The sequence below is a fragment of the Callithrix jacchus genome, chromosome 12 (assembly GCF_049354715.1).
Source record: "Callithrix jacchus isolate 240 chromosome 12, calJac240_pri, whole genome shotgun sequence".
Lineage (NCBI taxonomy): Eukaryota > Metazoa > Chordata > Mammalia > Primates > Cebidae > Callithrix > Callithrix jacchus.
Window position 1 is genome coordinate 60,894,547 of NC_133513.1, and position 134,017 is coordinate 61,028,563.

The following is a 134,017-nucleotide window of genomic DNA, read 5'->3' on the forward strand; positions in this document are numbered from 1 at the left end:
AATGACTATGTCCGCTATGGCATAAGTCACAGGGGTAAGCAAATTCTAGAAGGGGCAGTTGCCCTGTTGCAGAATATCAAGAGATAAGCATTTCCAGGCATTTCACTAGTTTATCCACAAGCAAGGGAGAAAGAGAGTCAGTGCCACCCACTCAGCCTTTATTTCCATGAAGGCAAAGGTCAGAATGAAGATTATCGTGTCAGTTAAATATGTTACCTCTAAACAACCAAAGAAAAAAGCAGAGAGAGGTGGCAAATCTGGCTACGTTCCCTTACCCAATTTGAATCAAATCATTTAATCCCTACTTTGAGGTTAGCCTCAATTCAATAGTTGCTCAAGAAATTAGGCTGGGCGTGGTGACTCACCACTGTAATCCCAGCACTTTGGGAGGCTGAGGCGGGCAGATCATGAGGTCAGGAGATGGAGACCATCTGGCCAACATGGTAAAACCCTGTCTCTACTAAAAATACAAAAAAAATTAGCTAGGCATGGTGGCGTGCGCCTGTAGTCCCAGCTACTCGGGAGGCTGAGGCAGGAGAATTGCTTGAACCCAGGAGGTGGAGGTTGCAGTGAGCCGAGATCATGCTACAGCCTGAGTGACAGTGCGTGACTCTGTCTCAAAGAAAAAGAGAAGAAAAAAAGAAATTAGTTCATTGCTGACATCCTCAGCAATGGCATAGGAAACTGGTCAAACAACTCAGCAAAGTGATTTATTCCCTATCTATCACTGTCTTAGTACTAGCACTCTTAGTACTAGTCTAAGAGTGCACTGTCTTAGTACTAGCACTGACTGTCTTAGTACTAGTCTAAGAGTGCACTGTCAGTACTAGCACTGACTGTCTTAGTACTAGTCTAAGAGTGCACTTAGTACAAGCACTGACTGTCTTAGTACTAGTCTAAGAGTGCACTGTCTTAGTACTAGCACTGACTTAGTACTAGCACTGACTGTCTTAGTACTAGTCTAAGAGTGCACTGTCTTAGTACTATTCTACAAATGGCCATTATATAAGTATTTAAATTAAACTTCTATGATATCCTAGTATGCTCTAAACTTAAAAACAGTAACAGTTTAGTCATTGTTAAGAGTGATTTTTCTGTTCAAAAAAAAAAACACACCAGAAAACCCCCAATACCAGCTAGCCACAATACTAGAGCAGGGAGTAAATGCATATGAGGGAAAAGGATTCGAAATAGATTTTTATTTGCAAAATTAAATTTAAAAAAAAAACAACAATCAGGAACAGAAAACTAATCTGAATCAGGTTCCTTCTTTCTTCTCGTTCCTTTTGAATGAGTCTCAGACTCTGTTCTTTCTCTGTTGCGTTCAATTTGTTGTGTCATCCACTCTTTTTCTAGCTGTTTCAGCATATCTGGGGTGAGGAGTCCTTGCTGCACCAATCTGGAAGCAAGGGACAGCTCTCTGGCATCAGGGCTGGGTGGCTCAGCAGCTTTACTTCCTAGAGCTTTGGTGCCGCGTGCCCTTCTAGCTTGGCTCCTTAAGACTCCTGATAATCGTGACTGCCTCTCTGATGGAAAGCTCTCCAAATTCAACAGCTTACGTGTCTCAGAAATTTTAATCAATTTAGTGATATTGTGCACACCATCCTGGATAATAGCATCTAGCTCTTTCTGGAGATCTCGAATAATGCTGGCATCTGGAAACATATCCATAAATCGGTAGCTGGGAAAAAGACACATTAACATTACAGCAACAGCTCTTATCACCGTCAATGGCACACCTAAATCTTGACACTGATTCATTCCAAATGTTCTCTTTTTGCAAACTCTGTTCAGTGCCTTTGCACAACCTTCATTTCTGCCCCCACACCCCCAAGGAATATGTCATCCTGAGGGTGGGTCGGCACTGTACCTCAAGGATTCTGATATGCTCCTGGAGAGGGACGTGCCCCTCCTTTGAGAATCACTGGCCTAGTCAGGTGAGGTGGCTCGGCCTGTGATCCCAGCACTTTGGGAGGCCGAGGTGAGCAATCACGAGGTCAGGAGATCGAGACCATCCTGGCTAACACCATGAAACCCCGTCTCTACTAAAAATACCAAAAAAATTAGCTGGATGTAGTGGTGTGTGCCTGTAATCCCAGCTACTCAGGAGACTGAGGTGGAGAATTGCTTAAACCTTAGAGGCAGAGGTGGCAGTGAGCCGAGATCATGCCGCTGCACTCCAGTCTGGGCAACAGAGCGAGACTCTGTCTGCCTCAAAAAAAAAAAGAGAATCACTGGCCTAGAATAGGACTTCTCAAATGATAATGGACAAGTCAGTCACCTGGGGAGCTTGTTAAAATGCAGAATCTGATTAAGTCAGGGATGGGCCTGATACTCCTTAGTTCTAACAAGCTCCTGGGTGATACCAATGCTTTTGGTCCAAGGCCCATCCTCTGACTAGCAAGAGTCTAGTGGACCTTCCTTCTCACCTAGCCATCTTAACTAGAATTACAAGAACTCAAGTCATTTTTGGAATGGGTATAAACCAGGTTCAACTGCCTTTATGGACAATAAACATCATACAGAGCAACTTGCAAATATGTCCATAATTTGAAAGAGAAAAACAAATTCATAAAACCTTTAACTTGCCCTTTTAGAAAAATGAGAGCACATAAAGGAGAAATGTTGGTACCTTAGCCACAGGTAAAGATCCAAGACATCGTGGATAGCTTCAAGATCCACGAGGTCTTTAATATTCTTAGGCGGAAGTAAAGGCCATTTGATGTGTCGGCGTAACCATGCAAAGGTCAGAGGCTCATTCCTGCTATACTGCCTGGCAAACTGAGAGAAAAAGAGGAAAAGAGTTTCATAGAAGTGTCAGAATTCCCTTAAGTTTATAGTTAGAAAGAAAAAAAAAAAGAAAGCAAACAAAACATTAATTGTGGTTGTATTTCAATAGACAGGTGGTTTCTTTTCTCCTTTATACTTTTTTACATTTCTAAGAACATTTAATACTTTATAAGGCCAGGTACAGTGGCTCACATCTATAATCTCAGCACTTTGGGAGGCTGAGGCGGGCAGATCACTTGAGCCCAGGAGGTCAAGACTAGCTTGGGCAACACAGAGAAACCCCATCTCTATAAAAAACATGAAGAATTAGCTGGGCGTGGTGGCATGTGCCTATAATTCCATCTACTCCTCAGAAAGCTGAGGTGGAGGATTACTGAGCCCAGGGAGGTCAAGGCTGCAGTGAGCCATGATTGTGCCACTGCACTCCAGCAGAGTGAGATCGACTGGAGAAAAAAACTTTATGAAGATACTTAAAAAAAAAAAAAAAAAAAAAAGATTTCCTTCTTTTTCCAAAACCAGGGTAATAATATGTGCATCAGAAGCTGTACAAAAGCTACTCTGGGCACACTGCCTATAGGGTATCTCTGTTTCACAAGGAGCAGTAAAACAAAAAAAGAAGCTGTAGAAGAACTAATTTCCCAGAGCCTAAGTCTGTTAACTCTTATTTAGGAAACTGTGAAGTTCTAAGCTATGTACAGACAGTACCTGAAGACTCCCATTTTCTATCTCATGATGTAATAGTCCTATAACCTCAAATATGAGTCAAGTTTCCCTATCTTGTTAATGTCCTCCCTTAGTATAAAGAAAGCCTCTGAGGTGGCCTGGTGCAAGGGTGGTCAGAAGTCAATCCTGGCTCTGCCTCCTGCGAGTTGTATGGCTTTAGCCAAGTCACCACTCTGTGCTTCAGCTTCCTCATCGTTGACGTGAGACACCACAGCCCCACCTTGAACCACAAGACACTGCTCAGGAATGTGCTTTGAAAACCAGGTTGCATTCCAGGCATTAGGCATTATTATACATCACCTGTACTTCAGAAGACAGACATACAACCACACAGTAAGACCCCTTAAGCAAGAGTTTAAATAAAATCTTCAGCTTCAAGATTTAAGATGATTTCATATGATTCATTTCCTAACTAGGAAAAATTATCTCTAAATGCTTAACATAAGCAAGGTCAATACTTCAGAGAAGAGCCGTTTTAGACAAACTGTGGTTAAGTAACGCCACAATTTTGTTAAATTTAGTCTGGTGCCCTTTTAAGTTTAATAAATGCCAAGTAGGATAGCCATAAAGGGCAGAAATGTGACCACGCTACCTGCTAGGCAGGACAGGCCAAGCACGAGTTCTCAAGTTATCTTATAAAGGCAGTGGCTCTATTTTTTTTTTTTTTTGGCCACAAACAACTAGAGGAAGCCCAATATATAAATGGGATAAGTAAGGAGCTATGCAGAGAGGGCAGGGGGAGATGCCCATCCATCCATCTACCCAGCAGCTAGCCCTAAAGGAGCTCCATGGAGCACAGCTTCCAAATTACAGTCCTAAGGGGCATCATAAGCCATCAATGTAATTGAGCTCTTTCATAGTTCAGTAATGACGAAGATCAAGAAAAAAGGAAAAGCCTCTAGATTTTATACTCTATTATGTATGTATTTATTTAGAGATAGAGTCTCTCTCTGTCCCCCAGGCTGGAATGCAATGGCCTGATCTCTGCTCACTGCAACCTCCACCTCCCGGGTTCAAGCTATTCTCCTGCCTCAGCCTCCCGAGTAGCTGGGATTACAGGCACCCATCACCATGCCCAGCTAATTTTTTGTTTTGTTTTTTGTTTTTAGTAGAGACATCGTTTTGCCATGTTGGTCAGGCTGGTCTCGAACTCCTGGCCTCAGGTGATCCACCCACCTCGGCCTCCCAAAGTGCTGGGATTACGGGTGTGAGCCACCACACCCAGCCCATATTCTAATTTTTAAACAGAAAACACATGGAAAGGCTGGGCATGGCCACTAACACCTGTAATCCTAGCACTTTGGGAGGCCAAGGCGGGTGGATTACTTGAGGTCAGGAGTTCGAGACCAGTATGGCCAACATGATGAAACCCCACCTCTACTAAAAATATAAAAAATTAGCTGGGTGTGGTGGCACATGCCTGTAATCCCAGTTACTCAGGAGGCTGAAACCGGAGAATCACTTGAACCCAGGAGGCAGAGATTACAGTGAGCCAAGATCATGCCATTGCACTCCAGCTTGAGCAACAGAGCAAGACTTTGCCTCAAAAACAAAACACACAAAGTGTCATGGCACACATCTGTGGTCCTAGCTACCAAGGAGTCTGAGGTGGAAGAACTGCTTGAGCCCAGGAGTTTGGGGTTACAGTGAGCTATGATTGTGCCACTGCACTGCAGCCTGGGTAACACAGCAAGACCTTAAGAAGACAAGCAATTGTTGACCGGCACATTCCAGAGACTCCCTACACCTTAGTAAAGAGCTTCTACTTCACTAGAATAGCTGCTTAAAGGATGGTGTAAAAGGCGCCAAGGCCATGAGACTGAGTTCCAATCAGGTCAGTTTAAAGCAGTTTCTATTCCATAAACTTCACCCTTATGTTAGCTAAGTCTTTCACAATTGCCAGCTCTAAGAAACATATTTTCTAGTTAAACATCTGGTCATGGAAGATCTCTAACACATATTGTTAAGAGTAAAAGGGCAAGTTGTGAGTAATTCATTAAGACAACATTTATGGGGCCGGGCACAATGGCTCATGCCTGTAATCCCAGCACTTTGGGAAGCTGAGGCAGGTGGAGCGCTTGAGCTAAGGATTTCGTGACCAGCCTGGGGAAGATGGCAAAACCCTGCCTCTATAAAATATACAAAAATTAGCCAGGCATGGCACGTACCTGTAATACCAGCTACTCAGGAGGCTGAGGCACAAGAATCGCTTGAACCCAGGAGGCGGAGGATGCAGTGAGCCAAGATGGCACCACTGCCCTCCAGCCTGAGCGAGAGTGAGACTGTTTCAAAAAAAAGATAGTATTTATGGGGAAACACACCCTCACAACAAATCTAGTATTTCCACATGAACATGCATGTAGGCAAATGCAACGAAAAACAGTCTGCAAAGATACACGCCAACTTACACAAGTAGTTATTTCAGAGAACTAAGATTAGGGGAGGTAGTAAAATTTAAGCTATCTGTAATGTTTTAATTTTGTATAAAGACGATATATGTATTATTTATGTAATTTTTTTTTAAAGGATGGAATATTGCTATGTTGCTGGTGATGTTCTCAAACTCCTAGGCTCAAGCAATCCTTCCTGCCTCAGCCTCCCAAAGTGCTGGGATTACAGGCATGAGCCATAGCACTGGACTCTTTACGTTATTTAAAAAGTAAGTTTAGAAATAGATTTGATTAGAACATAGCTGGTAAGCAGAATGCTCAGGCCTACAGAAAAAATGGCAGTGAACCTCAGTAAGTAAGGACAAGATTCAGAGAAGCCTTTGGGTTTAGTGGGGTGGGGAGAGCATGAGAAGCAGAGGAAATAGGGCGGGCAAGGTCCCAGGGAGGTGAGAAAACAGCATGTGAGGGCAGGAAGTTAGTTTCCACTGTCGTTCCTGGTCCCCCAGAATTCTGTGCTTCCCAGAAGTCAGAGATTTGCGTCCCTACCCAAATGAGTTTAAAGGTGCTAGAAGCTTGGCATGGTGCTCATACAAGACAGTAACCCCTGGCTCAGTGCTTTACACTTAAGAAAACTCAACGCTATTGCTACTATTAACCCCCATTTATTTATTTATTTATTTTTTTTTTTTGAGACGGAGTTTTGCTCGTTACCCAGGCTGGAGTGCAATAGCGCGATCTCAGCTCACCGCAGCCTCCACCTCCTAGGTTCAGTCAATTCTCCTGCCTCAGCCTTCCGAGCAGCTGGGATCACAGGGACGCGCCACAATGCCCAGCTAGTCTTTTGTATTCTTAGTAGAGACGGGGTTCCACCATGCTGACCAGGATGGTCTCGATCTCTTGACCTCGTGATCCACCCGCCTCAGCCTCCCAAAGTGCTGGGATTACAGGCTTGAGCCACCGCGCCCGGCCCCATTTACGTTTTAACAAAATCTCTCATATTACAGAGTACTCTTCTAATTGTTTTATGTTGAATAACAAAGTACTGTTTGGGGAAACTGTCAGTCAGAAGCAACTCAAAATATCTTAAAGATAAAGGCTTACCTGTAACAGGGAAGAGCACACAAAAGGCTGCTTCTTGTTGATAGGGGCCGTGCAGAAAACATACCTTACTCGCAGACTTAATGGAATATGCTGGATCAACTCTGCGGAAAATTTAAAATCATCCATATTGCAGACAAAATACTGCCCGTCAACTTGTGAAAAGTCTACAAAAATATCCTGGGAAAAAAAGATATATAAAATTATTGGACTGCCGAAGTAAATTAAAATGAACACTGAATAGCATACTCAAGTCTACAGACGACAATCTCTTTAATCCAGAACAGACATTCAGAAAGGCTTGATTTAATCACTTCCTCTTAAAGCCAGATGATCTCCCCCATATTCATCCCCACCTGAAATCTGAGAGGAACTTCCTCAGGACTAAAGTCCCAAAAGCTTTTGAGTAAAAGTTTTTGCTTTTTATAAATTTTATAAATAGTAACTTCTCAAAGGCAGACTATCCATTCATGATCATGAAGTTAACCAGTAATCACCTGACATAGCAACATTTTTAGAAGAGATTTGAAAGGGAGTTTCCACTTACAATGAGATTGGAAAGCGTTGTATCAGGGAGATGGTAGGCAAACATTTCAATCTGCTCAGCAGTTGGATGAAGACCAGCTGCCTTTTAGAAAAAGAAAAAAACAATCATCAGCTGATTTTTTTTTTTTTAATAACAGATTTTCTTAATCGATTTCGTGATAAAGTACTACTCAGGCTAAGCTCTCACCAAATAAATACATTCAGGCTAAATTCTCACCAAATGAAGTAAATGCCAAGAATGTGAATAAAAGAGAAAAAATACCATTTCACTATTTATGACCAATTAGAAAAGTTGAGATGATTTAGTAAAAATGACAGATTTATTGCCATTGAGAAATTAGTCTTTTGATTACATTTTAGTTATATTTCTAAAACCTATGATCTGATAGAGTATACAAAAATGATTTTATGGCCAGGTGCAATGGCTCACACATGTAATCCCAACATTTTGGGAGGCCAAGGTGGGAAGATTGCTTGAGGACAGGAGCTCAAGACTGCTTGAGGACAGCCTGGGCAACATAAGGAGATCCCATCTCTACAAAAATTTTTTCTTTTTTTTGTCTTTTTTCTTTCATCTGACATCCAGGAATACAACAATTTTTTTAAAAATTAGCCAAGTATGGTGGTTAGCACCTAAAGTCCCAGCTGCTCAAGAGGCTGAGGTGTGAGGATTTCCTGAGCTCAGGAGACTGAAGTTACAGTGAGCTATGATCATGCTACCGCACTGCAGCCTGAGTTACAGAGTGAGACACTATCTTAAAACAAAACAAACAAACAAACAAAAATAAAGAAAAACCTGTTTTCCAGGTTAAAACCACTTTCCATCTTAATTCTCCTCACTGAATTAAAATGAATAAGAAAAACCCAGTCGCTTCAACCAAGGCAATAAAACTAAAATACATATATTCAACCAAGGCAATAAAACTAAAATACATACATACATACATACATACATACATAGGTCTAGAAAGACATGAGAACATTTTTAAACTAGAAGTGAGTTCTCTGTAACTGCACATTACAGTGTTAAGACATGACCACAGACAGGTAAGTAAGCAATGAAGTATGAAATAGAGAAAGTGAATGAAAAAAAGAGGAAAGGAGGCAAGAGAGATTAGTCATAAGGGAGGGAAGAAGAGTCCAATATATGAGGTGCCCAGGTGGGAAGTGGGGAGGTCACAGGAGCCACCCACGAACCTAACTGTACTGCTAAGAAAAGTTGCAGCAAGGATTCCAGCACAGCCTTCCCCTGGGAGCTTCTCCCTGCATTATCTCATGTCTATATTCCCCTTCACCTAGTGTTATGGACAAATGAGATAAGCCATTAAGTGAACTTTCCAGGCAACTTTAAATTTTAACTATCTATAGAAAGTTCGTTTGTTTCAAATATGTACAATTCTAAGTCATTAACTATATTAACCAAAATTTAACCTTGTCTTCACAGGATGAAGTTGTATTGCTTAGGGCTGTTTTTGCCCACACTCAAGGGTTTCGTCTATATTCAGGCTTCTGGTCATTTTTCAGTCCACTAATGCGGCTCTGTGTGCTCACCTGAAGCAGCTGCTTTCCGCCCTGTTCCTTCCTGCTGCTAGATTCCAGAAGAAATTAAAGGCAAATCAGGTTAACTAAACTTTGTCAATCTGGACCTTCACTTGCATACCATTCTCTGATCCAAGGATCTCTATGGCTCTCCAAAGCAATAAAGTAGGGCTTTTTTGATGCAGTGTTCATGGCACAATATTTTCTTTCACTTATACTGTATCCAGAAAAGTGTCTGAGGCAAAAGTCTGGATGGTGGGTGAGGGAAAGAATGACTGTCCCCCACAAAGAAGTAGTAACATGTTACATCTTACCCTTATGGGATCCACAGGCCTATTCAAAATTTCCTTTAATAAACTGAGATCTTCACGGTTCATTGTTGTAACCTCTCCTTCTTTAAACTGTGAGCTGAATCTGCCAGCTCTGCCAGCAATCTGCAGGGCCTGAGAGGTTGTGATTGGTTCTATTTCTTTCTCTCCCTTTTCATTGATACTGGGCTTTATAAGGGAGTAAAAAATAATTCTCCTTATGCTCCTGAAACAGAAATAAAAGTGATCTCACAGACTGTATGAAAAACCCTCCAATACTGGATCATTACATAATACTCACTCCAATACTAGCTTAGGTCTTCTTGCAATCTTGACTGTCACTTAAAAAATTAAGGAACGTCAGGCACAATGGCTCACACCCATAATCCCAGCACTTTGGGAGGCTGAAGCAGGAGGACTGTTTCAAGGCCAGGAGTTCAAAACCAGCCTGGGCAACATAGCAAGACCCAGTCTACAAAAATTTTTAAAATCAGTTGGGTATGATGGTGTGTGCCTGTAGCTCTAGTGCCCAGGAAGCTGAGGCAGGAGGGCCGCTTGAGCCCAGGAGTTTGAAACTGCAGTGAGCCATGATCACACCACTGTACTTCAGCATGGGCCACAGAGTGAGACTCTGTCTCTAAAATAAATAAATAAATAATATTTAGGCTTAACATTGTTATCATTTAGAGATAATAAGTAGCCCCACATGCATAATAGGCACTCGGACACCTGACTGAGAAACTGAAAATAAATCAAACTCCACAGCTTCTGCACGGCAAAAGAAACAGTCATTAGAGTGAATCGGCAACCAACAGAATGGGGAAAAATTTTTGCAGTTTACCCATCTGACAAAAGGCTGATATCCAGAATTTACGAAGAACTCAAACAGATTTACAAGAAAAAAACAAACAAACCCATTCAAGAGTGGGCAAAGGATATGAACAGACACTTTACAAAAGAAGACATACATGAGGCCAACAAACATATGAAAAAATGCTCATCACTGGTCATTAGAGAAATGCAAATCAAAACTACATTGAGATACCATCTCATGCCAATTAGAATGGCGATCATTAAAAAATCTGGAGATAACAGATGCTGGAGAGGATGTGGTGAAATAGGAACACTTTTACACTGCTGGTGGGAGTGTAAATTAGTTCGACCATTGTGGAAGACAGTGTGGCGATTCCTCAAGGACCTAGAAATAGAAATTCCATTTGACCCTGCAATCCCATTACTGGGTATATAACCAAAGGATTATAAATCGTTCTACTATAAGGACACATGCACATGAATGTTCATTGCAGCACTGTTTACAATAGCAAAGACCTGGAATCAACCCAAATGCCCATCGATGATAGACTGGACAGGGAAAATGTGGCACATATACACCATGGAAATTATGCAGCAATCAAAACCGATGAGTTCGTGTCCTTTGTAGGAACATGGATGAACCTGGAGAACATCATTCTCAGCAATTGACACAAGAACATAAAATGAAATACTGCATGTTCTCACTCATAGGCGGGTGTTGAACAATGAGAACACATGGACACAGGGAGGGGAGCACTACACACTGATGTCTGTTGGGGGGAATAGGGGAGGGACAGCATGGGGTGGGGAGTTGGGGAAAGATAGCATGGGAAGAAATGCCAGATATAGGTGAAGGGGAGGAAGGCAGCAAATCACACTGCCACATGTGTACCTATGCAACTATCTTGCATGTTCTTCACATGTACCCCAAAACCTAAAATGCAATAAAATAAAAAAATAAATAAAGTGACATAGTACAACAGGTTAGCAGTAGTGGAGGGCAGCATTCAAACATCCTAGTGTGGGCCGAATGTAGTGGCTCATGCCTGTAATCCTAGCACTTTGGGAGGCTGAGATGGGAGGATCACTGGAGGTCCGGAGTTAGAGACTAGCTTGGGCAAAAGACCTTGTCACTACCCCTCAAAAAACAAAAAATTAACCAGGCTTTATGGTGTGTGCCTGTGGTCCCAGCTACTCCAGAGGTTGCGGCAGGAGAATCGCTTGGGCCCAGGAGTGCAAAACTGCACTGAGCAACGGCTGCATCACTGCACTCCAGCCTGGGCAACAGAGCAAGACCCTGTCTCTAAAAAAGTCCTACTGCCATTTAATATTTTCTTTTTCCCTCAGTAGGCGGAAGCAAGATAAATCTCAAATCTATCCTATAACATTTATTCTCCTAAATCAAAATGTTTGGTCATTAATGGCAATTAGAAAATTGAAAAACAAAAAACCACCACCCAACTCTCACTGAATATTCATGCTAATAAAACAAATTACTTACAAATTAAGACCCATGCCAATTGCATCTGTAGCAACCAAGATTTTGCATGGGTCATCGGGATCATTAAACTTTTTTGCTTGAGCAAGTTTGGTCCCTAAAATAAGAACAAGTTATGTTAAATCGGTAGTCTTTTATTACATCGTGTTAAATACATCTTGGAAACCCTCACCTCCTCTTCCCATTTTTAATGACAAAACCTTTACTGTTTCAAACTTTTATTTCTTTATATCCTCAAGAAGCCACTTATCCTTTAAATCCATTCCTTCAAATACTCCATCATATAGCAACACGATCCCCCCAACACTAGCCTTATCATTCCTGAGGACACAGATTTCAGGACTACAACTTAAAGGACATGGTCAAGTCTCAACTTCAATGACATTTCTGTAAAGAAATAATAAACTCGACATTTAAGATATAGTCTAATAATAGCAGCAACAAGAGCTATAATTAAAATACTTCTATTTCCACTAAGATGAAATAGAAAATTATTTTATATGACATTTAACAAATCACCAATAAGTCAAACAACTTAATTCAATATTGTTTACTATGTTTTCTATACATATCTCAACATAAATTACAAAGATAAAAGACTTCATATCTTGTCACAATGAAAGTCAATTACCAGGTGGGAGACTGCCATATATAACAGCTGATTCTAATCCCCGAATTTCGATCTGCCGACTCACAGAATAAATATCATTCTTGCTAAAACAGACGATGCAGTCCCCAGGCCGAAGGTTATCTAAAGATTCTAGCGCACGGTCCAGCACAGAGATGGGGGTAAGCCTCTTGTAGTCTTGAACCTACAATAAAGACATGAAATGGCAAAATGACACACCTAACTTAACTTCTTGTGACTAGTAATTAAGTGAAAAGCTTGCAATGTAGTTAAGAGTAGCTAAAATGGATAAGTACCAATGTTATTCAAAAGAAAACACAGAAAAACATTTATTTTGATATTTTAAGTGTTAACCGTTACTTCTCATTGACGTCTCTAAATTAATAAAGTGAGACACAGTGTTTCACATATTTTTCAAAGCTTTTTCTCATATATTTGATTTTCATGGTAATGTGTTAGGTTCAGAAGGGTTATTAACTGTTATTTCCATTTTATAAGATAGTAAAACTGAGCCCAATAAAAGATTAACATCAGAGGCATTTTGCAAGTCTACCCTTCTGTGATTTGCCTAAAGAATGCAAAGCGAAGAAGGGCAAAACATAGAATGGACTCCAAAATTTATTCCACCGTATTCCACTATCTCTCCTTAACTTCAATTTTCTGGGAAGTGAGAGTACTTATGTGTGTATGTGTGTGAGTGTGTGTGTATATATATTTTTTCCAAACCTTGAAAGCTGGGCACAAAACTAAAATAACAGGCTAATTCAAAATTATTTCCTTGGCTCATGCTTGTAATCCCAGCACTTTGGGGGGCCAAGGTGGGAGAACTGCTTGAGCACAGGAGCTCAAGACCCACCTGAGTAACATGGTGAGATGCCCTTGGAACAAAAATAAAAAAAATTAGACAGGCATGGTGGCACACACCTGCAGTCCCAGCTATTTGGGAGGCTAAAGTGGAAGGATCACTTGAGCCCAGGAAGCTGAGGCTGCAGTGAGTTGTGACTGCACCACAGCACTGCAGCCTGGGTAACAGAGTGAGACTTTGCCTCAAAAAAAAAATAATTCTTCATTTTATTACAGAACTCTGATAAAGAAAAAGAGAATTAGGCTTAAAAGGAAACCAGTTACTCTCAATTCTAAGAATTTGAAAAAAGAATATAAACTGTGTCTGGCAATTAGATGTGTAACAAAGGCCCCAATATCTGACATACAAGACTTTGAAAATGACAAATTTGCTTAGAAGTCTGAGAAGGGTCTCAGACGCCTAAGAGTCCTGATTTATTTAATTTGATCTACTAAATCCCCACAAGGTTTTGTCAAAAAGTGCAGAATTTCTTGTACTCTTAGAAGACCTATGGTGTGATAACTCTGTCAGAACTTCAGATCATGAGGTTCAATCAAATATATATGATTTAGTTGGTCACAAGAAAATAAATCTTTCTTTTAGTTGAGTTCTGATTTTGGCATTATCTAGGGCCTCTGAAACCACTGCCTAGGTACGCTGGACTATTTGATATGCCTCCTGGAGAACAAAGCATCTAATCGAATACCTCCACTTCTTCTCCCGTTGTGAACATAAGCTCTGTCACCAGGTCAATAGCAGCAGGTTCTCCACACAAATGAATTTCTTCAGCACAGAGTCCTGTCAATGCAAAACTGGGTTTCTGAATTTTAAAGATTTATAATTAAATATGCAACATTTTACATAGCCAAAGTACTTTACATTGGCTTACATACTGCTTTACAACCTTACCAAGTATTTCCAAAAATATTATCTCTCAGGCCAGGTGCAGTGGCTCATGCCTGTAATCTCAGCACTTTAAGAGGCTGAGGCAGGCAGATCACTTGAGGTTGGGAGTTCAAGACCAATCTGACAAACATGGAGAAACCCTATCTCTACTAATAATACAAAATTAGCCAGGCATGGTGGCAGGCACCTGTAATCCCAGCTACTCAATAATCTGGGTGTCGTGGCTAATGCCTGTAATCCCGACATTTGGTGAGGCTGAGGTAAGAAGAGTACTTGAGCCCAGGAGTTCAAGACCAGCCTGGGCAACATAGGGAGACTCTGTTTTTCACAAAAAATTTAAAAATTAACCAGGCATGGTGGCAAACACCTGTGGTCCCAGCTACTTGGGAGGCTGAAATGGGAGGATTGCTTGAGCCCAGGAGGTCAAGGCTGCAGTGAGCCACAACCACGCCACCACACTCCAACCTGGGCATTAAAGCAAGACCCTGTCTCAAAAAATAAAAAGCTTTGGCCACAGAGATTTTTACTGCAGCATTATTAGTAATAGGCAAAATAACATTCAACTCTATGGAGCAAATTACAGTACTGCCCTTCAATGGAGATATGAGATATTAATATATAATATAAAAAAAATCACATGAAAAACAGAACTAAAAAAAAGCAAGATAAAAAATTAGATGTTCTCAAAACACCATATACACACACACACAAACCTGACTAGCATGAAACACATTAAAACATAAATTGTAGTTGTGCAAATATGATGAGATGTTAACACTTTAACTTTGATTACATGGTTATACTAGTTTTATTACAGGAAAAAATGTATTTCACTTTATTAAAATAACTTTTAGAAAATAAAAACTCACACTTAGCTGACTTTTGTGTCAAAAAGAAAGAATCTAGGTAACTCTATTTGGCAATGGCAAGCAGGTAAACATGCCTCTCAGTGAAGATGTCATGAAGCGTGGGTTTTATAGCATTAAGACCACCAACCTAGAAGTGCTCTGGTCCAGGCCCATCCTCTAGCTGGATCTCTAATCATTTGAATTTCATCAATTACAGCCACTTCATCTTAAAATAAAAAAGTTAACGTGAGCAATGTCATCTACTTAAATAGTATTATAAACAAATTCCAACACCAAAATTCAAGCATTCACCATCACCATCACACACTGGGTTCCTCTTTTCTGGCAGGTTTGTTCTAAGTGTTTTATAATTGCACCTACCCCTTTAATACTCACAACAAACCTATGAGGTTAAGTATTATCACTATCTCCATTTGACAGAAAAGTCAGAGGCCCAGAGAAATTAAGTAACTTACCCGAAGTCTTACTCTGTTGCCTAGGCTAGAATGCATGGCATGATCTTGGCTCATTGCAACCTCCGCCTCCTGGGTTCAAGTGATTCTCCTGCCTCAGCCTCCCAAGCAGCTGGGATTATAGGCACCTGCCACCGCACCTGGCTAACTTTTATATTTTTAGTAGAGACAGGGTTTTACCATCTTGGCCAGGCTGGTCTCAAACTCCTGACCTTGTGATCCTCCCCACTCAGCCTCCCAAAGTGCTGGGATTACAGGAGCGAGCCACTGCGCCTGGCCTTTTTTTTTTTTTTTTAATTTTGATACAGGGTCTCACTATGTTGCTCACGCTGGCCTTGTACTCCTAGGTGAAAATGATCTTCCTAACAGTGTCTCGCTCTATCACACATGCTGAGTCCAGTGGCACAATCATAGCTCAATGTAACTTTGAACTCCTGCACTCAAGCAATCATCCTGCCTCAGCTTCCGAGTAGATGGGACTACAGGCACATAGTACCATGACCAGCTAATTTTAAAAACATTTTCTTTAGCAATGAGGGTTTTGCTATGTTGCTCAGGCTGGCCTAGAACTCCTGGCTTCCAACAATCCTCCCATCTCAACCTCTCAAGTAGCTGGAATTTACAGGCACAAGTCACCACATCCAGCTCCAAGTCCATACTTTTACCTAGTATACCACACTGCCTCCCAAATGGAACAGTTCTATTTGTCCAATTTTTTACAATATAAGAGACAGCCTGGAGAATTTGCCTGATAAGAAATACCACATCTATACAGAAGTAAAAGAAGGCAGCAAGTTCCAGAACAAGGAGGAGACAGCCCTTCATTTACTAATGAAGCATCTCTACAACAGGAAACCAGGCAGCTCTCAGGAGAAAGTGAAGTGGAAGGAATAATTCCTTGGGCCCCAGCCATGCTCATTCTTTGCGGTATTACGCCCGTCACTATGGCAAAAATTCATGTCTCATCTTATTTTCTAAAGCTAAAATGCTTCCAAACATATTATTCTATTATTCTATTCCCTGTAATTCATATATTTTTATTTTTTTCCCAAATACCACAGAAATGAAAAGAGAACATTTTAAAAAGTACAATTAATATGCTTATTAATTGTATACTTAGGAAAGTAAAGAAAGCTCATTTTATATTGAAAAATCACCGAATTAGAAATTACTTATTGTGGCTGGACATGGTGGCTCATGCCTATAATCCCAGCCCTGTGGGAGGCTGAGATGAGGTGGATTGCTTGAACCCAGGAGTTTCAGACCAGCCTAGGCAACAAAGTGAGACCTCGTTTCTACAAAAAAAAAATTTTAAATGAGGTGGGAGGATTGTTTGAGCCCGGGGGTCGTGACTTCAATAAGCCGTGATCGTGCCACTGCACTCCCATCTGGACAACAGGAGTGAGACCCTGTCTCAAAAGAAAAAAAAAGTACTTTGTGATCTGGGTATGTACAAACAAGACTAGAAGAGAGAACATAGAGAAGAATTCTGATTTATAAACTTCTGTGCTATAGTGCAATGTATTATTTTATAATACACTGATTTTTTAAAAAACTATTCGTCTCATGAAGTTGATTGTTAAAATGAAAAAAATCAAGCTACCAAATAGTAAAATACATTTCTATTTAATATATACACTCACCATGCACACACAACTATATGCATACACAACAGGAACACAAATATTGACAAAGTCTGGAAAATATATACCAGAGGGTTAATTAACACTTGTTGATTCTGGATGGGTGGGACTGAGAAATTACGTAGGTTTGTTTTCTTCTCTTTGCTTGCTTACATTTTTATATTTTCAATAATGAAGATATGATTGCTTACATAATAAGGAAAAAGTTAATTTCACTTAAATGTTAAGGCCAGGTGTGGTGGGTTTTACCTGCAATCCCACCACTTTGGGAGGCCAAGGTCGGATGATCACTTGAGGCCAGGAATTAGATATCAGTCTGGGCAACACAGTAAGAACCCATCTCCACAAAAAATGTATTAATAAAAAGTTAGCTGTGTGTGCTGGGTCACACCTGTAGTTGTAGCTACTCAGTAGGCTAAGGTAGAAGGATCGCTTGAGCCCAGGAGGTTGAGGCTGCAGTGAGCTATGACTGCACCACTGCACTTCAGTCTGGATGACACAGTGAGACCCTGACTCAAAAAACAAAAAAACAAAACAACAACAACAAAAAAAGCCAAAAACTTTAAATAGAAGCTCACTGTGGCACGGTACATAAGAGGAAAAAACTTTAAACAACCTAAATATCCTTTAACTGTGGAACAAATCATTTCAGTCCTAAGATGGAATACTATAAAACAGTTTAAATGAATCAACTACAGATATGTAGCTATAGGTAATTCAACAAGACTAGATCTAAACACGTTTGTGGAGTAAGCAAGCAGCAGAACAGTAACAATATCATAATCACATAAATGTTTTAAAACACAATCTAAAATAATGATAAGTAATACATATCAATGATATAATATATATCCTGAAAAGAGACAGGAAACTATACACAGCAAATATTTGTTATCAGTTAGAACAAAAGTGGAGAGAGAATTAAAACTGGAGTGTGGTACAAAGGAAGTTTCAATTATACTTATTAACATTTTAGCTCTTTTAAGAGAAAAAGGGAAAGAATTTCAGGTGCAAGCATTTGTCACTGGTGGCTGCATGTTTGTCATACTTATTTTCTTCTTTTCCTAGATTTTTAAATTTTTTCTTCACACATACCAAAATTATATTTCACATTTCAAGTGTATTTTAAAATTTAAAATACGAAACCATAGTTTCTTAAACAGCATATACATACAAGGAGTTGTAACACTGCACATCTCAACTGTACAAGCAACATGTGAAGCCTGTTTCCCATCCGGCTGAACTGTCACACGCTCCTCACCTGTCACCAAGTCACATGGCACACCCTAGAATGAACAGAAAAAAAAACCTAGAATTATTTCTATCTTGAAAATAATGGCAAAAATAGTTTTGGATATTTAACAGAGTATTCTCTCCACTACCAGCAAATCAGTTTGTTTCACTGTTAAAAGAAAATAATCCCAGTGCTTTTTCCCTTTTATAAAAAATAAAGTAAAATAAGAGCCTGTCTCTTACATAACCTAGGTGAACTTGGAAACATCTCATCAGCTAAATCCTCAGGAAACAAAAGCATGAGACACTGCAGCGGTTTCATATTTTAACTTTGTACATCTCTGAACTATTTGACTTTATCAAAATGAATGAGTTGTTTCTATATTTAAGAAGAACATTATAAATACAATTTAAGAATGTAAAGACCTCCTATTACAATTTCCTGAAAGGGACCAACATCAATGCTATGTCAGGGTGATGTGGTTTGTCCAGGACTAATGGGTTCCCCAGAATGGAGGATTTTTGGTGCTAAATCTGGGGAAGTCCAGGCCAGTCATCCTAGCGGCCTGAATCAAATCATGGGGAAACACTAGACATATCCTAACTGAGGGACAGCTTACGACACAATTGACCTGTAGTCTTCCAAAATGTACAGGTTACAAAAGACAAAGGAAGACTGAGGAACTGTCCAAGATGAATGGAACTAGAGCTACGACAACTAAAAACAATGTGAGACCCTGAAAAGAACCCTGGAAGGGTGGAGGATGGGGTGTAATTGGACAACTGATAAAATTTGAGTATGGACTGTGCATTCAGTAAGAGTAATCCATCAATATTAAATGCCTCAGACCACAGGGCTTCAGTCCTTTCAGTTTTGAAAAGGTGGCTTCAGGCTTTATTATTAGTTCTAGCTGATAGCATCAGAGGTGTTTTTTCTTAATTGTACATAAAATAATGGTACAGCTTACAATTGACAGCTTCTTAGATACAATAAAATATGGTAATTTTTTGTTAACAGTAAATTACTACAAACATGTTTTCCCACTTCCTCCAAAAAAGAAAATTAAAAAAAAAAAATGAGCAAATAATTGGTAATATACTGACAGCAGCATTACTCTTTTCGAAGATCTCATGTGCCAGTAATTTTAAAGGGCCACAGTACACTCCGGACTTTGCTGAGAAGTATTTCTGGATTGCATGATAAGTCTTTCCACTGTTTGTGGGGCCTGAATGGAATATTATCTTCCGCTGCATGGCTCTAGCATCTGGGTACCTAAAAAATGAGTAGGTAAACAGCTTAATCCCATTAACCTCAAAACCCATCCCGGCAAAGATATCAATTGAAACAAATTCCAAATGAAATATCCTCTTAATCTTTACAAGTTCAAGTCTTTGAAAAACTAAACAATGGGTTTCATATCTACATTAAAATAATGACTGGTTTCCAAGAATGGCATTTACTAACTAGAGGACAAAACAACCAAAATGCAAATTAATGTCTTGAATATTTTTCCCATTGTATAAATCTCTTTTTCTCAGGGGTTACTAAAAATAAACTTAAACTGCTATCAGTTCTGTACCTATGTTCACATCATTCCCACAGCTCTAAACATATGACTCTAAAAGCAAACGTTCCCAGGCCCCTAAATTCCAAACATATGCGAATACAATAACAGAGTCTTCTACTTCTGGCCATGGTGGAATAACTGGCAGTAGACTTGCCCTCCCACTAAAAACAAGTACAAAGTGGTGGAAAATAAAAAAAAATAAAAAAAAAAGTGGTGGAAAATATATGCAGTAAATGTGTGGGGACATGGGCCACAGGCAGTGCAGGACTGCAATCCCTGAAAGAAAAGAACACTTGCGATGAGCCTTACTGCACACCACTAAGGCAGAGGGCAGTGGACAGTCCCACTGAAGTGAGCAGCAGAGATCAAGTTCTGAGCTGCTTCAGCAGCTAAAATGTGAAGAACAGAGTGTGGACGAGAAGGGTGCACAGAAGGAGAGTCTGGAAGTCTGTGTGTGGGTTCCCTGTGAGTTTCTGGCCAAGGGCTTGGCTAACCTTGTACAAGGTAAGAATTAGCAGGGTCTAGGAAAGAGCAGCCTGCCAAGGGTTTGAGTGGAAAGTCTCAAAGACGTCTCAAATGCTAGGGGATGCTGCCATTCCAGCCACGGTAGAAAGAACTCATTAACACCCAGCACTCAGCTAAGATACCAGAAAGGCCATATGCTTAAGGACAACATCCTTAAGTCAGGGCTATTCTAGATCTGCCCTAATAAAACCTAAAACCACACTCAATCTGGATCAAAGTGAGATAACTAGTTAATTGCCTCCTTTTTTTTTTTTTTAGGAAAACAACCTAATCCAGACTCCTTGTAATTGTTATCTAGAATACAATAAAAAAATAATGATCACTAATCATCCAAGATTAGAAACTGAAAATTTCAAATCCACAAGTGGAGAAACTAACCAGTTAGGTGGTATTCTTAAGTCGCTGATTTTACGTAGATCATCCTTACATTCCAACACAGGAAATATTTGTTTGGCATGTCTCAAGAAAAATGGAAATAAGTCATCCACATGAGCTGCAAAATAAAACACTGTATTAACATGTGCTATCCACATTTAAAAAAGGGAAAAAAAGTAGAAAAGTCCTGAAGTTAGGGAGCTTATCCTTTTCTGGGATCCTGCTTTGTCTTACTTTTTCCTTTTAGTTTCATCTATATCTTCAGGAAAACAGGAAATTGGCTAGCAACCACCACATTCTACTCCTTCAGTACAAACAGGTGAAGATTAGCACTGGCGAAAGTTAAACTAAAAATAAAGAACCTAGACATATACATTACAGAGAAGGTATGAACATCTTTTAAACTTAGAAAACCACAGACAAGTAAAACATGTGTTTGCTCCTGAGCACGAATTCTCCACATCTTTGTGGCTCTGAGAGGGGCCTGCGGCATGTCCCATTCAGCACTGTATCCTCAGTGCCGGGCACAAGGTGCAGGTCTAAGAGTCAAATACATAACCAAAGCCAAACTGCCATGGGAATAAAATGACGGTATTCTCACTTTTTTTTTCTTTTATAGTAAGAACTTTGTCCTGATATGAGGCAGAAGGAAGCCAGTGGCAGAAACAGATGGAATCTGCTATGCAGTAATTCTAACCTGTATGACAGCTTATTTCACTGTGGCCCCAGTCTTCCTCCAGTTTAAGACATATGGGTGATATAAAACTAGCCCAGGGACCCAATATAAAAGCAAACAACCTAGAAGTCAAACTGTCAAAGCACTGAATTATTTACAGAGGATGTTACCAGACCCATTCTAAACCAAATAAGCCTTTCTGGAGAAATAAACATGAAGTATGGGAAGAAATAGAAGGCATGTTCAATAGGATTTTAAAAATTCTCTAAGCACTTGCCTGCACCGAAGCAAATATCATTCAAAACAATGTGAATGTCCACATCCAGGGAATGAGACTGCATAATATAATTTCTAAAGCTTATGAAAGCTTGGTGGAAGAGACGAGCTGTAGAGACACAAAATAAAAAGATGTAAGGGTTAGTTTTCATTTTAAAAAGTACACATACACACCACACCAAACTCACCAGTCTTTTTTTTTTTGATAGTACAGATGGTTTATTATGATCTGGGCTAAAACTCAAGCCCTAGCACAAAACGAATGAAGGCCATACCTGCAGCTCCTCTGCTGGGCAGTACGGCTCACCAGGTGAGCCTCGCCGTCTCCTGCCCAGCCAGAAGCAAAGGACAGGGACGTGTCTCAAGACTACAACAATGTACTTACTTCCATGTCACACAAGGGGCTGCACAATCCTGACCAAGTTGTACTGTAAGAGGTAATAAAATATCTCTAGGAAGATGTTTTGGGCCTTACCATCCAGTCCATAATCAGCACCCAGTTTCTGAACTTCTTTCCTCTTGTAAAATTTGTCTAAGATCTCCTTTACTTTATCTAGAAGAGAGATACCAAAATTTAGATAGATGCTGAAAAAAAAAGCAAAAGAAACTTGATGCAGTAACACTAAAGGCAGCAGTCTAATGAGTGTTGCAAAAACTTGAAGGTTTTAGTTGATCCTTCTTTATGGATTGATATGTGATGGGAGTGTTTAGAAAAATCAAGTCAAACAATGCAACACCCTGTTATACCGCAGAGGAAATAAGCAACACACTCCAGATCAGAGGCAGCCTCCAGCCTTCACCAGGCCACTTATAGACAGCCATACTGTGGTTCACTTACAACCATTCTGCATATCCAAATAGTTAGCAGCTAAAATGCATCCAGAAAGACAACCAATACAGCAAGGACCATATCCTCAGGCTTTTGTGAAAGTGACTAAGGGAGCCAGGCTGATCTTTACTTTTGAGGATGACAATTTCAGGGATGATAGATGACACTTGTTTTGCTCTAGATGGCATAACTGAAGTCAGTGGGAGCAGATTTCAGTGGAATTTATACAAGAACTTCCTAACAATTAGAACAGGGAAAAGTGAGAGTTCCTTACTAATGGAATTACTCAAGCAAGGGTTAGGTGACTGTATTTCAAGGCAGAGAAATGTCTATGCTGTTGGGAGATAACACATCACTATGAATCAATAATCTTATAGTAAAAATATTTTAAATTAATCAGGATGAGATTGTATTATGGTTGTATACGTTAAAATACTACAGCATTAATTCAATAAACATTTTACCAACTTAGCCACACAGTATGTATTTCTAGAAGCCAACACGAGTACACAGGCTTTACCAATGAACCAACCACATTTTCACACAGCCCAACACACACAACACAAATTGAAGAAATCAAGCCTGAACAAAGCATTCCACTAATAAAACTTCATCTGACAGAATGAGGAAATTTCAGAATCACTGGTTTAGCCACTAGATTTGTCCACAACTAAATAAGATATACACACACACACACACGTGTGTGTGTGTGTGTGTGTGTGTGTGTGTGTATTGCAGATCACAGGCAGCTATTTTCAGATTTCTGGGTCTCTGTTACTTTGTACTGAGTTGGAACAACAGTTTCTTAGTATCAAGGGTAGAAAAATCAATGACAAAAGACTGGAAAAAAGCACATGCAATTGCTTGGGAAAATTCTGCTGACCTATAAATTCAATACTAACTAAAGACAGATCACATTTATTTAGAATTAACCTATTTTCTGTGACTAATACTATGATGTTATGTAAGATTCATGCCTCTTTACTCAAATTAAAATGCTTACAAAATGTGAAATTTCTCATTATGCTAAGTGAAAGAAAGCAGTTACAAAAGACCACATACTATATGACACTATTGACATGAAATATATAAAACAGGTAAATCAACAGAAAGAATGTGGATTAGTGGTTGTCTGGGGACTGAGGGACTAGAGTGACTTGCTAACAGATGTCAGGTTTCTTTTCAGGGTGATAAAAATGTTCTAAAATGAAATTATGGTGATGATTGTAAAATCCTGCAAATATACTAAAACCTAATGAATTATACACTTTTAAAGGGTGAGCTTTCTGGTATAAATTAAAACTATATCTTTTTTTTTTTGAGACAGGGCCTCACTCGTGTCACCCAGGCTGGAATGTAGTAGTGCAATCTCGGCTTACTGAAACCTCCCCTCTCAGGCTCAAGCAATCCTCCCACCTCAGCTTCCCAAGTAGCTGACCTATAGGCGCACACCACCATGCCACCTAATTTCTGTATTTTTTGGTAGACATGGGGTTTCGCCATGTTGCCTAAGCTTGTCTTGAGCTCCTGGGCCTCTCAAAGTGCTGGGATTACAGGCGTGAGCCACAGCACCCAGCCTAGTCTTTTTAAAAGAACATTCTGACTGCAGGTAGAGAATAGAATGGAGAGATCAAAGGCATATGGGGAGACACATAGGGGCCATATGTGCAGTCCAGTCAAAAGATGGAAGCTGGCAATTTAAGCTAAGTTGGTTGCAGTGGAGAATGAATGAATTCACTATTTATGAGGTAGAATCGACAAGGGGTTTTCTCTGATTGTCAGATATAGGGGGTGAGGGATGAAAAAACAAAGACTACCAGGTTTTGATCTGAGCACCTGGAGGAGCAGACTGAGGGGAAGGTAAGTTGTCTTGACATGCTAAGGTGAGGGGTGTGTAAGAAAGACATGTGGAGATACCTGGTAGGCAGAGAGCTGGATAGGTCCAGGGTGAAGGAGAGAGGTCCAGGGTAGAGACAAAGATCTGAGAGGAATACTGAATTCTCAAGGGAGAGAGAGAGAAAATGAGACACCCCATAGCAAGTGCAGAATAAGGCAGCAAGGTGATGCAGGACAAAGCCTTTGAGTACCTCAACATTTTGGGCTATGAATAGGCAAAAGAGATTGAGAAGTGACAGCTTCTTATCCCAATTGCTAAACAAAGTGGAAATCTGACACCTTAACCGTATGGCTGTATCAGGGTGTAAGTAATTCATCATCTTCTGTAGCCCCTTCTGCAGTACTGAAAAATCATTCTAGTAAATTCAACATCTGGACCAATCCCAGTCAAAGGAGATGAAAAATCACCTGGCACACAGACCCAATGAGGTATCTAAGGATTCTCCACCAGAAGAAAATCTAGTGCTGACAAACCTATGTATCCATTCTATCTTCTCACCGGAAGCAGCAAAGACATTTATATTTTCAGGTAAACTGGAATGGCTGCAGAAAATAAGAGTTTATCAACATTTGAATACAAGGCAAACTATCTCATCTAAATCACCTTATGCTTGCAAATAATTAAAATAAATGGAAAATTATTCTTTAATGGGTAAACTATTGTTTGAGTTTCAACTGCAAGATGAAAAAGTTCTCATTTATTTTGCAACAATGTCAATATACTTAACACTAGTGAACTGTGCACTTAAAAATAATTAAGACTGGCTGGGTGCATTGGCTCAGGCCTGTAATCTCAGTACTTTGGGAGGCCATGGCAGATGGATCCCTGGAGACCTTGAGTTTAAGAACAGCCTGGGCAACATAGCAAGACCCCATCTCTACAAAAAATTTTAAAATTTTTTGCACCTGTAGTTCTAGCTACTCTGAAGGCTGAGGCAGGAGGGCTGCTTGAGCCTGGAAGTTGGAGGTCACAGTGAGCTATGATCATACCACTACACTCCAACTTGGGTAATGGAGGAAGACCCTGTCTCTTAAAAAAAAGAAAAGAAAAGAAAAAAAATTAAAAAGGTTTAAAAGAGTAAATTTTATGCATTTTCACAATTGAAAAAAAAGAAATAATACTATAAAATAATTACATTTATTTATTTATTTTCTGAGACAGAGTCTCGCTCTGTCACCCAGGCTGGAGTGCAATGGCGCCGTCTTGCCTCACTGCAACCTCCGCCTCCCAGATTCAAGCAATTCTCCCGCCTCAGCCTTCAGAGTAGCTAGAACTACAGGTGCACACCACCACGGCTGGCTAATTTTTGTATTTTTAGTAGAGATGGGGTTTCACTATGTTGGCCAGGCTGCTCTTCAACTGACCTCGTGATCCACCCGCCTTGACCTCCCAAACTGCTGGGATAGATAACAGGCGTGAAACACTGTGCCCGGTCTACATTATTAAAATAATACAGTCTCTGCTATGGTTTGAACGTCTTCTCCAAGACTCATGTTGAAATTTAATTGCTATTTTAACCATTGAGAGGTGGAACCTTTAATAGGTGATTAGGACATGAGGAGTCTGCCCTCGTGAATGGACTCCATTATCACAGGAGTTGGTTAGCGGGCTCCTGGAAAAAAGGATAAGTTCAGCCCCCTTTCTCTCTGTCTCACCGGCTCACTTGCCCTTCCACCTTCCAGCATGCAATGATGCAGCCAAAGGCCCTCATTAGATCCGGGCCTCCAGAATCATGAGTCGAATACACCTCTACTGTTCTCAGTCTCAGGTATTCTGTATAGCAGCAGAAAACAAAGACAGTCTCCCAACTCCAAGTAAAGTGAAAGGCCTTGCTTAACACTGATTTGGAAGAACAGGTCAAAGAATAACATACACTGTGAGTTCTATCACGTTTAGTCAAAGTACCGTACTTCCGCTCTGAAAAACAAGATCTGACCCAAGCACGTTGTAATCCGTATTTTAGATTTACAAAAGGAGGCACCAATGTCGATGGTTGAAGTGAGACAGTTCTCCTCCTATTCCTGGAGACAGTTCCTGGATACCATTTCCTCAACCTCCCAGTTTCATTTGGTCAAAGGAGCTCCCTTACCTCCCTAATCATCCGGGAACTCACCATGAAAACATTCACATACCTCTCTTTAACAAATCCATCTAAACTTGGTTTTGCTGAGCAAAACTCGCTGTCACTCACTGATGCTAGGCTCTTTTTTTCTCTGTGGAGCCGAGGATGATTAAGATACCTACCACCTGTGGCTGGGACATCCTACCTTGTTCTACCTTCTCATGTTCTACTTTGTATCATAATTCATTTTCTATACGCGTGACCTTCCCCACGAGACCATTAAGTTTCTTGAGAGGGGCTCCAGTTCCTCTTGACAACCACCGCATAGCCTAACAGTGTGGTATGATTCGGCACCTACTCAATGACAAAGAATCCTAAAATAAGTCTTAGCTGGCTTTTCACTGCCACATTCCATTCCCCTTCTAGGGGCGGGAGAGAAAGAATACAAGAAGTAGCGGGCATCCACCTAACAACCCAAAAAAGTCAAATCATCCCAACACATGAGTGTTTAAACCAGAGAGCAGGGCAGTGAAAGAGAAAAGGCCACTTCTGGGACGAGACGTTAAGAATTAATCAGACGCAGTCCCAAACTGTTTGCGGGACTCACGCACCAGCGAAGGAAGCAGACACTGAGAGGCACGATGACAACGCTCGATGGGACCTCGGGTCCCCAGGGGTAGGGGATGCAGCTTCTCCCAACCAGCCTCGGACCGACAGACACCACCCCCTGCCGCCCTCTTTAGCTCCCGCACTCACTCTTGTCAAGAGGTTGGGTTAGCTCGGCCCCAACGTCGCCATCGGCGTTGGGGCCCTGAGGTTTCACACTCAGGGGCACGAACAAGGCCGTGTTCGGGGTTTTGGAGCCACCAGAGGCAGAGGAGGAGGTTGTGGCAAGGACAGAAACTTGCCCCAGAAACCCGGGAAAGGGCCCAAAGTGGGGGCGAAGAGCAGAGCAGATGGCTGCCCGGTGGCCAGCCTGGCGCCCCGCGGAGAGCCGAGCCCACAGTAGGGCACACCGGGGGAAGGACATCGAGGCCGCAGGTTCTACAGCGGCTGGCAGCTGCTGCGGACACGGCGACGGACAGTGACGCACACCTCCAGCGCCTGCTGTCCGGAAAGTCCCAGGCCGAGCAGGTGAGCTGCCCGAGAAAACGCCCGATCGATAAGGAAAAAGCCCTGCCGTAAGGGTGTTCTTTCAGGGAAGAAAAAGCTTAGCGGAGAAAACGACAAGAGATCATTTTCGTTCTCTTTGTCTGTTTTGTTGGCGACTGGGACCAGCTTTCCCAGAAGAATGGAAAATAATCAGGCATCTTTGGAATGTCATAGATGAGCGGAAGGGGCCTGCTAGTTGTGTCACGTGATGCAAACTAGTCCCTTGGCAAGCACGTGTCCAGAAGCACTGGGGCAGCGGGGTTAGCAGTGAGGGAATGGACGATGGAGAACGAACGGATGATGGAGAAGGAACTGCCAAGACTCAGGATACTAGTGTGTCTTGCGGACTCAAACACTAGCATTTCCCCAGAGTTTCTTGCATTGTTAACTGTCATTTCTTGATAGGGTACGTTAGCGATGATAACCTGATAATGCCCCTCAGAAACATTGCTAAGAAATAAGTACCTTTTCTTTTTTTTCTTTTTCTTTTTTTTTTTTTTTGAGACAGAGTCTCCCTCTGTCGCCTAGGCTGGAGTGTGGTGGCGCGATCTCGGCCCACTGCGACCTCCACTTGCTGCTTTCAAGCGTTTCTCCTGTTTCCGCCTCCCAAGTAGCTGGAACTACAGGCGCCAACCACCACGCCCTGCTAATTTTTGTATTTTTAGTAGAGACGGGGTTTCACCATATTGGCCACGCTGGTCTCGAACTCCTGACCTTGTGATCTGCCCACCTCGGCCTCCCAAAGTGCTGGGATTACCAGCGTGAGCCACCGTGCCCGGCCATACTTTTTCTTTAATGTGAGGAGTTTGTGTACACCATCCTAGCAGCTATGTCACAAACACGTCAAAAATATGTGCTTTGTACCCCAGTCGTAGTTTAGTTCCGATGCATTTGTTGAATACGGTGTCCTCCTGTGAGGCTGCAACATGTTAAATTCACAAGTTTCATCTGGGCGTGGTGGCTCACGCCTGTAATCCCAGCACTTTGGGAGCCAAGGCCAGTGGATCTCCTGAGATCAGGAGTTCGAGACCAGCCTGGCAAACATGTTGAACCCCTGTCTCTACTAAAAATACAAAAATCAGCCGGACGTGTTGGTGCACACCTGTAATCCCAGCTACTAGGGAGGCTGAGGCAGGAGAAAGTCGCTTGAACCTGGCTAGTGGAGGTTTCAGTGAGCCGAGATCGCACCACTGCTCTCCAGCCTGGGCAATAGACTGAGGCTCTTGTCTCAAAAAAAAAAGAAAAAAAAAAAAAATCACAAGTTCAGCTTCTTCACATCTCTTTATACTTAAATCATTAAGATCTTACAACTTGAAAGAACGTGTTAAGTAATATATAATACTGTATCTCAGATAGGATGCCTGTAACAATTTGCCCCATGATTCACAAAATAATCTTTAAACATCAGGGATACAAGGAGACAGTTCTTTGCTTTCAAAATTTCTGATCTGGTTTTGGCGATAAGAATAGTATACATTAAATAATGCACTCTAACTCTACTTAATAGGCTTACTACTCTGATAGGCTAATGGCAGTTGTTCAAAGAAAGGAGCAATTTTAGAGTGGTAAGGAGATTTCTGCCAGACTTAAAAGCAACAAAGCGGCGGAGCACTGTGGCTCACGCCTGTAATCCCAGTACTTTGGGAGGCTGAGGTGAGCGGATCATAAGGTCAAGAGATCGAGACCATTCTGGTGGCTAACATGGTGAAACCCCATCTTAAAAAAAAAAAAAAAAAAAAAGAGATGTAAAACAAAAAGCAACAAAACATGTAGAGAAGTGGTAATTAAATTCTAGTCAGAGGAAATGATGTAAGCAGAGGCTTAACTATGGAAAAGACATATTCAAAACATTTAAATACGAGTTAAGGCAAGGCTGATTCTATGACTTACAAATAGTGATTATATTTTTGAGACGAGAAATCATTCATTAGAAAGTACCTAGAATAGACTAAACACAAATATATGCAGCTTTAGCAACAGTTATAGCTGAAGGCAGCAGATTCCTGTGTCTAAATTATGATAGAGACCATGTAAGTGGAATGGAGAGATCTTACAAGACTCCTTAGATAATGTAGTGAGTGACCAAACATGCCAGAAAATGTAAACAGTGATGTCCCGTCAGATTTGGAAACTAGAATGAGGGATAAACCAAACATTTAATATATCGCTGAGGCAAGCACTATGTTCTTCCTTTTAACCTTTTACTATGCCTGACAACCATTTAAGAGGTATTATTGTCACCAGGTTAAGTAACTTGCCCCAATAAGTGGTAGAGTCAGATACTAATCTAAATCTTTTTAAAAATTATTTTATTTTTAAAATTAGCCACATTCTTTTTTTTTTTTTTTTTTTTTTGAGACAGTCTCACTCTGTTGCCCAGGCTGGAGTGTAGTGGCACAATCACAGCTCACTGCAACCACTACCTCCCAGGTTCAAGCTATTCTCATGCCTCAGCCTCCCAAGTAGCTGGGACTACAGGCCTGTGTCACTGCACCTGGCTAGTTTTTGTATTCTCTTTAGTTTCAACATGTTGGCCAGGCTGGTCTCAGAACTCCTGGCCTCAACTGATCTGCCCACCTTGGCCTCCCAAAGTGCTGGGATTACAGGTGTGAACCACTGTGCCCAGCCAGTTTTTCTGGTTTCAAAGCAAATCGGCTTTTCACAACAGGCTAACATTGGAAGAAATAGTTGAGAGGGAAAACTAGTGTATAATTAGAGTCATGAATGATTACTGCATAGTTTTAGCATTTTTTTTTTACATTATTCAAACCATCTGGGCGTTTTTGACAGGAGCAGCATATTGGGCCAGAATCAACAGTTGTGCTAGTCTTTTTTTTTTTTTTTTTTTTTTTTTTTTTGAGAAGAAGGTGATCCTGAACTCCTGGACTCAAGCAGTTAATTTTTAAATTTTCTTGTAGAGATAAGGTCTCACTTTGTTGGCCAGGCTGTTCTTGAATTCCTGGCTTCAGGTGATCCTTCCACCTCAGACTCCTGAAGTGCTGGGATTACAGGTATTTCTGTTCATTTGTTTTTAATGCTTATGGCCTAGTCTCTGAGATTCTTGTTTTATTGGTCAGAGTAGGACCTAGACATGGTTATTTTTAAAAGCACATAAGGTGATTCTAATATGCAGCCAGGGTTGAGAACCAATGGATTAGATATTGTAACTCTTCATTAAAGAGACAAATTTCTTTTTCAGTTTATGACTTCTAATTAACTGGCTTACTTCTGCCTGAAATAGCCAGATACTAAATTTGAATTTTTCTTTTTCTTTTTTTTGTTTTCTTTATTTTATTTTATTTTTTTGAATTTTTATTTTTCAAATTGGTTATGCAACAAAAAGTCTTGAGCAAAATGGATGGGCATCCTGTATATGACTGTTGTAAGCCAGCCTATTAAAAACATTATATAGCTATTTAAAATCAAAACCAGTAGTAGTAATAAAAATTCATTATCACAATTACAGCTTCCTAAACTATTAAGCAATCCTATCCTCAACACTAAATCTAACAATGAGAAGAGATTCGGAGAGCTATTTTAATCAAAGAGCAAGCTCAGATTCTGTTTCAAATTCTTTATTATACATCATGGTTGCACAATTTGAGGCTGGTTAAATACAATTGGATTTCAAAATCTCTGAATATTTTCTAGATTACTACATGCAAGTGACCATGAAAATATTTGGCATTTAAAATTTCTGAAACTCTGAATAGGCACTTACATGAAGGAAAACATTACCATTCATAGATATCCACATGTAGAACAGATGCTCCAGCACATGGTACATGGACCCTTTTGCCGGTAAAGTTGGTTACTGACCATTTTATCAAAGTGCCATAGTAGTAAAACAGGTTTAAAGAAATGTAATTTGGGTTATTTAGCTTACTCATAAAGTAAGGTTAACTGACAAGACTTGCACTGAAGTATATATTAAAAAAAATTGGTACAAAACCCAATGAACCATAAGTGAAAGCAGTTTCCATACAGCAGGTTTCATTTTGGTTCCTACACTCCACATTTAGTGTATTTGCGATCAGACCCCATGCATATGAATGGATGACTGTAATCTTTTTTTACAGACTTTAAACAAATGACTTGAATTTAGTGTTAAAAAATTAAGAGACTGGATGAAGTTTCAATGTGAGTTTAAGTAGCCAAAGTTTGAGTTTAATAAACATGAAATTACCAGATCTAGATACTATACGCTTCACAAGTCCTCCTGAGTCCCCCATCCCAAAATTTTCCCCTGAAAAAGAGAATCAATTTGTGAAGTTAAGAAAATATTTGAATACACATGGCAAAAGATTAAATTGAAATATACAAATATGTTTCAAAATATTTATGGAAAAATGGTTTTAACAAATCTAAAATGCTAACCTAAGTCAACTCCACATTGCAGAAAACACACGACTGGAAAATAGCAAACCTGTTACTTAATATGGCTAAAAAAAAGAAACATAATCCCTTGTGGAAAGAAATTCAATAGTCATACCACAGAAGATCTCAAAGAGAATAAAATTCCGGAAGCCATGGAATGGTATTCAGAGCACCTACAGTGAAACATTCTATATGCATTTCTCAAATACATATGTAAAACAAATGTAGTTCTCGAAAATATTGAGGTGCCATGTTTTAAATCTCTGCAGGATGCAAGGGGCCACTCAGGGTTTCTAATTTTCTTTGAACATAAAATATTTAATTTTTTGCATGTAAAGAATAAGAGGTAATCATTAGCATGAAAAGAGAGAAGAAAAGGATTTATAATCAACATTATGCAGAAAGAAAGCAAAATTACAAATACCAGCTTACTCATGACAATTTTTCATGTTTATGCTGATGCATATCTGAGTACTTATCAGAGTATGAAGTTAAAAAAAAAAGGCAGCTTAAGAAAGTTCCAGTGTTTCAAAGAAAGCACTTTTAAAAATGTATATACATGAAAAGAACATTTCATTATATCATAAAATAAATGCAGTGCTGTTAAGATAAAGGAAGACTAATATATATGGAGTTTTGGCCTTTTTTCCCCCACTCCGGCTGCAACCATCTTTAACCTGCTGAACGTAATCTCAATGGTTACAGGAGTTTTTTACTCTTCTTTTTTCCTCCTGTTCAGTTCACATTTCAGGCTGTTCAGCAGATGCCTGTGATTCTGGAGATTCAAATCGCTGGTGAAAGTTTGTTCTCTGTTTCCTCAGTTTTTCAGGAGCTTTTCTCCATAAAATGATCTCCTAGAAAACAAATGCAAGATATTAACAAATTAATGTTTGATATGATGCCTTATCTCTTTGATGCCTTAAATTTTCACCATGGAAATCATGACTGCCCCTTTAATTTTAACCATAACACAATTAAATTCTTCCCTAAAAAAGCCCTCCTCTTTTCTAACTGATGCTGTTTCTTCCAATTCTAATCTTGACTGTTCCTCCTGCCTCCAGTGCTCCTACCACCAGCACCCATACATTTCCACCACCACCAATCCAATCTGGAAAGAAGTCCTATGATTACTTTAAGTAATTCCCCAAATCCATCCTTTCATTTCTGTTCCATTCCCCTCACTCAAGTTCAAGCTCTTGTCACTTAGATATTAAAACAGCTTCCTCAGAGGCAAGGGAGGCAGGGCGTTTTCTAACTAACCCTTCATTATCACTACCAGGTAAATCCTCTTAAACACTGCTTGGATTGCTCTTCAGCAGTTCTCAGTGCCTCCAGAATAAATTTCCAAACAGGTATTCATGCCTCTCTATAACCTTTATCCAATTTACCAACATCACTCTTTTCCCTCCCTAGAGCCTTTCCCCCACCAGACAAACTGAGTTACTCTGCCTCCAATGTAATCTAAATAAACTTGCCCTACATCTTCCCCAGTCTTCAAATCTCTATTTCTCTACCTAACTCTTACCCTTAACCAATCCACCCTGAGAACTTCCCTGTTCTAAATTCCTAAAATTATTAGCTTTGTGAAGTCATTATGGGGTTTTTTTTAAAACCCACATATCAAAACTTAAACATCCAAATGAGCACACATGAGAAATAACAGACTACCTCCATTAGTGCCATGATATGCAATTGATTTTGAAATTATAAAAATCATGTAATTAATTTTGAAGTTATAAATGACCTATTTTTAATTATACAACATTAGGATGGCAATACTAGAATAGGTTTTCTCTCTTCTAAATTACTGTCAAACTATTTTTTAAGTATTCTGTTAGTTTACATTTTCCTTTTTCCAGATATCTACAATGTGAGAACATGGAGGACAAATCATGTTTATAAAAGCTCGTTTTTGCATTTTTCACAGTATTTAGCACAGAATAATTTCTAACTTAGCTTTGAACACTCAACTGACATTCAACTACATATTTATTAATTTGATTCAGAATACGAAAGACCATTCTAATTACTATCTTCATTCAAAATTTACCAAAAGCTTTTAACTGATTTTCAAATGAGAACAACTTATAATGAACATTTTATACTTTAAAAAGTATTAGAGGTTGGGCATGGTGGCTCACACTTCTAATCCCAGCACTTTGGGAGGCCATGGCAGGTGGATCACTTTAGGCCAGGAGTTCGAGACCAGCCTGGCCAACATGGCGAAACCCTGTCTCTACAAAAAAGGATATACAAAAATTAGCCTGGCGTGGTGGCACATGCCTGTAATCCCAGCTACTTGAGAGGCTGAGGCACAAGAATCACTTGAACCTGGGAGGTAGAGGTTGCAGTGAGCTGCATCATTACACTCCAGCCTGGGCAACAGAGCAAGACTCTGACTCAAAAAACAAACAAAAATTATTAGAATTCAGTCATCTCATAGGCATTTATAACAGAAATGTTTAAAGGATAAATCAGCAAGGAACAGTGGTATGTGCCTGTACCTCCCAGCTACTCAGAAGGCTGTAACTGAAGGATTGCTTTGAAGACCCTCATCTCAAAATAATAATAATAATAATAATGTGTATTTGCTGATAAGAGAAAGATATTCAAGACACTACTGAGTAAAAATGCAAATTAAAGAATACAGCTGGGCACGGTGGCCCATGCCTATAATCACAGCACTTTGGGAGGCCAACATAGGCGATTGCTTAAGCCCAAGAGTTCAAGACTAGCTCAGGCAATATAGTGAGACTCTGTCTCTACAAAAAATTATAAACAGTAAGAAAAAACAGCAACATCCATAATATGATCTAAATACACGTACACACATTAGTTGCAATGGTGGTGAAAATTCTGCTGACCTTCATTCCTTATTCTTTATTGCCTTATTTTTTCTAAATAAGCAGCAGCTATTATTAAAAAAGAAAAATAAAAAACCTTGTAAGAGAAAACTAAAAGCCCTGAAAAATTATAGCTCACTCTGGAGTACTGCAGAATGATTGGGGAGGGATTTATCATAGGATCTATTCTCATCTACTTCTTTATGGATCATACCCACAGTGTTTTTATTTACTTAGAAACTCCCACTCACTCGGTACAATGAAGCTTAGAAAAGTGAGTGCTTTCAAGCTATTTTTAGATCTGCTGCAGAACACAGTATCAGCCTAAGTGGCACCATACCTGCTGTTTGAAGTACCTTCGGTCTTCCTCATCAACAAGCACTAAATTCAAAAAGTACCTTACTGAAAATTTTTTGTTCACATCTCTCATTGTTGGAGTTGGGTCATATCCTGCTAAAAATAATCTTATTGGAATTGATTCACCTGAAAGAAAAGGAATTTCCACTTAATTCTAAAGATGATTAAATACAGTCACTTAATAGGACTAAGCACTACAGAGTTGACACTAATGCTTCAGTTCTTCACTGGGCTAAATAATTCTTTGTTGTAGGGAGGGTCCTATCCTTTGTAGGATATTTAGCAGCAACCCTGGCCTCTACCCACTAGATACCAGTAGCACTCTCCAAGTGTAACAGCCGAAAATGTCTCTAGACAACACAAAATATCCACCGTGGGGCATAGTTGCCCCTAGACAAGAAACACTGTTCTAGAGCCAGAATACCTGGCTTCAAATCTAAACTCAACTACTTATTGACTGTGTGACCTTGGACAAATCACTTATTCATTGTTTTAAGTTCTTCACCTGTGAAGTGGGGAATAATAATAGTATTCACAAGGAATGTGCAAGAACTATATGGGTTAATATACTTAAAGAACTCAAACAGTGCCAACAGATAAGTGCTATATAAGTAGTTTTGGGCTAGATGCAGTGGCTCACGCCTGTAATCCCAGCACTTTGGGAGACTGACATGGGCGAATCACCTGAAGTCAGGAGTGCAAGACCAGCCTGACCAACATGGAGAAACCCCATCAGTACTAAAAATACAAAATTGGCCAGGCATGGTGGCGGGCACCTGTAATCCCAGCTACTCAGGAGGCTGAGGCAGGAGAATCACTTGAACCCGGGAGGCAGAGATTGTGGTGAGCCAAGATCGTGCCATTGCACTCTAGCCTGGGCAACAAGAGCAAAACTCCATCTCAAAAAAAAAAAGTAGTTTTTGTTATCTTCTTTCACAAAGTTTACCATAATTTCTAATCATGTGTATAAAGTTTTGAATATCTGTTACTCTTACATCCAAAGCTAAAAACGGACAGAATGATGACATTCTTTCATTACCAAAAAGACTGTTATTCAGATTCTCATTGCTTCTGTTTTCCTAAGGGTAATTATTCATATATTCTCTTTTGATTTTTTTTTTTTTTTTGAGATGGAGTTTTGCTCTGTCACCCAGGCTGGAATGCAATGGTATGATCTCAGCTTATTGCAGCCTCTACCTCCTGGGTTCAAGTGATACTCCTGCCTCAGCCTCCTGAGTAGCTGGGATTACAGGCACCTGCCACCACGCCCTGCTGATTATTATTATTATTTTTTTGTATTTTTAGTAGAGATGGGGTTTCACCATGTTGCCCAGGCTGGTCTCAAACTCCTGGCCTCAAGTGATCTGCCCACCTCAGCCTCCCAAAGTGTTGGGATTACAGGTGTGAGTCACCGTGCCTGGCCTGAATATTTTTTAACATAATTTTCTCATGCACACCAATTTAATGAAAGACATAAAACTCATAATTTACATAAAAATTGCTGGCTGCTGGAATTTTACAAAGTAATGTTACATAACACAAGAGAACACATACATGCATCATAAGGGACACAACCACCTAGCTCAAAGAATGACAGGTAGTTTTAGAGCACCTGAGATTACAATGCCTCATCTACACTTGGCTTTTAATAAATGGTACTGGCTTTGTGATGTAAGTATTAACAATGAAGAAAACCCAGACATAAATTTAAAATGATAAATACTGGCTTCATTGTGTCAGATACTGAAGATTAACTAGTAATGGAACTGCTTATTTTCTTGAGTGCTATAAAGACTCCAAAAACCCACAGGAATTAATGCTCAGCCATAATCCATTTTGTGGTCAGCAGGAGAGAAAATATTTACAAAGACAAACTATTGTATAATAGAAGACAATGAAAATATTACACATTCAAAACTAGAGAACAGATACATATAATTGTCTCTACTAAATTCTAAATTGAAACTGAAAAATTAAACCTTATTTCAGACTAGGAAGTATAATTACAGTTTTCTTTGCAGCTATACAAAGATGACCTCAAAAGCTACCATTATAAGAATAGTATTAAGAATTCAAAGATACTTTCACACTCTTAAAGAAATACAAACAAAACTGCCATAAACACTACCATTTACACTACACAAAAGAAGTAAATGAAAAGTGTGTTACCTTTTACTGGTGCACCATCCATTATTTCGTATTTGGCTATTGTTTCTGTTTCTGTTGTGGTACTGGGTCCTAGTGTAATAATGTAAATAACATTAATTTTTTTTTTTTTTTGAGACGGAGTTTCGCTCTTGTTACCTAGGCTGGAGTGCAATGGTGCGATCTCGGCTCACTGCAACCTCCGCCTCCTGGGTTCAAGCAATTCTCCTGCCTCAGCCTCCCAAGTAGCTAGGACTACAGGCACACGCCACCATGCCCAGCTAATTTTTGTATTTTTAGTAGAGACAGGGTTTCACCATGTTGACCAGGATGGTCTCGATCTCTTGACCTCATGATCCACCCGCCTTGGCCTCCCAAAGTGCTGGGATTATAGGCATGAGCCACCGCGCCCAGCCAATAACATTAATTTAAATATTCCTGAATATAATTACTAGCCTTATGCTTTCTTATTTTTCTACTACATTTTTTTTTTTAGAGATGGTATCTCACTGTCACCCAAACTAGAGTGCAGTGGTGCAATCATGGCTCACCGCAGCCTCAACCTCCTGGGCTTAAGCAATCCTCCTGTTTCAGCCTCCCAAGTAGCTGAGACTACAGGTGTGCACCACCATGTCTGGTTAATTTTTCAATTTTTGTAGCGATGGGTTCTCAGTATGTTGCCAAGGCTGGTCTTAAACCCCTGAACTCAAGCAATCTTCCCATCTAAGCCTGGAAATAAGCTGTTAACTACAGGTGTGCACTACCATGCCTGGCTAATTTATGTGTTTCACCATGATGCCCAGGCTGGTCTCGAACTCCTTGGGTTCAAGTGATCTGCCTGCCTCAGCCTCCCAGAGTAGTGGGATTATAGGTATGTGACTGCACCTGGCCAAAAATTTCTTTTTAAACAACAAAGGAGAATTTGAAGTTTAGGTTTTACTATTTTAAAATCACTTAAATTTACTAGCAGGTAAAAACATGAAGATTAAGAAATCACATATGGGGGTACATGTTCTCAGGACCTCTTGAGATTGTGCCTTGGGTAAGAATTTTATTTAAAATAATATTAATAAAAGAAATCAATGTTTTAAATTATGAATATTGACTATATTTTAAATTCTTATAAAGTGTTGCCTAAAATTATTTTCAGCAAAAAACCCAACAACGTTAAAGAAGACAAAGTGAATTTATATATTGAAATTAAAAAGCAGGGATGAACCAATAAATGCTATCAAGACAACTGGTCAGCCACCTGGAAAAAAGGAAAGGTGATACACACCTAACATGTTACATCACAACACATTTCAAGTGAATTAAAATTTCAAAAACAAAACAAAATCCCCAATTTATTACTTAAGTAGAATCAAGCACAAAAAATTATTTTTAGAAAACTTCAATGTGAAAAACACCTTTCTAACCATGGCATAACACCCAGAGGCCATAAAATGAAAAACTAATACATTTGACTTCATAAACATCTAGAACTCTACATGGCATAAAACACCACAAACAAGACAAACAAGGAAAATTTTTGCTATCCTTAATATTAGAAAAAGGAATTGAGGGCCCAATGGCTCACACCTGTAATCCCAGCAATTTGGGACATTGAGGCAGGAGGATCGCTAATCCAGGAATTCAAAACCAGCCTGAGCAACATAGTTACAGCCTGTCTCTACAAAAAATAAAAAATTAGCTGGGTGTGGGGGGATGCACCTGTGGTCCTAGCCACCCAAAACGCTGAGGTCGGAGGACTGCTCGAGCCCAGGAGTTCAAGGCTACAGTGAGCCATAATTGTACCATTCCACTCCAGCCTAGCGACAGTGTGAGACCCTTGTCTCAAAAAAAAAGGTGGAGGGGAATTGATTTCTCTAATATATAGTTTCTACACATAAGTAAGAAAAAGAATATAATAGTCCAATAGAAAACAGGGCAAAGAATATGAATAGTTTACAGAAAATAAAAATTGTTTCCATTCGCATGAAGAGATGTTCATCCTCACCTCAATAAGAAAACTGAAAATTAAAACTACAATGGAATACATTAATTAGCTTGATTGTGGTAATCATTTCATAATATATACATTCCATCATACACAGTGAATATATACAATTTTTATTTGCCAATTATACCTCAATAAAGCAGTGGGGGAAAAAGAATCCATAAGAAACATCTCAAAACTGCAATGGAGTACTATCTTGCCCTTACCCATTAGACTGGCTAAAAGTTTTTAACAGCATTGTGCTCATGAGAATATGGAGGAAAAGAGGCACTCTCCTACATTCATTGCTGATAGCAATGCAAACCAGTATAATCCCTAAAAAGGACTTACTGATAACATGCATCAAGTTTATAAATGGCCAGGTACAATGGCTCATGCCTATAATCATAACACTTTGGGAGGCAGAGGTGGGAGGATAGCTTGAGCCCAGGAGTTTGAGACCAGCCTTGGCAACATAGTGAGACCCTGTTCTCCACAAAAAGGTAGAAGAATTACAAATAAATATACTGTTTAACCCATGAATTCCACTTCTAAGATTTCATCTTGGACACATGTCTGTACATGTGTAAAATGGTATTATTTATAATAGCAAAAGACTGGAAACAACCTGTATGTCCACAAACAGTAGACTGGTTCAATTCCACAGTGTATCAAAAAATGGAAAATTATTAAAAAGATAAAGTATTCTACACACTGGTATGGAAAGTTCTCTAAGATGCACTAGTAAGTGGTAAAGCAAAGTATGCATTATACACCACCATTTAAGTAAAAAGGGGTGTGTGTTATACATAGGTACTTGCTTGTATGTGTAACTAACTAGAAAGTTTTGTTCTTGTTTTTTTGGAGTGCTCTCACTGTGTTGCCCAGGCTGAAGTGCAATGGCTATTCACAGGCACAATCCCACTACTGATCAGCTCCACTGAGAATTTTTAAATCTATATTACCTATGAGTAGCTAGAATACAGAAATAAGATACTGTTTACTGTATATTCTTTTACATTTTATTTTTGAACCATGTGAATTTATTACCTATTCAAAAATTAATTTTTTATAAAAAATAAATCCTGAACAATCAAAAATTAATTTTTAAAAAAAGCATTAAATAACTTACGGCCAGCAAATTTTTTTTTTTTGAGATGGAGTCTTGCTCTGTCACCCAGGCTGGAATGCAGTGGTGCAATATTGGCTCACTGCAGCCTCCACACCTCCCAGGTTCAAGCAATTGTCCTGCCTCAGCCTCCCCAGTAGCTGGGACTACAGGCACCTGGCTAATTTTTTGTAGAGATGGGGTTTCATCATGTTAGCCAGGATGGTCTCCATCTCCTGATCTCATGATCCACCCACGTCAGCCTCCCAAAGTGCTAGGGTTACAGGCGTAAGTCACTGCATCCAGCTGCCAGCAATATTAAGTAGCAAAATCAGGACTCAATGTGGTATCAAATTAATTATGTTTGAACAATATTTTAAGATTTTTAAAATGTCAACTAAAACAATGAATTTTAATTTACAAACTCTTTTCAACTTACCAATTCCTGTGATCTCTTTTTTGATCAGCTGTAACTCCATATGTTGTATTTTTATTCTTACTAATAAGAAGTAAATTTTTCCAACGATCACATCCTTTAAATGATACCTATTGAGAAAGAACATATCTCACTAAATATCAGTTTAAAAACAAGCAAAAAGAGTGAAATACGTCCTAAAAGACTTTGACAGATATATTTAGTCTAATTATTTAAGAATACAATTTTCAGGCCAGGCATAGTACTCCTAGCACTCTGGAAGGCCGGGCCAGGCAGATCACTTGAGGTCAGGAGTTCAAGATCATACTGGCCAAGATGGCAAAACCCTGTCTCTATTGAAAATACAAAAATTAGCTGGGCGTGCTGGCACATGCTTGTGATCCCTGCTACTTGGGAGGCTGAGGCGGGAGGACTGCTTGAACCCAGGAGATGAAGGCTGCAGTGAGTCAAGATCACACCACTGCACTCCAGCCTGGGTGACAGAGCAAGACTCCATCTCACAAAAAAAAAAAAAAAAAAAAAAGCAAGCAAGAAAGAAAAAAAGTACTATTTTGAGCTCTTTCCCAGCCACAGCTGAGTTGCATGGAGGTGCCGGCTTGGGCACATTCAAGATTCAGTTTCACTCACCTCCATAGCTGAGGAAGGCATTGCTGCTGGAGATATAATGACATTAATACTGCTTTACAAGAGGTGCTGAAGACCACCCTCATCCATGATGGCTTAACATGTGGAGTTCACAAAGCTGCCAAAGCCTTAGACATGCACCAAACTCATCTTTGTGTGCCTACAGCTAACTGTGATGAGCCCATGTATGGTAAGTTGATGGAGGCCCTCTGTGGTGAACCCCTGCTGATGACAACAAGAAACTGGGGAATGGGTGGGCCTCTATAAAATTTACAGTGAGGGGAAACGTCATAAAGTGGTTGGTTGCAGTTGTGTAGTAGTTACAAACTATGGCAAGGAGTCTCAGGCCAAGGATGTCACGGAAGAATACTTCAAATGAACAAACAAAACTTTGGCTCACCAAAAAAAAAAAAACCAAAAACCAAAAAACAACAACCACCATTCTGATTACTCATATTGTTTAGTGTTCCTTTTTTTCAAAAAAGTATTCATCATTTCACTATGCAAATAAGGAATCAAACTTTTACTTGACCATCAATGTACCTCAGATGGAATAATTAGCCTGGTTAACTGTTGTTCCAGCTGGGCTCACAGGATTGCTTGAGCCCAGGAGTCTGAGAACAGCCTGAGCAACAGAGGGAGATGTAATCTCTACTAAAATTTAGCTGGATGGTGCAAAATTTGTGGCTCATGTCTGTGGTCCTATCTACTCAGGAGGCTGAGGTGAGAGGATAGCTTGAGCCTAGGAGATTCAGGCTGCAGTGACCCATGATTGTGCATTCCAGAGCCTGGGTGACAGAGCAAGACGCTTTCTCAAAAAAAAAAAGGTTGATATATTTGGTGTATGACGATATTTTCAACTTTTTTTTTTTTTTTTTTTTTGAGATAGAGTCTTGCTCTGTCACCAGGCACCAGGCTGGAGTGCAGCAGCACGATCTCGGCTCACTGCAACCTCCACCTCTCAGGTTCAAAATTTTATATATTAATATATACAATATATATTATATATACATATATGTATATATAATTTAAGATTCTGAAGGCATGTATATTACATTTTGGTGATATAAACCTGGGAGTGACAACCAAGAAAAATAAACCCCAGAAAACTGGGGTAGGAGGGAGATAATACAAGGTACACCCATTTCTTCAACAAATGAACTTTAATAAAAAAATAGAAGGGAAACTTGTAAGTTAAAAAATTTAAGAGTCAAACAACCAAATCCAATGTATGGTGCTTATTTAGACATTGATATGAACAAAGCATGTGAAAAAAGAAAGGCATCCGTGAGCCAATTAGGGAAATGTGAATGTTGCCTGGTTATATGAAGATATTAAGGAATTACTAATATTTTTAGATATAATAGTATTGTAGTTGTATGTAGAATGATGTAACTTTTTAAAACTTTTTTTTCTGAATAGACACATAAAACGAGCTTGCCATTTAACATCTAACTAAGGAATGTATAAACTCAATACATAATTGCATCCTTTACAGATAACCAGTTAACAATATGCTAAATATCACTGCAGGCTTTTCTATTCATATCAAAATACATTAGCAATTTACAGAAATAAAATAGTACTATGCCTGCTGTTTTTATGGCTAACTTTTTCACTTAATAATACGTCATGGATATGCTCTGGAGAATTAAATACACATCTCTCAATTTTTTTTTTTTGAGATGGAGTCTCGCTCTGTCGCCCAGGCTGGAGAGCAGTGGTGCAATCTCAGCATACTGCAACCTCTGCCTCCCAGGTTCAAGCAATTCTCCTCCTTCAGCCTCCTGAGTAGCTGGGATTACAGGCACACACCACCATGCCCGGCTAAATTTTGTATTTTTAGTAGAGGCAGGGTTTCACTATGTTGGCCAGGTTGGTCTCAAACTCCTCACCTCAGGTGATCCACCCACCTCAGCCTCCCAAAGTGCTGGGATTACAGGCATGAGCCACTGTACAGAGGCTCAATCTTTTTAACTCTTCTTTAGCATTCCACAGTATGGCTGGACCATAATTTATTTAACTGTATAATAGCAGTCGGCATTTACTGGCAGTCTTTTGTTCTTATAAGTAATGTTTCTGAGAACATCTTAGTCCATGTATAACATGATAGATACAACTTCCCATAGATTATATTGAAGCAAATTCCAGACATACAATTGATAAAATGATACATAATTTTATGGGTTAAATTAAATGTCTGGAATTTGCTTCAATATAACCTATGGGGAGCATAAGAAATGAATATTTATATTTGAGAGATAAAATAGAGATAAAACAAACTGGATCGTGTGCTGATAACTGTTGGAGCTGGGCAATGGGTACATGATTCATTATATTGTTCAAGTATACTGCTCAAATATTTTAGTGTCTGTTTGAAATTTCCCATAATAAAGTTTAAAAAGGCATTAAACAATAAACAAAATATGAGCCAGTTTTGTAAAAATACAACATACATAAACATATATACCTTCCTCAACCCCCAAGTAGAGATATACAGGGGATATTAACAGTGGTTAAGCGGTAAAGGTGAAAATACATGAAAAGAGATGGCCAAGATGAGGTAATGTAAAGCCAGTAAGATAAACTGTAACAGTCACAATAGGATTGGCTACCTTCTGAGATGGTGACATCCTCTACAAAAAGTGGCCAAGCAGAGATTTACCAGGAATAGAACATAAAAGACAGCTTAATTGGGTGGAAGCCAGACCAAACTCCTAAGATTTCTTTTAGCTCTGAGATCCTGTTGATCTGTTAACATCAGATTAATGTCACTTCTATCCTTACTTTGACCAACTAACAAAGACCTGAAAAGCAAATTTTTGAATTTTTCCTGAATAACTTATCTGTGAAAGGTACTTACTTTGATTTATTATATTCAAATTCTATATGTAGACAATCTTCAATGCCCACTTCCATCTTAATAGAGTTGTTAACATCAGGATAGGTGGCAAGCTGGTGAACAATAAGATCATATTCTTTTACCAAATCTGTCAGTCTTCTCACTATTGTCACTTTAAGAAAATACCTACAAAATTAAAAGAGAGGATGAGTTAAATCACCTGTAATAAATTTTCATGTTTTAAATCAGCAAACATTAACTGCAACTCAGCCTTCTCCTTCTTGCTGGAACTCCTTTGGGATCAACACACTTCATTACTTCACAAAGGAGTTTAATGCCCCCAACGAAGAAAAAAAAATATGAAGTTCAACTTTAAAAATAGAGTAAATACTTTACAGATGAGTTTGGAGGGCTGTCATCAAGCCTACTTGAAGAAACCGCTCCAGATCATTTAAGGAACTGCTACTTGAAATTTGGGTTGTCAAACCCAGTTCCAGATAGATAATACCAAGTTAAACAGAGAAAGCAAAATCTCAGATTTGATGCATTCGGATTAATATCCTCAAATGCCCTGGACATCCCTGACTTCCTGTATGCATACTTGGTGAAGGGAAAGGTCACTAAATTGAGAGTTTAGAAAACCAGGTTCCATCTACGGCCATACCACCCTGAATGCGCCCGATCTCGTCAGAAAACCAGGTTCCTACTCCAGTTCTGCCATCCACTACCTGTGTCATTTTAGGTATATCGGAGCCTCTCTGGTACTCCAGATTACTTCTGAACCATATATTAAATGAGATTTTTCTGGAAAATTAGTGGATTTAGAAGGTAATTCAGTTTACATGACAAATAAGTACATAAGGGACAATTCATACCAGGGAAGTGTATAACTGGCATGTCTCATAACAATGTTGTCTAACTCTATAATGTTAGAAAGCTCTACTACCTCAGATCAGAGGTATCTGACAAAGTATGCGACAGAATTTTTTTTTTAAGACAAGATTTCGCCATGTTGGCCAGGTTGCTTTTGAACGCCTGACCTCAGGTCGCCCGCCTGCCTCGGCCTCCCAGAGTGCTGGGATTACAGGCATGAACCACTGAGCCCGGACTGACAGAATTTTTAAAAACCTTAAGTCTTCCAATCTAGAATTATAATTAGAGGTTCAAATAAGATATCAACAGTAGTCATTACTTCCTGGTTTTGATTCTGTTTACAGTTTATAATACACATTCATACCTCAAACGGACATTGGCACCGATGTAAGATTCATATGGCTTTTCAACTTGCATGAATTCAAAATCATAACTTCTGCTCTGAGTCAGTTCTCCAGGTAAGGCTAGTTCTTTCACTAGGTTTACAAATTCATGAGTATTACTCTTGTCATTGAAAAGTTCTAAGAAATTTTAAAAGGCAAAAAGACCAATTAATTAATATCCATTTCAATAAAACCCAAACGTCTACTCCGAACACAAACAATTTTTACCAAAAGAATTACTGGGTTTGTCTCTACTTTAATAAACTAGACCTATGCTCTGAATTCCATTATCCCTTTTATAATTATACTCCATGTATAATTATAAGATTTCAAGTGGCACAGCACAATGAAAGTTTGTATTAAAAATAAGTTCATTCCTTTGATGTAGTTGGGGCTATCCCACTATGAAGCCATTTGACAGGTACCAGCAATTATTTGAACTTCCCCCAGACAAGGCAAAAATTTTGTTTTACTTTAGTTAGGCAAACATATTACCTTCATAAAACTACAAAACACAAAAAACTAAAACCAACTATTGATTACTACGACTTGCCTCTCAGAATAGATTACACTCTCTGTCAGAACAGATATATAAACAAATATCTACCCATCCAACTCTAATACTTTAAAAATGAACAGTGAAACTTAGAAAGCTAGATTTTAAGCCTAGTTATGTAGACAGTATTATAAAGACATATTTTCTCTTCTCTTTTCTGAATTTGTAGTACAGAAAGATTTATATACAGTTTAACTCCCTAATAAATCAAGCATGTATCTGAAATAACATATGGAAATGTACATAAGTTGATCTAAGTCAAGAAGAAATTACACCTTTCTCACATGGAGTTTTGTGTTGACACAGGTGAGTCTGGCTACAGGCACACACTAGATCAGGAAAACAAATGGCATGGGTAATTAGAAAATGAAGAATGAAGATGAGGCTGCTAATTAATTATAAGAAAGATGGTGAAAAATGTAGGGAGATGAAAATTTCAGTAGGTCAACTAATTTCTTTGAATTATTTTTCAAGGCTCATAGTTGACTGTAACTCCTTTCATTTTCAGTAAAGAAGTCCAATAACAAATAAAGGTAGATAAGTTAAATATCATTTCATATAAGTCAAAGAAACAATTTAATAATTATAAAGTAAGTCCTCTCTTTTACTATGCAAAATCCATTCCTTCCTTCTACAAAGCTAAGCTCTAATTCAATTATTTTGGTTAAAATTAAACCCTCTTCAAATTCAGTTATCAAAGAAAAAAAAAGTAATACTATTTTAAAACTCACCAATTTGACCTACAAATTCAATTCTAATTCCTTGGTGCTCTAGCCTCTTTCCAGGTTGCTTAAAGGCTAGGTTTACCTGCCAAAACATGAAATTATAAGAGATGTTAACAATCCTTTGAGTGGGCCTACTAGTAGCTTCCTTTCAGATGAATGCAATATATAAGTATTTCAGGTATTCATTTATGAAGTTTGAGACACCACCACATACCTAAATCAAGATGATGTTATAGCACCAGAGAAGGTGTAATTTATTTATACACAATCATGGGTGAACCTATTACATACATCAACACAAAGTCTGCTTTGTTAAGAAGGAATCCTTAATAGTTGGAGAACTATAAAAAGACTCAAATAAAGGAACAGCCTTCAACTATTCATATGTGCTTTCTGGTCAAATAGTTAAATAATTCTATGACTAATAAAAGCATTTTACTGTGAGGTAATTACTAATTTCAAGAACTGACCTAAAAACAGATGCAATTCTAGGACATTTAAATCAACCAAGACTAACATCCACACAACTAGGACTATATTATGGACAATGCTCAGAAATTTGTGGGTGAAATCATAGCTTTATACTTAATTGTACTTGAGGTATCACTTTCAGTTTTTTGTAACCAATATATTATTGTAATCCCTAACCTTAAAAGAAATGCCTCTTGTCCCAAGTCTGCTACCTAACATAAAAACAGAATGCCTAAAGATTTAAATTCAATTATGATTTATCTTACATATTTCCCCTCCCCCAGAAAGGAAGGACTCTGTTGCTCAGGCTAGAGCACAGTGGCACAATCATAGCTTACTGCAGCCTCAACCTCTTGGGTTCAAATGATCCTCCTTCCTCAGCTTCCCAAAGAGCTAGAATTACAGGCATGAGCTACTGCACCTGGCCATCATCTTACACACTTTCGAAATAAAATATGTAATCTCAAAATCCCTAAATTAATATATCTGCCAAGTGGAAATCTTAATATATATATTAAGAGACAGAGTCTCACTCTGTCACCCAGGCTGGAGTACAGTGACATGATTATTGCTCACTACAGCTTTGAAGCCCTAGGGTTAAGTAATCCTCCTGTCTCAGCCTCCAAGTAGCTGGGACTATAGGGATACAGAACTATGCCAGGCTAATTAAAAAAAGATTTTCTGTAGAAATGCAGTCTCACTATATTACCCAGGCTGGTCTCAAACTTCTGGCCTCAAGCAATTCTGCCACTTCGGACTCCCAAAGTGCTGCGCTTACAGACATAAGCCACTGTGCTGGCCACAAACTTATCTTTAAGATCTACAAATAATTCTTCTGTTTTTTTTTTTGTTGTTGTTTTAGATGGAGTTTCACTCTTGTTGCCCAGGCTAGAGTGCAGTGGCATGATATTGGCTCACTGCAACCTTGATCTCCCAAGTTCAAGCAGTTCTCCTGCCTCAGCCTCACAAGTAGCTGGAATTACAGGCATGTGCCACCACACCCAGCTAATTTTGTATTTTTAGTAGAGACGAAGTTTCACCATGTTGCTCAGGCTGGTCTCAAACTCCTGACCTCAGGTGATCCACCTTGCCCTCCCAAAGTCTTGGGATTATAGGCATGAGCTACCGTGCCCGGCCAGATCTACAAAGAATTCTATCATTTGGCTACACCACCATTTACCTGCTGAATTCCCTGTATGGTCATATAGGTTGTTTCTCAGTTGTTCTTTCTTGATAACACTCTTCTTCCCTAAATATTACCTGAGACAGTCAAGGATACAACTTCACACTGCATGGCGTAGGAGCCAGGGTTCTCTTTAAGTACCATTAGTTCACTGTGAGATGACCAGGGTCTAGACTCAAAATCAGCCTTCCCTATGATGGGTGTTTCTCTGCATGTGTTTACAGTCCTACCTGGTTCCCATTCTCTAAGGTTCTGATTGTATTCTGTATATTCATTTATTCATTGCTCACTCAATGTACCCATCCCTGTGCTAGCTACTATTGAGGTGTAGTCTTTGAGGATATAATCTTACCCTCAAAGAGCAGAGAAGTCAGAAAAAGGAAAGAAAAAGCAGAGAATCAGGTAAAATCTCAATATACTGACCAGGCTGGTCTCAAACACTCGGTCTCAAGCAATCCTTCTGCCTCAAGATACCACATCCAGACAAATATATAACTTTTAAATTTGAGAAATATATCTGTAAACTATATCTGTTAGAAAGAAAATTCCAAGCCTGGTGTGGTGGCTCATGCCTACAATTTCAGCACTCTGGGAGGCTGAGGCAGAAAGACTGCTTAAGCTCAGGAGTTGGGGATGAGCTTGGACAGTATTTCGAGACTCCGTCTTTACTAAAAATTTTAAAAAGTTAGCTGGGTGTTGGGGCATGTGTGCCTGTAGTCCCAGCTACTAGGGAGGCTGTGGCAGGAGGAGCCCTTGAGCCTAGAAGGTTGAAGGTGCAATGAGCTAAGATTGTACCACTGCACTCCAGCCTGGACAACAGGGTGAGCCCTTGTCTTAAACAAAAAAGAAAAGAAGGAAAAAAAAGGGCAGAACACAGTGGCTCACACCTGTAATCTCAGCACTTTGGGAGGCCGAAACAGGTGGATCACTTCAGGTCAGGAGTTTGAGACCAGCCTGGCCAACATGGTGAAACCCAGTCTCTACAAAAAACATGAAAATCAGCTGGGCATGGTGACACACATGCCTGTAATCCCAGCTACTCAGGAAGCTGAGGCAGGAGAATTGCTTTAACCTGGGAAGCCTAGATTGCAGTGAGCCATTGCACTCCAGCCTGGGCAACAGAGCAAGACTCTATCTCAAAAAGAAAGAAAAGAAAAAAAATATCCCAATATTTAAGAATGAAGTAGGATCCTTTTTCAAACAAACAAACAAAAAAGCATACTTCCAGTTTATTCTTTACTATAACAAATGTTAGTAATGTAACTTTTAAAAGCTTTTCTTCCAAATGATGTTTCTCAAAAGATAATAGAAATTAAGGACCAAGAAAAGCAGAGGTCCAATTACTTCTGTTGGTAAACTGCATAAATTAAAATATTCATCTTCTGTATCTTCCCTATGTTATAACAAATACAAGTTAGTTACTTGCCTTTAAAATAACTCAGAAAAAAAGTAATTGTGATACACCATATGATGGAATATTATTAAAAGTTTAAAAACAATAATGGTAAAGAATTTTTAATGATGTGCGAGGATGTTCACTGCATGTTACGTGAACAAAGCATGGTTTAATTGTATGCTAGAATATGCTGATTATATATTTTTTAACTATAGAAAGAAAATACTCTTAGCAGCAGTTACTTCTGGAATGAATGATTACTGATTATGGGTAATTGTTTTCTTCTCTGGCTTTTAAGTTTTTTTGTACACAGGGTCTCGCCCTGTCAGAGAGTCTACATGGCAGCAGGCTAGAGTGCAGTGCACAATTATGGCTCACTGCAGCCTCAACCTCCCAGGCTCAAGTGATCCTTCCACCTCAGCCTCCCAAATAGCTGGGACTACAGGTACACGCCACCACACCTGGCTAATTTTTTTTTATACAGACAGGGTCTCACTATGTTGCCCAGGTTTCTTTTAAAAAAAAAGGGGGCAAAAATAATATTAAACTCAGAAAAATATTTAAGAAAAAAAAGTGGTACTTAAACAGGCTTAACATAATATTAAAAGTTTTAGATTTGAACTACAAATAATAAAATAAGCATAATCCCAGCTATTTCATAAACCAAGCAGTAATTGGAACTAGTCTCTAATTTGTAACAATAAAGCATACAGAAAAAAATTGTATTTTTGCTGGGCACGGTGGTGTGTGCCTGTGTCCCAGCTACTCAGGAGGCTGAGGTGGGAGGATCGCTTGAGCCTGGGCTGTAATGCGCTATGCCGACTGGGTGTCCACACTAAGTTTGGCATCAATATGGTGACCTCCTGGGAGTGGGGGACCAGGTTGCCTAAGGAGGGGTGAACCATCCCAGGTCAGAAACGGAGCAGATGAAAACTCCTGTGCTGATCAGTAGTGGGATCACGCCTGTGAATAGCCACTACACTCCAGCCTGGGCAACACAGCAAGACCCCATCTCTTAAAAAAAAAAAAAAGAAAGAAAAGAAAAAGATTGTATTTTTGAAAATATCTAGATGGCAGCAGTTTTTAAGAATGTTTTTATCTGAGCATGGCTTTGTCTGATAGTTTTAAATTTGCAGTTCTTCAAAAACCATCATGAAACCACACTGTTAAAGCAGAAATGCAAAGTTGTTCAGTCTTCCCACCAAACTGCAAACTGAAATTTTCCTTGATCTCCCACTGATGTTAATACACAGTTGTTTTTAAGCCTATTATGGACTCTTCTGCAATCTGAAGAATCCCAGAATTTGAAGGTATAATTAAACATTTTGGTTTAAAAGCTATTCTGCGAGGAAGCACAGAAAAGTAAACCACCTATGATGGTGAGCTGAGTCAAGAATCAACATCAATTCAGTTATACTTTTCTAATTTACTATAATTCAAAAACTTGCAGAAAACTTGCAAGAATAGCACAAAGAAATCCCACATAACCTTTACCCAGATTAATCGTATGTTTTATTGTTGTTGGTGGTGGTGGTGGTGGTTTTTTCTTTTAACCCTTGATGCATTGGGTGTAGTCAGATAATCATATGTTTTAATATTCTGCCCCATTTGCTTTATCATCCTCTCTTTACATATATATGGGTATGCATATATATACTTTTTTCCACAACAAAAAGTTGGAGACATCATGCTCCATTACCCCTAAACATTTCATATGTATTTCCTAATAGACATTCTCTTACATAATCACAGTGCAATTATCAAAATCCCAGCTACTTGGGAGGCTAAGGTGGGAGAAGAACCTCGGAAGCAGAAGTTGCGGAGAGCCAAGATCATGTCACTGCACTCCAGCCTGGGTGACAGAGTGAGACTCAGTCTCAAATTAAAATAAATAAATAAAATAAAGTAAGGGCCGGGTGTGGTGGCTCATGCACGTAATGCCAGCACTTTGGGAGGCCGAGGTGGGTGGATCACTTGAGGTCAGGAGTTAAGAGACCAGCCTGGCCAACATGGTAAAACCCCATCTCTACTAAAAATACAAAAATTAGCTGGGCATGGTGGCACATGCCTGTCCCAGCTACTCAGGAAGCTGAGGCTAGAGAATCACTTAAACCCAGGAGGCAGAGGTTGCAGTGAACTGAGATCATGCCACTGCACTCCAGCCTTGGCAACAGAGGGAGACTCCATCTAAAAAAATAAAAACAAAACAGGCCAGCCATGGTGGCTCACGCCTGTAATCTCAGCACTTTGGGAGGCTGAGACGGGCAGACCACAAGGTCAGGAGATCACGATCATCCTGGCCAACATGGTGAAACCCTGTCTCTACTAAAAATACAAAAATTAGCTGGGCCTGGTAGTACGTGCTTGCAATCGCAGCTACTCTGCAAGCTGAGACAGGAGAACTGCTTGAACCCGGGAGGCAGAGGTTACAGTGAGCTGAGATCCACTGCACTCCACCCTGGCAACAGACTGAGACTCTGTCTCAAAAAATCAAACAAACAAAAACAGGAAATTACTATTCCTTGGTCTATATTCAAATTGTATCCATTGTTCCAACAGGGCCGGGCACAGTGGCTCACACCTGTAATCCTAGCACGTTGGGAAGCTGAGGTGGGAGGATCACTTCAGCTCAGCAGTTCATGGGTACAGTGAGCCATTATCATACCACTGCACTCCAGCCTGGGCAACAGGAGACTGTCTCAAAAAAAAAAATTTTTTTAATGTGTTCCAATAATGTACTTTATAGTCTTTTCCTCTTCTGTCAAGCATTACATATAGTTATGATGCCTCCTTAGTATCCTTTTTAATCTAGAACATTCCTCAGTCATTGCCTTTCTTGACCCTGACTTATTGAAAAATACAGGTCAGTTTACTTTATAGACTGTACCTTAATTTGGTTTGTCTGATGTTTCATCACAGTTATAGTCAGCTTACACACTTTTGGCAAGAAGACCACAAAAGTGTAGAGTTGTATCTATTTCAATGCATCATGTTATAAAAAGGATGTGATGCCAGTTTGTCCCAATACTGGTAATGTTCATTTTGGTCACTTGGTTAAGGTAATCTACCAAGTTTCTCTAATTTAAAGTTACTATTCTTCCCTTTGCTATTAATGAGTAATTTATGTGTAGATACTTGAGACTACATATATGTTTAAACTGAATGTTAAAAAAAAAAAATCTACATACAAAACATACTCTCTGCTCCAACAAACCAGTCTCAAACCAGTATACAATATTCTAGAACTGTCTCAAATTAGGCTAACTTCATAATTTATTAATTATATTATTCTACACTTTTTAAGACAAACATATACTATCAATGTACTACATACCATTTACACATTCATTTTAAGTCATACACCAAATTATCTATACATTATTGTTGCTGGATATTGTGACTATCCAAAATTAGTTTCCAACTGCTGCCAGTGGAAATCCAAGGTTAGTTTGCAACTGCTGTCATAATCCATATGCACACTGATGAAAGATGCTACAAAAATATTCCTTGCTTAAAGTACTAAACTATAAACTACTATAATCTTGGACTAAGCATACACCTGTGTTCACTTTTGCAAAAGAAAATAGATGCAGAGTTCACTGTGAGTGCCTTGTCAATAGTAGTACCACCTCAAGACATTTTACTTACCACAGACTCAATTTCTGAAAAACAAATAAAAAATGTCCTTTTTTTTTTTTTGGAGACAAAAACTCATTCGGTCACCCCGGCTGGAGTACAGTGGCCCAATCTCAGCGCACTGCAACCTCTGCCTCCCTGGTTTTAGCAATTCTCCTGCCTCAGCCTCCTGAGTAGCTGGGATTACAGGCTTGTGCCACCATGCCCGGCTAATTTTTGTATTTTTAGTAGAGACAGGGTTTCACCAGGTTGGTCAGGCTGGTCTCAAACTCCTGACCTTGTGATCTGCCTGCCTCGGCCTTCCAAAGTTCTGGGATTACAGACGTGAGCCACCACACCCAGCCATAAAAATGTCTTATAAATGAAAGTAGAGAACAGTAAAAACTGACTTCTAAAATATCACTTTGAAATAATTACCAACTATCTTAATTACTAAGTATCTCTTTACCTTAAATAGATATAATAAGAGGTTGTTATTCTCTGCCTGTTGTGACAGTAGCTATTTCATATTTATAGAAAAAAATTCTCAGCAATACCTAAACAGTTTGACAAGGATTGTTTTCATATAAAAGCACAATACAGTGGCTAGGCACACTGGCTCATGCCTGTAATCCCAGCACTTTGGGAGGCTGAGGCAGGTGAATTACTTGAGTCCAGTAGTTCAAGACCAGCCAGAGCACAATGGTGAAGCCCTGTCTCTACAAACAAAAAAATATAAAAATTAGCTGGACTTGGTGGCACATGCCTGTGGTCCCAGCTACTCGGAGGCTGAGGTGGGAGGATCACCTGAGCCCAGAAGGTGGAGGTTGCAGAGCTGAGATTGCACCACTGCACTCCAGCCTGGGTGGCAGAGCGAAACCCTCTCTCAAAAAAGGGGGAAAAAAAAGCAAAAACCATTCCTTCTTAAAGCTGCTGTCTGGAAATGGTATAAACTGTTTTTTTTCTTTGAGACGGAGTCTCGCTCTGTCACCCAGGATGGAGTGCAGTGGCGTGATTTCGGCTCAGTATAAACTCCACCTCCCAGGTTCAAGTGATTCTCCTTGCCTCAGCCTCCCCAGAAGCTGGGATTACCGGTGTCCACCACCACACCCAGCTAATTTTTGTATTTTTAGTAGAGATGGGGTCTCACCATGTTGGCCAGGCTGGTCTTGAACTCCCAACCTCAAATGATCTGTCCACCTTGGCATCCCAAACTGCTGGGATTACAGGCATGAGCCACAGCACCCAGCCAAAACTGTATAAATTAAAGGAGAAAAATCCTCTCCTCAATTCATAGTGAGTTTTACTTTTTGTACTTCATTAAAAATTTGGATTGCAAGTCAAGATAAAAACTTAAAACTGTAAACAAACAAGAATTTTAATATTAATATTTTGAGGGGTTTTGGGCCTTTAAAAAAAAGCCCTGGTTAAGGAATTTTAACTTATGTACACCTTTCAAAAAAATCCCCAGATAAATCACTAGTCAAAGTGATCACAATTCCAAAAAAACAACTATACCTCAATACTCAATTAAACATAGTCAAAAAGACTCTCAAAATTACTCAGAAAGTATAAAAATGTCAGCTATATTTTTAAAAAGGGAGAACCTAGGTCAGGCATGTTAAAGCATAAAAAATATAGAGCCCAGTCCAGTTGAGCGAGACTTAACCCATTTATGCTGGAGGTCGCAAATTTTTTTAATGTGAAAAATCAGACCCTGGTGATGATCTTGACCCACAAGCTGAGCATTTCAATAATGGAACACTAGGCATAAACGGGTTAAGAATGACTTGTCACTTCACATGGACCAAAGCAGTAAATATTCTAAGTAAAGAGAAAAAAGATCTGAGCAAATCATGTTTAAGAAGTTCCCAGCTGGGTGTGGTGACTCATGCCAGTAATCCCAACAATTTGGAAGGCCAAGGCAGGAAGATAACTTGAGCCCAGGAGTTTGAAACCAGCCTGGGCAACATGGTGAGACTTCATCTCTACAAAAAAAAAAAAAAAGCAGTTTTTAAAAAATTAACTGAGTGTGGTGGCATGTGCCTATGGTCCCAGCTACTCAGGAAGCTGAGGTGGGAGGACTGTTTGAGCCCAAGAGATCAAGGCTGCAGCACACCATGATCATGCCACCGCACTCTAGCCTGGGTGACAGGGCGAGAGACTGTCTTAAAAAAAAAAATTTCGGCCGGTCGCGGTGGCTCACGCTTATAATCATAGCACTTAAGGAAGCCGAGGCGGGTGGATCACAAGGTCAAGAGATCGAGACCATCCTGGTCAACATGGTGAAACCCCGTCTCTACTAAAAATACAAACATTAGCTGGGCATGGTGGCGCACATGTGTAGTCCCAGCTACTCAGGAGGCTGAGACAGGAGAACTGCTTGAACCTAGGAAGCAGAGGTTCAAGTGAGCTGAGATTGCACCATTGCACTCCAGCCTAGGTAACAAGAGGGAAACTCCGTCTCAAAAACAAAAAAAAATCCTATTTATTTTGTGATAATTTGAATATTTCCAGTTGTCTTAGGGTATGCTTCAAGAGATCAAGACCATCCTGGCCAACACGGTGAAACTCAATCTCTACAAAAATAAAAAAATTAGCTGGGTGTGGTGGCATACACCTGTAGACACAGCTACTCAGGATGCTGAGTCAGGAGAATCACTTGAACCCAGGAGGTGGAGGTTGCAGTGAGCCGAGACTGCGCCACTAAACTCGAGCCTGGTGAAAAAGCAAGACTCTGTCTTAAAAAATATATATATATGCCACAGGGGTGCCAAGACAATCCAATGGAGAAGGAATATTCTTTTCAGCAAATAGTGCTGAAACAACTGGATACTGACATGCAAAATAAAGTTGGACTTCTGCCTCACGCCATACACAAATATTAACTCATTTTAGATAAAATACCTACATGTAAAAGCTACAATGAAAAAACTCTTAGAAGAAAACGTGGGTGCAAATCTTTGGATTAGGCAATGATTTCTTAAAAATAATGCCAAAAGCATAAGCAACAAAAGAAAAAAATAGATAAATTGGACTTCATCAAAATTTAAAACTCTTGTGCTGCAAAAAGACACCAAGAAAGTGAAAAGACAACTCAGAATGGCAGAAATATTTGCAAAATACATATCTGGACTTGTACCCAGAATATATAAAGAACTCTTACAACTCAACCATAAAAAGACAACCCAATTAAAAAAGTCAAACTTTGAATAATAGACTTTTCTCCAAAAAACAGACATATGGTAATAAGCACATAAAGAGATGTTCAATATTATTACTCATTAGGGAACTGCAAATCAAAATGAGATACCACTTTCTACCAACTAAAATGGCTATAATAAAAAATAGAGACATTAATAAATGTTGCCAAGAACATGGAAAAACAAAAACACTCATATGTTGCTGGAGGCAATGTGAAAGGGTACAGCTGCTTTAGAAAAATTTGGTGGTTCTTCTAAAAATTAAACAGGAAGTTAACATATGACCCAACAATTCTGCTCCTAAGATCCAACAGAAGTCAAAACGTATGTTCACACAAAAACCTGTACAACCTGAATGTTTATAGCAGTATCATTCATAATGGTCAAAAAGTAGCAACCCAAATGCCCTCAAACTGATGAATGGATAAACAAAATGTGGTGTATCCTTATACCATATGGATATATTAGAATATTATCTGGCACCAAACCAAAAAAAGAATGATATTCTCATACACGCCATAACATGGATGAACCTTGACAACATGCTAAATGAAATAAGTCGGCACAAAAGGACAGATATTATATGACCACTTATACAAATATCTAAAATAGGCAAATTCATAGAAATGGATAGTACATTAGAGGTTACCGGGGGTTGTAAGATGGGGAGTTACTGCTTAATGGGTATAAAGTTTCTATTTGAGGTGACGAAAAAATTTTGGAACTACAGCAGCTATGGTTGCAAAACAGTGTGAATGGAATTAATTACACTGAATTATATACTTTAAAACTGTTAAAATGGCAAATTTTATGTAATACATATTTGACCACAATTTTTTAAAAAAAGAATTAAGCTTGGCCAGGTGCGGGGGCTCACATGGAACGCTGACCTGTAATCCCAGCACTTTGGGAGGCCAAGATAGGCAGATCACAAGGTCACGAGTTTGAGACCAGCCTGGTCAACATGGTGAAACTCCATCTCTACTAAAAATACAAAAATTAGCCAGGTGCAGTGGCAGGTGCCTATAATCTCAGCTACTCAAGAGGCTGAGGCAGGAGAATTGCTTGAACCCAGAAGGCGGAGGTTGCTGTGAGCCCAGATCACGCCACTGCACTCCAGCCTGGGTGACAGAGAGACTCTATCTCAAATGAATGAATGAATAAATAAATAAAAATTTTTAAAAATGAAGTATGGGTATGTACTACAACACGATGAACCTTGAAAACATTATGCTAGGTAAAAGAAGCCAGATACAAAAGGCCACACGGTATATACCACTTTTATGAAATGTCCAGAAACTAATTCAGAAAGAAAGAAAGGAGATTTATAAATTAGTGGTCCTCAGATAGTGACTGCTAACAGTATGAGATTTCTTTTTGGAGTGATGAAAATGTTCTGGAATTACATTTTGATAATGGTTGCTCAATTCTGCAAATATAGTAAAAACCACGAACTATACACCCTAATAAGTGAATTTTATGGCATGTGAATTATAACTCAATAAGGCTATTTTTTTAAAAAAGAAAAACCTATATGCCACAAGTAGGCCAACAGACTAGAACAAAGTTCTGAACAGATTCACACAACTTCTGATTTATGACAAAGGTGGTATATTACAGCGCAGTGGGAGAAAGGATGGCTTTTTCAATATACGTCCTGGGTTCATTAGCTATTCATACAGGAGAAGAATTAATTTGACTCCTATGTCACACCACTGACTGATTTATGACAAAGATGGTATAACAGTGTAGCAGAAAAGGATGGCTTTTTCAATATACATCCAGGGTTCATTAGTATCCATACAGAAGAAGAAAAATAAACTTGACTCCCATGTCACCACAACAGACAAACGGAAACCAATTCCAAGCAAAACAAGGAGCTAAATATGAAGTATAAAAATAAAATTTAGGTCAGGCACAGTGGCTCACACCTGTAATCCCTGCACTTTGGGAGGCTGAGGCAGGTGGATCACCTGAGGTCAGGAGTTCAAGACCAGCCTGGCCAATATGGTAAAACCCTATCTCTACTAAAAATAGAAAAATTAGCCAGGCAAGGTGGCAGGCACTTGTAATCCCAGCTACTCAGGAAGCTGAGGCAGGAGAATAGCTTGAACCTGTGACATGGAGGTTGCAGTGAGCCGAGTTTGAGCCACTGCACTCCACCCTGGGCAACAAGAGTGAAACTCCGTCTCAAAAAAATAAACAAAATAAAATAAATTTATAGGAGGAAAAAAACAGGAAAATATCTTCATGCCCAAGGGGTAAGCAAAGATTTTTAAAACTAGATATGAAAAGCATAAACAAAAAGAAAACATTAAATATCTAGTGCATTAAAATTAAGAACTTTTGTTCATCATAAGATACCATTAAGAAAGTACAAAGTCAAGACAGAAATTAGGAGAAGATATTTATAATACGTATATAGACAAAGGACTCCATATCTAGATATATAAAAGACCTTTATCAAGAACATATGAAAAATCCTACACATCAATAAGAGAAAGAGTCAACTAGATGGAAAAATGACCAAAACTTGGAACCAACCAAGATAGTAGGTAAATGGATAAACACAGTTTGGTGCATGCGTACAGTGGAATATGATTTGGCACTAAAAATAAATGAGCAATCAAGTCACAAAGATATATGGAGAAACCTTAAAAGAATATTGCTAAATGAAATAAGCCAACCTAAAAAGGCTACATTCAATATGATTACAACTACATGACATTCTAGAAAAGGCAACACTACAAAGACAGCAAAAAGATCGGTAATGGCCAAAGACTGGATGACGGTGGTAGTGCAGATGCAGAGTGGCATGACTAGGTGAATGAAGCACAAGGAATTTTTAGGGTGGTTAAACTATTCTATATGATATCCCAATGATGGATACATGACATTATGCATTTATCAAAACCCATAGAAAGTACAACAGAGTAAACCCTAATGTAAACAATGGAATTTAGTTACTAATGTGGTAATAATGATTTACCAATTTTAACGAATGTATTAACTAATGCAAGATTAATAATAGTGAATCCTATGTGGGGCTGAGGTAAGGAAGAAGGGAGTACATAGAACTCTTTGTACTTTCTGCTCAACTTTTCTGAAAATCTACACTTGCTCTTAATTCTTTTTTTTAATGACTTAGATTTCTTCTCTTTACTTCTTGTTCTTCCTCCCTTTAACTAGCTTTCTCACTCTCTACTTTGCAGATCTTTTCTTAACTCATAGCTTCTGTTTAGTTTACTAAAAGCTTAAGTTACTCTGGCTTCATATCTATCTTAACTCATTCCTAGGTTTCTTTCTATTGCCACTTGCTTTTGTTTCCCCAGATTCAAATTTCTGAGAGAAACATTTGCCCCAATACTTCCTGTTTGGTGTAGCTTTTTGTACCTGACCATCCATCTTGAAGTTTCTGATTATCTTTTTCAATCTTTTTATTTCCTATCAGTCTTCTTTAAGTGGTGATTTAATCATCTTTTTGAGACTTGTATTCTGACATTTTAATTTTATAACCCACTAATCCGTGTGTGTGTTTTAAGACAGGGTCTCATTTTGTTTGTTTGTTTGAGATGGAGTCTCACTCTGCCACCTAGGCTGGAGTGCAATGGCATGCCATCTCAGCTCACTGCAACCTCCTCCTTCCAGGTTCAAGTGATTCTCCTGTCTCACCCTCCCAAGCAGCTGGGACTACGGGTACACACCAACACGCCCAGTTAATTTCTGTATTTTTAGTAGAGATGGAGTTTCATCATGTTGTCCAGGCTGGTCTTGACCTCAAGTGATCTGCCCACCTTGGCCTCCCAAAGTGGTAGAATTACAACCGTGAGCCACCTCACCCAGCCTGACAGGGTCTCATTTTGTTGCCCAGGCTGGTCTCCTGGGCTCAAGCAATCCTCCCACCTCAGTCTACCAAAGTGCTGGGATTACAGGCATGAGCCACTGTGCCAGCCTTAACCCCCTAATTCTTTTTTTTTTTTTTTGAGATGGAGTCTGGCTCTGTCGCCCAGGCTGGAGTGTGGTGGCGTGATCTCAGCTCACTGCAACCTCCACCTCCCGGGTTCAAGTGATTCTCCTGCCTCAGCCTCCCAAGTAGCTGGGACTACAGGTGCATGCCACCATGCCTGGCTAAATTTTGTACTTTTAGTAGAGATGGGTTTTCATCGTGTTGGCCAGACTGGTCTGGAACTCGTGACCTCGTGATCTGCCTGCCTTGGCCTCCCAAAGTGCTGGGATTACAGGTATTCGCCACTGCACATGAGCACTAATTCTTAAAAGTGCTATATGATGTATCCTTTTATTGTGTGAATAAACCTTTTATTGAAATATAACATAAAAAAGAGTACATGAGTTGTAAGTATATAGTTCAATGAATTTTATAAAATGAAGTCACCCATGTGCCTACAACCCAGATCAAGAAACAGAACATCACCAGCACTATAGGAGCCTTCCTTATGATGCTTCCAAAGCATTATTCCGCCTTCCCCCAATGGTAGGCTCTACCCTGGCTGCTATCATTACTGATTTGTGTCTTTTCAAACTTACTTCATATAAACGGAGTAACTCAGTATGTCATGCATCTCTAATTACCCGGCTCCTTTCACTCAGATTGTAAGATTCATCCAGGTTGTGTGAAATGATAGTTTTGTTCCTTCTTACTGGTGAATAGATTTCATTGTATAAATATACAACAATCTATCTATTCCACTTCTGTGGAATGTTTATTTTTGGTTCTGGGCCACTATGAGCAGCGCTGCTACAAACTTCTTATATGTGTCTTTTGATGTCCATATGTTTGCATTTCTCTAGAATATGTATTTAGGAGTGGAACTGCTGTGCCATAAGAGTACATATATGTTCAGCCTTAGTAGATAATGCAAACCAGTTTTCTATTTGGTTACTTAAGAATTTGAGGCTGGACACAGTGACTTACCCCTGTCAGTCTAGCACTTTGGGAGGCAGAGGAAGAGAATCACTTGAGCCCAGAAGTTTGAGATCAGCCTGGGAAACAAGCGGAGACCCCGACTCTATAAAAATAATAAAATATTAGCCGAGCATGGTGGTGTGTGACTATCATCTGAGCTACTTGGAAGGCTGAGGTAGGAAGTTCGCCTAAGCCCGAGGACAAGGCTACAATGAGCCATGAGCATGCCACTACACTCCAGTCTGGAGCAAGACCCTGTCCCCAAAAAATGAATTTTAATTTAAAAAATAAAAGAAACCAATCTGGGTGATAAAGACTCAAAACCAGGTTTCTTGACCATAACTAAAGGAAATAACACGTTTAACTTAGAGAAACTTAGGATAAACAAGACTGTGTTCTGGAAAATGTTTAAAGAGAACTCATGTAGAAAAGGATTAGATTTATTTTGCATATCTCTAAAAAGCAGAGTGGATAGCGTTAACAAAACGGCAGAATCCCCACACTCTCAAAAGTAGGCATACAGAACCTTACATGTCAGGAATATTACAAAAGGAATTTATTCTTGCTGTGGGCGAGATGTCAGACCTCCAAATCCAACATAATACCTAATATATGAAGGATTTTCATGCAGAGCATCCTACAGTACAAAGCCAAGTTTGGAAACCAATGATCCAGTCCAACCTCCTAAACTTACAGGTAAGATCCAGGAAATTAAATGACGCCAGAGTTACCTATCAAGACAGCGGTAAAGTTAAGGCTAGATCATCCAATGCTAGCCCAGTGATCTTTTTATTACACTAGGACATTTAAAAATCCCTAGATTGGTGTGGCAAAATTTGTGCTTAGTGACACATGCTTGGTCATAGATAAACAATGCATTGTTTCTTCTCTTTCCTTTAAGCTCTTTTCAGCATATTCATCAATCATCTATTTAATAATCTACAGATATGCCAGGAATCATTATTAAGTTTACCTGAAACAAACTTTTTGCCCCATTTTATAAATAGGGGGCAAAAAACAAACTTGTTGCCCCATTTGATAAATAAGGGCTTTTCCTTTATTCTAGAACCTCTCCTATTTTCCACAATTACTAAAGGACTCCTAGCAGAGATTTGGTGACCAGCTCCACAAAATTCTTTCAGTACTATAGCACAGCATTTGTCTGGTCTGGTCACCAGGGTGTTTGTTTGAAAACTAGTTAGTTTATTTTTAATTTTTAATCTCCTTAATCATAATGAGGTTTTCATTCTAATTTTTAATAATCCTACCTTTCCCAATTTAAATATTTTCCCTCTAATGGGGGGAAAAGACTTTCTTTTGCATTTGTTATATTAAAATAAGTGTGTCAAATGAGCATATTACCTCCTTATTCATCTTATTCTAAATATAAGGTTTAAAATGTCTTCCTTAGCTTTAAAAGCCTAGAGCTTGTTCTCAAGACGGTCTTTTTGAGGTTCTTATTACAAATCCATGCCACTTTTTTCATTTTCTTTAGTTATCCTAATTTTATTGGACACAAGATAATCTTTAAAATAATCCTTGGCCAGGCACAGTGGCTCACACCTATAATCCTAGCACTTTGGGAGGTCAAGGTTGGGAAATCACTTGAGTCCAGGAGTTTGAGACCAGACTGGGCAACACGGCAAGACCCTATCTCTACAAAAAAATTTTTTTTTAATTAGCCAGGCATAGTGGTTCATGCCTGTGGCCCCAGCTACTTGGGAGGCTGAGGTGAGAGGATTACTTGGGCCTCTGGAGGATGAGGCTGCAGTAAGCCATAATCATGACACTGCACTCAGCCTGGGCAACACGGTGAGACCCTATCTCAAAAAAAAAAAAGACTGGATGTGGTGGCTCAAGCCTGTAATCCTGGCACTTTGGGAGGCCAAGGTAAGCAGATCATGAGGTCAAGAGATTGAGACCATCCTGGCCAACATGGTAAAACCCCATCTCTTAAATACAAAAATTAGCTGAGCATGGTGACTTGCACCTGTAGTCCTAGCTAATCGGGAGGCTGAGGCAGGAGAATTGCTTCAACCTGGGAGGTTGAGGCTGCAGTGAGCCAACACGGCGCCACTGCACTCCAGCCTATGCAACAGAGTGAAACTCCATCTCAGAAAAAAAAGAGAGGGGGAGGTTGCTGGGAGAGGTGGCTCGTGCTTATAGTCCCAGCTACTTGGGAGGCTGAGGTGGGAGGATTGCTGGAGTCCAGGAATTCTGGGCTGTAATGCGCTGTGCCGATTGGGTGTCCGCACTAAGTTCGGCATCAATATGGTGACCTCCCGGGAGTGGCGAACCACCCAGAGGGGTAAACCTAAGGAGGGGTGAACCAGCCCAGGTTGGAAACAGAGCAGGTCAAAACTCCCGTGCTGATGAGTGATGGGATCACGCCTGTGAATAGCCACTGCACTCCAGCCTGGGCAACATAGCGAGACCCGCCCCGTCTCTAAAAAAAATAAAAATAAAGGAATCATTGTATCATTGTGAAGAACTTAAGAGGGAATACCAAGGTCATGTGGCAAGTACTCAATAAATATTGTGATTATAGCAAACCTCTTGTCATGTTAATGAATACTGGTCTATATCATTACATTAAGAATGGCCATAAGCATTTAATAGTTACTACCATATTAGGTTTTTTAATGTCTGGACATTTAAACGGCTTTCAATTTTTGAATATTATAAACAGTGTAATGAACAAGATTGATTATCTTAGGATAAAAGCTGATCAGAAGAATTTGGGGATCAAAATAATATTAATCATTATTGACACTGCTCAAATATTTCCAGCTGTATACATTCTGAGTGCATGGTATGATTATATTCCCTACCCTCTTATGGTTGGGTATGTACAAGACTGGTTCTAGAGACAATAAATTTGATCTAAAATGGTTTTTGTTACTTCTAGGATGGGGCGTTTTAATGGCCTGTGAGAGACTCTGGAGAGATTTCTCTTCCTCAGCCATGATGAGCAGGGTGTTCCAGAGAGTGGCTGCTCCATCATGTTCTGTGCATGGCACAGAACAAGGCCCTCAGCTGACTTACAAGAAACATGTTGCCTGGACAAGAAAGAAGCCACTGCCACTGTTGTTTTAAGTCACTGAGTTTTGGGATTGTCTATTATATAGTAATAATCTAGCCTGTTCCCGCTACTATAAATGATATCCACTGTTGAAGATTTTGATACATATTGCTAAACTGCCAGAATGGTTACACATTGCCTTTTAAAATCTCAGATCAATTTCTGAGAAGATGGTAACATAGTCTTTGAATTCCCCCCCATCAAAAGAGATGGACCAACTAGACAGCAAAATCAAAAAAATCTAAGGACCTAATTTACCACAAAAAAAGATCCCCACAATCCCAAAATATATGAGTAGGGACAAACTAGGTTAATATCCACAAGTACTAGCATGATATCAGTGCTGTGCAGGAGGAATCAAAGAAAAACGATGGGATGTCTGAAGGACCTAAGGACCCCAAAATCATTCATATATATTCACTGGAAAGCACAGTGTCAATCTGAGAATAAGAGCTAAAACTGGAAGGGGTTAGTCAGGTGTGATGGCTCAGGCCTGTAATCCTAGCACTTTGGGAGGCCAAGATGGGCAGATCACGAGGTCAAGAGACCAAGACCATCCTGGCTAACATGGTGAAACCTGTCTCTACTAAAAATAGAAAAATAGCCAGGCATGGTGGTATGCACCTGTAGTCCCAGCTACTCAGGTGCAGGAGAATCACTTGAATCCAGGAGGCGGAGGTTGCGTGAGCCGAGGTCATACCACTGCACTCCAGCCTGGCAACAGAGCAAAACCCCATCTCAAAAAACAAACAAAAAACTGGAAGGAGTTTTGCACAATCCAATAATATGAGAATACTCAAAACTGACCAGCCAGGCCTCCTGTCTAGGGACAGCTCGTTAGAAAAACTAAAACCAGACCTTCAAAAGTTCAGGAAGAGCCAAGCACAGCAGCTCACACCTGTAATCCCAGCACTGAGACAGGTAGATTGTATGAGCTCAGGAGCTCAAAATCAGCCTGAGCAACATGGTGAAACCCCATCTCTACCCAAAAATACAAAAAAAAAAAAAAAAAAAGGTATGGTCGTGTGCCCCTGTGTTCCCAGCTACTCAAGGAGGCTGAGGTGTGAAGATCACTTGAGCCTGGGAGGCGGAGTTTGCAGTAAGCTGAAATTACACACTACACTCCAACATGGGTGACAGAGTGTGACCCCATCATAAAAAAAAAAGTTCAGGAGAAGGTCAGGTGCAGTGGCTCACATCTATAATCCAAGCACTTTGGAAAGCCAGGATGGGAGGATCACTTGAGTTCAGGAGTTTGAGAATAGCCTGGGCAACATAGCAAGACCCTGCCTCTACAAAATAATTTTTTTTTTTAGTTAGCTAGGCATGGTGGCACATGCTTGTGGTCCCAGCTACTTAGAAGGCCGAGGTGGGAGGATCACTTGGGCCTGGAAGGTCAAGGCTGCAGTGAGCCATGGTCATGCCACTGCATTCCAGCCTGGGCAACAGAGCAAGATCTTGACACACACACACACACACACACACAAAGTTTAGGAAAACAAATTTCAAATAAAAATTAGCAACATAAATATATCAAGGTCAAATCCCATACAAAGTTATTTTAATAAAAAAAAAAGAAGGAGTAGAATGGCATTTCTACAGACAAGACAGATCAAAACTGTAATTTATTTCAAAACAGGCTATAAGATATTAAGAAAATGATACAACATACATGAAAGAAAATCTTAGGCTAGGGTGAGAAAAATCAGAAAATAATTAGAAATAGAAGAAAAACTCATTTTAGAAATAAAGGCTAAGCAGAAGGTATACAAGAGCAAAACACCATACTCAAAAATACTGATATTAAGAGCAGAAGAAAACAAAAGCAAAGGAATGTAACAAATACTAATTAATGAATGTAACTCATGAAAACCTTCCTCAATGAAAAAACTGTCAACAATACTCTATACCAGAAGACAATGGAGTAATAGATTTAAAATACTCAAGAAAATGTAAGCCAAGGTTATTATATTCGGTAAAACTAACTTTCAAGTATAAAGGACATAAAAAAGCCATTCTCAATATGCAAAAACTTAGGGCTTATTGTTCCCATGAGCATTTCCTGAGAAATCCATTAGACTCTAGTAACTAGAGAATGAGCTTCGGACAGTGAAACAAAGAGACAAAGATATAAGGATTGGTGATGCACATTATATATAAAACAATTATTTATAAAACCAGGACTAAGTGAGGGCTGAGAGGAAGCACACAGAGAGTATATAATTACTATACGCTCTGACAATGTACTTACTATGGTACATTTAAGAAATGTGAGTAAAACAGAAATAGCAAATGCTAAATATTTTTTAAACGAATTTCATAATCATATTGGTAGCAGTAATGAGTATTGTTATTCTGAGACTGCTGTGTATACAATGTGGGGTAAAGATAATGAGTAAACTATGGGATATGCTAATTACATCTTCCCCTTTGACTCTGAAAACCAGTATTCTTGATGCAGAAGAAAGAAGATGCACATGTAACATAAGAAGTTAGGTAAAAACTTTTTTTTTTTTTTTTTTTTAAGATGGGGTTTCACCATGATGGCCAGGCTGGTCTTGAACTCCTGACCTCAGATGATCCACCCACCTCGGCCTCTCAAAGTGCTAGGATTACAGGCATGAGCCACCACGCCCGGCCAGTAAAAACTTCTAATACTGAAACTGAATTGGAAATGACAGTATGATTCCTGAGATATTTTATCTTAAACAATATAAATGAAAATAAATATATTTATTAAATCTATATTTTAAAACCCTCCCCATCTATCTACTGAGCAGCCTAGAAATATTGCTCAACACAGTAGCAATGAGCAGTCCTTGCATGCAATTATGGCCTTAAAAGTTATGGCTGAGTGCAGGTATGAAGCAGAATCATAAAAGAGCTTCAAACATCTTGTCATACCAGTTAGCAAGAAAGCCACCAAAAACTCCTAGGATCTTTGGCAGTTTATTAAAAACTTAAACATAAATTTAACATAAGACAGTAATTCCACTCCTAGGTACACGCTCGACAGAAAGAAAAGCATAGGTCCACACAAAACTACTACACAAATGTTGACAGCAGCATTAGTCACAGCAGTGAAAAAATGGAAACATCCCAAATACCCACCAACTGGTGAATGGATGAACAAGAAAGTGGTATAGCCATAAAATGGAATACTATTCATCAATAAAAAACAATGATATACTAATAGCAAATGCTGCAATATGGATGAATCTCAAATACATTATACTAAATGAAAGAAACAAAACAGGAAAAGACCACACATTGTATAATTCCATTTATATGAAATGTCCAGAATAGGCAAATTCATAAAAACAGAGAGATCAGTGGTTGTCAGAGACTGGAAAGAGGGGAAATGGAGAATGACTGCTAATGGTACAGCATTTTAAAAAATTTCTGGAGTAATAAAAATGTTCTGGAATTAGTGGTGATGGCTGTACAACTCTAAATTTGCTAAAAATTTTAAGTACACTTAAAATGGGTGAATTTTTATGGTGTATATATATATCTCAATACAGCTTAAAAAAAGAAAAATCCTAGGGCCATGTCCGAAGAACACAAGAGTCAACATAAATGTAGTAGATAGAATTCAAAGATAGCCCTCCATATTACTACCCCATGGTGTGCACATCTGTATAATCCTCTTGAGTGTGGGTGAGGCCAGTGAATATGATAGGATACCACTCCTGTGATGAGGTTACTAATCTGTTGATTTTTTTAGTTAATCAAAAGGGAGATTATCCTAGCTGGAACTGATCAAACCAGGTAAGCTCTTTAAAATAAGATAAATGTCAGATAGATGCTCTCCTCCTGGCCTTGAAGAAACTGAGAGAAGGGGGCCACTCAGTAAGGGTCTGAGGGCAGCCTCAAGAAGCAGACATCCAACTGCACAAGAAACAAGGCTATCAGTCATAGCACTACAAGGAAATTTCTGCCAAAAACCGGTGAGCCTGGAAGAGAATCCTGAACTTCAGAATAGACTGTGACCTTAGACTGATTTTAAGTCCCTGAGCACAGGATCCAGCTAACCCATACTTGGACTTCTAACTCACAAAAATCCTAAGATATAAATTTCTTATTTTAGGCTGCTAAGTTTGTAGTAACTTGTTATATAGGACTGTACAACTGGAGCTTCAATAGGATAATATTTATAAACATCAAGTATGTTTAAATCATGAGCTTATAAATGTTACTGAGAAATAAAACCAACGGTTTACACCTTTGGAGGATAAGGAACCAATTTATTATTTTTTGAGACAGGCCAAAAAAGGAAAAGGGTCAAGCATTTTTTTTTTCTATACGAGCTGTACCACTAGGTAACAAAACAAGAATAACATCTCTTTATAAATGTATTCCATCTAATGAGTAAAAACAAAATGACAGAATTTAAAAGATCACCATTCTGCAACTCCCAATGAGTTAAATCAATCTAGGTACTGAGTATCAACAGTTATAAAAAAGAAAAAAAACAGAGAAAGAAAACCAGACATTTTGCACCGCAATGAAAAAAGACACCACCACCTATATTCCTGCCAGAAGAATCAAAGTTGAGTCTGATTCAAGCCTCTGGACCTAGCTGCCAACTTACAGGCAATAACTGTACCATGAATACACAAACATAGAAAACTCTACAATTCAAATGACCAACGTGCTCTTCAAGAGATATTACAAGTTAGAGAAAGGTATGAAGAGGGAACCTGCGATTAAGAGAGACTTAAAAATCATATCAAGTTTTTCTTCCTTTTTTTTTTTTTTTTTTTGAGATGGAGTTTTGCTCTTGTTGCCCATGCTGGAGGGCAATGGCTCGATCTCAGCTCACCGCAACCTCCACCTCCTGGGTTCAAGCGATTCTCCTGCCTCAGCCTCCTGAGTAGCTGGGATTATAGGCATGCGCCACCACGTCCGGCTAATTTTTTTGTATTTTTAGTAGAGACGGGGTTTCTCCATGTTGGTCAGGCTGGTCTCGAACTCCCGACTTCAGGTGATCCACCTGCCTTGGCCTCCCAAAGTGCTGGGATTACAGGCATAAGCCACCTCGCCTGGCCTAACAAATTTTCCTTAAATGAGAAAAACTAAACAAGAAACACAACAAAGTTTACTACTATAAAAGTCAGTACAGTGGTTACATTTGAGGGGATGGGAGTGTGATGGAGACAGGACACATGGGGTAGCTGGCAAAGTACTACTTCTTGACTTGGATGGTGATTATAAGAAAATATGCCTTATAATAACTTATTTTTGTTGTGTATGGTTTTCTAGATGGGTTTTGTTTTTCAATAAACATTAAAAATAAAAAAAAACTCAGACCAATAAACAATCAGATTCAAGATACAGTAACTTTTGAACAGAAAATACTTACCTATAAGAGATCTTATCATTTTTTAAAATGTGATCTATCGTTGATCAGGTCTATGTATGATTTCTAGCAATTCCAAAATGTAATTTTTCAAAAAATTATGTATTTAGTGGTAGAGATGGGATCTTCCTAGGTTGCTCAATCTGGTCTTGAACTCTTGGGCTCAATGATCCTCCCTCCTTGGCCTCCCAAAGTGCTGCAACTATAGGCATGAGCCACCACACCCAGGACCAAAATGTAATTTGAACACCAACTATTCTTTTTTAAAAACACACTGGGGTAACTCTATTTCTAGCTTAAATATCCCCCTTTTTCTTTATCCCATAAACATCAGCCATGAACATTCAATTGATCCAGATGACATAAAATTACTTTAGACTGAGAATATTTTCTGTAAAACTTAGAAACAGTAAATAGGCTAGGTCCTGTGGCCCATGCCTGGAATCTCAGCGCTTTGAGAGGCCGAGGCGGGTGGATCACCAGGTCAGTCTTTCAAGATCAGCCTGGCCAACATAGTGAAACCCCGTCTCTACTAAAAAAAAATACAAAAAGTTAGCCAGGTGTGGTGGTGGGCACCTGTAATCCCAGCTACTCAGGAGGATGAGGCAGGAGAATCGCTTGAACCTGGGAGGTGGAGGTTGCAGTGAGCCCGGATCACATCACTGTACTCCAGCCCAGGCGACAATGCAAGGCTCCATCTCAAACAACAACAACAACAACAAAAAAAAACAGTAAATAAACCAAATAATTTTTTTTTTAGACAGAGTCTTGCTCTGTCACCCAGGCTGGAGTGCAATGGCACAGTCTCAGCTCACTGCAACCTCCACCTCCTGGGTTCAAGTGATTCTCCTGCCTCAGCCTCCCGAGTAGCTGGGACTATAGACACACGCCATCTTACCAGACTAATTTTTGCATTTTTAGTAGACACAGGGGTTCATTAAGTTGGCCAGGCTGGTCTTGAACTCCTGACCTTGTGATCTGCCCACCTCAGCCTCCCAAAGTGCTGGGATTACAGGCGTGAGCCACCACTCCCAGCCAAACCAAATAAATATTTAGTAAAAGCCTATTGTATAATCAACACTATGATGTATATTATGGAAAATAAAGAAGCACACTCTGATCCTCTAATCTTAAGGAGCTTACAACTTAGCAGCAGAGATATTTACATGTCATATCTATAAATGAAATATCTGAGATATTAGGTTCAGTCTCCCTAGAAAGAAAACTAGATTGGTATTCCTAAACCCTCAACCCATTAACAAGTTGTTTCAATAGGCCAAACACTACTACTTTTACTCTTCTTTCATTTGACATGCTCCATCCTTTTGAGGATTGTCTGCTCTTCTTTAGGTCTTTCTTTTCCTGCATCTTTTTTTTTTCAAATAGAGATGGGGTCTCCCCATGTTGCCCAGGATGGTCTCAAACTCCCAGGCTCACGTGATCCTCCCTCTTTGGCCTCCCAAGGTGCTGGGATTAAAGGTGTGAGCCACCACACTTGGCCTTTTTCTTTTTCCATCTTTTAAAAGGACGAGTACAAGGGAAGTAAAGTTGAAAACCAAAAAATTCACTTCAGATTCAACACTAAGACCCCAATAGGTAATCTGGCAAAGGACCAGAAAAAGACAATGCAGTACAATTAAAAAAGAAAAAAAATCTCAAATGGCTGGTAAATAAATCTAAGTCCAATCTATCTAGTAATCAAAGAAATGCAAATTAAAATAATGAGACTGTTCCTCCCTATCAAAATAGCAAACCTGACAAAGCGATCATATTCAATGCTGTCTTGGGTGAAAAAGATCCAATGATGGACATGTAATTTAATGCAAATACATTTTCCAGGTTAATGTGTATTAAGATCCTTCAGATATTACATATATTTTGGCCTAGCAGCTCACTTTCAGAAATCTATTCTAAGGAAGTAATGCTGTCCTACAGAAATTTAGAGAAAAATTTATGTATACAGATGTCCATATTATAAAAGATATGAAGAAAGGCATCTGAAAAACAGAAACTCCTTAAATATCCAACAATAGAGGAAAAAGTATGCTTACTATATTACATATGAACATTAATTAATGCAAAGAGTAAGAAGAAACACACCCAAATTTTAACAGTGAATTCTTTCTATATGAAAAGACAATACAGATATTATTTCCCAAACTGTCTACCACATGAATATATTAATTAAACAAGCAGAGGAGAAAAATCCTAGTAATCTATATTTAAAAAATTATTTCAAATGTTTTGTGGCTTGCTTTTGTCTATGCTATTACTATTCTACACTATCACTGACCACTAATAGGTATTGATCATATCCCTAAATTAAAAGAATAATTGGCCAGGTGTGATAGCCCAAACCTGTAATCCCAGCACTTTTGTAGGCCTAGGTGGGTGGATTGCTTGAGCCCAGAAGTTCAAGACCAGCCTGGGCAACATGGAGAAACCCCATCTCTACAAAAAAATATATAAATTAGCTCAGGTGGTGGTGTACGCCTGTAGTCCCAGCTACCAGGGTGGCTGAGGTAGGAGAATCACCTGAGCCCAGGAGTACAAGGCTGCAGTAAGCCATGATCACACCACTGCACTCAGCTTGAGCAACAGAGTGAGACCCTATTTCCAAACAAAACAAAATCCCCAAAACAAAAAACCTTATACATCACTGGATAAAGAAAAGGGGAAAAAAGTGAAACCTTATAGAAGGCATTATAAACATATCTGACCATGCATAGACACATTCCAAAAGTACTCAAGTCCTCTACAGAGTACCTAGAAATGAAATCAACAGACACAATAGTAGCAGTACAGAGAGGTAAGCTACAAAGAATGAGAAAGAAACCTTTACTCTCAATTGCTAACTTAAGGAAAAATAAACTTTGGGTGAATTATAGCTCCGATCTGGAGAAATTGTCTGAAACCAGACAGAAGCACATAATCACAAACAAGAAAAAAAATTTTTTTTTTCATGAACAACACAGGAGACTTAAATAGAAAAATTTGCATGAAATTTAGAGACTCTTCCCCTGAAAGCTTTCCAGGGTAAAAATCTTTCCTTTGCAGGAAAGATTATGTTCTAATCAATCAAAGATTTTAGCTGACCTTTGGGAAAAAAATAACTCTCTCTCATAAAATTTACTCAAATGTAAGAAAACAGACCACTTTGATAACTAATTCTGATATCCTATAAGTAGACAGTTTTGTCAAACAAAAGATTTACCTTTCCTGAAACAGATTCTCCATCATAGAAGAGATAGTGTTTTTCTACTTTGCCATCTTCAGTTTTCATTTCGGCCATTTTCCTGGTTTCCCCATCGTTAAGAACAATATCGATCTCACAAATTGGACCAAAAAAGCCTCCAAGAAAACTCTGAAATAAAATGAAATATTATCATGCTTAGTCAGTCACTACATTTTGTTAATTTGAATTTAATTACCTATGACCTGCAGTTAAACAGACTGCAAATCTTTGAGTTCATAAGGAAATGATAAAAACTTATATCAAGGCCAGGCGCAGTGGCCCACACCTGTTATCCCAGCACTTTGGGAGGCCGAGGCAGGCAGATCACCTGAGGTCGGGAGTTCAAGACCACCTTAACTAACATGGAGAAACCCTGTCTCTACTAAAAATACAAAATTAGCTGGGCGTGGTGGCACATCCCTATAATCCCAGCTACTCAGGAGGCTGAGGCAGGAGAATCGCTTGAACCCGGGAGGCGGAGGTTTCAGTGAGCTGAAATCACATCACTGCATTCCAGCCTGGGCTACAAGAGAAAAACTTTGTTTCAAAAAAAAAAATATCAAATGCCACATCAAAGGGTGGGCACAGTGGCTCATGTCTGTAATCCCAAAACTTCTGGAGGCCGAGGCGGGCGGATCACCTGAGGTCAGGAGTTCGAGACCAGCCTGACCAATATGACGAAACCCCATCTCTACAAAAAATACAAAAATTAGCCAGGCATGGTGGCATGTGCCTCCTCTCTACTGGGGAGGCTGAGACAGGAGAATCGCTTGAACCTGGGAGGCAGAGGTTGCAATGAGCCAAGATTGTGCCATTGCACTCTAGCCTGGGCAACAAGAATGAAATTCCATCTCACCAAGAAAAAAGCTACATCAAAACTGAGCAAATTGAGTACAATACTAAGTTATAATACTGAGCAACTTGAGTAGAATGTTAAGAGGGCAGATTTCATGTTACATGTTTTTTTAACCACAAAAAAGACCAAAAAAAAAAAAAAACCCTAAACAAGTTTCAGCAGGCTATAATTTCAATCATTTCTATATGAAACCACTATAAAAAATCAAATATTAACATATATCAGAAATCCAAGAAGCTAATTCTTAACATCTAGACTTGAAAAGTTACTTTTATTTATACCTTTATAAGGTTCTTTTATTATAGCAGAATTTACACAATTCAGCATACTCCAGCAAATCCAAATGGACTATTATAATGTACTACTTACTATACCACTGCTATATTTGGTCTGAAGAGAATATATTACACTGTGAAAGCCCTTGTAGTAAAACTGGCTATAATGGAAGAAAATAATAAAATTTCTGTGAATTTTTCCAAAGAAAATCTATAAGCCTTGTTCTATAAATCCTGAATATGACAAATATAAGGGACAAAGATCAATTACATATCAATGCCAAAACACATTAGTTGGTAATAATACAGACTCCATTAGCAATTTTGATACTGGTTATAATTATGGATTATTTTAGCCACAATGAAACTTAATCTTCTAATCTTTTTAAGTTTACACAGAGAACAGTCTCTATCCTGTCATCCTACACCCTTCATATTCTGTCCTACGTAACAACCAGGTGATCTTTTTTAAAAAAACCTTTGTAGCAACAAGGTCTCACTATGTTGCCCATGTTGGTCTTGATCTCCTGGGCTCAGCTAACCTCCTGCCTCAGCAAAGTGGAGGAATTACAGGCATGAGCCACTGCACCTGGCCCAGAATGATCTTTAAAAAAACACATATACATATCTGGTTGGGTGCGGTGGCTCATGCCTGCAATCCCAGCATTTTGGGAGGCCCAGGCGGGCAGATCACTTGAGGTCAGGAGTTTGGGACCAGCCTAGCCAACATGGTGAAACTCCGTCTCTTTTTCAAAACTCTGTGTAAAAATTAGTCAGGCATGGTGGCACATGCCTGTAGTTCCAACTACTTGGGAAGCTGAGGCAGGAGAATCACTTGGACCCGGGAAGCAGAGGTTGCAGCGAGTGAAGGTGGCAACACTGCCCTCTAGCCTGGGCCACAGAGCAAGAATTTGTATCAAAAAAAGAGTGTTCCTTGGATGAATCTGGAAACCATCATTCTCAGCAAACTGACACAAGAACAGAAAGCCAAACACCTTATGTTCTTACTCATAGGTGGGTGTTGAACAATGAGAACATATGGACTCAGGGAGAGGAACATCACACACTGGGGGCAGTTGGGGGGGTAGGGGAGAGACAATGGGGGGTGGAGATGGGGGGTAGGGAGTGGTAACATGGGGAGAAATGCCAGATATAGTATGCACCTAAAGTAAAATAAATAAATTTAAAAAAAAATAAAAGAGTGTTCATAAGTGTTCATAATAGCCCCAAATAGAAACAATCCAAAAATCAACAAGAATGAATACATACATTTTGGTATATATTCATACAAATGGGAACACCAAATTAGCAATAGAATTAGAGGAGATACAACTACACACAAGAATGAATCTCATACACCTGATGTTGAGTGAAGAGGCCAGACACAAAAGGAATACACACTGTATAATTCCATTCATGGAGCAAGTAAAAAACATGTAATATGCATTATGGTATTACAAGTCAGGCAATGATCTGAGCATTTGATACAGATATTTCACTTGGTGAAAATTCATCAAGCTATATACCTACTTGTGTACTTTTCCACAGATATTTTACTCCAACTGTTATTTTAAATATATAGACACACATGCAAAGTATTCTCTAATGTGGTCTACATATATCTGACACTACTCATCTCTCCAGCCACTCAGCCTGGTCCATTGTTCAGAGTTCTTTCTTCAATAGCTCCAATTTGCTAATGTCCTTCTTGTCTCAGAGCCAAGCAAAGTATTCTTAACCTAATTCACTCTTTGAGTTTCAGTTTGACTCCCCCTCCATGAGACCTTCCCTGATTTCCTAATCAAAACTGCATTCTCTAAATTAAGGTTTCACAAGGCTTATTTAGTACCTGACTCTCCTACTGAACTATAAACTCTATGAGGCTCATCCAAGGCAGTGTATGGCATTTAGTAGAAAGCATTCAAATACCTGTTGAATGTTAAATTACTTTTGAACAAACATACACCATTCTAATAGAAAATAAATAAACACACAAGATAAATGAACTGAAACCTAGAAGAGTCGGTAATATTAGCCTTTCCCAGCAAATTAGTATTAGTATAGTAGCATACTATGCCAGTGGAACTTATATTAAATCTCAGTTCTGTCCTCACTTGCGAGAGTCATTAGTTTGTTTTCTGTTATCTTATTTTGTGGCTACGAAGGGCCAAGGTGATGCTATACTCAAATGAGATAATTTTTTTCTAAATCCTATATTAACAAAAGGGATTATAATTTTAAGAAGCCAACTAAAAGAATCACCAGATTAGTACTTTTGATATATGCAGCAAATTTTCTTTTTGACAAGGTATTTTCATCTTTTCTGGCAAAACTAAAAACTCAAATTTTAACCAGAAAACTAATTTTAATCAGAAAACTATTCCAAACTAATTTAGAAAAAAGAGAATGAAAAGCATTAGTGATCAGTTACACACACTTTCCCAGGTAGCTTTCTTACTCCAAGTCTTAAACTCAAAACTTGCACAAAATGGTAAATTTTGAAATACTGTAGTACATTTTCTCCTAAGGGCTAAAGAATGTATAGCAACTCAAAATCAAGCACCTCATATTTACTAATCAAATATGTGCTGAGCTAGCAGGGTAGAGGGGTTGTGTGGGAGGAGCAATTGTGGAAGGGTAGAAGACAACTCTTCAAGAAGCAGTCTATTTTAGATGGAAAAACAAAATCAGCTATATTGAAAGATAATATAATTGGCAGGGAGAGCAGTAAGAATGAGCTCTCCTTTCTTATGATGTCCACATTAACTCATCTGAGTTATAAAACAGAGACAGAAAAATTAAATTTTTTTTTTTTTTTGAGATAGTCTCACTCTGTCACCCAGGCTGGAGCACAGTGGCATGATCTCAGCTGACTGCAACCTCTGCCTCCTGGGCGCAAGCAAACCTCCCACCTCAGCCTCCCAAGTAGCTGAGACTACAGGTGCTCACCACCACAATTGGCTTGTTTTATACTTTTTGTAGAGACAGGGTTTCTGCCACATTGCCCATCACAAACTCCTGGGCTCAAATAATCCACCCACCTCAGCCTCCCAAAGTGCTGGTATTATAGGCATGAGCCATCTTCCTTGGCCTTAAAATTAATTTTCTCATTCTCCTGACACTTCCCAGGGCTACTTAAAAGAAAAATGAGATTGGAAACTATAAAAATTGTTTACAGAGAAAAGGAATTATAACTTTTTCTCATATGCACGTACTTGACACACATAGAGCTCCACTTGGGGTTTGAAAGCTGAAATTAAAAAATCAAATCACCAAAGTTAAACAAAATTTTAATAAAACTAAAATTGCCGCTAATTAAAATAGTATAAACAAAGTTTCATTTTATAAAACTCCACAATTAACTAACAATGTCATCATAAACAATGTTTTATTTTGACAACATTCTTTAAATTTTTAAATTCCTAAACATTAAAAATATGTGGAAAACTACGTGCTATCCTCTATTATTTTCTGGGTGCAAGAAATATTTCATAAGTTGTTTAAAGAGTAGCCAGGGAAAATAAATAAATAAATAAAGAGTAGCCAAGCACAGTGGCTCACACCTGTAATCCTAGCACTTTGGGAGGCTGAGGTAGGAGGAGCACTTGAGCCCAGAAGTTCAAGATTAGCCTGGTCAACATAGCTAGACCCCCATTTCTTAAAAAAAATTTAAAATTAGCCCAGTGTAGTGGTGTGTGCCTGTGGTCCCAGCTACTTGGGAAGCTGAATAAGGAGGATTGCCTCAACCCAGGAGGTCAAGGCTGCAGTGAACCACTCCTAACTGGGTAACAGAGAAACAGCTTGTCTCAAAAAAGAAAGATACTTTTCAATACAATCAAAACACTAAAATTGGAAGCAATCAAAAGGCATTTTTTTAAAAGCCTAGTATAGCAAATGCAGAAAAGTAATAGGTTTAGTAATAAATTACTGCACTTTACCAAGTTAACTATTCCATGAGAATACAGCATTGGTTTAACATTTTTTTTTTTTTTTTTTACAGTAGGGCACATCAAAGATGAACTAGTGGGCAGGGGGCAGTGGCTCACACCTGTAATCCCAACACTTTGGGAGGCCAAGGCAGGCAGATCACTTGAGACCGGGAGTTTTAGACCAGTCTGGCCAACAAGTGAAACCCCGTCTCTACTAAAAATACAAATAAAAAAACTGGCCAGGGGTGGTAGCACAATCCTGTAGTCCCAGCTACTTGGAAGGCTGAAAGGCAGGAGAATCGCTTGAACTTGAGGGGTAAGTTGCAGTAAGCCGAGATTGTGCTGCTGCACTCTAGCCCCTGGGTGACAGAGTGAGACTCCATCTCAAAAAAAAAAAAAAAAAAAAAAAAAAAGATCTAGTTTTACTAAAAAACACCTCCAGAAAACTGGGGATATCTTACATTTTACAGGTATAGAACAAAAAGAAAAAATAACTGAGGAAAAACACTTGTCTTTTAGAAGCCACTGAAAGATTCTCAACCCAAAGTCTTGCTTTCAAAAGTTTTTTCCAAGATGTGCAACTTGTGTCAATTGAAATAAAGGGTCTTGAAATTAAATTATTTTTCTAATTATTCACAATCAAATTATAGTACTTCTGATGGGTTGAAGAGGAAGTAAAATACAGAACTGTCAGGATGTTAAGGACTAGAAGGAAAGGGAATAAAATTTGTGAGGGTTAGGATCTATTTACGGCAATTTTGAGATTTTTTTTTTTTTTTTTTTTGACACGGAGTCTCCCTTTGTCACCAGGCTGGAGTGCAGTGGCTCGATCTTGGCTCACCGCAACCTCAGCCTCCCAGGTTCAAGCAATTCTCCTGCCTCAGCCTCCTAAGTAGCTAGCGTTACAGGTGTGCACCACCATGCCCAGCTACTATTTTTATTTTTAGTAGAGATGGGGTTTTACCATGTTGGTCAGGCTGGTCTCAAACTCCTGACCTCGGGTGATCTGCCCGCATCAACATCCCAAAGTGCTGGGATTACAGGCATGAGCCTGCGAGATCTTTTAAACTGCAAAAATACTACTCACTTCTTTTGGTAAAGATATGTTCAAGGGAGCATTTGGAATACTGTGATTTTTCAGGATCAGTTCTTAATATGCAAGTTAAAACTCTTAGGGAGCTTTTAAATAACTGGACTGCAATATATATGATTATAAAAACATGCTAGCAATTGTTTTTACAGTTTTTTAATCTTGGCCTAAACCTCCTATCACTGACTTTAGGTTAATTTATGATTTTTCATATAATTGTAAACCCAATATGGAAAGTTACCAATTAGCAAAAATACGTGTAGACACATTAAAAGGCAACAAACTTTTTAGTCCTCACTGAAGGAATTTCATTAAGTCCAGTAGATGTAAAGAAATGCAACTCATTGCATTTCTGAGGTGGAAGGCTGGCTCTCAAAATTCATTCACTTAGCCCATACACAAGCAATGAAACAGCAAATTTTCATACATATATTACATCTGCACCCATTTCAATGTTTTAAAGTTTTACAATTTAGTTTGAGCAGTAACTTGAAAATAAACTGCTCTTGAACGTAATTCAAAAAAGCTTAAGAGTAATAATTACAAATGTAAGCAAAAAATAGGAGGACCTTTTAAGTTTTCTTTTCAAACGATATTAAATTAAAGAAGCCTGCCCTAACTCCCTGACTAGGCAAGGTCCCTCAATACTTCCTAGTATCTGTCACAATTCCAATTTCCACGTTAAACAAATAATTTACACAAATAAACGTTTATCTCTCCCTACATTGTAAGCTATAAGAGAGCAGGTAGGTGCTGTTTCCGTTTTACTTGAGTCTCCTGAGCAATTATTTGTTGAATGAAAGAAAAAGAGCTCTAAGAATGAACATGAATGTCTGTTGTTTTTTTAATGAAAGCAACACCATTACTGATTTTAAAAGTTATTTATTCAAAGTAACTTAAAAAAAAAATTAACCTGGCTTGGCCTTTTAGCCAAAAGTCTCAAGCACTCTATTGAATCAGTGAGCTTTGGGAAAGCAGGTAGTATTAGGAAAGCATACAGTAGGCGCTCAACGTACGCTTGCTAAATGAAGCGAATTGACGACTACCATCAAATGGGTAAAATGAGATCTAACCTAGAGGAGACTGCAGACACTCAGTTAAATACCACTATGCCTAGGTTAGTGCTTCCACGGACTGTGGTGAGAGCACTGATTCCCCTCCCTCCTCTGCTTCCCAGGCCGTTTCAACAACCCAGAGCGTTAAGTTCAGTGAAATGGCTTGGGGACGAAAATGAGAGTCAATGCTTAAAACGGCGGCCACCAAACGGGTGTCTCTGTAGTTAAAGATGTCCCCCCATTCCAACGTCCTTTTATTTTTCTCTCCCATTTTACAAGTGTCAACATGAAAGCCTGAACTGGGGTCATGAAATCAAAGAATGTCACCACAGCCAAGTTTAAAATATCAGTTTCTCAAGTTCGTGACACACTGAGGGCCCAAGTCCCCTGCAGAGTCCGGAGCTGGGGGGCTCCCAGGTCACCCCACCTGGATGGAAGCAAGGCTGCCCGGGAGGAGAGCAGGGACTAGCTACCTAGGAAGGGGAGGCGGCGACTAGCCCTCTTAGAGGCGGGGTCCGAGTCCCCAGCCAGGGCCCCTATTAGGCGGTCGAAGAACGCGGGCAGAGGCTCCGACACGGCCGGGAGAGCACGCCGCCGCCGCCACCGCAGCCGCCTATAGGTGCTCGGGCCTCGCCGAGACCGGGAAGAGGTGGCGCTGCCGGCTCTTCCCAGACCCGGGGGTGGCCCGACAGGCCTAATCCCGCTCCCCGCCCTGCTCTCCCGTCTCCTCCTCCGGCGACGCCCGGCCCGCGGTTGGCTGGCCCGCCGCGCACTCCAGGGCGAGGGCGGGAGGCGAGCGCGCGGGCCACCGCGCACTCACCATTGTCAGCGCCGCCGCCGCGTCCCCCCGACTCCACTCCTCTTTCCTCAGGAGAACTCCCAGCCCCGGCTCCCTCCGCTCCGGCGCCCCGTCACGTGACCTCGGGCGGCTATCCACACGTGACCGCTCCCTTCCTCTCCCCTTCCCCCCGCACCCTTCCCTCTCCCGGCCTGCCACCCCGCCCTGCTGGCCGCCCGGCCCTCCGGGGAGAGGCCGCTTGGAGGCAGGGCCTCAGGCTCCACCCTTCGGAGGTCGGGGCGGGGACGGACAGATGACGTCCGTGGGCGGGGCCTGGCTGGACGCAGGTTCGCGGCCTGGCCCAGGCCGGTCTTTCAGTCACCGGCCTGGCGGTTCTGTGTCCGGCCTCTTTGCCACACCCAGTTCCTCTTCTCTGTGGAAGTTTGAGCGGCTGGGAAGGAAGGAGAAAAAGAAGGGTTCGTCCAGAGACGCTCTCCTTGGCTGGGTCGGTGGGTTGCCGGGGCGAATGGGAGCCCTGCTTCCTTAGGCCTCGCTAAGAGATGTGCTCTCTTTGTCCCGGACGAGGCGTTCTGCCACCTTGCCTGAACGCAGTCCCGCTCCACCTCCGTCTGAGTCTGGGTTTTCTTAACTTGGCTTTCTCGCTTCTGAAGAGAAAACCAGTAGAAAAAAATCCTAGGGTACAACTTTTCTTGCTTCCCAAAGTCCACAGGTGGCTCCTGAGCGACCCACCCTGAGCCGGGAGGGCTCAAACCCACCGTTCCGCCCCGCCGTTCTGAGAGGCCAAAGGCGTTCCCCAAAAGTCCCGCGGTGCTGCTGAAGACTACGCTGGCCTGAACTGTGTCCTCCTCCCTGGTGTAAGCCTCCAGGACCTCCAGATGAAGAAAATACTGTGTGGGATTTCAAAGCATAGTGTTTAACGGCCACAGTGCAGTCTATGCATCACCAAGGCAGATGAAAAATCTATCCCTGAACGTGCTATCATTACCCCACCTTAACAAAACAAAATCAAGTGTGTGAGGCAAGGCCAGAAAGCGGGTCTCAAAAAAAAATGTCTTCGTACTTAATCCTCAGTGTGAGCCTCAAATTTAAAAGAATTGAAATCAGAGTATCATCTCTAACCGCAATAGAATTTTTAAACTAGCAATCAATCCAAAAAGCCAGATAATTCCAGACATGTTGGAAATTAAGCAACATAATTCCAAATCTCTAGATCAAAGAAGAGATCAATGGAAATTTTAAAATGATTTGAGGCGGGACGCGGTGGCTCACGCTTGTAATCCCAACATTTTGGGAGGCCGAGGCAGGTGGATCCCCTGAGGTCAGGCGTTGGAGACCAGCCTGGCCAACATGGTGAAACCCTGTCTCTACTAAAAATACCAAAAAAATTAGCCGATTTTTTTTTTACTTAGAAGATTTGCCTGTCACCTTGAGAGCTACTCTAGTTCCTACCCACTCTTTTCTGGGACTTAAATATCAACATAGCAAAGAGAATAGATGAAAATGTCACACAGGCAAAGAAATACTAGTATAAATAAGATGTGGCAAAGAAAGTCACACCAGAGACCAATTTGTACTAACGATTTATTCTACTGATCAAAACCCAATAATTGTGCTATCATAATAAATACAAGGAGCAACAGAATTGTTGAGCTAGTTATTTATCTGTCTGCCTACCTATCGATCTATTCAGCAAGCCAGAATGTTAGAGCTAGATTGTGAGCAGGAGTTCGAGGCTACAGTGATTGTGACACCGCACTCCAGCCTGGTTGATAGAGCAAGACCCTTGTCTCTACAAAAAATTTTAAAATTATCCTGGTGGTGGGACATGCTTGTAGTCACAGCCCCTCAGGAGGCTGAAGCAGGAGAATTACTTGAGTCCAGGAGTTCCAGGCTGTAGTGAGCCATGATGGTGCCACTGCATTCCAGTTTGGGCTACAGAGCCAGGCCCTGACTCTTAAAAAAAAAGAAAAAAACATACATTTGTATAACCCACACCTTCATCAAGTTAATAGACCACTGCCATCAACCCCAGAAAACTTTCTTACATCCTCTCTCAATCAATTCCCATTTCCTAGAAGCAACCACTGTTCCGATTTTTTGTTAATAATGGTTAGCTTCGTGTGTTCTATAATAAAATAATAATGGAATCATACAACAAGTGTTATTTGTGTCTTGCTTCATTCTCTAAGCAAAATAATTTTGATATTTATTTATGTCGTTGTAAGCATCAGCAGTTTGTTCCATTTCATTGTTTATAGTCATATTCCATTGTGTGAAGAGACCACAAAATATCCTTTTTCCTGTCAGTGGACATCTGCTTTTCCCTTTTTTTTCTATTGTGAATAAAGTACTGCTATGTACACATGTTTTTTGTGAACCTAACTAAAGTGGAATTGCTGGGTTGGGTAGGTGTATATTTAATTTTACAAGAAAACGCCACATTATTTTTTAAACTGGTTGTGCCATTTTATCCTCCCATCACGAGTGTGTGAAATATTAATGTTTCTACATCCTTGTTAACACTTGGTGTTGTCAGTGTTTTAAACATTAGTCATTCTTATGAGCGTGTGGTTTTTCTCACTGTGGTTTTAATTTGCTTTTCCCTGATGATTAATGATGCTGAATACTTTTTCATGTGCTCATGGGTCATTCACATATATCTCCCTTTGTAAAGTGTCCTGTCAAGACTGCCAATTTTTAGTTAAGATGTTTGTTTTCTTATTATTGAGTTATAGCTTGTTAAATATTTTGAATATAAATGCTGTATCAAATGTAGTAATTGCAAATATTTTCTCCCATTCTGTGAGCTTATTTACTTTGCTAATAACAGTGTCTGTTGATGGCTTGAGAATTTGGACTTTTACATTTGCATTTAGGTGTAAAATGTAAAATGAGATCCATCTCCAACTAAATTTTGCAAACAGTATGGGATAAGATTTGAGAGCTTATTTGCATCTACATGGCTCCAGCACCATTTCTTTTTCTTTTTCTTTTCTTTTTTTTTTTTTTTTTTTTTGAGATGGAGTCTCACTCTGAGATCCAGGCTGGAGTGCAATGGCACCATCTTGGCTCACTGCAACCTCAGCCTCCTGGGTTCAAGCAATTTTCCTGCCTCAGCCTCCCAAGTAGCTGAGACTTCAGGCGTGCACCACCATGCCCAGAAAATTTTTGTATTTTTTAGTAGAAATGGTGTTGGAAATGATGTTGGAAATAGATGCTCAGTGCTGCAAAGAAATATAAACACTGAGACAAAAGATCTTTCAACAAAGCAGTTTTTACTTCCTGGACTGCAGGAAGGGTACTCTCACTAGCCATCTTGCCACGAGAGTACAAAGAACAAAGGAAAACACACAAATTTATTTCTTACGCATTTGGGGTTGTCCTTACTGCTGTGTCTGATCTCCATTGGCTGGAGTCAGACCTTATAATCTAAACTAAAACCCAATTGGCTAACAACTTATAACTTTTCTAAACAGGTAAAAGCAATGGAGAGCTGAGACATGCCTATGAGCATGTCCAGCACAGATATCTTGGTTAAAGTACAAGGACATAGAATGTACTAGATGCCTGTAAGCACAGCATGTCTAACAGCTACATAGGATAGGGCTTAACAAAGTTATTCGCATACTTACGATTTATTCTTTAAAAGAAAAGAAACTTTAAAAAGGAACTTTTCTATTTTCCACAAACAGGGTTTCACCATATTGGACAGGCTGGTCTTTGAACTCCTGATCTCATGATCTGCCCACCCCGGCCTCCCAAAGTGCTGGGATTACAAGTGTGAGCCACCGTGCCTGGCCGCAACACCATTTCTTAAAAACATTTTCCTTTCCCCCTTAAATATCTTTGGTGTCTTTGTCAAAAACTTATTCACTGTATAATTGTGGGTCTATTTCTGAATTTTCTAGTCTGTTCCATTGATCTATTTTGTCTATCTTTATGTAATACCACACTGTCTTCATTACTATAGCTTTATAGTAAGCCTTGAAGTAAGGTACTATAATTACTCCAACTTGTTATGTTTCAAGAATGTGTTGGCTATTCTGTTCTTTTATTCTAACATACATTATAAATTATAAATCCACTTCTCCAAAAAAAAAAAAAAATCTGCTGGTTGGAATTGAGTTGAAACTACACCTCAATTAGGGGGAAATTGGCATTTTAACAATATTAGGCCTTGCAACCCATGAAATAGTGTATTTCTCTGTTTTTCTAAATAAATAGAGAAAATAGCTTTAATTTCTTTCAGCGACGTTTTGTAGTTTTCAGTATCTTTGACATCTTCAGTTAAATTTTTTTCTAAGCATTTATTTTTTGACACTATTGTAAATGGTACTAAAAATTTTTTTATTTTCTGGCCAGGTGTGGTGGCTCACATCTGTAATCCTAGCACTTTGGAGGCCGAGGCAGGAGAATTGCCTGAGCCCAGGAGTTCAAGACAAGCCTGGGCAACATGGCAAGACCCAATAGGGTCTATATCAAATTTAAAATTTTATTTTAAAAAATTTATATTCTAATTGTTCATTGTTCGTGCGTGTGTATGTATGTGTGTGTGACGTTTCTATAATAATTTAGTATGTTGAAACCTTGCTAAATTTCTCTGATAATTTCTTGTCATCTCTTTCCTCTCCTCTTTCTTCCTGGGTCTTCTATTAGTTACATATTGGACTTCCTGAAATGATTATGTCATTTTTTATCTCTTCTATTTCCATCTACTTGCCTCTTTGTTCTCCTTTCTGATAATTTCTCCAGTTTTATGTTTCAACCCTTATAATGACTTTTTTCAAAATTACTGTATTATAGTAGCCAGCTTCTAAGATCTTCCCCGAGGATCCTTGCCTTCCGGTATTTACACTCTTTTGTAGTCCCTTCTTAAATCTTATCAAGGCTGGTCTGAGTGACCAACAGAATAAGATGGAAGTGATGTGTGTGACTTTCATGGTTGCTTCTGTCTTGCTCTCTCTTGGATGACTCGCTCTGAGAGAAGTCCAATGGAGAGGTCCACATAGTGGGAAACTTAGGCCTCCTGGAAACACCCAGAACTAACTTGCCAGCCATGTGAGTAAGCCACCTTGGAAGCCACCTGATCCTCCTGCCCCCATTAAGTCTTCAGAGGACTGCAGCCCCAGCTGACAAATTGACTGCAATTTCATGAAAACCTCCTTGACAGAACCACCAAGGTAATCCTCTCTCAAATTTCTGATCCAAAGAAACTATAAAATTTTTAAATGTTCATTGTTTATTAATATTTATTACCACTAAGGGATGTGTGTGTGTGTGGGTGTGTGTGTGTGTGTGTGTGTGTATTGTTGTTGTTGTGGTTTGATTTTTGTTTTTTTTCTGAGACAGTTTCACTCTTGTGCCCCAGGCTGGAGTACAATGGCACCATCTTGGCTTGCTGCAACCTCCACTTCCTGGGTTCAAGCGATTCTCCTGTCTCAGCCTCCCAAGTAGCTAAGACTACAGACACCAACCACCATGTCCAGCTACGTTTTGTGTATTTAGTAGAGATAGGGTTTCTCCATGTTGGCCAGGCTGGTCTTGAACTCCTCACCTCAAGTGATCTGCCCTTTTCAGCCTCCCAGAGTGCTGGGATTACAAGTGAAGGCCACAGCGCATGCCCTGGAGACATTTTTTACTGTCGAATTCTGGGGGGAAAGTGCTACTGGGCAAGTAATGAGCGGAGATCAGAAAGATTGTAAGCATCCTATAATGCACAGCATAGCCTCCCTATTACAAAGATGTGCCTTGTGAAAAATGTCAATAGCCAAGTGCAGTAGTGGGCATTTGCAGTCCTAGATACTCAACAGGATGAGTCAGGAGAATCGCTTCAGCCTAGGAGCTCAGGACAAGCCTGGGGAACATAGTGAGTCTCTAGCTCTAAAAAAAAAAAAGGGGGGCCACATAGGTGGCTCACGCCTGTATTCCCAGCACTTTGGGAGGCCAAGGCTGGTGGATCACAAGGTCAGGAGTTTGAGACCAGCCTGGTAAACATGGTGAAACGCTGTCTCTACTAAAAATACAAAAAATTATCCGAGTGCAGTGGCAGCACCTATAATCCCAGCTACTTGGGAGGCTGAGGCAGGAGAATTGCTTAAAACCAGGAGGTAGAAGTTGCAGTGAGCCAAGATCTTGCCCTTGCACTCCAGTCTGGGCAACAGAGTGAGACTCTGTCTCAAAAAAAAAGTTGGTCTAGCACAGTGGCTCATGTCTGTAATCCCAGCACTTTGGGAGGCCGAGGCAGGCGGGATCACCTGAGGTCAGAGACTAACCTGACCAACGGGGAGAATAGCCAGGCACCAACCTTTCCTGTAGCTGAGGTAATAGATCTTCTAGTCCCAAAGGGGGAATCTCAGTAACACAGCACATCATTCATAACAGTTTACCCCTGTGCCACTTAGATTTTTTTGCTTCTTATAAATTCTGGAATAGCTCCTTCAGGACACTGCCGGGCTCTTTTCCTGGAGAAACTTATGAGAGAAAGGTCAGTGGAATGAACTGCAGCCACTGCCACTGCAGCTGCTGAGACTACAATGGGGCCGGGCATGGTGTCTCACACCTGTAATCCCAGCACTTTGGGAGGCTGAGGCAGGCAGATCATGAGGTCAAGAGTTCAATACCAGACTGGCCAACATGGTGAAACCCCATCTCTACTAAAAAATACAAAAATTAGCTGGGCGTACTGGCTAGTGCCTGTAATCCCAGCTACTTGGGAGACTGAGGTGGGAGAATTGCTTAAACTTGGACCCAGGAGGCAGAGGTTGCAATGAACTGAGATTGCTTCACTGTACTCCAGCCTGGGCTACAGAGCAAGACTCCATCTCAAAAAAAAAAAAAAAAAAAAAAAAAGACTACAATGGATATTCATTAAATGCCTCCTCCGCTATCAATTCTGGAGTTCTCTCACCCTTGGCTAACACTTCTGCTAGTCTAGATGGCTTAGTGGGAAGATTGACCCAGACCTTCAGCCATGAGGATCTGAGCCCCTAGTTAGCTTGTTCTTCTCAGTCCTGGCTGCTGTATTTGTCCATTTATCATTAAACCGTTAGTACTTCTAAGTACTAAGAGCAGCCTCAGTGGATCACTTGGGTGTCAAGTGTAGTCCTCCCTGTTCCCACTGTGTCGCAGTAGCCCTGGCTCTTAATAATCAGGTTCTTAGCCCCCAGCAAGATGGTGGCTTCTTGACCATTCATCCCTTGCCACCGAGAGTTTAAGATGCCATAGCTTCAAGTTCAGTATGACTCTTACCATGTCCCCTGGTGGAAACATTTCCCACAAGGAACCATAACATCTAAATATGCAAAACTAAGGGTTGCAGTAATAGGAAGAATAAATTCCACAAGTAGTGTTTTGTTTTGTTTTGTTTCGTTAGATAAGGGGAAAGGGTCTTTTATGTTGCCCAGTCTGCTCTTGAACTCCTGGCCTCAAGCAATCCTCCTACCTCAGCCTCCCAAGTAACTGGGATTGCAGACATGAGCCATTGTGTCCAGCTAAATACTCCAAGTAGTTTTGATATTGAGTCCTTTTGTACTTCCACACCTTGGTTCCTGGACCCATGTATTCTACCTACTGAGGACACAGCACCATATAAAGATTACTGATTTAGCATGTAAACTGCATCCTGAAGGTTGTGATGCCAACCTCAGTGTATCATAGCCAAGCGTTGTCTCATCATTCTGTCATGTTGAGGGCATTGAGGTGATGTGGTGGGTGATAAAATCAGTGGAGCCCATGGTCATGTGCCCACTGCTACATCTCCTGCTGTTATGCTATGATGTGATGTTATATTCAAAACCCTGTTGACATGAAGCAGGAGCGGCAGGGAACAAACCTGAACTCTGAGGCTGGTAGGCGGCATGTAGTTTCCAGTTTATTCCTAGCATTCTCACTGTACTCTGCACCAGGTCAGCTACAAATGTAGGCTTGTCTGAGCCTACTCGCAAAGGCAGTCCAAATCTAGGAATGATGTCTCTTAAAAGAGCACGAGTCACGTCACGGTTCTTCTCAGTCCGTGCTGGTGGCTTCTACCCACCCGGAGTAAGTACGTACCAGAACCAGCAGATATCAGTCACCTCCGCACATAGGCATCTTGGATGCCAGTCTGGGCAACAGAGTGAGACTCTGTCTCAAAAAAAAAGTTGGTCCAGCATAGTGGCTCATGTCTGTAATCCCAGCACTTTGGGAGGCCGAGGCAGGAAATCCGCTTGCAAGTCTTCAAAAGGAGCATTTCCATAAGCTTGGATTCCTGGTGGGACCGTAGGTCCTTGTCTGGCATTGTGCTGTCTGCATGTTACACACCATTGTGTCACTGCTTTTGCTAGTGCAGATAAATGAGAGATGTAAAAATACCAGCCTAACAATATTTTAAGGATTTCTTGACCAAGGTGGGAGGTTTTATGGACAGCTGAAACCACTGCAGGTCCTCACAGCTGCGACACTGCTACCTGTCCATCTGGCAGGTGTATCCATACTCCCTTCATTTCCTTTACGCCTTCAGTTTGGAGGCAATTTTTTTCTCCTTCTGAGTAAACTAGCACCAAGTCTGGGACCTGGAGCAGTAGGGGGGCCACGACTGATGCCCAATATGGGATTGATGTGACCCTCCAGGCCTCCGCATCTGCACGGGCATTTCCCTGGGCCACTGTGGTGAAGGTTCACTGATGTCCTCTGCAGTGCACGACTGCTGCTTTTTGGGGCTTCCATACTGCTTTCAGTAGCTGCAAAACTTCCTGTTGGTATTTATTTCTTTGCCCCCAGAATTAAATAGGCCCTTCTCCTTGGACAGTGCCCCATGTACTTGGAGAGTGAGGAACACATACCGTGAGTCAGTGAGAATGTTAACAGTTTTTCCTTCACTTAATTCCGAGGCACGAGTTAAGGCTGTTAACTCCGCTCTCTGTGCTGAGGTGACCTGAGGCAATGGCTTGGCCTCTAGAGAGAGTTGAGTCTAGACTCACCACTGCATACCCAGCACACCTTTCCCCTAGAGGGTTGGCAAAACTGCTTCCATCCACATACAGTTCTCAATCAGCCTGAGTCCAAAGCTGGTCCCACAGACTGGAGTAAACTGGAGGCTGACTGGAGTAAACTGAGTCCAGCACCTCTAGGCAGTTACGTGTTACTGGGCCCTCAGACACCAGGAGTAAGGTGGCCGGATTTAGGGTGTTACAAACTTCTATGGTTATACGTGGATTCTCATACAATAGGCTCTGGTACTTAGTTAAATGGGCATTGGTGAGCCAGTGATAGCCCTTTGTGTTTATTAAGGTGACCACGACGTGGGGAGCTTTTATTTTTAAATTCTGTCCCAAAGTTAGCTTGTCAGTCTCTGTGCCAGTAGGTCAGTGGCTGCTAAGGCTCGTAGACACGGGGGCCATCCCTTGGAAATGCCATCCAGTTGTTTGGACAAGTATGCCACTGGTAAAAGCCATGGGCCCGCAGTCTGGGTCAGGACCCCCACTGCCATTTTCTCTCTCTTAGACACATACAGAGTAAAGGGTTTTGTCAAGTCCAGCAGTTCCAGAGCCAGGGCAGATTTTTGTTTTGCTTTTAACTGTGAGACGGCCTCCTACTGCTCTGAGCTCCACTCTGACGGGCTCTCCATCCCCCCAGCTTTGTGGCTTCATTCAGGGGTTTAGCCAGAACTGCCAAGTTAGGCATTCACAGCCTGCAGAATCCCACTGCTCCCAAGAATTCTCGTACCTGCCTTCGATTCTTAGGCACTGGCAGGTTATTAATAACGTGCTTTCCTTCTATTCCTAGGCTTTGCTGCCCCTGCTGGATGTAAATCCCAGATAGCACACCTGCTACTGGCAAACCTGGGCCGTCCTTATGGAGACCTCATATCCACAGGTCTCCAGGTGTTTGAGCAACAAGTCAGTTCCCCAGGCACATCTGGCTGCTACCCAGTATTCCAGCAGAAAGTTACCTATGTACTGAAGCAGCACACAACCTAGGTCCTTGGCGGGGAACCTCTGGAGGTCCCGAGCCAATGCCTCTCCGAAGATGGTTGGGGAGTTTTTGAATCCCTGTGGAAGCCGAGTCCAGGTGTACTGTGCCGTTACGCCTGACTCCTGATCTTGGCACTGGAAGGCAAACAGTTCCAGGCTCTCAGGGGCTAACCAGATACTGAAGAAAGCATCCTTCAGGTCTAAGCAAGTGAACCAGCTGGCCTCAGCTGGCAACAGTCCTAGCAGTGTATAGGGATTGGGCACTGTGGGGTGCAAGGTCACAGTTGCCTGGTTAACCAAGCACAGATCTTGCAAAGTCTATAGTTCTTGGTCCCCAGCTTGGGGACACGCAGGACAGGCGTATTCCAAGGAGACTGTCAGGGAACTATAATATTATAAGCTTTCAAGTGTCTGAGATGGACCCAGATGCCCTCAAGGGCTTTTCTTGGTACTGGGTACTGCCTCTGTCTAACTGGTAGTGCCCACAGCTTTACTTTGGCAACCACTGGGGCTTGGTTTACTGCCAACCCTGGAGGGTTGTCTTCTGCCCAGACCTGTGGGCATTGCTTGCTTGGTCAGTGCAGGGGCAGGGGGAGGGGGGGAGGGTGTTAATTCTCCTCCCAGCTCTGTCAGGAAGAGTCTCCACTCCTCCTCCCTCGGGAAGGTGAAAGCCATAATTATTTCTGCCTGAGGCAGTTTGAGCTTCACAGAGCCCTTATCAGTAAAAGTGATAGTAGCCCTTAGTTTGCTCAGCAAGTCTCTTCCCAAGGAGGGAGAGGGCAATCGGCATGTACAAGAACTCTTGTATAATTTTGTGGCCTTCCATTGAGCAGGCAAGCAAAAAGCCTGTTTTTTTGAAACTCCAGTTGCCCCAATTATATTTATTGTCTTGCTGGACAAAGGGGCCATGGGTTGGGTCACCACCGAGTGCTTCGCCCTGGTATTGATTAAGTAATCAATGTCCTTGCCCCCAACATTTACCCAGACCATGCGCTCTTTGGGGGCATCTGAGCCCAGTCCCCTTCAGTCCATTGGCCCCCTGTCAAGCTAAACAGGGTAGTCTCAGCCTTTCCTGAGTTTCTTGCTTGGGGTCACCCTGTTCTCCTGCAAACTGGGGACACACATTTTTCCAGTGCCCCGTCTCTTCACAATGGGCACACTGGTTGCACTGTAGATGTGGTTGATTCAACTGGATGTTTTTCCCAGGGTCCCCCTTGCCCTGCCCCTTTGAAGAGGTTCCTCTGATAGCTGCTGCCAGCAAATCACTATTTCACCAGTTTTGTCGCTCCTTCTCTCGGCAGCTTACTGCATCTCTATTCACAAATACCTGATGGACTGTTTCCAACAACTGTGCAGTGCTCATGGCCCCAAACCCATTCTGTTTCTGTAACTGTTTCCGGATATCATCTGCGCTCTGACTAAAGTTCGCCATGCGCTGATTCTCGGGGTCCTCAGGGTCAAAAAAAGTATACATGTGGTAGGCCTCACACCGTCTTTCATAAAACTGGGCTGGACTTTCATCTTGTCCCTGCTTAAGCTGAGCTACTTTGTGTATATTTGTGACTTTTTGTGCTCCTTTTCTTACTCCCTCCAGTAAGGCCTCTCTGTATCGAGTTAGCCTCTGCATGCCCTCAGGGGTATTTGGGTCCCACTAAAGGTCAGTTTCTGGTAACTGGGTCCTTACATACTCCTGGGGATTTTGGTAATCAGCTGGAACATGCTCTTCCAGCCGTTTAGATGCCGCCTGGAGCACTCTTCACCTCTCATCAGTGTTAAAAAGATACATGAGCAACTGGTGACAATCAGCCCAAGTGGGGTTATGAATTAGGTTAATTAAAGTTTGCGGTCTGTCATTGTAAGATGGGTTGTTCTTCTTCCAGTTTAAGAGGTCGGATGAAGTGAATGGTAAGTATGTGAAGACACGCCTTTCCTCCATATGCCCGTCCTCATCTACTCCTGTATACTGCTGCTCTCTCAGGGGTATTTGCACTCCAGCCTTGGCCACCAGGAGCCAACCCCCTGAAAAGCGGGCTGCTATGGGAGGAGTGCCTCCTGAGGCCACACTTCATTTTCTTTCTACTCTGGGCGGTCTAGGAGGGTTCAGACTTTGCAGAGGCATGGAGATCTCTGGCTCTGGAGAGGGGGGTCTCTCCTCCCGGTACGGAGGGGGTGTTATTGAAAGAGGGTCCTCTGATGCTGAGTTAGGCAAGACCTTAGGAGCCTACATCCCCTGGCAGGTGGAGCAAGATTTTTCCCTAACTACCTGTCCCTTTGCTACTAACACTGCTGCTGCTTGGCCTCTTAACCACTGCAGCGGGGGTGGGGGGCTTGGGGTGAGGGGGAGGATGGGGGGTGGAGGTGGGGGGTGGGGGGGTGAGGGGGTGGGGGTTAAAACTAACTGTAACCAAGAATCTATGTACGGAAATCTGTCAAGGTGTCCTGGCTTGCCAGCAACTTGTGCCACATTTTGGAGACGAGGAACCTGTCCAGGCTCCCTTCTGTGGGCCAATCTGCTTCTAATGCTGGCCAGGCTACTTCACACAGTGTTTTAAGTTTCTTTGGCCTCATGGTGGCATCATAATCTCCACTAAAGCCCTTCTTGAAATTCTTTGGCATAGTTCCCAATGGAGTGGGTTTACTCTGCGTTTTACCCATCTCCCTCCAGCCAAGTCAGAAACAGAAACACGTTTAAGGTGCCTAAACTGGCTTATAGAGTCATAAAATTAAAACCAAAGCGCTGAGAGTGGCGCGCGCGCACACGTGCATGCACACAAACAAAACCAAGGTGCTGACTCAATGTGCTCTATCACGACTGCCCTCGCAGCAGGTAAGTTATTCTTACCCTATGCACTGTGTCGGCTGCCAGCTCAGCAGGCCCTATCCCGCTTTTTGCTGGCTCTGAAGACACACACATGCAAAAACAGAACCAAAACCCCAAGGTGCCTACCTTGGCACACACAGGAACAAAACCAGAACCAGGGAGCCGACTCAGTGTGCTCTATCACGACTGCCCTCGCAGCAGGTAAGCTATTTCCCTACGCCCTATGTCAGCTGCCAGCTCAGCAGACCCTATCCCGCTCTTTGCTGGCTCGTAGGACACACACACACAAGAACAGAACCAAAACCAAGGTTCTACCTTGACACATCGTGGGTGATCAAGCCACACTTCCGTCCAGTAGGGTGGGCCAGTGATGCTTCCCAGAATTAATCTTACCAAGTTTCTGACGTCCAGACTCCGGGCCTGCCAGTTCCTTCTCAGGGTTCAGCCTCTGCGCTGGATCCCCAAGGGCCTGCCTGGACCTGCTGTAGGAGAAGGGTCCACCGGGTCCAATGCCTACCTGGGAGCGCTCTCAGGACCCCATCACCAAGCGGGCTGGAGTCTACATGGGGATGCTCCACAGGGCAGGGCAAAGCTGCCTGGGAGGCTGTCCTGGCTATCTGCCAACTAAAACTGGATTCCTGGTCAGGGAACCAAAAATGAAACAGGAGCAGTAGGGAACAAATCTCTTGAACACCAAACTGAGGAAGGAAGTGGCCTTTTATTCTGCCAGGAGTTGTTGGGGCCTATAGCCTGATTCACTGAGCTCCCCGAGCTGCAGCTTCTCTCCCCTTTTATAGGCTTACAACACTAAAGGGGAAACTGAGGCAGAACTATGTCATTGTCCATTTGCTGGACGTTTGACCTTACAATCTTTTGGCTTCATTGATTTGCTAATTCATATGTAGCGTGACTGGGGACTGGAAGGGGAGGGGGATTACAGAGACAAGACAAAAGTACGAGCTGTTTGTTGGCAGAGGTATTTCCAGGAGGGAGCCTGGTCCGTGGAGACGTGGGGGTGTGACCGCAGTACCGGGCTCCAGCATGCAGGGATAACATTCATTTGCAGCTCTTTCAAGGTTAACAGATAGCAGAGACGCTGGGAACTAAAAAGGGAGTCATTTTCCAGCTCTTTGGTATTTTATTTCATTTTATTTTTTATTTTATTTTATTTTCCTTCTTCACCCTCCTTCCCATCTGGAAAGGGGGAGGGAGGAGCTGAAATAGAAGGAGGCAAGGGGGTCTCCCCTCTCAGATAAATCAAACATGCTCTGTAAGCCCTTAGATTTTAGTGTTAAGAGACCCCCTGAGCAGGAAAGGCAAACGCATACCTGAAATACATGTTTATCACTGTTAGAACAAATCTCTAGCCCTTCCAGGTTGGTAGGGACCTAATGTAGTCAACTGGCCACCAAGGTCTCCGTCAGGGACAGTGCCCATCAGTGGCTCAGCAGTGAGCTCTCCTGCTACCACACTGGACATTTGGCAACAACAGTAGCTGGATCAATCTTGGCCAGTGGGAGCCCATGCATAGCCTCCATCCCTGACACTATGACCACTTCTTCCTAAGCTCATTGTGCTGGCTTTAGGGTGGCCCAGGACAGAGGATGACTAACATCTGTCCAAGTCATTTTGTCTGCCTGGTTGTTTAGTGCCTCTTCTGTGATGGATGTTTTCCGGTGGGCATTCACATTTGATATGAACATCTCCACACTTTGTTTTCTCTCATTGGTCCATCCACATCCCTTTACCCTAAGCTTCTTAGTGCCCATTCTTCCAGTAGTTCCGTTTTAGGCCCCTGATCAACTGTCCAAAACAGTCACCACAGTCCATACAAATGAGTGTCTCCAACCTCAGGCTACTTCTCTCTCCACACAGAGTGGATGCTCAGAAGCACCACCCAAGGTGGTGCTTGGGAGGATTTCCCCTCAAAGCTGCTTTTCAAGTCCACTCCTGAGTGGCACCATAGTGCAGCTGACATCCATTTTTGGCTTGCTCCCATATACCAGACCAATCCATGCGTGAACCAAGCTGGAGTTTATTCCTACCCTGGCAGTTGGTCATTAGGAAGCCCTCATACAGCCATAGATGTGAGCCCAGGGAGAAATGCTGCTGCATCAATGGTGATAACATGGGGGTCTGCTCAGTGACCACTGTGATTTTCTGATGTCCAGCCAGTCCAAATCTCTTTAGACAGTACAGTGACGAGAGTGGGAGAATTAAAATCGTCCTGGGAATAGACTGTAAACATAAACTGTTGTCTGTTCCAAAAGAATGTAAACTGTTTCTGATCCTTTTTTGTTGTTGTTGACAGGATCTGGCTGTCGCCCAGGCTGGAATGCATTGGCGCAATCTCGGCTCATTGCAACCTCTGCCTCCCGGGTTGAAGCAATTCTCCTGTCTCAGACTCTGGAGCAGCTGAGATTACAGGTGTGCACCACCACGCCCTGCTAGTTTTTCTATTTGTAGTAGAGAAGGGGTTTTATGTTGGCCAGGCTGGTCTCAAACTCCTGACCTCAGATGATCCACCTGCCTCAGCCTTCCAAATGCTGGGATTGCAGGCGTGAGCCACCACGTCCAGCTGAAAATATCTTAAGTCAAAAACACATTAAATCCACCTAACATATCAAACATCATAGCTTAGCCTAGCCTACTTTTTTTTTTTTTTTTTGAGACAGAGTTTCACTCTTGTCAATTAGGCTGGAGTGCAATGGGCAATTCAGCTCACTACAACCTCCACTTCCTGGGTTCAGTTGAATCTCTGCCTCAGCCTCCCAAGTAGCTGGGATTACAGGTGCCCACTGCCCACACAGCTAATTTTTGTATTTTTAGTAGAGATGGAATTTCACTATGTTGGGCAGGCTGGTCTCAACCTGACCTCAGTTGATCCACCCACCTGAGCCTCCCAAAGTGCTGGGATTACAGGTGTGTGCCACCACACCTGGAAAGGCTAGCCACCTTTGAGCATGCTCAGAACACTTACATTAGCCTACACTTGGGGAAAATAATCTAATACAAACCTATTTTATAATAAAGAGTTTTAATATCTCAGGTAATGTACTGAATACTGAAAGCAAAGAACCATGCTCACTACTGCGGCCCAGCACCACCAGAGAGTGTCACACCACATATTACTAACCTGGGAAAATATCAAAATTCAAAAACTGAAATTTAGTTTCTACTGAATGTGTATTACTTTCCCACTATTATCAAGTCAAAGAAACATTAAGTCAAATCATTGTAAGTTGGGGACTCTCTGTACTCAGTTGAATTTGTAATACTCCACTGTCACTCTCCATTTGCTTTTTGTAAGAACAAGATTGGTGAATTAAACAGAGTTGCACTGGGGAACAGCATCCCTACATTCTTTGTTTTTAAAGGTGCTGCTAATCACTGACATTCCCCTTAAGATGAAATATGGGTTTTGATTTATTGGTAGATGGTGGGAGGGGTGGCTTCAGAACTTTCCACCTGGTCTTTTCCATCACAATAGCTCTCTCTTTTTTTTTTTTTTTTTTGAGATGGAGTCTCTCTCTGTTGCCCAGCCTGGAGTGCCGTGGTATGATCTCAGCTCACCACAACCTCCGCTTCCCAAATTTAAGTGATTCTCCTGCCTCAGCCTCCCGAGTAGCTGGGACTACAGGCATGTGCCACCATGCCTGGCTAATTTTTGTATTTTTAGTAGAGATGGGGTTTTACAATGTTGGGCAGGCCAGTCTTGAACTCCTGACCTTGTGATATAGCTGCCTTGGCCTCCCAAAGTGCTGGGATTACAGGAGTGAGCCACTGCACCCGGTCACAATAGCTCTTATCACACAGGTCGAGAAACCAATGTGAAGGTTGTACTACCTACCAAGTAAGTCCATTCTAATGAGACATTCAGATACTGGAAAAAATGGCCACTGTGAGCCAGACCTGGGTGACAATTCCACCATGTACCCCCACTAACAAGGAGGTCATGGTGATGCCTTGGGTGATGCTTTGGGTCTCTGTTTCAAAATCAGCTCAGATCCTGTGACTGACTGTTCCTGAAAAGTTTGAATATCCCCCTTTTTTCCAGTATATGGTACCTAAGAAAATGACCATAGATCCCTTTGACTAAGCATTAGGGGACTCAGCACTGTATATACTTGCCGCAGTCTCATGAGGTTCTTTTCCCAGAGGAACTAGTTTCTCTCTTCATCAGTGGGTTCCAGGTCTGAAAACTGACTCAGGTAAAACTGGTTGAAGACATCATGCTTTTTTTATTGAGGCAATTGCCCTGTGCCTCCTGACCATGTTGATCTTTCCAGTTGAATAATGTGGTGGTTAATTTTAGGTGTTAACTTCACTGGGTTAAGGGATACCTAGATAGCAGGTAAAGTATTATTTCTGGGTGTATCTGTGAAGTTATTTGTACAGGAGATTGGCTTGTGAGGTGGTAGACCAAGTGGGAAGATCTGCCACATCCCTGGATCCCTGGTCCAAGGCCTTTGCCCTTGGACTGAGCTATGCTACCAGCTTCCCTGGTTCTCCGGCTTGCAGATGGCCCCCACCATCACATGAGCCAATTACCCTAATAAACCTGTCATATATCTACATATATGTCCTAATACAATAGATTGAGCAATGCCTTTGCTGGCTGTGCAACTATCTTGCCTCTAGAGATGACATCTCCTTTTTTTTTTTTTTTTTTTGAGACGAAGTTTCGCTCTTGTTACCCAGGCTGGAGTGCAATGGTGCATTCTCAGCTCACCGCAACCTCCACCTCCTGGGTTCAAATGATTCTCCTGTCTCAGCCTCCCAAGTAGCTGGGATTACAGGCATGCGCCACCACGCCTTGCTAATTTTTTTTGTATTTAGTAGAGACGGGGATTCACCATGTGTTGGCCAGGATGGTCTCGATCTCTTGACCTCGTGATCCACCCGCCTCGGCCTCCCAAAGTGCTGGGATTACAGGCGTGAGCCACCGCGCCCGGCGATGCCATCTCCTAATTCCGTTTTAACAATTGCACTGCTATCTTGTGCCTGTGCTCATCGGCAGACACCATTCAGTCACCTGGTGTCTGGATAGAACAACAAGGCAGAGGAAAGACAAATTCACTCTCTCTCCTGGAGCTGAGACATTCTTCTTCTCCTGCCCTTGGACATCAGAACCCTAGGTTCTCTGGCTGTGAGATGCTGGGACTTGTACCAGCACACCCCCAGATTCTCAGGCCTTTGGTTTGGATGACAGTCCTACCACCAGCTTCCCTGATCCAAGGCCTTTGGACCTGGACGGAGCTATGCTACCAGCTTCCCTGGTTCTCCAGCTTGCAGATGGCCCCCACCATCACATGAGCCAATTGCCCTAATAAACCTCCTCGCATATATCTACATATATGTCCTAGTGGTTCTTTCTGTCTGGCAAACCCTGCCTAATACAAGAGATTGAGCAATGCCTTAGCTGGCTGTGCAACTATCTTACCTCTAGAGATGCCATCTCCTAACTCTGTGCTCATCAGGCTCACCTGGATGCATCTCTTACCTTGCTATTCATTAAGATACTAAACCTCTTGGCTTCTGATGGTTGAGCACTATCACCTGGACTCTATTATTTTGGTACCTCCTATTCCCACTGCTGTAATGAGCCCAGTTATGCAACAACATCAGCCCAGCCCTTCTGAGGAGAGCCACCACAGATGGCTCAGAGATGCTGGTTCCTCTCACCAGGCTATTCTTTATTGCTTTGGCCTTTCTGCAAAACAGTAATCTGATGGGTTTTCAAGGCTAACATAGTCTGTTCATTGTATCATGTCCATTTCCTTAGTCCTTTTGACCCCTTTTCCCACTGCCTGGCATAGCAATTCTAGTGTTTCCTCTTAACTGAAGTGAGGGCTGTCACTTTCTCCAAGTGTCTAAGAGGCATTCTAGTAAAGTGTCAACACCTTCTCCCAGGGTTCTTGCAAGGATTAAAATCTGTATCCCAAGAGAGTACATTCACATTGCTAAACACTCCCTTAGCCAATTTTGTGTTCTATTTCCATCCCTGGATCAAGAACTTTTAGAGTTAAGTCTTATAGACACCCTCTCACCTTTTAAGGTCCACGTTAGCTAAGTTCTGCAGAACTTTCAGAGTATTTTACCTTTCCTCCTGAGCAAGCCTAACACTTCCCTGTTGGTTTACACTAACTTAACTTTGATATTTATCTGCTGTCTAGGAAGGAAGGGAGGTGGGGGCAGATCTTGTGGTAGGGGCCTCTTTAAGGTAGGGGCCTCTTAATTCTCTTCAACAAAAAGACATTAGTTTTTTTTTTGTTTTTTGGTTGTTGGGTTATTTTTGAGATAGAGTCTTGCTCTGTCACCCAGCCTGGAGTGCAGTGATGTAATCTCTGCTCATTGCAAACTTCACCTCCCAGGTTCAAGTGATTCTCATATTTCAGCCTCCTGAGTAGGATAACAGGTGCTCGCCACCACGACCAGCTAATTTTTGTATTTTTAGTAGAGCAGAGATTCACTATGTTTGCCAGGCTGTCTTAAACTCCTGACCTCAAGTGATCCACCCACCTCGGCCTCCCAAAGTGCTGGGATTACAAGCATGAGCCACCACACCTGGCCAGCATTAGTCCTTGAAGCATAGGACTCTTGTATAGATGCAGAGATTCAAAGGAATCTGAGGGTTTAAAACCTGAATATATCAGCCCAAATGTCTCCATCTCTCAGGGTCCCATTTTTCCCCAGTAAGGACTCTGAGCTTGCATAACAGACTGGGCTAAGTTGACAATTTAACATTCTTGGAACTCTGAGAGATATGTATATATAATTCTTTTTTTTTTTTTTTTTGAGATGGAGTCAAGCTCTATTGCCCAGGCTGGAGTGCAGTGATGTGATCTTGGCTCACTGCAACCTCTGCCTCCCAGGTTCAAGCCATTCTCCTGCTTCAGCTTCCTGATTAGCTAGGATTACAGATGCTCACCACCATGCCTAGCTAATTTTTGTATTTTCAGTAGAGACGGGGTTTCACCATGTTGGTCAGGCTGGTCTCGAACTCCTGACCTCAGGTGATCAACCTGCCTCAGCCTACCAAAGTGTTGGGATTACAGGCGTAAGCCACCACTCCCAACCATCTGCTGTCCTCATAAGTCCTGGGCCTGGTCCTCAGCTTTTCAATCCTACTACAGAAGAGAGTTTCTTAATATGCTGCCAAGGAGGCCTACTGGTTTTCACATTTAGCCTTTAATTAATCATCCTTAGCCTTTCATGGTCTTTTTCAAAAACATTAATTAAGTCCAGCAGTAGCCAACCAATACCATTGCCTTTATATTTGCTACTTGCCAGCATTTCTCAGATGCCTAGTATATCACATCCTGGTGCACTCCCTTCCACTGGTATATCATCCTTGTTCATCCTCAGTGAAAGTTTTAACAATTGCATTGCTATCTTGTGCCTCTGGTCGTCTACAGACAAGGATGGAGTCCTCATCGCCAGCCAGCAGCAGGCAATCTAGCTCCAAAATCCCATCTTAGCCTTCATTTCCTATCCCTCCCAGCACAACCTGTCACAAGTTGTTTTCTCCAAGAAGCAAATTCTGTGATGGAAACTAGCAGAAAATTTCTAAGGGAACACTCTCAGGATAGACATCTGTGAGGGGAATGGAAGGAAGTAAAACTGAGTAAAGAAGAAATTGAGTTACAAAGTAGTCCCAGCAAAACCTGAGGTGACCCTGTGGGAAGTTTTGAATCTGTATGACCCGTCTGAGTTCAGGTCTTGTTATGCCCACATCAGCCAGTCACAGGATGCAGGCTGCCCTACAAAGCAGCATGACCGTGGGAAAGGTGACTCTCTCCAGCGGAGGCTAATTTGAGTAAGTCCTCAGTTCTTAAGTAGGGATCTGAACAGTGCAGAACAGAGCCCATGATGGTGATGCTGGGGGGCTTTTCAGAACTAAGGGGAACAGAGATGGAACTATCTTTCAGGCGAGGAAGTGCTTTGAGACATATAACCCTCTTGCTAAGGCATAATTGCTTTCTTCATCTGCTAGTTAGTAAGATTTGATTCTGATTACAAATGTGTGTTTACTGTAGAATAAGTTTAAAGTTGTTTTGTTGATAAGACTTCCAGAGAAACGTCTGGCCAAAAGTAACTGTTTCCTGTGTTTAGAACAAGAGACCGAGACAGCTTATCCTTCGGTTATATCTCTGGTTTAATATAGTAACATCTGAAAATACACAGATATCCAGGAAAAAAAGATAAAGCAGTATGAGGTATTGAGAGCACAGCTGTGCTTTAATTTGGGAGTTAGTTTTGGGTGTTACATAACAGCAATCATACTTGTAGTTAAACATGTCCACCAGCTCTGCAAACACATTCAAAAGTAATAGTATAGTATACTTCACACTGTAAAATATGTCAAACACCCCCACTGTACAAATTCACCATGTTTCATTATGGTTTTTAATTTGTTTTTATCAGAAAAGGGCACATCTATAATTCACAATCCAAGTCAGATTCTTAAGTATGAAATACTGCCTGATAATTTGCTTCTCAAACTATTTAAATATAATTTATTTTTTAATGCCATTTTATGGCCATGGAAATCTAATTTCATGGTGATGTTGGTTGAATATGATACCAAAAAATGCAGGTATTTTCAAGAACGATGAGAAAGATAACAGCATTAAGGCATAATCCTTTAAGAATTCATGAGAAAAAAAGGATGATAAAACTTAAGCTTCTTTTACAGATGTTTTAAAATGTCTATAAAATTTTTTGTCCCAAGATTAACCATTTAATGGCAATCATTAACCATGGTACACAAAATATGCTGAATACCCTGCCTGGTGTCAAGGTGGGAAAATTCTCTTTTATATTGTAAAATCCTCTTCTGATCCAGGTTGACCCAAGTCCTGGCCATCTGAGGGCAGATTCCTGTCAAGAGACATAAGGTTGTTATGGAAAGCATCACGTTCATCTGCTAGTTGGTACTCCTGTTCCATTTCAGTTAGGAAGTCATTCCCGGATCCTGATCCAGAGCCGGAGCCAGAGCCAGAGCCTGATCCAGAATAGTCCTCAGAAAGCGGGAAGATACGATTCAAGTCCTGGAATCTTGTCTTTCTGAAGTATGAAAGAAAAATGGGAAAAAACAGTAAAGTTTGATATGTGGGAAGGATAATTATAATAGGTTTTTTTTTTTCTTTTTCTTTTTTGAAACGGAGTTTTGCTCTTGTTACCCAGGCTGGAGTGCAACGGCGCGATCTCGGCTCACCGCAACCTCCTCCTCCTGGGTTCAGGCAATTCTCCTGCCTCAGCCTCCCGAGTAGCTGGGATTACAGGCACACGCCACCGTGCCCAGCTAATTTTTTGTATTTTTTTAGTAGAGATGGGGTTTCACCATGTTGACCAGGATGGTCTCAATCTCTTGACCTCGTGATCCACCTGCCTCGGCCTCCCAAAGTGCTGGGATTACAGGCTTGAGCCACCGCGCCCGGCCAATAGTTTTTTTTAAGGTAAGGAAATAAATACAGCCATTCAGTTGCTCAAATTAAGAGAGTTAAAAGCTTCCCAATTATTCAATGTTTTTTTTTTTTTTTTTTTAAAAACCAGGTCAAATGTTCCTATGTGTTTGCCTATACTTATTGCATCTGTCAACTCCACATCTACCTATTGTAGACTTGCATAAACAGTGTTAACTTTTCGCTAGCATATAAATTGTATATTTGAAATTTACTTAAGAAATCATTTTTTAAAAGAAGACCTCTTGGCCCAGCATGGTGGTGCACACCTATAATCCCAGCTACTCAGAAGGCTGAGGTGAGAGAATTGCTTGACCCAGGAGATGGAGGTTGCAGGGAGCCAAGATCGAACCGTTGCACTCCAGCCTGGGCAACAGAGCAAGAGTGTCTCAGAAAAAGACCTTTTTCTCTCTAAAGAAAGGACAAACCGCTGGGTGCGGTGGCTCACGCCTGTAATCCCAGCACTTCAGGAGGCCGAGGTGGGAGGACTGCTTGAGTTTAGGAGTACATGACCGTCCAGCCTGGGAAACATACAGAGACCCCTGTTTGTACAAAAAAAAAATTTTTTTTAGTTAGAGAAAAGTCCACTTACGGAAAAGGGTCAGTCCTCAGATGGGGGATCTTGTTCGATTCGCTTGGAAGTAGGTCGAACATCGGTCCTTTCTCTTCAATGCAGTTTGCAGAATTACTGTCGGGACTGCAGCGCACCCACTGGTACCTGGCTCTCTGCACAGGGTAACCTGCACAACAAGGAACCCACATTGTTACTAAGTATCTACTACACAGCTTCTAATCACTCTGTCCTAAGAAGTTTTTATTTTTTTATTTTTCGAGACAGCGTCTCACTCTGCTGCCCAAGCTGGAGTGCAGTGCTGTGATCATAGCTCAGTGTAACCTTGAATTCCTGGGCTCAAGTCATCCTCCTACCCCAGCCAGCTGGGACTACAGGTGCACCACCACACCCAGCTAATTTTTTTTTTGTAGCAATGGAGTCTCACTATGTGCCCAGGCTGGTCTCAAACGCCTGGGCTCAAGCAATTCTCCTGCCTTGGCTTCCCAAAGTGTTGAGATTACATGCATGAGCTACTGCACCCAGCCTGCCCTAAGAAGGTTTTAACTAAATAGATTCTGCATTTGGTAAAAGGCAAAATGGAGACAGATTTTATGCCCATTCATATAACAGCAGCACCCACTATGTGCCAACCTTTTATATAAATTGTCCTTCTCCAGAAAGTAGAAGAATAGGTTTGGAATCAGCTACCTGGAGTGAAGCCCTATCTCTGCTGACCAGTTACGAAACGTTAACTTTTGTGAACCCTCACTGTAACGGGAAGAATAGTGCCATAAGCCTATCACAAAAATTAAATGAGAAAATGCACATAAGGAATTTAACACAGTGCCAGGCACACAGTAAACGCTAGATAATATTAACTGTTGTGACTTTTGTACTACTATCTCAATTTTTACACAAAAGGAAATTGCAGCCACACAGGCACTAAGTCGAGAATTCAGGATTCCAACCCACATCTGGCCCCAAAGTCCACATCTTTTTGTAGGGATGAATCAAATCAGGTTCCAAAAGGGGAAGGAACACACTGTGTAGTACTCATGGTATTACAGAATTCTAGTTCTTGTGTTTTAAGACCATATAGTATCCTTAGGAATGAAAAGTAGATAACAAATGGTCCTGTGTCTTTGCACTCAGATTTCAAAAGAACAAGTCCCCTTTATTCACAGAGGGTCAGGCAGCTTGGACTATCTGAGTCTCAGCTTTTTCTGAATTTCATTTCTATGGAAAAGACTCCAAATCTGATGTCATGAGGTTATATAGGAGATTTATTTTTTATTTTATTTTATTTTTTTTTTTTTGAGACAGAGTTTTGCTTTCTTGCCCAGGCTGGAGCACAGTGGCTCAATCTCAGCTCATGGCAACCTCCGCCTTCTGGGTTCAAGCAATTCTCCTGCCTCAGCCTTCCGAGTATCTGGGATTACAGGCTCTCGCCACCATACCCAGCTAATTTTTTGTATTTTTAGTAGAGATGGGGTTTCACCATGTTGCCCAGGCTGGTCTCGAACTCCTGAGCTCAGGCAATCCAGCCGCCTTGGTCTCTGAAAGTGCTAGGATTACAGGCGAGAGCCACCACGCCCAGCCTATACAGGAGGTTCTTTATTAGCTAATGAAATAAAATCTTCCTTCTTCAATTTAGCAAGGACAAAGGCCTAGTGGTGAGAAATACGTCACCACCCTTCAAAAGGTTAATCTCCTCCCCACTCCAAGTATATACTTATTATAACAAGTGCAACTAATAATTACCTAGCAAGAAAGAGCATGTCTAGAGTTTTTGAAAGGCAGGAAGGGTGGTTTTAAAGCTCAGCACAAAATAATAGAAAACACTCAGATAAATTACAAGAAATCCACTCATAAGAGAATCGTAACCAAATGGTAAAAAAGTACTTCTTTTTTCTGAGATGGAGTTTTGCTCTTGTTGCCCAGACTGGAGTGCAGTGGTGTGATTTCAGCTCACTGCAACCTCCACCTCCTGGGTCCAAGTGATTCTCCTGCCTCAGCCTCCTGTGTAGCTGGGATTACAGGTGCCCACCATCACACCCAGCTAATTTTTGTATTTTTAGTAGAGACAGGGTTTCACCATGTTGGCCAGGCTTGTCTCGAACTCCTGACCTCAGATGATCCACCCACCTCGGCTTCCCAAAGTGCTGGGATTACAGGTGTGAGCCACCATACCTGGCCAAAAGTACTTTTTATGGAAAACACAATGTGGCATTGTAGAAAAACCTATACTTAAAAACAAGTTGGGGGGGGGTAGGGCAATAATTTTTTTTAAATAAAATAAAAGTAAAAATTAGCCTGGGTGTAGTGGCTCATGTCTGTAATCCCAGCACTTCGGCAGACCAAGGTGGGAGGATCACTTAAGCCCAGGAGATCAAGACCAGGCTGGGCAACATAGAGAGATTCCCATTTCTACAGAAAAAAAAAAAAAAAAAGATTTAAAAAAATTTTAGCTGGATGTGGTAGCACACACCTGTAGTCCCAGCTACTCAGGAGGCTGAGACAGGAGGATTCCTTGAGCCCAGGAAGTCACAGTGAGCCAAGATTGCACCACTGCACTCCAGCCTGGGTGACAGAGTTAAACTGTCTCAGAAGAAAAAAATTAATTTACAAAATTAAAAATAAATAAGGCTGGACATAGTGGCTTATGCCTGTAATCCCAGCACTTTGGGAGGCTGAGGCGGGCAGATCACAAGGTCAAGAGATGGAGACCATCCTGGCCAACATGGTGAAACCTTGTCTCTACTTAAAATAGAAAAATTAGCTGGGCATGGTGGCGGGTGCCTGCAGTTCCAGCTAGTTGGGAAGCTGAAGCAGGAGAATCACTTGGTTGCAGTGATCCGAGATTGCACCAAGGCACTCCAGCCTGGTGACAGAGCAAGACTCCATCTCAAAATAATAGTAATAAAATAAATAAATAAATAAAATGAGTGAGAAAATCAGAATACCACTTTGTGTGCATAATAGTTTCAACTATATAAACCGATATTGGGGGAAAAAGGAAGGAAATACACAAAAATAACTATGGCGGTAGAGCCTTTGGTGATTTTTTTTCTCATTTTGTTTTCTAAATGGCTGTAATAAACAATATTCCTCTGAAAATATAAACATTAAAAGTCTAGTAAATGTTCTCCTGCTGGATTTTCTTTTTTTTCTTTGGAACTATATATTATTTTATCATAATGTTTCCTGTGATTCCTGAGTATAGCTGACAACGTCTGGTCTGGGAGAGCTGGTTGTCCAAAGTGAGTTAAGTCTGCCACTGCCTCGAGGCTGGGGATAAGGCAGGCAAAATGACCTTTCAATGTCTGCCCCTTACTGGATGTGTGATCTTGGCCAACTTAACTTCCCTGCACCTCAATTTTCTCATCTTTAGGATGGGACAGTAATAGATCTAATAATGAGGTACAAATGTTAGGTTCTCAGAATAGGACCTAGCACATAGTCAGAGTTCTTCATTGCTAGTTTTTCTCAAGAGAAGAAGGAGGACAACAATGACCTAGGATCTCTATAGTGAACAACTAATAAATTTAAATTCAAATTCCCCTTCTACCATTTAGTATCTCTAGGATTCTCAATTTATGGTCTATTTTTTTTTTTTTTTTTTGATATGGAGTCTCACTGTGTTGCCCAGGCTGGAGTGCAGTGGCCCCATCTTGGCTCACTGCAACCTCCACTTCCCAGGTTGAAGTGATTCTTCTACCTGAGAATCCCAAGTAGCTGGGATTACAGGGGCCCACTACCACTCACGGCTAATTTTTTGTATTTTTAGTAGAGATGGGGTTTCACCATGTTGGCCAGGCTGGTGTCGAACTCCTGACCTCAAGTGATCCGCCCGTGTTGGCCTCCCAAAGAGCTGGACTTACAGGCATCAGCCACCGCGCCTGGCTTGGCTTCGCTGTTTCCCTCTCCTTTTTTGATTCTTTTCTGAGGCAGCATTAGTTTGGTATCTACTTGCTACTTAGACGTCTCTCCCTGTAGGTGAAATAAAAATCCAGCCTCTCTTCCAGCAGAGGGCGGTGTCTTCACACCTTATGCTGTCCAGACCAGCTCTTTCCAATAGAAACATAAAGGAAACCACATCGAGTTTTAAATATTCTAGCGGCCATATTTTTAAAAGTAAAAAGAAACAGGTGAAATTAATTTTAATACATTTTACTTAATCTGATATATTAAAAATATTATCCTTTAACATATCATCAATATAAAAGTTATTAATGGGATGTTTTGCATTCTTTTTTTCTTTTCTCTTTCTTTTTTTTTTTTCCTTTTTAGAGACAGAGTCTCTCTCTGTCTGCAGGCTGGAGTGCAGTGGCAGGATCTCAGCTCACTGCAACCTCTGCCTCCCAGGTTCAACAGATTCTCCTGCCTCAACCTCCCGGGTAGCTGGAATTACAGGTGCACACCACCACACCCAGCTAATTTTTGTATTTTTAGTAGAGACAAGTTCTTGCCATGTTGGCCAGGCTGGTCTCAAACTTCTGACCTCAAGTGATCCACCCGTCTTGGCCTCCCAAAGTGCTGGGATTACAGGCATGAGCCACCATGTCTGGCCTAATCATTGAACACTTTTAATGGGTGTTTACATACCATTGTATGGTATGTAAACACTATCTCAACAAAGCTATTTAAACATTTTATAAAGAAATCAAAAGTAGAAGGTCTCCCACTCCAAACTTGGTGCCAATGATGTTAAACGTACTTTAAAACAAAGAACAAGTTACTAAATTCTTGACATGGCTATTTAAGGGTGTTGGCAGGGTGTGAAAATTGACAGTTCCAGCCCCTGAGGTTGTGAGAGTATCTTGACACTACCTTGCTTAAGATAAATGTCTTGTGGTTATAGTGGGCATGCTCATGGTCAGAAATGTTATCTTCCTAAAAGACCCACTTATGGGATTTCTTGGTTAATTGTGTAGTGGATTCCAAGTGAAAGAGTGGTTTTTATTTGACTCCCATCCCTCACCGCCCAGCTCCCCCCGGTACCCCAAGTCCTGCTTTACCAAAATACTTTTTATGAGTAAATGTTACCAGAGCAAACAACTTTCTTCAGTAGTCCCTGCCTTTTTATATTATCATACTAACTTTTCCCCCAACATACATGATCACCATGTACCAATTTCTTTTTCTTTCTCTCTTTTCTTTTTCTCTTTCTTTCTCTCTCCTTCTTTCCTTCTTTCTTTTATTCCTTATTTTCTTTCTCTCTCTTTCTCTTTCCTTCCTTCTTTCCTTCCTTCCTTCCTTCTTTCTTTCTTGATGGAGTCTTAGTCTAGCACCCAGGCTGGAGTGCAGTGGGGTGATCTAGGCTCACTGCAATCTCCACCTCCTGGTTCAAGTGATTCTGCTGCCTCAGCCTCCTGAGTAGTTGGGATTACAGGTACGTGTCACCATGCCTGGCTAATTTTGTATTTTTAGCAGAGACAGGGCTTCACCATGTTGGCCAGGCTGGTCTTGAACTCCTGACCTCAAGTGACCCACCTACCTGGGTCTCCCAAAGTGTTAGGACTACAGACGTGAGTCACCGTGCCCAGCCTAATTTCCTATTCTTAATGGAACTTTGCTGCAGGCATGTTAGAGAAACTTAAGCAGCAACTACTGTGAAGGGGTAAAGAAGACCATTTGATTCATTCAAAATGGTAGCATTATCTAAGCCAGAGTTACTTCCTCCTGCTCTATCAATTCCACAAGATGGATAAGTTTCCCCCACTCTTGCACGTTTTGACAAGCTATAAAAAGCTCCTAAGTTTACTTTCAATTTCTCCCTCAGCTCAGTAGGAAATGTTATAGCAAGGGCTGCAGTCAAAGAACTTTTTGTTTAAATGAAGAAAACCTCTAATCCATGAGCTGCAGTAGAAAGTCAATTCTGACTTTGAAATCAGACGCCAAGTTCAGCGTTAATCAGTTGTAATGGGTCTTGGGCAAGACTCACAAATTTTTTGCAAGAGGTTGATGTATAGAGAAATAAGATGAGAAATGTCAGATCTAGTTTTCTGGTGCTAATTCCCCCTCACAGGGAATGTGATGATGATTATCAGAGTATAGATGTGAAATCACTTTGCAAACAGCAACACAATGAATGGATTGATATCATTCCTGTGAGCTAGGAGACAGTGGGCAGGGGACACACGGAGGACCTGGCCCCCTTGGCCACACCTGTTCAAGGATATCACATTTTCTCTCTATCTCTCTTTTTTTTTTTTTTAAGATGAGGTTTCAGCATGTTGGTCAGGCTGGTCTTGAACTCCCGACCTTAGGTGATCCACCCGCCTTGGCCTCCAAAGTGCTTGGATTACAGGCATGAGCCACCACTCATGGCCCCCATTTTTTCTCTTTATGGGAGTCATTGGAAAAGAGAAACAATAAGCGTGTAAGATTCACAAGCCTTATCAAATCCCCTGGAGCTCTCCATTAAATAGATTAGTCATCTGTGCTCTCCAGGGTTACCCACACATCCCCAAATTGCCATTTCTTTGTGCTGGGTAGGCACAATTTTACCCCATGTCTTTATTTGGGTGTGACTTATAGTAAAAATATACCACCACCAAATTTGTATGTTGAAGTTATAACCCACAGAATCCCACAGTGTGAAATTATTTGGAAATAGGGTCATTGCAGATGTAGTTAGTTAAGATGAGGTCATTAGGGTGGCCCTGATCCAATGACTGGTGACCTATGAGAAGACGGTATTAAGACACATGCGTGGAGGGAAAGCCATCTATAAGCCAAGGACAGAGGCCTCAGAATGCGACCAACCCTGCCAGCACCTTGATCTTGGACTCCCAACTCCAGAACTGGGAGAAAAAAAAATTCTGTTGTTTAAGCCACCCAGTCTGAGGCACTTTGTTATGGCAGCCCGAGCAAACTACTACAGTAATCTGAAATGGTTTTGAAAATGTTCAGTATAAGCCAGCCAAAAGCCTAGTTGATTTGATCAGCCAAACCAAGGGGCTAGATAAACACCTTTTATAAGATGGGAAGAATGTTTTTGAATCATATCTGGCATCGTGTGGAGGTGTGAGGAAAGGGTGTCACGACCCTTCACATCGCAGCCTCGTGCGGCAGTCACTCACACATGCAGCCATGGGGAAACATCTATTTCCCTGCGCACTCAGATGTGGGCACAAGCCCTTGAGCCGATACCAAGAGCCTTTTTTCAGAACCATGTTTGTCAGTTTCTCCCTTGTCTCTTTCTATGGTTTCCTTTTCTAACAGCTAAACCTATGAGGTCATGACGTAAATGGTAGCGTTCTATCCAATTTCATGATGAATTATTTTTTTCTTCATTTCTTTCTAATGAACACTGTACAAGGAACGTTGTTGTTTTCATTCTAGTTTTCCTTAATCAATCTTAGCAGGAAATTCATGTTTCTGGGAAATTTTGGAAACATACAGACGTACGTATCTCTGGCTGCGGCATGCCCAGCACCACCGAGCCACTCAAGACTGTATTAAAGTATGGACCTCATTGCTCTTGATCTTGTCAGACCACATGGTTCTTAGGGAATTATTTCATCAAGCTGAACGTATTCCCTAAACGGTCCAAGTGAAGTCTGTTCCCTACAACTGACTATGTTTTACATTTAAAAAATACATGGATTAATAAAGCTCCGGCAAAATTACTTGCTGTTTTTTCAGTATTAACATTTAGAAGAAAATGAGATTTTATAAATTTCCAACATAAAATGAATGTCTCTGCGATCATCTGTAAGATTTCATCTCTACATCGTGACAACCGAAAAGTCAGTTTGACGAAACAAATCTAGGACGTGTGTGTCATTGTGACTCAACATTTCCCTTACCATCTGGGGGAACCTAGTGTTTTTCTGCTCTCAGTTCTGCCATCTCTCTATCAGGCCGTGACTTCTTTCTTATTTCGACATGATTCGTTATTTATCAAAGGAGAGCAAATTGTATTTTTCTTACAAACTGATCATTGTTATCGTCTTAGTCATTAGAGGTTTTAAGTTGTCTCAGTCTGACTAAACAGCACTAAACAATAGATAAACCTAGGAAGATATTTCCGAATATGATGTTTCTCTGAGCAACAGCCCAAATACCACATTCTGTGGCCTTCTCTTTAAAATCTGAGAGGGTTTGCATTAACTATGTCTAATCATAATTGAGTTTTCAGTAAGAACCAAGTTTATCTTTAAAAAAAAGAAAAAAATACACACAGTCAAATTCACCCCAATTGAAATATAATATCTCCCAGTGTTAAAATAACAATGACACCATCACAGTGCACTAAAACTTGGGGCTGATGTAGACACCTAGGGTTAGGCAGAAACCCGCAAACACTCAAAGGTCCCATCTCCTCCATGCAACGGGCACAGAAGTCACTTTCTAGATTCCTTTTTTGAGCTTTCAAAATTTATAAACCTCATACTTTCGTCCCAAAATAAATTAGCACATTTCAATCATTGTAAGAGTTTACAAGACTGTGCGTGCCTCAAAGTTTAATTTTTCTTGGTACCAAACTTAACTGAATTCATATTAAAGGGTTCAGCCACCCCAAATCCTTCTTCTTTGCCTCCTATCCTACAATATTATACATTCTGTGCCTTAAAGTGAATATAATGACTTGTATGGTCTTGGGGGCTTACAGAGAAGATGGCTGGGGAACAAGACTCCTGAGTCTTACCTTGAACTGAGGATTCCAGAACCAGGATGAGGGCAAGAGCCAGGACGAGCCGACTGCATTTGAATAGCTTCTGCATCATGACCAACTCCGTTCAGCTTTCCCGGCTGCACACCAACTTCTTGATTAGGAAATGTAGCAGGGTGCTCTCTGTCCCTTTTAGAAAAGGTTCCAAAACCTCAAACCCTGCCCAGAACACACGTCATAATTTCCTGAACAAATAGGAAGAGATTCACATCAAAACCCAGAAAGAAAGGGGGAAAAAAACACGGTAAAATAACTATTCATACCATTATGAAACTACACTGGACTGCCCCCAGGCCTGCTTCTTCAGAAGTTTTGTTGTTTGCCACTTGCCTGTTAGACATTTTTTTCCCACCGAAACAGCAGAATCAGCATTCGTGATAGTTTGTTTTTCCTTTCTTCAGGTAACAATCTAAACATGAAATTGCTAATATTAAGAATCTGCTGCATTTCTGATGAGATAAGGGACCTAGGTGCTGCCTTTTCGTCACTGAGCACTTTCAACATAAAGTGTTGTCTTCATTTTCTTTCTCACCAGGGAGTAGCATACCTCACTGAGCCAAGCTCGTGAACTGAAACTTCAAAGCTGAGCTCTAACCTTCAAGAATGAGTTGTCGGTTTTCAGATGAACAGTTTCTTCTTAAACTCAGTTTATTGCATTGGATCATTGGCTCTCTCTCTCTACCTCAAGAACATAGAATTTTCAGTTACAAAGACCATGGTAAAATAGAAAAATTCAGCTGGGCGCAGTGCCTTATACCTGTAATCCCAGCACTTTGGGAGGCCAAGGCAGGTGGATTGCCTGAGCTCAGGAGTTCCAGACCAGCCTGGGCAATATGGTGTGGTGGCCTGTGCCTGTAGTCCCAGCTACTCGAGAGGCTGAGGAAAGAGTTTTATTTGAACCTGGGAGGTGGAGGTTGCAGTGAGCCAAGATCGCACCACTGCACTCCAGCCTGAGCAACAAAGCCAGACTCGGTTTCCAAAAAACAAACATACAAACAAATAACAATAACAACGACAACAAAAAATTCTTTGCATTTCTCTCTCCTTCACATTGAGCATTTCTTATGATTAGACTCCATTTCTACTCTTATCTATTCTCCTAGTCAAAATTTTCAACTTGAGTTTTGGGTCATCTGGCCTTGAATAAGCTAGAAATCAGGAACGAGGGAGAGGTTGTTGTCACAGTGAGCTACTGGACCTCAGAAAACAACCCAAACCTCTGCCTCATGTAGTAAATGAAGGAACAGCATTTTCCCCGGGCATGGTGCACATTTCTGGAGGACTAAGGCTCCACATTAAAGTTATACAATAAATACCAGCCTATCGTCCATCCTTGCCCTTGAGACGTATAAATTTTCCTTACTTCCTTACAAGATTCAACCACTCTCCATTTCAACATGTCTATCCCTACCACTCCCCCAGACAGCTTAATGCACGTGCCCCATTTTCCATTTTCATCCTCGCCCTTGCCTGGCCTTTGATAGGAGGGAGGAGTTTCCTTTCCCTTGTTTTAGGCTTCCTGCTGATTCCTTTACCATTTCCTGCCAAGGACAGAGCCTCACAATCTAACAGCCGTAGTGCAAGAACACAGAGTACACATTTTAACGCTCCTCAGAAGCCCCTTGAATCAGCCAAAAGTGTGTCCTCCAACCCAGGGGGTCTGCAAGCTCAGTAATCAACCCCAAAATGCACTGGCCCAGCAAGCTTTCCATTATGGGACATTGGCTTCGGTGTGAAATATCAACTGTCATCTTTGGTCCTTTTTAATATAACCGCCAGTTGAAAATCCTGGCACCAAAACAATAGTTCCTGTGAGTAGCTTCAATGAGTTCCCTGCAAATCCCCAGAGCTGATGAAGGCTTGTGCTTGAAAATGGTAATTATAGGGGCTTTTTCCATTTGGGAACTTCATTTTTTTCTTTCTCTGGGTCATGGTATTTTCTTGTTTTTTTTTTTTTTTTTGTTGTTGTTCCTTTGTTTTCTTTGCTCTGTCGTCCAGGCTGGCACAATCTCAGCTCACTGCAACCTCTACCGCCTGGGTTCGGCTAATTGTTTTTCTTTTTAGTAGAGATGGGGTTTTGTCATGTTGGCCAAGCTGGTCTCAAACTCCTGACTTCAAGTGATTCAACTGCCTCAGCCTCCCAAAGTGCTGGGATTACAGACATGAGCCACAACACCCAGCTCATGGTGACTTTTAAAGCACAGGTGCAGTATCCATAAGCATTTGCTCTTCTCCCACTATACTGATAACCAAGTTTCTTTTTCCAAGAAGTCCTCCAGTCTCACTTCCATAGCCTTCTTCAAGCTGTAGGGAAGCAGGACATATGCATGCAGCAGCCAGAAGTCCTGGGTCCAAGCCCATGTCCTTCACTTAACAGCTGAGCCATGCTGGGCCACTCACTCTTCACATGTCCCTTGTTCTAGTTGTAATGACAGTGTGGGGAGCCAGCGAGACTTGAGCTAGAGAGGTGGAGGTCTCAGTGAGCCAAGATCATGCCACTGCGTTACAGCCTGAGTGACAGAGCCAGACCTGTTTCAAAAAAATTTTTTTCCATAAAACTTCTAAAAACTTATCCTTTTAAAAAGATATTCATTTTACTTAGGGTCCATATAAATGAGAAAACGTCTGATTTTTAAAAAGATGTTGCAGAAAAAAAGCATGATTTTTAAAAAGTGACTCATTTTTTCATGGATTTCAGGCATCTTTGAGTTTCCTGTTATTTTGGTTCTACTTCCATTCCCACCCTCAATCATTTAGTGGACAGGGAGACTGCAGCCAAGACAAAAAATAATTTTTTTTTTTCCTTAAGACAAAGTCTTGCTATATTTCTCAGGCTGGCCTCAAATGCCAAGGTTCAAACAATTCTCCTGCTTCAGGCTCCCAGGTAGCTGGGACTATGGTTCCTGATCAGAAAACGATTTTGATGCTTCTGATCCCAAGGGAGGTAGGTACCTAAAAGTTGAGGAACTTAGGGTTATTGTGTTGTTTTTTTTAAATATTTTTGTCTGTTTGTTTTGTTTTTGCAACAGTCTCGCTCTATCACCCAGACTGGAGTGCAGTGGCATGATCATGGCTCACTGCAACCTCTGCCTTATGGGTTCAAGTGATCCTTCTACCTCAGCCTCCTGAATAGTTGGGATTATAGTCATGCACAAGCATGCCCGGCTAATTTTTGTATTTTTAGTAGAGACAGGGTTTTGCCCTATTGGCCAGGCTGCTCTTAAACTCCTGGGCTCAAGTGATCTGCCTGCCTCAGCCTCCCAAAGTGCTGGGATTACAAGCATGAGCTACCATGTCCCTTTTTTTTTTTTTTTTTTTTTGACACAGAGTCTCAACTTCGCTGTCAGGCTGGAATGCAGCAAAGCAATCATTGTCTCCTGCAGCCTTGACCTCCTGGGCTCAAGTAATCCTCCCTCCTCAGCCTCCTGAGTAGCTGAGACAACAGGTCACACCCAACTAATTTTTTAATGTTTTGTAGTGACAGGGTCTCACTATGTTGCCCAGGCTGGTATTGAACTTGGGCCTTGGCCTCTCAAAGTGCTGGGATTTCAGGTGGAAGCCACTTTGTCCAGCCAAAAAATCCCATTTTTAAAAAGAAAGAGATTGAAGAACTTCTTAAAATGCTACCTTGAGTCTAATGGGACACAGAATTTCAATTGCAAAACTATAGGGCTTACAAAAAAACTACAGAATCTTACAAATAGTGGGAACAAATCTCTCGGGAAATTTCAGAAAGGGCACAGGAGTGGACGTGTGGGTGAGAGGGAGCAGGACCCTTTGAATATGAATCAATAAAAAAGGTCTTTGACTTCTTAAATCTTACCTTTCTCCCAAGACACACTATCTATCAATGCTATTCTAAAGTAATTTTTGTCAATCTTTAGTTGATTCTCATTTCTAATTAAAAAATTAATAGGACAGGTACAGTGGCTGATGCCTGTAATCCAAACACTTTGTGAGGCCAAGACAGGAGGGCCCCTTTAGGCCAGGAATGCCAGTCTGCAGTGAGCCATGATTGAGACACTGCACTCCAGCCTGGGCAACACGGTGAGATCCTGTCTCAAAAACAATTAATTAATTAATTAATTAATGCTTACTATGGAAAAGTCAGCAGATAAAGAATTGCAAGGGACGCTTAAAAGAAAGGACAAGGCCAGGCGCAGTGGTTCACGCCTGTAATCCTGACACTTTGGAAGGCCCAGATGGGCAGATCACGAGATCAAGAGTTCATGACAAGCCCAGCCAACAGGTGAAACCCTGTCTATATGAAAAAACAAAAATTAGCTTGGTATGGTGGCATGTTCCTGTAATCCCAGCTACTCAGGAGGCTAAGGCAGAAGAATCGCTTAAACCTAGAAGGCAGAGGTTGCAGCGAGCTGAGATCATGCCATTGCACTCCAGACTGGGCAACAGAGCAAGACTCCATCTCAAAAAAAAAAAGGACAAATCTTTTGCCACCTACCATGCAGAGATTACAACTCTCATGTCTTCCATCATGATGACTTTGAGAATGCAACTCAAAGTAGCCCACAATACTCCCTGGCACACTGGATCCACTCAGCTTCCTTCATTGCTCTTTTTTTTGAGACAGAGTCTCCCTCTGTTGTCCAGGCTGGAGTTCAGTGACACAATCTCAGCTCACTGCAATCTCCGACCTCTGGGTTCAAGTGATTCTCCTGCCTCAGCCTCCCAAGTAGCTAGGATTACAGACACCTGCCACCACACCAGGCTAATTTTTGTATTTTTAGGAGAGAAGGGGTTTCACCAGGCTGGTCTTGAACTCCTGACCTCATGATCCATCTGCCTTGGCCTCCCAAAGTGCTGGGATTACAGGTGTGAGCCACTGCGCCCAGCCCATTGCTCTTATTTTATGCCCTACTCTGTGGCACTACATGGCTCCACCAGTGTTCCCAGAACTCACCCGGTTGTTAATTCCTGCCAATCCTATAACCCATTCATCCATTCTACCTTCATAAGATGCTGAGCCCTCTCCAAAGATCAGCAACCCATCCAAGTTCCCAAATTCAGTGACAGTATTTCCAATGTCACTCCTACTTCCTACTCCCCCAAACACACACCATTATACTCCATACCTGCAATTATACTTAAGGTTATGGGTCAATAAGGAAGAGGGAAGTTTTTGCCCCTTAATCTGTAATCACAGAACATCAACCGGATCTTCAACGGCCTCTTCATTTCAGTTCCCAGAGACTGACCACATTTACCAATTAAGTTACTACACTTAAGTTGGTTCTTATTTTTTTGGCCAGACTCCAGGCTATTTTTTTTTTTTTTTTTTTGCTTTGGTTACAAATTCAAAATATAAACAGCATCACTTCGTGAAATGCTATTTAGAAACTTCATTGAGATGCTAAAAATTTTTCCCATGATGAATTTTAACTGGTTTTTTTTTGTTTTTTTTTTTGAAACAGGGTCTGGCTCTGTCACCTGGGCTGGAGTACAGTGCCAGAATCATGGCTCACTGCAGCCTCGACTTCCCAGGCTCAAGCAATTCTCCTACCTAAACCTCCCAAGTAGCTGGGACTACAGGCACACGCCACCATACCCAGTTAATTTTTGTATTTTTGGAGAGACAGGATTTCACTATGTTGCCCAAGCTGGTCTCACCATTGCACTCCAGCCTGGGTGTCAGAGTGAGATTGTGTCCCAAAAAAATATAAGAAAAGGAAAAGAAAAATACAGACCAAGGTGCCCAGCATGTAGAAGTCTGTTCTTGCTCCCATAGCTGCTGCCATGGTTGATAAGGTTCCCATTAGGGTAAAGTGTTGTGTGCAGAAAGACTGTTTAAAGGCCAGGATCCTGAAGACTCCATTGAGGCCTATCCTGCCAGTGCTGGCTTTTAAGCAATGCAACTTCTCAGAATTTCCAGACGAACCCTAAACGTGTTCTGCTTCCCATCCTAATCTCTACCTCAACTACCTTACTGAGTATCTCAACTGATACTCAATTAAGGTATTCTCCCCAAGATTCGCAGCCTTTTTGTTATGTTAACTGACAAATAAAAATTGTATATATTTATTGTGTACAACACGATGTTCTGGAATATGTATGCATTGTGGAATCCCTAAATCGAACTGATTAGCATGCATTACTTCACATACTTAGTGTTTTCTGTGGTGAGAGCACTTAAAATCTACTCTCAGTGATTCTCAAGAATACAATACATTGAGCCAGGCGCCTCGGCTCTCACCTGTAATCCCAGCACTTTGAAAGGCCGAGGTGAGTGAATTACCTGAGGTTGGGAGTTCAAGAGCAGCCTGACCAACATGGTGAAACCCACCACACCTGTGATTAGTTGGGTGTGGTGGCACGCATCTGTAATCCCAGCTACTCAGGAGGCTGAGGCGGGAGAATCACTTGAACCCAGGAGGCAAAGGTAGCAGTGAGCCAAGATCGTGCCATTGCACTCCAGTCTGGGAGACAGAGCTAGAGTCCATCTCAACAACAACAGCAGCAAAGAATACGATACATTGTTATTAAGTATAGTCGAGGCTGGGCATGGTAGTGCATGCCTATAGTCTCAGCTACTGGGGAGATTGAGGCTAGAGGATCGCTTGAGCCCAGGAGTTTGAGGCTGCAGTGAACTATGATCTCACCACTGCACTCCAGCGACAGTCTCTAAACAAACAAACAAAAAATTTTAAAAAGATTAGCTATAGCCACCATGTTGTACAATAGATCTTTTGAACTTATTCCTTTTAACTGAAAGTTTGCCCAACATTTGCATCTTAATAGAGGTTGATTGTCACTGAAAGACTGATGATCATCTTAGTATTTAATCCTCAAGCCAGGTTGAGGTAAGGGGTGCGGTTAGTAGAGAGGAAGGAAAAGACCGTTAGGGCCAAGCAGGCGCTTGTTCAGTATATCTCAGTTCTAAACCACACTCTTGGAATGTGGGGCTTGCATTGGGATCCTCCTTGTTCTTTTGTTTTTGAAATGGGTTCTCACTCTGTCACCCAGGCTGGAATGCAGTGGCCCAATCTCAGCTCACTGCAGTCTCTACCTCCCAGGCTCAACCCATCCTACCATCTTAGCCTCCTGAGTAACTGAGACCACAGGCACATGTCACACCAAGCTGATTTTTGGTAGAGACAGGGTTTCACCATTTGCCTAGCCTGGTCTTGAACTCCTGACCTCAAGTGATCCACCTGTCTTGGCTTCCCGAAGTGTTGGGATTACAGGTGTGAGCCACAGCACCTGGCCAGGGATTCTGCTTGTTCTGTATGACTAGAAAATCTCAGAGACCCTTCCGGTCATTGCAGCGTAATTAGGAGGAGTCTGTACCCAACCTGACTAGCTCACCCTACCTCATTGCCAAGAGCTGTCCTCTTGTTCCTTAGAACTGCACTTAGGACACTACATGGTAGCCCCATGTTGCTGTTAAAAGCTTGAGAAGGCTGGGTGCAATGGCTCATGCCTGTAATCCTAGCACTTTGGGAGGCCTAGGCAGGCAGATCACCTGAGGTCAGGAGTTCAAGACCAGCCTAGCCACATGGTGAAATGCTGTCTTTACTAAAATACAAAAATTAGCCAGGCATGATGGCAGGTACCTGTAATCGCAGCTATTAGTGCCACTGCACTCCAGACTGGATGACAGAACAAGACTCCATCTCAAAAAAAAAAAATAGCTTGACGTGGCTGGTCCAAATTGAGATGTGCTGTATTTGTAAAATATACATTGGATTTGACATAGTCAAGAAAAAAGAATGTAAAGTCTCAATAATTTTTTTTGTTGTTTTAGACAAAGTCTCATTCAGGCTGGAGTGAACTCAGTGTGATCTCGGCTCACTGCAACCCCCGCCTCCCAGGTTCAAGTGATTCTCCTGCCTCAGCCTTGTAGCTGAGATTACAGGTGTGTGCCATCACGCTGGCTAATTTTTGTAATTTCTTTTTTTGAGACAGAGTCTTGTTCTGTGGCCAGGCGCCAGGCTGGAGTACAGTGGCATGATCTCAGCTCACTGCAACCTCTGCCTCCCTGGTTCAAGCAATTCTCCTGCCTCAGCCTCCAAAGTAGCTGGGACTACAGGTGGGTGCCACCACACCCAGCTAATTTTGTATTTTAGTAGAGACGGGGTTTCACTACATTGGCCAGGATGGTCTTGATCTCTTGACCTCGTGATCCGCCTGCCTTATTCTCCCAAAAAGCTGGGATTACAGGCGTGAGCCACTGCACCCAGCTAATTTTTGTAATTTTAGTAGAGTCAGGGTTTCACCATGTTGGTCAGGCTGGTCTTGAACTCCTAACCTTGTGATCTGCCCACTGTACATTGAAAAATAATATTTTGGATATACTGGATTAAAACATATTGTTAAAATTAATTTCACCTGTCTTCTTTTACTTTTTAAAATATAGCTACAAAAAATTTGAAATTATGTTTGTGGTTTGCATTATAGTCTGCTGTACAGTGCTGGCTTGGAAAATGGTAACTTCTTTAAAATTAAAAAAAAATTTTCGGTGGCTCACACCTGTAATCCCAGCACTTTGGGAGGCCGAGGTGGATGAATCACAAGGTCAAGAGATCGAGACCATCCTGGTCAACATGGTGAAACCCCGTCTCTATTAAAAATACAAAAAATTAGCTGGACATGGTGGCACGTGCCTGTAATCCCAGCTACTCGGGAGGCTGAGGCAGGAGAATTGCCTGAACCCAGGAGGCGGAGGTTGCGGTGAGCCGAGATCGTGCCATGGCACTCCAGCCTGGGTAACAAGAGCGAAACTTCGTCTCAAAAAAAAAATTTTTTTTTTTTGAGATAGGATTTTGTTTTGTCACCCAGACTGGAATGTAGTGGCACCAATCAGAGCTCATGCAACCTTGAACTCCTGGGCTCAAGTGATCCTCCAGCCTCAGTCTTGGCCTAAAGCAATCCTCCTACCTCAGCCTCCTGAATAGTTAGGACTACTGGCACACATCACCAGACCTAGCTAATTTTTCTATTTTTTGCAAAGAAAAGTTCTCACCATGTTGCCTGGGCTGGTCTTGAACTCCTGTGCTCAAGCAATCCTCCTCCCTCAGCCTCCCAAAGTGCTGGGATTACAGGTGTGCGACACCACCACACCTGGGCAAAATTAAAGACAATCTTGGTTAGAAAGAAGAGAGAGTCAACCAGGCATAGTGGCTCACACCTGTATGTAATCCCAGCACTTTGGGAGGCCAAGGCGGGCAGATAACAAGGTCAGCAGATGGAGAACATCTTGGCCAACATGGTGAAACCCCATCTCTACTAAAAATACAAAAATTAGCCAGGCGTGGTGGCGTGCACCTGTAGTCTCAGCTACTCTGGAGGCAGAGGTAGGAGAATCACTTGAACCTGGGAGGCAGAGGTTGCAGTGAGCTGAGATTGGCACCATTGCACTCCAGCCTGGGCAACAGAGCGAGACTCCATCCCCACCCAAAAAAAAAAAAGAAGAGACATTCATGACCTGAAAGTGTATCTGCCCCCAAAAGTGTCCCATAAGTAAGCAGTACTCAACGAAAAACACTCAGACATCGTTTGGAAGAACCCACGTAACCCAAAGATAAAGCGCCACTGGCGGCTTTCACTAGGACTTCCCTGGTACTGTGCTGAGGACTTCATGTGCATTAATTCATGTGATCACCATAACTGCCCTCTGAAATAGGCATCATATTTTACCTACAATACAGACGAGAAAACTGAGGCACAGAAGGTTTGAATACAGGGATTCGACTTCTGGCAATCTGACTTCAGACCCTGACTCTTACTTGTTCTGTGACACGCCTGTGAGCTCTCCTTTGTTGGATGTAGTTTTCTGGAAGGATTTTCCTTGTCAGTACAGTTTCCCCAGCAAGCCCATCCCACTTCTGCCCTGGCATTAAAAAAACAAACACTCCTGTTTGTTGAGAGCAGGGACAGCCCTTCCTAGAATCCCAGGGCCCTAAATCCCAGAGTTTGGGCAGAACCCAGTATCTGCCAACACGATGCTCTCAAATCCCTCCTTTTAGCAGCTTAGTAGATTATGAGAACATGACTCTGTATTCTGGCCCCTACAGCCTCAACGCCAGGGCACTCTGCCAGGCCGTATTCTTTCCTAAGTTGTCAAAGACCGTTTTTTTCACCACTTGCTTAATACTTTCCAAACCTTCCCAACAGACAGACCGTTGCTTGCGGATGTTCTGAACCTCAGGCAAGGAATTACTCCTGGGAGCAGCTGAGAGGGTCCCCCAGCCCCCATCCACCATCCCAGCACAGCTCCCACAAATTGAAGATGGTTAAATGCTAGCAAAAGAAAAACTTGTGCCTTTTTCTCTTCCCCACAGATAGGGTCTCCCTCTGTTGCCTAGGCTGGAATGCAGTGGAATGATCACAGCTCACTGTGGCCTCAACCTCCCACGCCCACGTGATCCTCCACCTTGGCCTCCCAAGTAACTGGGACTACAGGTCCACATCATCACACCCAGCTTATTTGTTTGTTTGTTTATTTACTTATTTTAGAGACAGGGTCCACTATGTTGCCCAGGCTGTATTGAACTCCTGTGTTCAAGCAATCCGCCCCCCTTGGCCTCCCAGACTGCCGGGATTACCGGTGGAGCACCATGCCCGGCCTCACTTCATCTTTCTTTCCTGGCCAAAGGTCGTGCCATTCCCTTCCTTTTCCTCAGAAACACAGAAGTCGGCTGGTTTTGTTTTTGATTTTTAAGTCTCCACCATAAGCGTAATGAACGTAGTCACCCTGGCAAGGTTTATAATGCTATAAGTTGCCATCTTATTTATGACATTATCTTTATTACAAAGCACACTCAGGGGGCTGCAAGCACCCAGTTTTCAGCTGTTTTCTTTTACAGATGAGGCCATTGAGGCCCAAGGAGCACGTGGCTTATTCAAGGCCGCGTCCTAGTTATGAAAGAGCCTGGATCGGAGCTATTTCCACCACCACATTGGTCTGATTTCCGTTAGTGTAGGGGTTTGGGCAGAGAGTGGTTCCCAGGCTTGGGTAAATGACCCCACCCTCAGAGCAGCTACAATGTAATTAGCATAGGCACGAAACCCTCCTTCTTCCCTTCCCCTGGCCCTTTCTCGGACTCCTTATCTCTTGGGTGGCCCCTTCCTGATGTTTGTGTTGGGTATTGTTTCTTTAAGGCTTTAGCTATTCCCTCCAACTGAAATGCTCCACTCCCAGGTACTTACATGGTTAAATCCCTCAACTTCAAGTCTTGGCTTAAATCTCACCTTCTTAAGGAGGCCGACCCTGGGCCCCCACCTAGTCCCATAACCTTCCCCCACACACTGCAGTATGACATATTTCTCTTCCTTTTCTTTCTTTTTTTAATTTTTTTTTTTTAAGAGACAGGGTCTTACTCTGTCACCCAGGCTAGAGTGCAGTGGCAGGAACACAGCTCTCTGCAGCCTTGACCACCCAGACCCAAGCAATTCTCCCACCTCAGCCTCCCAAGTAGCTGTGACCAGAGGCATGTACCAAGAAACCCAGCTAATTTTTCTTTTTTTTTTTTTTTGCAGAGATGGGGTCTCACTATGCTTCCCAGGCTGGTCTTGAGCTCCTAGCCTCAAGTGATCCTTCTGCTTCAGCCTCCCAAAGTGTTGGGATTACAGATGACAGATGTCAGCCACCATGCCTGGCTTTCTTTCCCTTTTTTTTTTTAAACCTGAGACAGAGTCTTGCTTTGTTACTTAGGCTGGACTGCAGTGGTGCAATCTCAGCTCACTGCAGCCTCTGCCTCCTGGGTTCAAGTGATTCTTCTGCCTCAGCCTCCCAAGTAGCTGGGACTATAGGTACATGCCACCACACTCGGCTAAGTTTTGTATTTTTTAGTAGAGGCGGGGTTTTGTCATATTGGCCAGGCTGGTCTCAAACTCCTGACCTCAGGTGATCTGCCTGCCTTGGCCTCACAAAGTTCTGGAATTACAGGTGTGAGCCACCGCGCCTGGCCCAGAGCTGTTCTTGATACTCATAAACTCAGATTGTGAGAACCCCAAGGCCATGATCAAGAATGGTGTCCCTGCCATATCCCTCACAGTGCCGGGCACTTGGGCCCTCAGGTTCAAAGGCAACTCCAACCTATATGAAAATGTCAGGGAAGGAGAGATTAGGACAACGTTTTCCACCTGCCCCTCCCTCATTCCCCACTTCTTTAAATCTTCATTTCTTTTCTAAATGTTCTGGAATATAAAACTAACAAAGTAAGCGCAAACAAAATTCTGAGCAGAGATGGAGACCCAGTGTGCACCCTCAGCACCACACTCACGGCCCAGTGCATACCCAGTGGAAGGAGAGAGCCTGGAAAACTCGGACACTTTTGTCAGGGCTGGGAACAGGAAACCCGCCTGATGGAAAGCAGCCAGGTCCTCTGGCTTTGGAGAAGAATGTGCTCTGAGAGATTGTGAGATACCGGGAAAGCATTTCCAAGCCTGCGAGAGAACGTGCTGATCAGCACTTTTCCATCTCCACAGGTGATGGAGCAAGAAAAAATATTTCTATTTTTTAGTACGAGAGAGTTCAGTGAGATTCAGAAAGAATGCCTTGTTTAAAAAGAGGTTAAACACCAGCAGAATATAACCAGGGGAAATTTGAAATCTCCGATTTTGCAATAAAATATCTTTTGACTGAAAAAAAAGCAAATAACATTCATAGAACAAAGACCACACTTCTTTTCCCAATTCCTATGGATTCTTATTTATTTATTTATTTATTTATTTATTTATTTATTTAAATTTAGGACAGCTCAAGACCTTTGAGTACCCATCCGATAGATTCTAAACATTAGAGTTATGATGGAAATACAATGGTGTGGTTGAGAGCTGGGGCTGAGAGTCACCCTACTTGGGTTCAAACTTACCACTTTCTAACTGGGATATCAGGCAAGTTGTTGAACCTCCTTGTGCCTCAATTTTTCTGTCTCTTAAATGGGGATGATAGGCCAGGCCCAGTGGCTCATGCCTGTAATCTCAGCACTTTGGGAGGCTGAGGCAGGAGAATCGCTTGAGCTCAGGAGTTGGAGACCAGTTTGGACAACATAGGTAGACCCCATCTCTATTTTTTAAAACAATAGAGATCATGATTGCACCATCCTCATAGGAACACAGTGAGGATCAAACAAGCACGTCTGTGTGAAGACTGGAACGTGGTCATTAAGAACAGTGCCAGCCACATAGTGCCAGGTCACCATCAGGGTGTGGGAAAGTTAGAAGGTCTGGAAGGCACACCTCATTTCCCAGAGGGAGGGCTGGAATAGGGACCAAAAGGGCAATCCTTCGTTTAGACAGAAGCTGCAGGAGACACACTAGATCTGGAATCAAAGGATGGGGAGTTTGCGGGTACAGTAGGCAACTGGGAAGTCGGGAAGGAAAAACAACAGAAGCAAAACCTTCCTGAGAAATCGTAAACCCATTTTCTTTGGTCTTCTTTAAGGGGGCAAGGAGGGGCTTACCACGTGCCAAGCAGGGTGGGTGTGACCTTACCTGTTCCTCACACAGCTCTGCCACACTGGCCTTCTGGGCCCCACCAGGGAGAATGGCTCAAACCATTCTCGTTTTGGCTCATATCCCAGAACTTTGGGAGGCCAAGATGGGAGGATCGCTTGAGCCCAGGAGTTCAAGACCAGCCTGGGTAACACAGGGAGGGAGACTCTGTCTCCATTAAAAAAATAAAGTGGGGCAGGGAGGCAGAACAGGCCCCAGGTTCCTTTATGTTCACCAGTCCAGGTGGGATTATAATGATAATCACATGTCAAATATGAGCAGGCACTGCTGTAAGCACTTCTCACATACAGTAATAACTGTTGAATCCTCGCCACATCCGTTGAAGATTGTACTGCTGAGGAAGCTGAGGATATAATTTGATTGGCAGAGGCTAAGTGCTGGGGGGGGGAAACGCAGGGGTCCTGTCCAATCCAGGGCAGGCGTGCAGCGCTCAAGATGGGGTGGACACCAAGAGGGCTGACCCTATAGCAGAAAGAGTCCAGACCCCATCAACCCTGTCACCACCAGCTTGTGAAACACAAATTTGATGGTGTCATGACCCTCAAAACCCTCCAAAGACAGAGACATCTAAGCACACACAGTTTCTCCCTCGCAGAAATTTCCATGTAAGGCCGCTTAACCCTGGCCTCAAATCTCCTTGGGAGGGGCTTCTCGGATAGAGTCCTTCAGCAGTATCTCTTATTCTGCAATGTGCGTGTAAAACAGAGATAGGAAGAGCCCCACAATGGGTGTGTGAGGCAAGACCCCATAGAAGTCCAAGTCCAGAGATAAGCGGGCCCCCAAGACACGGAGCAGCTTGCCTCAGTCCCCTAGAGGGGATAATCATTGCCTAAGGGTCACCACACAGGAAGAGTTCAGGGTCATCCCTGACTGCCCTTCCAAGGCAGGGGAGACAGGAAGTAGGGCCACTCACTGCCTGGGCTCAATGTCCCCTGTATGTCCCAACCCTTTTGCTACCCTGGGCCATCTCCAATCAGTCCTGGTGCGAGGATGCCACCATGTATCCTTCAGTAGGCCAGAGCTGTCAGATCTCCAGGGTCACTGTATGTGCCTGGCACACAGCAGGCTCTTGGCACATTTTTGTGGCTCAGACACAGATGGCTCCAGCACCAACTGCAGGCAGCAGGGCAGCAGAAAGCAGGCTGAGCCACGGTGCCCAGATTGGCATCCTGCTGTGACATCTGCCAGCTGAATGCCTCAGGAACCTGTTTAATCTTCCTATACTCCAGTTTCTACATCTGTTAAAATGGGGATTCCACATGCATGTAATGAGGATTAAGTGAGTTGAAACAGGAATCCTTTGTGATACCTTGGCCCTTGGCGCTCAATGGTACTAGCTGTTAATCAGCAGAACTTACTTAGCTGCATGACACTGGGCACGTCACTCATCTCTGAGCCTCCATTTTTGTTCCTATAAAGTAGGGATATTTCTACCTCACAGAGTTGTTGGGAAGATTGAAAGAGAATAGCTCATGTGTGGGTGTGGTGGCTCATGCCTGTAATCCCAGCACTTTGAAAGGCCAAGGTGGGCGGATCACCTGAGGTCAAGAGTTTGAGATCAGCCTGGCCAGTGTGGCGAAACCCCATCTCTACTAAAAATACAAAAATTAGCCAGGCAGGGTGGTGCATGCCTGTAATCCGAGCTATTCAGGAGGCTGAGGCTGGAGAATCTCTTGACCCCAGAAATTAGAGGGTGCGGTGAGCCGCGATTGCACCACTGCACTCCAGCCTGGGCAACAGTGAGACTCCATCTCAAAAAAAAAAAAAAAGAGAGAGAGACAGAGAGAAGCAGGGGAAGAGAAAGAAAATATCACATGTAGAGGGCTTGGTGCACTACTTGCGAAACAATGGGTAAGAAGCCAACTGCTCTCTGTATTGCATTCCATTCTCTCAGGATCTTGCAAGTTGAACAATCAACTAACGGTGTATGTGAATTAATGTCAGTAGTCCAGGTAGACTCACTACGGCAGATAGAATTTGATCTGAGCCTCCCTGGCTAGGGGCACATGATGAATAGCTCCCAGACAATTTCTCCCAACCTGACACGGTGGTTCATTTTCCCCAGAGTGGAGTCATCTGGCAGCTCTTTTCCCTTAAAGGAATGGCTCAGAAAGGCCCCCTTTCTAGATTTGTACCTGAGCAGGGATTTTCAAAACCTGCTATCAAGAGAGACTAACAGGGATTCAGACGCAGAGGTGATTGGTGAGGGAATGTTTGGAGCAAGACCTTTACCAGTTAGCAAATATCACACCGAGCCAAATTCGTCCCACTTCCTCCTCGTCACGAAGCCGATGTCACCCATGTCCTGATAAAGGCCCCGGTGAGGCTGGCCTAGTTGTGGACCCAGGCACCAGGACCCCAGGAAGGGAGAGATGGCAGCAAACACCCTGCCGCTCAGCGACACAGATGCCTGCATTGGGAGCAAGAGGGAGGCCGACCTGTGGTGACTGACTCTGGGTCCTGAGCCCCAGGGAGACATGAGTTAGGGAGGCCGACCTGTGGTGACTGACTCTGGGTCCTGAGCCCCAGGGAGACATGAGTTAGGCAGACTCTCCTCCCTGAGAGCAAGGCTTTGTCACCTTCCTTGGACTCTGGACCTAGAATGGGGTCCCACATCTAACACAGGATATTTCCTCCTCTTTTGTGATTTTGTTTACATGCAAAACAGCTTAGGAGTTTAAATAAAAACAGAAGTAATTTGATTATACATTTACTAAACCACTTTAATTGAAGAGAACCAACTTACACTCAATCAAGATGAAAATTGACAAAACTTAAACTTTTCCTTTGCATGGTGGTTTTCAGGTCAGATATGATTTGTTTTCCCAAGTTTTCTCTTCCAATCAAAATGTCTGTGTAGGCCTGGCAAGGTAGCTCAGACCTATAATCCCAGTACTTTGGGAGGACAAGGTGGGAGGATTGCTTGAGCCCAGGAGTTCGAGATCAGCCTGGGCAACATGGAAAGACCCTGTCAGTACAAAAAACTTTAAAAATTAGCTGGGTGTGGTGGTACACACCTGTAGTCCCAGCTCCTCGGGAGGATGAGGTGGAAGGATCGCTTGAACCCAGGAGTGGAGGCTGCAGTGAGCAAGGCTGCAGTGAGGGAGGCTGCAGTGAGCCATATTCACGCCACTGCACTCCAGTCTGTGCAACAAGAGAAACCTTGTCCCCTAAGCACTTCTCAAGTACAGTAATAATCGTTTGTGTCCCCCCACCAAAAAATAAATGCCTCTGGGTACCTCCAAAAAGACATAACCCTTTGGCATAATCTGTCTACTGAGCCACTATTTCAGTGAATATTTACGGAACACCTATTATGTGCTAGGTGTTGCCCTACTAGGTATGAAGCCATGGGGAGATGCATGAAAAAAAATGGACCCACTCCTCTAGTAGCTTCATCTAGCCAGGACACCACAGGACTTCCGCTGCTCAAGCCTGGCCGTGTCCTTCATGGAGCATAGCCACAAAGGTTTGGTTTTGATATTGCAATAATGGTGTAACAGAATTGAAGAAAAACCTTTAACAGCTTTAACGGTCACTGGCGGTCATCTCACTAACACAATCATTTCCATTTGCCTTTGTCTTCCAGTTTGTATGCTTGGGGGGAGTTTGAGTTTTGATCTTGTCGCTCAGGCTGGAGTGCCATGGCGCAGTCTCGGCTCACTGCCACCTCCACCTCCTGGGTTCCAGTGGTTCTCCTGCCTCAGCCTCCTGAGTAACTGGGATTACAGGAGCACACAACCATCTTTGGCTAATTTTCGTATTTGTTTAATAGAGAGGGTTTCACTGTGTTGGCCCGGCTGGTCTCAAACTCCTGATCTCAGGTGATCCACCTGCCTTGGCTTCCCAAAGTGCTGGGATTACAGGCATGAACCACTGCACCTGGTCAGTTTTTTTGTTTGGTTTGTTGGTTTGGTTTTTTAGAGATAGGGCCTCACTCTGTCACCAAGGCTGGAGTGCAGTGGTTCGATCATAGCTCCTATAACCTCCAGCTTCTGAGTTGAAGCGACCCTCCCGTCTTAGCCTCCCAAAGCACTAAGATTACAGGCATGAGCCACCACACCTGGCCCAGTTTTAAACCACATCATGTTTTAGAGTAGTAGCAATCACAATATTCTTACCAGATTGTATTTTTCTACCATTTATATTTTTATATCTTCCTGATTCGCTTTTTTGGAAAAGCTACATGCTGTTCTATCCTGGCTGCTGTCATTCTGGTTCCTGTGCTAAAATGATCAGAACCATTCCCCATTATTGGACTGCCATGATTTGGGGTTTTTGTTTGTTTCGTTGGTGGGTGTTGTGGAAAACTGCAGTGTTTGTGGGCCAAGCTATGCCTGCGGAGAACGTGCTCCATCCGGGTCCTGTGTTGAGGTCCCGGGAGGCCCAGGGGTTCACCAGGCAGCCACGGTCCTCCCAGAGCTTAAGGTCCTTGAGCCTTAAAGACCTATGGAACACCAGAAAACCACTTTTGTTAAGATGTGAAGATACTTTGGAAGACATACAGAATGAATCACACTAAAAGCCCCAGCAAGGTAGACTCCAGTCTGAGAGACCCAGAGAGTTAGACATTTTCAAAATGACTTAAGAAAAGTGTTTGAGGAAGTCCCCGCTCCTAAGCTTTAGTCACCAGCAGAGCTGAAACTACCTCCACATAGAGTCATATTTCCAAATGGTAGCTCTTCTGATCTCACTGACAACGGAGGGAAAGCACCCCCTTATTTCAGAATGAACCCTCTCACCCTACTGACCAACCAGGAAATCCCAAAGCCGCCTCCTGCCTGCTGGGATTGCACGTTCAGGCCTGTGTCCGTGGGGGAATTACTGCGTGGGTTGGCTTCCCTCTGAAACCCTTTCTCCTCTCCACTCGTCACTAAACAGAATGAAAAAGAAACCCAGAAAAAGAACCACAGCTTGGATTTCCACATTTAGCAGCTTTTCCACTGTTTCCTTAAAAATAAAAACAAGAACACATATCCACTCACTCCACCCCACCGAGACTGTCTCCTGTTTAAAATGCAGCACTGTGGTCCTCCTACTCCAACCCCAGCTGCCAAAAGCTGAAGTGGAAGCAAAAGTAAAGGTGCCCAGCTGGAAACCCGGGCAGCCGAGAGCAAGCTTATGCATCTGTGTGTTCTCCCTCTTCCTCTATACTCCAAGGCCCCCCAGGGCCAGCTGTCCACCATGAGATAGAGAGGGAGGGATAGTTCTTGGTGAGGTTCACTCTTCTGGAAGCTTCCACACAGCAGAGCCCTGTATTATTTTCTCCTCCAGGGCTGGCTCCAAAGTATACATCCGGTGCTTTGCAAGCCTTGGGAGATTTGGCAGAGCATTTATCACATAAGATCACACTGTACTCTGAAGAGCAGTTTGCTTGACCCTATAAAGCCTTGAGCTCCGAGGGCAGGATACAGAACCACAGTGACAGCTTAGGGAGTACCCTGGAATCAGCCAATAGGGAACCCTCTCCAGAAGCTTCATTTCTTCCCGGTCTTTTGTTAGATAGGAGGTAAGGGACAAGTCACCTCCCTCTGGATCATCAGGTCCTGGTGGTGGTGGTACAGTGGGATCCTCCCCACCAGTAGAGGGCCTCATACTGAATACACGGGGCTCCTTAGTCTGAATTTCCCTGGCTATAAAACATTTCAGAAGAGGAAATCTACCACTAGACTCAGCTTAAGGAAAGGGGAACATCAATGGTACTCAGTAGGTGCTCAATAAATGCATGTCTTCTTGCTCAACAAACCCTAAGGGATGGGGAGGGCATCTGCAGAGAACCCCAGATCATAGCCAGAAAGAACTTTACAGAGAAGAAGCCCAGAAACTCTAGCTCTTGGTTCTCAAACTCGGCTGAATATTGGGGAATTGAGGCTTTAAGAAATCCTGATGTTAGGCGAATGGGTGTTTGGAAGCTTCCAGAAGAGCGAATCTAACCAAGAATGATGTGTGACAAAGCAAGCAGAGTCACATGTCTGAGAGAATCTGGGTGGGAGATACACAGCTCTCTGTAGGATTCTTTCCCTTTTGCTGTGTATTTGAACATTTTCTTTTCTTTTCTTTTCTTTTTTCTGAGACAGGATCTCACTCTCTCTCCCAGGATGGAGTACAGTGGTGTGATGTCGGCTCACTGCAACCTCCATCTCCCAGGTTCAAATGATTCTCCTGCCTCAGCCTCCCAAGTAGCTGGGATTACAGGCATGTGCCACACCTGGCTACTTTTTGTATTTTTAGTACAGATGGCGTTTCACCTTGCTGGCTGGGCTGGTGTCAAACTCCCGACCTCAGCTGATCCACCCACCTCAGCCTCCCAAAGTGCTGGGATTACAGGCTTGAGCCACCATGCCCAGCTGGATATTTTCATAATGCGATGTTGAGGGGGATGTCTTGAGGCTTCGTCTTGCCTCAGAGATTCTGCTTTAATTGGTGCAGCCTGCTGTCAGGTGCAAGAGCTCCCAGGTGAGTCTGCTGTCCAGCCGAGGCTGATCTCCACAGCTCGTCTGGGCTCAGTGTGAACCACAACAGCATCATGAGTATCACCTGGGAACTTAGAAATGCAGATGCCCAAGTCCCACCCTACCCAGGTGTGCAGAGCCAGAAACTCTGGAAATAGAACCAACAAACAAATCCCTTCCTGTGCTTCTGGTGCATGTCAGCTGAAGTTAGTGGTACCCAAACTTGGCTGCATGCCGGAATCGCCTGAGGAATTTTGTGGACAAAATAGACAATATTCCAGGATAAGCCTTAATTTGAGACCTTAAATTAAATTAGGTCTCAGGGCAGGAGGCCACAACATAAAGGAAGAGTGCCCTGTCTAATCCAGAGCAGTCAGGGGCATCTACTGCCGTCAGGGCAATCCAGTGCAACAAGGGACATTCTTTCCTCCAGGCTTGTCACCAAGGATCTAGGAGAAGGAGTGGTGGCAGGGATCAAAATGGATCAGGGTCTCCTTCCTACAGAGGAAGAAACTGAGGATCCCAAAATGGAGCAACTTGCCCCAGCTCATATGCCAGGCCAGGGGGCAGCCGGGGTTGAACCCAGCTCTGCCTCCAAAGACTGTGTCCTTTAGCTTGTGAGTAGCTAACCTAAGACTCAGATCGAGATTTCCAGAATCCACATCCAGTGCTCTTTCCTGATAGCCACTGTCAGATGATGCAGGAAGGCCTCAGAGTGCTTAATGAAAGTCATGGTCAAGGTCTCCTCAGAATAGAGAAGGTGACAGTGAAAGAGCAGCTCAGAGCACAGAACCAACAGTGAATCAGTGAGAAAACTTCAAGTTGGCAATCCTCAGGCCTTCCTTCCACTCACCTCCCCGTCTCGGCCTACCCAGCCTTCCTTTCTGAATTGTTTCCCAGACCCTGGTCTGGGTATTTTTGCACCAAAGTGACTGAAATCTAAAACATCAAGATTAATCAGTCTGGGCAACAAAGACCCTGTCTCTACAAAAAATATAAAATTAGCCGGGCATGGTGGTACATGCCTGTGGCCCCAGCTACATGGGAGGCTGAGGCAGGAGGATTGCTTGAGCCTGGGAGGTCAAGGCTGCAGTGAGCTATTGTCAAGCATCACATGCCAGCCTGGGTAACAGAGCCAGGCCCTGTATCAAAAAACTAATAATAAAATAAAACACGACACCAAGATCCCCCTGGCAATCTTTTTGTAAAGAAATGTACCTTATTGTGTCCCAAACCAAACCACCCCGCAGGAGAAT

General features: G+C 41.7%; 3 protein-coding genes and 1 pseudogene across 6 annotated transcripts; 1 reads left to right on the plus strand and 3 right to left on the minus strand.

The window, feature by feature from the left end:
* Window positions 1–1,184: 1,184 nt before the first annotated feature.
* SUPV3L1 (Suv3 like RNA helicase) lies at window positions 1,185–27,571 on the minus strand. Its single transcript, XM_002756290.6, has 15 exons — window positions 27,245–27,571; window positions 22,176–22,253; window positions 21,702–21,809; window positions 20,752–20,866; window positions 19,385–19,553; window positions 18,222–18,333; window positions 15,080–15,157; window positions 13,884–13,975; window positions 12,337–12,517; window positions 11,709–11,802; window positions 9,401–9,620; window positions 7,549–7,629; window positions 7,005–7,181; window positions 2,633–2,781; window positions 1,185–1,681 (listed from the first exon to the last, which is right to left on the minus strand). The coding sequence occupies exons 1-15, from the start codon at window positions 27,516–27,518 to the stop codon at window positions 1,249–1,251; spliced, it is 2,361 nt and encodes a 786-aa protein (XP_002756336.3). The 5' UTR covers window positions 27,519–27,571; the 3' UTR covers window positions 1,185–1,248.
* Window positions 27,572–31,199: 3,628 nt separating this feature from the next.
* Window positions 31,200–81,486, minus strand: VPS26A (VPS26 retromer complex component A). 3 transcript variants are annotated; one of them, XM_002756291.5, is made up of 9 exons: window positions 81,384–81,486; window positions 73,338–73,487; window positions 46,894–46,969; window positions 45,588–45,744; window positions 44,372–44,536; window positions 40,888–40,994; window positions 37,387–37,455; window positions 35,201–35,343; window positions 31,200–32,871 (listed from the first exon to the last, which is right to left on the minus strand). In XM_002756291.5, the coding sequence occupies exons 1-9, from the start codon at window positions 81,384–81,386 to the stop codon at window positions 32,758–32,760; spliced, it is 984 nt and encodes a 327-aa protein (XP_002756337.1). In that variant the 5' UTR covers window positions 81,387–81,486; the 3' UTR covers window positions 31,200–32,757. The 3 variants fall into 3 exon arrangements, with proteins under 3 accessions (XP_002756337.1, XP_035124033.1, XP_078201820.1); XM_035268142.3 differs by having other exon boundaries at window positions 81,037–81,486; XM_078345694.1 differs by lacking the exon at window positions 46,894–46,969.
* LOC108587792 (small ribosomal subunit protein eS12 pseudogene) lies at window positions 41,507–41,998 on the plus strand (annotated as a pseudogene).
* A 20,790-nt stretch (window positions 81,487–102,276) lies between the features above and the next one.
* Window positions 102,277–112,943, minus strand: SRGN (serglycin). 2 transcript variants are annotated; one of them, XM_002756294.8, is made up of 3 exons: window positions 112,810–112,943; window positions 104,193–104,340; window positions 102,277–103,202 (listed from the first exon to the last, which is right to left on the minus strand). In XM_002756294.8, the coding sequence occupies exons 1-3, from the start codon at window positions 112,886–112,888 to the stop codon at window positions 102,953–102,955; spliced, it is 477 nt and encodes a 158-aa protein (XP_002756340.1). In that variant the 5' UTR covers window positions 112,889–112,943; the 3' UTR covers window positions 102,277–102,952. The 2 variants fall into 2 exon arrangements, with proteins under 2 accessions (XP_002756340.1, XP_017834548.1); XM_017979059.2 differs by lacking the exon at window positions 104,193–104,340.
* Between the last annotated feature and the right edge of the window lie 21,074 nt (window positions 112,944–134,017).

Bases quoted from the DNA above. Each gene is read 5' to 3' on its own strand.
- SRGN (XM_002756294.8), bottom strand. From the start codon at position 112,888: ATGATGCAGAAGCTATTCAAATGCAGTCGGCTCGTCCTGGCTCTTGCC. The intron at 104,341-112,809 runs GTAAGACTCAGG...CTTGTTGTGCAG, and splicing joins TCTGGAATCCTCAGTTCAAG to GTTACCCTGTGCAGAGAGCC. The intron at 103,203-104,192 runs GTAAGTGGACTT...TTCATACTTCAG, and splicing joins CTGAGGACTGACCCTTTTCC to AAAGACAAGATTCCAGGACT.
- VPS26A (XM_002756291.5), bottom strand. The intron at 45,745-46,893 runs GTGAGTTTTAAA...AAAATTTCTTAG, and splicing joins TGAATTTGTAGGTCAAATTG to AACTTTTCAATGACAAGAGT. The intron at 32,872-35,200 runs GTATGGTGCCAC...TTTGTTTTCTAG, and splicing joins GAAGGTACTTCAAACAGCAG to GAGATCATTTTATGGAGAAA.
- SUPV3L1 (XM_002756290.6), bottom strand. From the start codon at position 27,518: ATGTCCTTCCCCCGGTGTGCCCTACTGTGGGCTCGGCTCTCCGCGGGG. The intron at 13,976-15,079 runs GTTGGTGGTCTT...TTGCATTGACAG, and splicing joins CTGGACCAGAGCACTTCTAG to GACTCTGTGCTGAAGAAATT. The intron at 2,782-7,004 runs GTAAGCCTTTAT...TTTTTCTCTCAG, and splicing joins TGTGCTCTTCCCTGTTACAG to TTTGCCAGGCAGTATAGCAG.